Consider the following 116,362-nt stretch of genomic DNA (forward strand, 5'->3'; position numbering starts at 1 on the left):
CAGATGACATGATACTGTACATCAGTTCAGTTCAGTCGCTCAGTCATGTCCGACTCTCCGCGACCCCATGAATCACAGCACGCCAGGCCTCCCTGTCCATCACCAACCCCCGGAGTACACTCAAATTTATGTCCACAGAGTCGGTGATGCCATCCAGCCATCTCATTCTCCGTCGTCCCCTTCTCCTCCCGCCCCCAACCTTTCCCAGCATCACAGTCTTCTCCAGTGAGTCAACTCGTCGCATGAGGTGGCCAAAGTATTGCAGTTTCAGCTTTAGCATCAGTCCCTCCAATGAACATCCAGGGTTGATCTCCTTTAGAATGGACTGGTTGGATCTCCTTGCAGTATAAGGGACTCTCAAGAGTCTTCTCCAACACCACAGTTCAAAAGCATCGATTCTTCGGCGATCAGCCTTCTTCACAGTCCAACTCTCACATCCATACATGACCACGGGAAAAACCATTGCCTTGACTAGACGGACCTTGGTTGGCAAAGTAATGTCTCTGCTTTTTAATATACTATCAAGGTTGGTCATAACTTTCCTTCCAAGGAGCAAGCGTCTTTTAATTTCATGGCTGCAATCAGCATCTGCAGTGATTTTGGAGCCCAAAAATATAAAGTCTGACACTGTTTCCACTGTTTTTCCATCTATTTCCCATGAAGTGGTGGGACCAGATGCCATGATCTTTGTTTTCTGAATGTTGAGCTTCAAGCCAACCTTTTCACTCCCCTCTTTCACTTTCATCAAGAGGCCTTTGAGTTCCTCTTCACTTTCTGCCATAAGGGTAGTGTCATCTGCATATCTGAGGTTATTGATATTTCTCCCAGCAATCTTGATTCCAGCTTGTGCCTCTTCCAGCCCAGCGTTCCTCATGATGTACTCTGCATATAAGTTAAATAAGCAAGGTGACAATATACAACCTTGACGTACACCTTTTCCTATTTGGAACCAGTATGTTGTTCCATGTCCAGTTCTAACTGTTGCTTCCTGACCTGCACACAGGTTTCTCAAGAGGCAGGTCAGGTGGTCTGGGATTCCCATCTCTTTCAGAATGTTCCACAGATTATTGTGATCCACACAGTCAAAGGCTTTGGCATAGTCAATGAAGCAGAAATAGATGTTTTTCTGGAACTCTCTTGCTTTCTCCATGATCCAGCGGATGTTGGCAATTTGATCTCTGGTGCCTCTGCCTTTTCTAAAACCTGCTTGAACATCTGGGAGTTCACGGTTTACATACTGCTGAAGCCTGGCTTGGAGAATTTTGAGCATGACTTTACTAGCATGTGAGATGAGTGCAATTGTGCGGTAGTTTGAGCATTCTTTGGCATTGCCTTTCTTTGGGATTGGAATGAAGACTGACCTCTTCCAGTCCTGTGGCCACTGCTGAGTTTTCCAAATCTGCTGGCATATTGAGTGCAGCACTTTCACAGCATCATCTTTCAAGACTTGAAATAGCTCAACTGGAATTCCATCACCTCCACTAGCTTTGTTCTTAGTGATGCTTTCTAAGGCCCACTTGACTTCACATTCCAAGATGTCTGGCTCTAAGTCAGTGATCACATTATCGTGACTATCTTGGTCGTGAAGATCTTTTTTGTACAGTTCTTCTGTGTATTCCTGCCACCTCTTCTTAATATCTTCTGCTTCTGTTAGTTCCATACCATTTCTGTCCTTTATCGAGCCTATCTTTGCATGAAATGTTCCCTTGGAATCTTTAATTTTCTTGAAGAGGTCTCTTGTTTTTCCTATTCTGTTGTTTTCCTCTATTTCTTTGCATTGATCACTGAGGAAGGCTTTCTTATATCTCCTTGCTATTCTTTGGAACTCTGCATTCAGATGCTTATATCTTTCCTTTTCTCCTTTGCTTTTCACCTCTCTTCTTTTCACAGCTATTTGTAAGGCCTCCTCAGACAGCCATTTCGCTCTTTTGAATTTCTTTTCCATGGGGATGGTCTCGGTCCCTGCCTCCTGTACAATGTCACGAACCTCCATCCAGAGTTCATCAGGCACTCTATCAATCAGATCTAGTCCCTTAAATCTATTTCTCACTTCCACTGTATAATCATAAGGGATTTGATTGAGGTCATATCTGAATGGTCTAGTGGTTTTCCCTACTTTCTTCAATTTAAGTCTGAACTTCGCAATAAGGAGTTCATGATCTGAGCCACAGTCAGCTCCTGGTCTTGTTTTCGCTAACTGTATACAGCTTCTCCATCTTTACTGTACATAGAAAACCCTAAAGACACTATCAGAAAATAACTAGAGCTAATCAGTGAATTTAGCAATGTTGAAAGACACAAAATCAATACACAGAAATCACTTGCATTTCTATAAACTAACAATGAAAAATCAGAAAGAGCAATTAAGGAATGAATTACATTCACCGTTGCAACAAAAAGAATTAAATATCTAGGAATAATATCTAAGGAGATGAAAGAATTGTATACAGAAAATTATAAGACACTAATAAAAGAAATCAAAGATGACATAAACAGATAGAGGAATATTCCATGTTCCTGGGTAGGAAGAATCAATATTGTGAAAATGACTGTACTACCAAATGCAGTCTACTGATTCAATGTGATCCCTATCAAATTACCAATGGCATTTTTCACAGAAGTAGAATAAAAAAAATTCACAGTTCATATGGAAACACAAAAGATCCTGAATAGTCAAAGCAGTCGAGAAAGAAGAATGGAGGTGGAGGAATCAAGCTTCTTGACTTCAGGTTACATACAAAGCTATAGTCATCAAGACAGTATGATACTAGCACAAAAACAGATATATAGACCAATGGAACAAGACAGAGAGCCCAGAAATAAACCCATGGGTACCTTATTTTTGACAAAGGAGGCAAGAATATACAATGAAGCAAAGACAGCCTCTTCAATAAATGGTGCCAGGAAAATTGGACAGCTACATGTATAAGAATGAAATTAGAACACTTCCAAACACCATACACAAAGATAAAGTCAAAAATGGATTAAAGACCTAAATGCAATACCAGAAACTATAAAACTCTTAGAGGAAGACATAGGCAGAATACTCAATGACATGAATCAAAGCAAGATCCTCTATGACCCACCTCCTAAAGTAATGGAAAAAATAAAATAAACAAGTGGGACCTGATTAAACTTAAAAGTTTTGCACAGCAAAGGAAACTAAAGCAAGGTGAAAAGACACCCCTCAGAATGGGAGAAAATAATAGCAAATGAAACAACTGACAAAGGATTAATTTGCAAAATACAGAAGCAGTTCATACAACTCAATGACAGAAAAACAAACAACCCAAGGAAAAAGTGGGAAAAAGACCTAGAGATATTTCTCCAAAGAAGACATACAGATGACTAACAAACACATGAAAAGATGCTCAACATTGCTCATTATTAGAGAAATGGAAATCAAAACTACAATGAGATTATCACCTTACACCAGTCAGAATGGCCCTCATCAAAAAGTCTACAATCAATAAATTCTGGAAAGGGTGTGGAGAAAAGGGGACACTCTTGCACTGTTGGTGGAAATGTAAATTGATACAGCCACTATGGAAGATGGTATGGAGATTCCTTAAAAAACTAGGAATAAAATCACCATAAGACCCAGAAACTCCACCTCTAGTCATATGCTGTGAGAAAACCAAGTTTGAAAGAGTTACATGTATCCCATTGGTCAATGCAGTACTATTTACAATATCTAGAACACAGAAGCAACCTAGATGTTCACTGACAGATGAATGGATAAAGAAGTTGTGGTATATATACACAGTGGAATACTACTCAGCCATAAAAAGGAATACATTTGAGTCAGTTCTAATGAGGTGGATGAACCTGGAAATATTATACAGAGTGAAGTGAGTAAGAAAGAGAAAAATAAATAACATATTCTAACACACATATATAGAATCTAGAAAAAATGATACTGAATAATTTATTTACCGGGCAACAGAGGAGAAACAGACATAGAGAATAGACTTATGGACATGGGGAGAGGGGAGGAAAGGGTGAGATTTATGGAAAGAGTAACGTGGAAATTTGCATTACCATATGTAAAATAGATAGCCAATGGGAATTTGCTGTGTGGCTCGCAGAGAGTCAGACACGACTGAAGCAACTTAGCAACAGCAGGAAACAAAAACAGGGGCTCTGTATCAACCTAGAGGGGTGGGATGGGAAGGGAGATGGAAGAGGTTCTAAAGGGAGGGGATATAAGTATACCTATAGTTGATTAACGTTGAAGCTTGACAGAAAACAGCAAAATTCTGTAAAACAATTATCCTTCAATAAAAAATTAATTAGAAAAAGAAGAAGAAGAATCTTCCTGGCAGTGCAGGGAATGTATGTTTGATCCCTGGTCTGGGAACATCTCACATGCCTCAGGGCATCTAAGCACATGCACCACAACTTCTGAGACTGTAAGTCGAGAGCCTGAAAGCCACCTCAGTGAGAAGCCCATGCCCTGTAACTAAAAGCCGGCACAGCAACGAAGACTCAGAACAGACAAAATAATTAATTTTTAAAAAGAAACCACAAAGCAGTTGGCTAAAGATTGCTTGCTTTATATTTATGTCTTAAGTCAATTTAAAACAGACTAGATTCTTGCTTTCTTTCATAAGGAATATTACCCTATAAATAGAATTCCTTATATTTTGAAACTACAGATAGTTTTAGATTCAATTGGTAGAAATTGTGGGTCCTTTTTTTTTAAATATATTTGTGCAGAATTTATGGTTCTTACATATGGAGGGTAGATTTTCTCTGTGCTCATTCTGTTAAGCATCTATGATGTTGAGACCTGCATTCCTTAAGGGAACTTTTACTGAGGTTTTCTATAGGGTTCTGGAGAGAACTCTTGAGAGTCCCTTGGACTGCAAGGAGATCAAACCATTCAATCCTGAAGGCAATCAACCATGAATATTCTTTGGAAAGACTAAAGATGAAGCTGAAACTCCAATATTTGGCTACCAGATGTGAAGAGCCAACTCATTAGAAAAGACCCTGAATCTGGGAAAGGTTGAAGGCAGGAGGAGAAGGGGATGACAGAGGATGAGATGGTTGGAATGTATCACCTACTCAATGACATGAGTTTGAGAAAAACTCCGGGAGATGGTAAAGGACAGGGAAGCCTGGTGTGCTGCAGTCCGAGGGATTGCAGAGTTGGACAGGACTGAGCAATTGAACAACAAGAGGATTAGTATAGGCAAAAAACATCTGTTCTGTTATAATAGATGGAGTTATCTTTTTTTTAATGCTGTAAGATGTAAACTCCTGGGATTTCAAATGAAGAATGGTTTAAATGCTGATGTGAAAGCAAGTAAGGGTTGGATTTGGCTGCAGATTACTAAGGCATGCATTCATATTGTTGAAAAAGATTTTTCATTTTATCTAGAGCACTGGTAAGGAGCCTCAATCCTTACAAAAAATATTTTACATTTCATCTTGCTTGTCTGATTGCCAAAACCTTAAAATTCTTAATATTAAAAAAGTTTAAATATCAATTAAATTTTATTTAAATTGTGTTGAATTTATTAAATTATTTTTATTAACTTTTTAGTTAAATAAACTTTAAAAATTTGCTTTTAAAAGATTCCATGTGATATCTATTCTCTGGCAGTTTGCTGGATGATATGTTTCAATTAGAAATTAGATCTATGTGACTGGCACACATTGGGTTATTCATAGTATGTTATAGTAACAAAATAACAATTATGAAAATAGTTTATATTTCTTCTGGATCACTGAGTATGGGCCAGTGACATTTTGGATATTTCATATGTATTAACACATTTTTTCCCTCAAGGACAATATGAGGTTGGTGCTATTATTATAAATTAGGGTGGTTATATCTCTATGAACATTTTTGTCTGGTTTTCCATCACTGCCAATATCTTGCAACAACCTGCTAAATGGTGTCCCTTTCCACTCTTGCCCTTTTATAATCCAACCAGTGTCTACATCCTGTGATTTTTCTTTTAACATGATCATCTCTCCCTTTTCTTTACCCTTTTATTTTTCTCTCTAATGTCCTACTAGATGTGCCAAACTCCTTACAATTATGTTTGCAACTTAACTCTCCAGGGTTTTCTGCACTCAGCCTCTTCCTGTTTAGACTGAACTTGGACTTCTTGGGAACTGTCATTCCTATGCCTGCCTTTTGTATCTTCCTCTACCTTACCTTCGGAGAAGGCAAGGGCAAGCCACTCCAGTACTCTTGCCTAGAAAATCCCATGGATGGAGGAGCCTGGTAGGCTGCAGTCCGTGGGGTCGGTAAGGGTCGGACACACCTGAGCAACTTCACTTTCACTTTTCACTTTCACACATTGGAGAAGGAAATGGCAACCCACTCCAGTGCTCTTGCCTGGAGAATCCCAGGGATGGGGGAGCCTGGTGGGCTTCTGTCTATGGGGTCACACAGAGTCGGACACGACTGAAGTGACCTAGCAGCAGCAGCAGCAGCAGCTACCTTACCTTCAATTATTCCTAAGCATTCTTTAGATCTTACCTTAATTATCAGTGCCTCCAAGATACTTTCTATGATTCTTGCTGGATGTTTCTTTGGCATTTTGATCTTTCCTTATAGTAACACATTTTATTACCTGCTTTCTTTCTGTCTTTTTAGGTAGTGTCAGGTGGCAGAAACCATGTCCACACCATTCCTCTCCATGTTAGCACTTATTTCTGGACTATGCTGGGCCCTTTTAAATTATTCTTTAACGAATGTTTGAGTCTCTGTTATGTCTTGAATTATGAAAGCTTTAATTTAACTGACATATTCTCAAAGTCTCCCAGGTATCCCACTTTATTTTGCAATGATAATGAAATTCAGGTACTTGTGTTGGTATGGAAATATATCAGTTTCTAACTGGGAGGTCACTTTATCCAGCTTCCCATATATGATTTACTGTAATCAAAATCCTAGAATTTTATAAGATTATTCTTATTGAAAATGCAAAGTTAACAAAACACAACAAAGAGGAGTAGGTGACCTTAGGCAGGGGTTTGGCAGGTTTGCAGTGGAAGCCTCCAATAAATTCAAAATTTGGCAGCACTGGGCGAGGAAATTCAAAATCCCAGTAGGTTCGAATGAGCCACATATCAGCTTTTCCAATTGTCTCTAAAAATGTGGTGGGTCTTCCTTAAAGGAAAAGCAAAAACAAAATTAAGAACAAATACTAGATCAAATGAGAATATTGCCATATGATTATATTAGGTAATATGGGGAAAGAATTTGGAATGATGTAGACAAAGATGTTTGAAAATATATTTTCTTTGATAAAGGAAAAAATATATATTTTTGTGTGTATATATATAATATAATAAGATTGATATAATGAAGTATGATCGGAAAACTTGTATATGTACAATGTATAATATAATATATAATATGGAAACTGAGTTGCACAAGTAGAAACAATTTCTAAGTGCTACCTAGATACTTGCACTACAAATATATTTGCAATTCTTTAATTTACTTGTCTTCATTTATCAAGATATTTAATGAGGTTTCCAGTGAGACTTTTATGTTTAAAAATGAAGTTTCATGAGTTACAAATATAATTGCTTGGAGAAACCGTAAGTGCTTTAACTTGTGGTTTATGATTTCCTGGAGTGTCCTGTACCAGTAATGGGCCACAAGGTTCTACATCACCCTATGATTTATGTATTTCCATAATATTTATAGGATTGATAGGTCATTTTATATTTTCATTCCCTCATTTCCTTGTAAGAGACAAAATCCTGTGGGTTTATGTTTATGTGGTCACTTCCAAGGAACTTGGGAAATTAAGGCTTCATGTTACCAACCAAAAAGATGACTTACCTAGTACTTCACTGTAAAACTCATTCCATGTCTTCTCATCAAATGTCTGGAACCAGAAGTCAAAATAAAGTACGTATATCATATTTTTGACCCTTTCCATGAATGTCATGTGATCACTTAATGCTGAAAATATAGCAGGGACATAGGATGGTGGGAATGAAAGTTTTCCACTATACTTTTCAAACTTATAGCCAGGCGAGAAGCGGAGACTGTACACTAAAGGTATTTTAAGTATTTCAGTCAGCAGCTCACCACAGGGTACAATGGCATCTGCAAGAAGGACATCAAACCTTGATTCCTGTAGTTTTTTCATAAGTTTCTTGTTTGAAACAGCTTCTTTACAGACCTTCATGAGTGTTCCAGAAAGTTCCAAAAGTACACTTTTCAGTTCTATAAATGATGAAATATTTGTCCAAAATGTTTTTTTTGCCATATATGTCCGTTTCTTAATCAAATTCTTGACAGCATTCTCAAAATCATCTTTAGTTAAAGATACAGGGAAAATCTCAAACTTAAGAGCAGATGGTTTGTTGGCATCAGTAATAGTGGAAGCTGAAGATATTAGAACAGTCACCTCATGACCCCTCATGACTAGTTCATCCAGAACTACCTTCATATTCATCCAATGACTAAATTCCACTGGCCACACCAGCACCTTTCCACAACTTCCAGAGCTAAAGTAGCAAGTCAGCTGTAGCAGCAGCAGAAGTGACAGTGATTTCAAAGACATCTTGCGCAGATGCAGTACTTAAAAATACTCTATCATTTTGGTACTGTTCATGCTTATATCCAAGGAGAAATCAATCAGGAAGTTAAAATTTAACTCCTACACTTCAAATAACTAAATTTTATGAGTAGTCAGCAGCTGTGGAAGTCAATTAAAAGGGCAAAGTGTAAATTCAAGTGTAAATTAAACAATGACTTTTTGAACAACCAATGAGTCAAAGAAGAAATAAAAAGGAAAGTAAGTAATAAGAAATATCTTGAAACAAACAAAAATGGAAGCAAAAAATGCCAAAATGTATGAGATATAGTAAGCAGTAATATGACATGTTTATGGCAATAAGTGCTCATAAGATAAAAATATCAAATAGCCTAACCTGAAACATGAGGAGTTAGACTAAAGAGAATAAGTTAGTATAAGGAAAGAAATATTAAATATCTGAGTAAAATAAATGAAATAGAAATCAGAAAAGCAAATACAAAAGCAAGGAATCTATTGGTGACATTATTAAGAAATGAGAGTTGTAAATTTTTGTTATATATTGCATTCTCTTGGTGTGTGTATGTGTTAGTCACTGTCATGTCTGACTTTTTGTGACCCCAAGGACTGTACCTCTCCAGGCTCTTCTGTCCATGGGATTCTCCAGGCAAGAATACTGGAGTGGGTTGCAGTTCCCTTCTTCAGGGGATCTTTCCAATCAAAGGATCATGAGGGTCTCCCACACTGCAGACTTTACCATCTGAGCCACCAATTGTTCTTAAATTATTTTTTAATTTTAATTATGTTTTCATATGTCATTAATTTATTTTTGGAATATATTGCAAAATTTCCGTGAGTTTGTACATTTCTGAAATTAACTAAGATCATGGCATCTGGTACCATCACTTCATGGCAGATAGATGGGGAAACAGTGGAAACAGTGGCTGACTTTATTTTTCTGGGCTCCAAAATCACTGCAGTGGTGATTGCAGCCATGAAATTAAGAGATGCTTACTCCTTGAAAGGAAAGTTATGACCAACCTGCTGCTGCTAAGTCGTTTCAGTCGAGTCCGACTCTGTGCGACACCATAGACGGCAGCCCACCAGGCTCTGCCATCCCTGGGATTCTCCAGGCAAGAACGCTGGAGTGGGTTGCTATTTCCTTCTCCAGTGCATGAAAGTGACAAGTGAAGTTGCTCAGTTGTGTCCGACTCTTAGCGATCCCATGGGCTGCAGCCCACCAGGCTCCTCCATCCATGGGATTTACCACGCAAGAGTACTGGAGTGGGGTGCCATTGCCTACTCCAATGACCAACCTAGACAGCATATTAAAAAAACAGAGACATTGCTTTGCCAACAAAGGCCCGTCTAGTTAAGGCTATGGTTTTTCCAGTGGTTACGTATGGATGTGAGAGTTTTACTATAAAGAAAGCTGAGTGCCAAAGAATTGATGCTTTTGAACTGTGGAGTTGGAGAAGACTCTTGAGAGCCCTTTGGACTGCAAGGAAATCCAACCAGCCCATCCTAAAGGAGCTCAGTCCTGGGTGTTCATTGGAAGGACTGATGTTGAAGCTGAAACTCCAATACTTTGGCCACCTGTTGCAAATAGCTGACTCATTGGAAAAGACCCTAATGCTAGGAAATATTGAGGGCAGGAGGAGAAGGGGACAACAGAGGATGAGATGTTTGGATGGCATCATTGACTCGATGGACATGGGTTTGAGTGGACTCTGGGAGTCGGTGATGGGCAGGAGGCCTGGCGTGCTGTGGTTCATGGGGTCACAAAGAGTCGGACATGACTGATCGATTGAAGTGAACTGAACTGATTGATTTTTATTGTTATTCTGTTTTGGTCAGATACTATATATCATATGATTTGAGTTGTTTTAAATTTACTGAGACTTTTTCATTCCCTAGTGATATCTTACCTTAGAAAACATTGTGTGTACTTCAGTAGACTGGATATCTTATCCATTTTGAATAAGGTATTCTGTAGATATCTCTTTAATCTAGTTGGTTTATAGCATTATTGAGGTTTTCAATTTTCCTAGTTCATCTTCTTACTAGTTTTATATCCATTACCGAAAATAAGGCAATATAGCATCAAAATATTAATGTTGGGTTGTCTATTTCTCTTTTAAGTTCTTTTTTTTTGTAAAAGTATCAATTTGTTTATTTTTGGATATGCTGGATTCTCTAGCTGTGGTGAGCAGGGGCTACTCTCTAGTTGTGGTATGCAGGCTTCTATTTTGGTGGCTTTTCTTGTTGTAAAGCATGGACTCTAGAATGCTTGGGCTTCAGTTCAGTTGCTCAGTCATGTCCAACTGCATGGACTGTAGACCACCAGGCTCCTCTGTCCATGGAATTCTCCAGGCAAGAATACTGAAGTGGGTAGCCATTCCCTTCTCCAGGGGATCTTTTGGACCCAGGGATCAAACCCGAGTCTCCTGCACTGCAGGCAGATTCTCTACCATCTGAGCCACTAGAGAAGCCCAAAATTTATTTATTTACTTTCGGCTGCACTGGGTCTTTCTCTAGTTGCAGTGAGCAGAGTCTACTCTCTGGTTGTGGTGTGCAGGCTTTTCATTATGGTAATCTCTTGTTGCGGAGCATGACTTCTGGGGTGCTTGGGCTTCAGCAGTGCACCTTGCAGACTCTAGAGGACAGGGTCAGTAGTTGTGGAGCACGGGCTTAGTTGCTCCGTGGCATGTAGGATCTTCCCTGACCAGGGTTTGAACCAGTGTCCTCTGCACTAGCAGTCAGGTTGCTCACCACTGGGCACATGGGAAGTCTCTTCTCCTTCAATATCTTTTGCTTCGTGTGTTTTGATCTCTGATGTTAGGTGCTTATATCTTTATAATTGACATATACCATCTTGGATTGAGTCCCAGGGACAGGGAAACCTGGTGGGCTGCCATCTATGGGGTAGCACAGAGTTGGACACGACTGATGTGACTTAGCAGCAGCAGCAGCAGCAGCAACTTGGATTGGGGAGTGCAGTGAAGCAGCAACTATCAGCAGAAAGCTTCCCTACCCTGTTTGTTGGCAAGCCAGCACATGTGCACTCTTTAAGAACAGATTCTAAGTTTCTCTAGCCCTTCTATCTGTCTCAGCAGCAAAAAGGGCTTGTCTCTTCCACATAAGACCTCAGGACTGGGATGTACAGGCTATGGCTCCACTTAATCCCCAGGGTGAGGGTGTATCTCTGTAAATCTTCTCTTCCTTTCAGATACATTCCAGGGGCAGAAGTCCCAAACCTGTTTTTTATCCATCTTACCCAGTTACATGGAAATCTGTATTATATCATTAGTTGTTAAAGAGTTTTGCCAGTTTCCAATTAGTTTCCTGTGTGAAGTGTTGCACATGAAGATGTATTTTTGATATGTTTACGGGGGAAGGTGGTTCACTGTCCTCCTACTCCACCATCTTAATCCAATCCTGTATCATAAATTTAATTTCTACATCTTTAATAGGAATGTTGTTATTATTTTCATTTACATTTGAAACATATTATATTTAAAAATACATCAAGTACATGTGAAGACTAAAATTACTGTGGAAATTTTCTGATGCATTTACATGATAATAGTTAATGCAAATTGAATTTCACTCTATATAATAATTATTTTTACTGCTTAAAAATGTTAGCACATACAATCCTTCACCAGCCTCATGAGGTAGTTAATGCCAATTGTGTGCATAGCGCTGTTGTGTCAACTCTCTGAGACCCCATTGACTGTAGCTCACCAGGCTCCTCTGTTCATGGAATTTTCCAGGCAAGGAAATAGAGTGGGTTGCCATTCCTCCTCCAGGGGATCTTCCTGACTCAGGGATAGAACCCACATCTCCTGCACTGGCAGATGTATTCTTTACCACTGCACCTACTGGAAGGCTCAGTTAACACCACTACCTAGCCTGTATTTCACTGAATAGCTGAAATAATGTCATTGATTAACTTGCCCAACCCCACATAACTCTGTAGTACATTTGCAGGGACTTAAATTTTGGCTATCTGTGTTCCAAGTGCAACCTATAAATCATTATGTTATGGTGACTCCCCTTTCTGGGTGACAGTTATTTTCAAAATGTAACATTGACAGTTATATTTTAATTGTAATATTATGACAAAAGTGTAATTATTGTTCCTGTTGTGTGTTAGTGCATATAATTTGCCCTTAAATATACTGGCTTAGAACAACAATAGTCATTTTATCTCTCATAGTTGTGGGTGTTGGCTGGGCTTGGCTAGGAGATTCTTCTACATGGTTTCTCAGATGGTTACGGTCTTGTGATAACGGGCTGTAATTATTTGAAGAACTTACCAGGTGATTGACTTGGAAAGAGTCAAACTGGTGGAAGCCTGGGACTACTGGGACTTCTTAGGCATATCTATGTCTCTCTCCACCAAATGGTCATTTTAATGGAAACTTTGGGTATGGTGAGTAGGGAGATAGAGAGGTGAGAAAGAGAGATAAAGATAAAGAGACATAGACATAAAGACAGGGACAGAAAGAAAAATGGAGACAGAATGTGCTGTATTTCATAACTGATCCATGGAAGTTAAGCTGAAACATCCGTGAGACAGCAACCAGACTTACCTAAAGTTCAAGAGAGAGGAAATTACTAAGTAGGAGAACTGTCATAGTACTTGTAGTTATGTCTCAAAAACACCACAAATCTAAGTATAGATGTATGCCAGCAGAAGTCCCTAAGCTATTGAAAAATTCATTAAATATTAATGCTTAAAACATAGTAATGAAATTTTTGTGAATTAAGATTTTACAACTATTGACATTGTAAATACAATGTGGTAATATATTTATTTATGATACTTAAAACATAAAATAGGTGTCCTAAAAGGGCCCTAATTTGATATTGATATTATCCCAAATTTCCAGTCATTTCAAGTCTTGAATGAAACTAATACATTGATAGCATGATATTAAAAGCTTAGGACTTAATATTATGAATCAGTATGTTGATTTTACCAATTATTTTTAAAGTCATATAATTAATAAATGAAAACTTTATTGTGAATGTCAAATAATGAAATTTAGAGAAGAAAAATTTAAATTCCTATCATCGGAAATTTGGTATATTCTTTAAGATCATTTCCTCTGTGGTTATATAAATTTGCATATATTTTATTTCATTTCCAAAGGAGAGTGTCTTTCTTAGGCTGTGTAATTCCTAGAACTTGTTCTTTATCTAGTAATGTGACATGGAGAGCACTCAACAGTAATTCCTGTAATCTATCTGTTTACTCTAGTGACCATATCTATGCTGTAGGTTTGTTCACTGACAGCCATTTAAGTGCTGGTGGAAGTATTCAGAATATAATGATGACCATGCGCGAGTCTTTCTGCCTGACAGATGACTAGATATAGAGTTGTAAAACTATCCTATATTAATGCTTATTTATCGAGTCTAGGAAAATGGTACTGATGAACCTACCTGCAGGGAAGGAATAGAGGTGCAGACATAGAGAACAGACTTGTGGACACACAGATGGGGAAGAAGAAAGGGGACAAGTGCAGAGAGTAGCATCGACATATTACACTGTGCATGTGTGCTCACTCACTCAGTCATGCCCGTCTGTGTGACTCCATGGACTGTAGCCCACCAGGCTCCTCTCTCTGTCCATGGGATTTTCCAGGCAAGAATACTGGAATGGGTTGTCATTAGCTACTCCAGAGGTCTTTCCAACCCAGAGATCGAATCTGCATCTCCTGCCTTGGCAGGCAGATTCTTTACCACTGAGTCAACTGGGAAGCCCATTTATACACTACCATGTGTAAACTAGGAGAAGGCAATGGCAAGCCACTCCAGTGCTCTTGCCTAGAAAATCCCACGGATGGAGGAGCCTGGTAGGCTGCAGTCCGTGGGGTCGCTAAGGGTCGGACATGACTGAGCGACTTCACTTTCACTTTTCACTTTCACACATTGGAGAAGGAAATGGCAACCCACTCCAGTGTTCTTGCCTGGAGAATCCCAGGGACGGGGGAGCCTGGTGGGCTTCCATCTATGGGGTCACACAGAGTCAGACACAACTGAAATGACTTAGCAGCAGCAGCATGTGTAAACTAGATAGGAGCAGAAAACACAGGGAGCTAAATTTGCTGATCTTAGAGGGGTGGGATCTAGAGTGGTGGAGTGAGGGGATGGGAGGAAGGCTCACAAGGGAGGGGATGTATGTACACATACAGTTGATTCATGATATTGTAGAACAGAAACTAACAACATTGTAATGCAAATATATTCCAACAAAAAGCAGCAAAAAAAGAAAAACCTATGTCCATTTCCAGAGGAATAGTTCTACCAGAATATTTGTTCCACAATCACTTGTAGGAAAATAGCTAATTGACTATATTGCATTTCTAAAAGCTGAATGGCGTTTGTCATTTTTCATAGGTCATTGGCCATTTCACTTCTGTCAATTTCTTGTTCATATTCTTTATTTCCGTATTTTACTGTTTGATTTTTTGTTGGAGATTTGTAGTAGTTCTCACTGTACAATGACTACCGATCCTTTTTAGGTTGACTGTATTGCAGGATAGATTTGAGGAAGAATAGTTAAGCCTACTGGGCTTACTAGGTGGCACAGTGGTAAAGAATCTGTCCTCAACGTAGGTAACACTGGTTCAATCCCTGGATTGGGAAAATCCCCTGGAGTAAGAAATGGCAATCCATTCCAGTATTCTTGCCAGGATAATTCCATGGACCGAGGAATCTGATGGGCTATAGTCCATGGGGTCCCAAAAGATTTTGACAGAGTTAGCAACTAAACAATAAAATAGGAGGCAGGTATCAGCTACTATATTTCTAATTCCACAAATATTCCATTGGGAAATGAGTTAAACCGGATGAAGGCAAATGGCTTGCCATGATTGTAGATAAGAAGTGATGCTGAGGCTAGATGCACATTAATAACCAAGAAGTTTTAGAAGTCTTAAAAATGAAACAAAATTGTGAATTTTTAAACACAATTCCAATTATTGAACAGTTTCTGTAGCAAGATAAGGCTACAATATTCTGCACCAAAGTAAAGATAAAATAACTCTGAATATCTGCAAGGTAATATGGATATTATAAATAGAGTTCTTATTGTTCTTGTGTCTATCAGTTCAGTTCAGTCGCTCAGTCGTGTCCGACTCTTTGCGACCCCGTGATCTGCAGTACGCCAGGACTGCCTGTCCATCACCAACTCCCTGAGTCCACCCAAACTCATGTCCATTGAGTCGGTGATGCCATCCAACCATCTCATCTTCTGTCGTCCCCTTCTTCTGGAATTGTCCAGGCCAGAAAACTAAAGTGGGTAGCCTTTCACTATTCCAGTGGATCTTCCCAACCCAGAAATTGAACCCAGGTCTCCGACATTGCAGGCGGATTCTTTACCAGCTGAGCCACAATGGAAGCTACAATTACAGAAGTAGTAGTCTATTTTTAATTGGGTCCTCATTGAAAGTTTGACTTTTAAATTGAAATTTTCAATCAACAGTTATTTAAAAAGTGAAAATAGAAGGTCAGGTGGAAAAATTCAATCTTTTTTACCATAGAAATTGATAAGAGCCATTCTAAACACTTGTAAGTTGGAGAGTGGAAAGGTGAGTTCAGGATGATGTTCTTGTGGTAGCATAATAGAGCAGAGTAATAGTGTAATAAAAAATGAAATGACTCCTAACCAGTCCAGGTGCTTTGACTCTTTTCCATTCCACCATCAATTTTCTACCAGTGGACATAATTATTTTTTGGAGATACCTATTATGTTATTACATCTCTCTACTTAAAATTTCCATCTGGCTTCTTGTCACATTTAGAATAAAACCCCAATCTGCTCTTTGGTCCATAGTATCTTACATGCTCAGACCCCTGGTAATCTCTTCCTTGATCACTTTGTTCAGGCACTCTGTTGTAGGCACATTGGCCTTCTAGCTGTTTCTTGATGTTGCAAATGTTTTCTCACCTTAGTACCTTTGACCTTGCAGTCCCTTTTGTCCTTCTGGAATATTCTTTCCCACAACACCCTGGAACTTGTTTCAAGCTCTTGATTGAAGACTTTGTCTCAGTATTACGTTCAGAGTGCAGAGTGTCTTTTCTTGATCACATTAAGATAGTAGTCAACAGCAATTCTTTCATTGTTTTTGTTTGTTTCTTCATTTGTTTTACTATTTACTCTGTAGGCATTTTAAAATTTTTTATATTTTCTAAAATAAACCTTTATGTATGAAGCATGTTTTCGAAAGCTGCGCAAATCCCAAGTAAACAGCTCAAAATTCAAATAAGCTAGAAAGTTATCACCAAGTAAAACATAAATATAACTCCTACCCAGATCAGACTATAGAGTATTATAAACTCCCCAAAGGCATTCCTTCCTGGTGGAAGCTTCCCATCACTTCTCTCTTCCCCAGATTAAGTACTAGCCTGACCTCTAACACCATACAATGATTTAAATTGTGTACATGTAGGAATCACATGGTATGTAGTTATTTGTGTCTGACTTGTGTAGATGTTGGTTGATTCCACTGTTGTATAGTATTCCCTTGTTTGACAGTACCACAGATTATTCATTCTTTGATCATTGGGCATTTGGATTGCTAACAGCTTTTTGGTCATTACTAGTTATGTGGCTATAATTATTCTGATATATGTATTTTGGTTTATATATTTATACATGCTTATTAGTTATGTATCTAAGGGTAGAATTGCTGAGAGAAGGCTGCATGCATGCTTAAGTTTTTTTAATGTTACTAAACAGTTTTCTGAAGTGGTTTATTAATTTGTGTTCTCATCAGCAGTATGGAAAGGTTCCTATTTCTCCACATTCTTGTCAATGCTTGGTTGTGATAGTTCTCAAATTTTAATTTTTATGATGAAATAAAAATGAGGTTTAATTTATATTTTCTTGATTACTAATGAAGGGGATAAAACTGTATATATTTTGCCAGGAAGTATAATCTTTTGTATAGGTATTTAATATATCTATTGCTAGATTGAGGAAATTTTTATTTTTAGTTTGCTGAATATTTCTTTTGATATAATTGAATGGATGTTGACTTTTATCAATTATTTAATCATTGGACTGGTCATAATATTTTTCTCTTTTATGTTGTCAATGTATTGAATTATATGAGTCATTTTTGTACATATAAACAAACAAACTTTCAATCCTGGAATAAGTCCATTTTGATCAAGGTGTTCTGTACTTTTTATACAGCATTCAAGTTCTTTTGTATTTGATTTATGGAAGGAAATGTGTTAAAAACATTTTGTTTTCCTGTAATGTCCTTATCTGTTTTTGATATTAGGGATTATGGCCTCATAATATGACCTGGAAAGTGGTAATATGTTTGAATTATCTAGAAGAGTTTGTGGAAGATCTATAGTATTTCTTTCTTAATATTTGGAAATATTTACTGATGAAGGCATCTGAGCTGGGAGTTTCCTCTGGGAAATTTTAACAGTGTTAACAGATTCAATAAAGTATGGTAATATTTAATTATTAAAAATGCATTCTATTAATTTTCATAAAAATTGTGTTTCAGAGGACACTGGCAAGAGAAAAAAAACTTACTGATGGAGAGTATATTTGCAAACCATATATCTGAAAAGAGACTTGTGTATATGACACATAAGGGTTCTAATAGCTCAATAATAAAAAAGACAACCAAATTAAAAAGTGGATAAGGGATTGGAAGAGACATGTCTCTAAAATGATACAAATGGCCAATAAAAACATGAAAATATTCTCAACATTAATAGCCATAAGGAAAAAGTAAATCAAGACCAAAGTGTGATCATATTCATTACCATGCCTATAATAAAAATTATAATAGATAATAACATGTTGGCAATGATATAGAGGATTAGAACCCTCATACACTGTTGGTGAAAGTGTAGAACGATGTGACCACTTTGGAAAAGAGTTTGGTAGTTTCTCATAAATATAAAATTGTCCTATGACCCAATGTATGATGTCTAGATAGCTACCAAAAAGCAGTAAAAACCTGTGCTCACACAAACATGTATAAGAGCATTTATAGATTCTTTTCATTATAGAAAAAAGTGAAAAAAAAAAGAAATGTCCATAATAGATGAATGTATTAATAGAATGTGGTATGGTATGAATATACTATAAAATATAATTCAATAACAAAAAGTACTGGAACATGCTGCAATATAGATCTAACCAAAAACTTTTTGCTAAGAAAAAAAAATGTCAATTATAAATGATCACATATTGTATGATGCTATTTAAATAAAATGTTCAGAATAAGAAAACCTATCGAGACAGCAAGATTAGTAATTCTTAGTATTTTTAGTTTCAGAAATTTTAAGCATTGTATTGAAATAGTATCGTTCTCATTTTTCAGTCTTCTATGGATGGGCTTTGCGTGCTCAGTGGCTCAGTTGTGCCTTCACTCTTCATGACTGTAGCCTACCAGGCCTCTCCACCTGTGGGACTTTTCAGACTAGAATACTGGAGTGGATTGCCATTTCCTCCTCCAGGGGATCTTCCCAACCCAGGGATCAAATCCATGTCTCCTGTCTCTCCTGCACTGCAGGAAGATTCTTTACCACTGAGCCATCAGGGAACCCTTGTATGGATTCTGTCATACTTTAAAAAAATGCATGCTTGTTACAATAAGCTCTATAGAGTTCAGATTTCTTTTTATTTTTGCATGGAAAATTATTGCACTGATTAGTTGCTCTTTTGGAGAAGGAAATGGTACCCTACTCCAGTATTCTTGCCTGGGGAATCCCATGGACAGAGGAACCCGGTGGGCTATAGTCTATGAGGTCGCAAAGACTCGGATACAACTTAACATATGAACAGCAGCAGTTGTTCTAAAATTAGCCTCTTAATAAGGGAAATAAACTTATATTACTATTGAAAAAAGAACTTATCGATCTATAGATACTACCAAGTTAAAGAAATGCTATACTCACAAAGGGTCATAAATGACAGTCTTCAGTGCACTGAGCAAGTCTGTACTTGACCTTGTATTCAAGTCTAATAGCTGTTCCCTTGGCCTCCATGTGAGCAGTATTATTGGGCTGGTCAACAAACATAGGGAGTCCCACCATGGGAATCGCATGGTAAATGGCTTCAGAGATGCCATTGCCACCACCATGAGTGATAAAAGCTTTGGTTTTCGGCTGACCTAAGAAAGAGATCATTGAGAACAATAAATTCTGAGTCCCATGGTTAGAAATAGAAATTGACAGTATAAGTCAATAAAGAAGGCAATGCTTTCTGCTGAGGATTGCTATGCTCGTGGAATCATGCAAACATTTATGAGTTTCCAAAAGACGTCCATCTGAGGAAATTAGAGAAAGCTTATACATTACTTTGCCAACAAAGGTCCGTCTAGTCAAGGCTATGGTTTTTCCTGTGGTCATGTATGGATGTAAGAGTTGGACTGTGAAGAAAGCTGATCCCCGAAGAACTGATGCTTTTGAACTGTGGTGTTGGAGAAGACTCTTGAGAGTCCCTTGGACTGCAAGGAGATCCAACCAGTCCATTCTAAAGGAGATCAGTCCTGGGTGTTCATTGGAAGGACTGATGCTAAGGCTGAAACTGCAATACTTTGGCCACCTCATGCGACGAGTTGACTCACTGGAAAAGACTGATGCTGGGAAAGGTTGGGGGCAGGAGGAGAAGGGGACGACAGAGAATGAGATGGATGGATGGCATCACCGACTCTGTGGACATGAGTTTGAGTGAACTCCAGGAGTTGGTGATGGACAGGGAGGCCTGGCGTGCTATGATTCATGGGGTCGCGGCGAGTCAGACACGACTGAGTGACTGAATTGAACTGATACATTAGAGGGGATGTTAATGCAGAGTTGTTTTGTCCAGTGGACAAGTGTGGACTGATTCTTGATTCGAAGAACACCATGTTCAAAATCACGGAGGTAAAGAATCATTGTTTCTTATGAACAGAGGGAGTGATTCATTCTGATAATGCATGGAGAATTTCAGGGGGTGTTTGGCAATAGAGGAAAAACGATGGATGTGCTGATTACAAAGTCATCTTCTATCAGATACACTTTGTTTTTTAGGCAGTGTGAGTTACAGAAAGTTCACAGAAAAGTATGGATGTTTACCATAAAGAAAGCTGAGCACTGAAGAATTGATGCTTTTGAATTGTGGTGTTGGAGAAGACTCTTGAGAGTCCCTTGGACTGCAAGGAGATCCAACCTGTCCATCCTAAAGGAAATCAGTCCTGAATATACATTGCAAGGACTGATGTTGAAGTGGAAACTCCAATACTTTGGCTACCTGATGCGAAGAACTGACTCATTTGTAAAGACCCTGATGCTGGGAAATATTGAAGGCAGGAGGCGAAGGGGACGACAGAGGATGAGATGGTTGAATGGCATCACCGACTCAATGCACATGAGTCTGAGTAAACTCCGTGAGTTGGTGATGGACAGGGAGGTCTGACATGCTGCAGTCCATGGGGTCGCAGAGAGTCGGACACGACTGAGTGACTGAACCGAATTGAACTTCCCATATCATCTTAGATTAAAGCACTACAATAGTAGTAGAGCTGAGATAGAAGAGTGGGGAGACAAGAAGACCAGTCAAAAGGCTATCGAAAATTTATAGATGACAGATAATTATCATCAAGTGTTGATGTTTTACCTTTCTGTTCCACTTTTGTCTCTGAGATTTAATTAGAACTTAGTTTTTTTTTTTTTTTTTTGCCATCTTCTTACCAAGAAGATCATTCTGTGGGATCCACTTAAAAGTTTAGTGTTGTTTCCCAACGTATCTGGTTTCTTCCCACTGAAGCTCCACACAACCTATTAAGACTAAGAAAAGACTCAACTCCACAAATAAGATCACAGTCTCAGAGCATTTTAGAAGTTAAAATCTAGTAAGAAATCATCTTGCCTCACTTCTTTCAATGAACAGATGTGGGCATTTCTGTTCAGGAATGTTAAATAATGGTAAATAGTAGTTCAAAAAAATCAAAGTAGCAAAAATCGAGGACCCCATTGATCAACTTATCATTTTGTTTACTACAACATGCTATGACTAGTTTTAAAGACTTGAGGGAAATTAGCTTGTAAATAATGTAATTTAATAGTTAAAAGTATTCAAGAATCAACCAGAACTGTAGTGTATACAAAAAGCTGACTGAAATTTCTGAACTTCATTTCATGTTTCTTATTAACAAACCTGTGGTTTGACTAGAAAATACTTTGCTTGCTCAGCAGTTTCTGAGAGAAATCGGTGAAGATTTGCTTATGCTTACTTTCTCCATGAAGCATTTTGATGGAAATGTGTATCTTTCTATTTTATTTTGTGAGCAATATTATACTTTCTTCTATGTGGTATAATGAGATACAATTTCTTCAACTAGTAGAGAGAATATAAATTATTTTACACTGCATATTGGAAAATCACTTCCTATAATCTTTGAAGTGTAAAATTTCTAAGACATTATTTCATTTTTTTTTCCTCTAAAGGTATTAATAGTGGAAATATCCATGCACATATTTTTTACAAAGCTAGGAATTGCAGAATAATAAAAGCAATAAATTTTTTAAAAAGAGTGCCACATTAATTTTCATTGATCATTATAAACTGAAATAAGCAACTTAGAAGTTTGTGCTGTTAAGAGATATAATTGTTTTTTTCACGATCAGTTCAGTTCAGTTCAGTTCAGTCCTTCAGTCATGTCCGACTCTTCGTCACCCCATGATTCACAGCACGCCAGGCCTCCCTGTCCATCACCAACTCCCGGAGTTCACTCAAACTCATGTCCATCGAGTCGGTGATGCCATCCATCCATAGAAAATGCTAATTTAGAATGTATCAGTGATGCTATGTCTACCGCCAAAGAAATCACTGATGCTGAAATTCCCATTTCTCAATGGAATGAAATACCTCTAAATCCTCGATTAGTGAAGTAATGTTTTTTATGTTTAAGGCACATAGCTGTATATTACTTGTCAAGGCTGTCAACCTGAATCCAGGTTCTTAAAGATGAAAATAGTAAGGGTTGTTTGAGGTAGTTTAGGGCAAGTTGGACACGACTGAGCGACTTCACTTTCACTTTTCACTTTCACACATTGGAGAAGGAAATGGCAACCCACTCCAGTGTTCTTGCCTGGAGAATCCCAGGGATGGGGGAGCCTGGTGGGCTGCCGTCTCTGGGGTCACACAGAGTCGGACACGACTGAAGTGACTTAGCAGCAGCAGCAGCAGGGCAAGTAGTTCACAGCTAGTGAACGAGTACTGATGGATTTATATTGTCATAAAAATAACGATAGGACTTTAGCAAGAAGCGCTTCTCTAATTTTTTCTTCGCTTACACTGTCTCTTCCATGCTTTCCAGTTTTTGCCTCTTCTCTTCCTCCCCACCTCTGAGAAAGTAGTTGTTAATTCAGTCAGTCAGAATAGTATGTTGATTAGGTCAAGCTGCTAATGGGCAGGACTAATAGACCTTAAAGTTGGAGCCCATGCCCCTTCCTGTCATCTTTTTCTGCTTTAACAAGAAGAAAAGCCTGGATCCCAGGCTTCTCTCTTGATCTTTTCCTCAATGACTGGTTTTAAGACACATGCTGTTTTCATCTTGGGAAAAGAGGGAGCAGGAGTAGGAGGAAGGATTTGAATTATTATGCTCCAACTCAGTCTTTTTCAAAATTCTTTTGAATATCAAATATTGAGTACAGCTACCAATTGAACTGTAACAGGATACCTCTCAGCTGCTCAGAACTTCCCCAGTCCCCCCTATGAAGTTCTCTGGGAAAAATTCTGATTTAGGGTAAGATTCAGATGTTGTTGTGTTCTTGCTATTAACTTAATACCACTGCTGCTGCTGCTGCTAAGTCACTTCAGTCGTGTCTGACTCTGTGTGACCCCATAGACAGAAGCCCACCAGGCTCCCCCATCCCTGGGATTCTCCAGGCAAGAACACTGGAGTGGGTTGCCATTTCCTTCTCCAATGTGTGAAAGTGAAAAGTGAAAGTGAAGTCACTCAGTCGTGTCCGACCCTTAGCGACCCCTAGAACCTCACAAATAATCTCTAAGATAGAAATATCTCTTAGAACAAAGTAAAACTGGAATTGGAGCACTTAAGCACATATGTGCACCTTGTACCATTTTAAAATTCAACTTCAAAGGAAATACCAGATATACCAATTCATTTTGATCTAACCATGTTATGATATTCTCTGTTTCTCTCCCCTTTGCAAAAACCATTCTAATAGATCCACTCCAGACTTTAAAGAGATTCATTCAAATAGCTGTTCCATACAAAGGTAATTGGAATCTGGGCAAGGGTCGATACAATCATGTTAGCCCTTTCTTCTGGAAGGTTTTCAACCATTGACCGCAAACTAAGGACTACAAAGCCATCTTCTCCAGAGCTTTGGACAAACTCTTCAATTTCCTGAAAAAAAATAATTCGTTGTATTATGAAGGGGAATCAGCAGAGAGAGGGTTTTTGTTTCACTCATTCTTTCTTTAGTTTGTTTGAAGAACATAAATACATACATTTCTAAAGAGAGAGAATTGTTAGAATAGCATCATCTTCTAATACACTAAACTATTAAAACATTTTAGAAAGAGATGTGTGATATACAATTCATTTTCTTTAACCAATGTATTATCATTGACTACTAACAAGTACAGTGATTTATTTATCACTTACCAACAAGGGATGTCACTAAAGTGAAAGTCTCCAGGGAAGAATATTTCACATTTTGACAACACAGGTTTGATTTTCTTAAGTGAGTTTTGAAGATAATGTAATTTTTATTCCATGTCTCAAACAATATCAGGACCAGGAATTTTTTTCTCATTCTCTGTTAAATATTGCTAAGATCCAGAAACAATGGCTTAGTAATTTGTCCCAGGACGACAGGATTATACAAACACACAAGTAAAATAGTATGCTTATTAAACCATATGGCTTGCTCACCAGGACAAGACCTCACTGTGTCCAGAAATCCAAAGTTATGCCTGCAACTTTGCTAAATTCCAACCTCTTCCTTACATTACAAAGTCCTCCTTAATATCACCAACCAGAATTCAACATCTTAGATTACCTTTCTCTGATTTCCTTTTACTGAAAATTGCTGAAACTCTGCCACGGTGCTGTTCCTGTTTCTATAATAAGTTAAATAATCCTAGCATAGCAAGATCAAGGGTTTTTTTTTTTTTTTTCTTTCTAGGTTTGTTTTGGAGAAGTGGACAAAAGACAAGTATTTAAAAGGACCTGAACTCTTAACAAAATTCCTCAAATAAGATGAAAAACAATCTGTAGCTCAGCTTCATGAATTTGTATGTCATTCTTTGTCCAATGTATCTGTTATTGAATTGATCTACTTTTCTTCTTAGCAGTTTTCAGGACAGGTCTTCTGATATATAGGCTTTCCTGATTATAAGGCTACCTATGATAATATAAGGGTAATGGTGCTTCCCCAGTGGCTCAGATGGTAATGAATCCACCTTCAAATCAGGAGACCTGGGTTCAATTCCTGGGTAGGGAAGATCCCCTGGAAAAGGGAATGGCAACCCACTCCCATATTCTTACCTGAAGAATTCCATGGACAGAGGGGCCTGGTGGGCTCTAGTCCGTGGGATGGCAAAGAGTTGTACATAACTGAGTGACTAATACTTTCACTTTTCCCTTTTTCATGATAATATGAACAGATTAAAGGTTACATAAATTGCTTTGGTAAAAGAAGGAAAGCATTCTTGTTAAATCATCTCTATATAAGTAAATAAGAACTCTCAATTTATTAACAATGATTTATTATTTATTTTTTGATGTTTAAAATTCCCAATACACACAGTTCCTTAAATTTAAGCCTCAGCTAAGACTCTGATCTAATAAACTTCTCATGATATTATGGTAATTGTCTGAAAGAGACAAAGACTGCTGAAAGTATTTTTTTGTGTCTTGAAAGTTTATTTCTTTTTTCTTCCTATCTCATGCTATGATAATACTGGGCATTCTGCATTAATTTCATCTCTGTTAAGGAAATAGCTTTTCAAAACTTCCCATAGCTCATTTTTCCTCATTTTTATTCAAAACCTAATGAAATTGCAATATCATATATTATCATTATTTTTATATGGGATGTTTAAATGTTGAGTATCAATTTGATTTTATTTCTGATCTTGGCCAAGATATTTTAAGGATACTGATGCTATGATATACAGTGAATGTGACAGATTTTTCCTGTAAGCTATTTATTTTTGGTGGGTTTTACACCATGAGAGTGTGACTTACTGGGTAAAACAACTGATCAAGCCATCCAAGAACTAATTATGGTTTATGACATTAAGTTACGGAAAACTTTCATTTACAATTATAATTGTGGATCCTATTGTGCAGGTTTTGAACTGTGGTCTTGGAGAAGACTCTTGAGAATCCCTTGGATAGCAAGGAGATTAAGCCAGTCAGTCCTATAGGAAGTCAGCCCTGAATGTTCATTAGAAGGACTGATGCTGAAGCTAAAGGTCCACTACTTTGGCCACCTAATGCAAAGAACTGACTCATTAGAAAAGACCTGATGCTGGGAAAGATTGAAGAAAGGAGGAGAAGGGGATGACAGAGGATATGATGGTTGGATGGCATCACCATCTCAATGGACATAACTTTGAGCAAGCTCCGGGAGATGGTAAAGGACAGAGAAGGATGACATGTGGCAGTCCATGGGGTGGGAAAGAGTCAGATATGACTGAGCTACTGAAAAACTCCAGCAGATCTCCTGACTCAGGAATTGAGCCCACATCTCCTATAGCTCTGGCACTGGCACGTGGTTACTTTATCACTGGACCATAAAGAAGCCTGGACATCAAAGATTTGATGCTTTCTTGAAACTCAGCATTCATAAACTAAGATCATGCATCTGGTCCCATCACTTCATGGCAAATAGATAAGGAAACAATGGAAACAGTGAGAGAGTTTATTTCCTTGGGCTACAAAATCACTGCAGATGGAGACTTCAGCCACAATATTAAAAGATGCTTGCTCCTTAGAAGAAAAGTTATGACCAATCTAGATAGCATATTAAAAAGCAGAGACATTGATGACAAAGTTCTGTCTAGTAGAAGCTATGGTTTTTCCAGTAGTCATGTATGAATGTGAGAATTGGACTATAAAGAATGCAGAGCCCAGAAGAATTGATACTTTTGAATTGTGGTGTTGGAGAAGACTCTTGAAGGTCCCTTGGACTGCAAGGAGATCCAACCAGTCCATCCTAAAGGATTTCAGTCCTGAATATTCATTGGAAGGACTGATGTTGAAGCTGAAACTTCAATTCTTTGGCCACCTGGTATGAAGAACTGACTCTTTGGAAAAGACCCTGATACTGGGCCAGATTGAAGGCAATGGGGAAGCAGATGACAGAGGATGAGATGTTTGGATGGCATTACTGCCTCAATGGACATGAGTTTGAGCAAGCTCCGGGAGATGGTGAAGGGCAGGGAAGCCAGGCATGCTGCAGTTCATGGGGTCAAAAAGAGTCAGATGTGACTGAACAACTGAGCAACAACATTGTGTAGGTTAATACTAAACCAGTCATTTTCTCCTTGGTATTTACCTTACTATATTTGTTTCCAAGCCTGGTTGTGAGATTAGGCAGCTTGAAAAGTGAAAGTTGAAAGTTAGTCACATCTGACTCTTTTCAACCCCATGAACTGTAGCCTGCTTGGCTCCTCTGTCCATGAAGCTTTCCAGGCAAGAATACTGGAGTGGCTTGCCATTTCCTTCTCCAGGGTCGTCCCTACCCAGGAATAGAATCTGGGTCTCCTTTATTGCAGGCAGATTCTTTACCAACTGTGGTACTAAAGAAATCAGGCAGCTTACATGATTAAAATATAACTATACCTAATGAAATTAGGCATTGTGTCATGAGTGCTAAGTAACTTCACTAGATTCCAACTCTTTGCACACCTATGGACTATAGCCTGCCAGGTTTCTCTGTCCATGGGATTCCCCAGGCAAGAATACTGGAATTGTTTGCCATGCCCTCCTCCAGGGGATCTTCCCAATCCAGGGATCCAATATGCGACTCTTACATCTCCTGCATTGGCAGGGCAGTACTTTACCACTAGCACCAATTCCTGAGAGAGGCTTATTCTCATGAATTGGATTATCAGGATGCACTGATTTCTGGTCTGTTTTGTGTTGTGAAGTTCTTTCACCTCAGATAAGATCACAAAAAAAATACTGAAGTGCACTCACAAAGTTTTTGGAAAAAAAAATATGAGTTTGACAGTACATACACATGCATACACACACAGCACACACACACCCACACATACACCCTAGAAGGAATCCCTCCAGTCTAGATACTGGTGAGACTGCTTAAAACTTCAAATACTATTTTAATATTTTCTTCTTTTTTTGATTTCTGAGACAAATTCCTTTGGCCAAAAGTTCACTAAAAAAGAAAGTCATGGTATCCAATATTTATGAAGCACTGTTTTGGCAGTGTGTAAGGACTTCATGTACATGCGATCTAAGTCGTTTTAATTGTATCCACTCTTTGCGACCTTATGGACTGTAATTTGCCAGATTCCTCTGTTCATGGGATTCTCCAGGCAAAAATACTAGAGTGGGTTCCCATGCCCTTCTCCAGGGGATCTTCATGACCCAGGGATTAAACCTGAGGTTCTTTACCACTAGGTCCACCTGGGAAGCCCAAGGGCTTTATGTATCTGGTGGATTATTTTCATTCTCAGTAGTTATGGTCTATAAAATAGACCATACTTTTCTTCCTTTATTCTCATGCATCCATATTTTATAGGAAAGGTACTATGGCAGAATTTGCTTTTTGTATATTTCTTACCTATCATAGTACCACATATTAAAGCACCAGATTCTATCAGTTCAGTTCAGTTCAGTCTCTCAGTTCCATAGTCTTTGAATACTCTCATATATTTCCAATTTTAATATGGCATTATCAGAATTTTATTCTTTTATATATTTCATTGCAATTTACTTTAATAAAATATGAGAGATCACTCCCACATCACCTCAATCTAAACTATCTTTTGATTTGTACTTTATTATATATGATTGTTTAACATTCATATTTTTTATGGCTGACCAGTCTATAAGATCCCCAAGGACTACCATTGTGTCTCTCCCTTTCACCCCTCCTTCTTCAGTACAGAGTATAGAATCTGGCATCTAGCAGACAAAAGATACATATTTGTTGAAAAAATATTATTTCTCATGTGTTGGAAGACTTTTTCATAGTGGCTATATCCATATAATCTTGCACTTCTCTCATATTTTTTATGACTATTATATAATCCAGAATATTCAGTAATAATGAAACATGAAACACACAGTAAGTGAAGGAATGGTGTGAAGAAATTTTACATATTTCCCATGTCATTTCCATAAGACGGCATTTGGACAAGGAATGGAAATCTCCCTTCAAGATCAAAATTTTACCTTATGCAGTAGTTTGGTGGGTTTGCAGTGAAGTCTTCCAACAAAATCAAAATTTGGTAAGAATGGTTGGGCAAAATTCAAAATCCCAATAGCTTATTATCAACCAAAAATCCGTTTTTCTCATTGATTCACATATTGTAGTGGGTCTTCCTGTAATGGAAGATAAGAAAAAGAATATATGGAAATTTGTGAATATATATCCATTTTTCTTAGATGATACAGCAATAAAGCTTCTGTTCTGTGTAGGCCAAGATGAACAAATAATGCCAGTGTTTTACAATTTAAGCAAACATATATAGAGAAAAAAGAGACGGAAAAATATATGTAAGTGAGAAACTTACGTAGATCATAATAACCTCTTCCCTTGGCACCTTTGAACCTTTCTAGGTTCATGTACTATTAAAGATTAACTCTTGTATCACATGTTACAGGTTCACTAATAGAGATTAATTCTAAGTCAATTTTACTCTGTAATTATTTACGTATGTGACAAATATTGAATTCTAAATGATCATCTTCTTGTTTTCTACTGTATAGAATAAGATTTGTATCACTTTCATGATACTTGTGCATTTTTAATTACATTCTGACATTTTAAACATTTTTTAAAACTAACCGAGGATCCCATCTTCCAGGGAGTTCCCAGCATTGTGTGATTGCCATGCACCCACTCACAGGGCAAGCTCTTGGTCCTAATAGGTTAGAGGGAGGATTCTAAGATGGTGTTTTTCCGGGTTGGTGTCAGAATGGTGGAACGAGATCCCAAACATGGCTACCACCAGAGCCACATCCCCGGGTGTAGTCCCAGCTGCACAATGCCTCTCCAGGAGATGCTCCAAGATCAGCAAGTAGTTCTTACCCAGGTGTCTTTCAAACTACTGACTCTTCACTGGAACTCAGACTAAGTGAGATTTTGTGTACACCCTTTGAGAACAGAGTCTCTGTTTACAGAGTCTCCTGTTTTCTCTAATGTTGGCCTCCCTGGTTTTCAAAGCCAGACATTCTGGGGGTATATCTTACCAAAATAGGGAGCTTGATGTGGGGGCTGAAATCCCTGTCTCCTGGAGGAGGACCTCTGTGGTTGGGATAATCCTCCTGCTTGCAGGTGGCCAACCTCAGGTTATGGGTTCCAGTTAGACCGTATCTCTGCTCCTCCTACTTGTCTTGTTCTGGCTCCTCCTTTATATCTGTAGTTGTGGAAAATCTTTTCTGCTTGTCTTCAGGTTGTTCTCAAAGATAATTGCTTTGTGAGTAGTTGTATTTTGGTGTGTCCATGGGAGGAGATAAGCCCAGGGTCTTTCTACTTCACCAACTTGATCTCACTCACATAGATATTGCTTTCTAAAGATTATTAATAACTTTCCACATTAAATATGGACCAACAGCATGAAGAATTTGCACTTCTCACAATTGTTTCAATCTGGTCTTCAGGTCACCTAGCCAGCCACCAGAGGATACTGGTTACTCATGAGAACTTTTCAGCATATAGATAAAGGTAAGAAGAGACACTAAAGTGGTTTAAGAAGCCTCCCTAATGATGCAGTTCTCACCAGGAATCAATAGCCTTCCCCCCCATAGCTAAAGTCTCAACTTTTTTTCTGTATGTTTTGAAGAATAAAGCTTACTGTGGGACTAAATTTTTGAACCATCTGTGATCAAGAAAGTGTATGATGATTGAGATGCACTAAATGAAATGATGGCTTTCACCTTCATCTTTGTGTTATTTACTTTTTCTCTCCTAGGATATTTGAAACATTCTGACTGTATTGATTTCTACAATCTAATGGCAATGGAAGGCTGCTTGGTAACTGCCTAAAAAGGAAAAAAGGATAGACAGCTAAGGAACAATCTTATGATTCAGTCTGTCAAGTGTGTTCCTGTGTCTAAATTTGTGTCTTTGGTCTCCAGAAAAATTATAAATATTGGAAAAACTAAAAATGAATATTAAAAAACACATTAAATGAGTGATAAGGGAGATTCACCTGCTAAAGACTGATAAAAATCTTCCATTTTAGTATTCATAACTTGGTTAAAGGATCTCCTTTGTTAATTTCTATTCTTAGAATAAATCAGCAATGCTGTGATGGCTCCTTATTCAAGGAATGACATAAAAATTCTGGAAAGCCAGGCTAGAAAATCTGCCTTGGTTGCAAAAGTCTATTTGCACCAGTCACTTGCACATCTGTCCCCTTACTTACCTAAAATTTCTCTAAGCCTTTTTATGGCTTTGGATTATTTGCTTAGTATATGCTCAGAGACCCACACATACACTCCATTCATAGCCAAGCATTTGACTTTGATATTTTGCTATTTTTTGCCACATTTTCCTTCACATCACTGTTCATGTGCTTATTATGTTACCTCACTTACAAGCTGCTTTTCTATGACCTATGATTCCTGATTAACTTTTATCTTAGAAACTTTAGTCTTTGAATTATTTATTTTAGAAACTTTGGTCTTTGGATTATTTGCTTAGTCTTTTATTTTAGATAGGCCTAATCATCCTCCAGTTCATTCACCAACCAGCTTTCTACACTGATTGCTTGGCATTTGATGCCTTTTTTCACTTCAGATTAACTCATATGACCCTGCCATGAAAGAGTTCATTTTTTATGACCTGTGATTGTTGGTTAATTTTTAGCAGATTTGTTCCTAGACTTTGGTCTTGGTTCTATTCTTCAAGCCTCTACCTACTATAACCTCATACAATATATATGTAATCTTAATCTTGAATATTGGATTACAATATATATGTAATCTTAAATTAACCTTGTAAATGTTCTTAGCCATAGAGAGCAACAATGAATTTCTGCCAAGGATGGTTTCCAAAAATTTTACAATAATTTCCAAACAGAAAGATATATATATTTGAGTAAAAGGTAGTGAGGGAACATCTCTCTTGGCAAAGATAAGTTTGGTTATTTGAGTGATATGGAGAAGGTCTGTTATAAAGACCACCAAAATGAAGAGAAACTTACATTCTCAATACTGTAGCACACTTGATGCTTACCATATTTCTCCAAATCATAGATGGAATTTTGAAATTGGAGTCTCATGTTTTTTTTTTCATATAATGCAATATGCAAAGTGGTTACTCTGAGACCAGACTGCTATGTTTTAATCCCATCTCTGTCACTTCTTCCCCATGAAAACTTGAGTAGGTTACCTTACTTAAGTTCCTGTATGTATAAAATGAGAATAATACTGCCTATGAATAAGATCTCTATGTCACTATCCTATGAATTAATTAATATGATGGACTTAGATTTCCTGGAAGAGAGTAAATTCTAAACAAATATTTACTAATTTTCTTCTGCTCCCCAAATTAGTAAACAACAGAAAAGAAGAGGAAGTTCAATAAATATTTGTTGTTGAATGGATGTACTCACAGAATCAAGATAAGAAATCATCCAGATATGCATGGTATGTCTTGCTAAGGAATGGCCGATTCATGTCAATATATGGCAAAAACCACTACAATACTGTAAAGTAATTAGACTCCAATAAAAATAAATTAAAAAAAAAGAAATCATCCAGATATGAAAAATCTATTGGACTCTCATCTTTTGCTTACTTTTTCAAACTGAAGATATTAGAATCAGACAACTGCTGCTGCTGCTAAGTCGCTTCAGTCGTGCCCAACTCTGTGCGACCCCATCGACGGCAGCCCACCAGGCTCCCCCATCACTGGGATTCTCCAGGCAAGAATACTGGAGTGGGTTGCCATTTCCTTCTCCAAGAATCAGACAACAGACATTGACAATTCAAATATTATCCCCTGATGCTTTTTTATATTCTCATATTAATCTCTGATGTTTTAGGTTTACTTAGCCAGTTTAGTCACTCAATCCTAACCGACTCTTGCAATCCCATGGACTGTAGCATGCCAGGTCTTCCCTGTCCATCACCAACACCCAGAGCTTGCTCAAACTCATGTCCAAGATTTGGTGATGCTATCCAATCATCTCATCCTCAGTCATTCCCATCTCCTCCTGCTTTCAATCTTTTCTAGCATCAGGGTCTTTTCCAAAGAGTCAGTTCTTCATATTAGGTGGTCAAAGTATTTGAGTTTCAGTTCAGCATCAGTTCTTGCAGTGAATATTCAGGACTGATTTTCTTTAGGATTGAATAGTTTGATATCCTTGCTGTTCAAGGGACTCTCAAGAGTCTTCTCCAATGCCACAGTTCAAAAGCATCAATTCTTCTGTGCTCAACCTTCATTATGCTTCAACTCTCATATTCATACACATCTACTGGAAAAACCATAGCTTTGACTACACTGACCATTGTCAACAAAGTGATGTCTTTGCTTTTTAACATATCTAACTCCAGGAGTTGGTGATGGACAGGGAGGCCTGGTGTGCTGTGATTCATGGGGTTGCAAAGAGTTGGACATGACTGAGCGACTGAACTGAACTGAACTGAGGCTTATTTTGGAGAAGAAAATGGCAACCCACTCCAGTATTCTTGCCTGGAGAATCCCATGGACAGAGGAGCTTGGTGGGCTACAGTCCATGGGGTCGCAGAGTCGGACACGACTGAGCAGCCTCGCTTATTTTAATATGTTGTCTAGGTTTGTAATAGCTTGTCTTCCAAGGAGCATGTGTCTTTTAATTTCATGGAGCAGTCACCATTTGTAATGATTTTGGAGCCCAAGAAAATAAAGTCTGGAGAAGGGAATGACAAACCACTTCAGTATCCTTGCCTTGAGAACCTCAGTAACAATAGGAAAAGACAAAATGTTAGGACACTGAAAGATGAACTCCCTAGGTTGGTAGGTGCCCAATATGCTGATGGAGAAGAGCGGAATAGAGAAATAACTCCAGAAAGAACGAAGAGGCTGAGCCAAAGTGAAAACAATGTCCACTTGTGGATGTGACTGCTGATGGAAGTCAAGTCTGATGCTGTAAAGAACAATATTGCCTAGGAAACTGGGATGTTAGGTCCATGAACCAAGGTAATTTGCAAGTGACCAAATAGGAGATTTTGAAAAATTACTTAGTTGAGTAAATTCTCAAAGTTATGACAATACAAAAAGTTATGACCAATCTAGACCGCTTATTAAAAAGCAGAGACACTACTTTACTGACAAAGGTCCATCTAGTCAAAGCTATGGTTTTTCCAGGAGTCATGTATGGATTTGAGATTTGGACTCTAAAGAAAGCTGAGCACAGAGGAATTGATATTTTAACTTGTGGTGTTGGAGAAGACTCTTGAGAGGCTGTTGCACTGTAAGGAGATTCAACCAGTCCATCCTAAAGGAAATCAGTCCTGAATATTCATTGGAAGGACTAATGTTGAAGCAGAAACTCCAATACTTCAGCCACCTGATATGAAGAACTGACTCATTTGAAAAGATCCTGATGCTGGAAATGATTGAAGGCAGGAGGAGAAGGGGAAGTCAGAGGATGAGATGGTAGGATGGCATCTCCAACTCAATGGATATGAGTTTGCGTGAACTCTTGGAGTTGGCGATGGACAGGGAGGCCTGGTGTGCTGCAGTTCATGGGGTTACAAAGAGTCGGGCATGACTGAGCGACTGAACTGAACTGAACTGAAACAGGAGATAGCGAGAGTGAACATTGACATTTTAGGAATCAGTGTACTAAAATGGAGCAAAATGAGTGACTTTAATTCATATGACCATTATATCTACTGTGGACAAGATTCCCTTTTAAGACATGGAAAAGCCCTCATAGTCAAGAAAAGAGTCCAAAATTCAGTACTTGGATGCAATCTCAAAAATGACAGAAGGATCTCTGTTCGATTCCAAGGCAAACCATTCAATATCACAGTAATCCAAGTATATGCCCCAACCACTAATGCCAAAGAAGCTGAATTTGAACGGTTCTATGAAGACCTACAAGACCTTCTAGAACTAACATAAAAAAATATGTCTTTTTCATCATAGGGGGCTGGAATGCAAAATCAGGAAGTCAAGAGATACCTGGAGTAGCAGGCAAATATGGCTTTGGAGTACAAAAATGAAATGGGGCAAAGACTAACAGAATTTTGCCAAGAGAACACTCTGGTCATAACAAATGCCCTCTTCCAACAATACCAGAGAAGATTCTACACTGGACATCACCAGATGGTCAATACCAAAATCCGATTGATTATATTTTTTGCAGCCAAAGTTGGAGAAGCTCTATACCGACAGCAAAGAAAAGATTGGGAGCTGACTGTAGCTCAGATCATGAACTCTGTATTGCCAAATTCAAACTTGAATTGAAGAAAGTAGGGAAAACCACTAGACCATTCAGGTGTGACCTAAATCAAATCCCTTATGATTGTACAGTGGTAGTGACAAATAGATTCAAGGGATTAGATCTGATAAAGTGCATGAAGAACCATGGACAGAGGTTCATAACATTGTACAGGAGGCAGTGCTTAAAACCATTCTCCCAAAAAGAAATGCAAAATGGCAAAATGGTTGTCTGAGGAGGCCTTACAAATATCTGAGAAAAGAATAAAAGCTAAAGGCAAAGGAGAAAAGGCAAGATATATCCATTTGAATGCAGAGTTCCAAAGAAGAGCAAGGAGAGATAAGAAAACTTTCCTAAGTGATCAATCCCAAGAAATAGAGAAAGCATTAAAATGGGAATGACTAGAGGTTTACTTAGTAAATGACATTTAATCCATTGAGAGGGTAGGAGTAATACTAGATAACTCCCAGAGAAACTCATCTACAACTAAGCAATTTTTTTCTCAATAGAGACACTAGATGATGGAGATGTTCAGTTCAGTTCAGTTCAGTTGCTCAGTCATGTCCGACTCTTTGCGACCCCATGAATCACAGCACGCCAGGCCTCCCTGTCCATCATCAACTCCCGGAGTTCACTCAAACTCACGTCCATCGAGTCAGTGATGCCATCCAGCCATCACATTCTCTGTCGTCCCCTTCTCCTCCTTCCCCTAATCCCTCTCTGTCGTCCCCTTCTCCTCCTTCCCCCAATCCCTCCCAGCATCAGAGTCTTTTCCAGTGAGTCAACTCTTCATGTGAGGTGACCAAAGTATTGGAGTTTCAGCTTTAACATCAGTCCTTCCAATGAACACCCAGGTCTCATCACTTCATGGTAAATAGATGAAGAAATAGTGGAAATGGTGTCAGAGTTTATTTTGGGGGGCTCCAAAATCACTGCGGATGCTGATTGCAGCCATGAAATTAAAAGACACTTACTCCTTGGAAGGAAAGTTATGACCAACCTAGATAGCATATTAAAAAGCAAAGACATTACTTTGTCAAAAAAGGTCCGTCTAGTCAAGACTATGGTTTTTCCAGTGGTCATGTATGGATGTGAGAGTTGGACTGTGAAGAAAGCTGATGGCCTAGGAATTGATGCTTTTGAACTGTGGTGCTGGGGAAGACTCTTGAGAGTCCCTTGGACTGCAAGAAGATCCAACCAGTCCATTCTAAAGGAGATGGAGATGCTAGAGAGATTAAAATAATAGAAGAATTGAATCTAGATGGAGAAGTTAGGAACTTTGATTCTGAAAGCTAAAAGGAACCTCAGCTATGAGTTCATAGAAAATTTTAATTTTAAAGACAAGTAAATACAAAGTTTATACAAAATATCAGATTGCTTTGTACATAGAAGTTCCCATCAAATTAGAAGCAGGAAGGGGAAGATACATTTCACGGGATAGATTTGTTTTCATGATATCAATAATCAATTGACCTGAAATGAGAGGAGAATATTTCTTAAGAAGGATTTGGATATAGATTCTAAGCAAAACATTCGTTCTACCAGTGAAATAAGCTTTGATTTCCTGGACACCAAGGGCAGAGTTAAAGGAAAAATATAGAATTGAAAATCTAGGAAAGGAAAGGGAAATGGATAGTGCATGCCTATGATTGAGGCATTACTTTTAGTTATGACTATTTTGGTTATAAAGCCCCTTGTAAGTCCCTTTAGAATACAGAACAAGTCTCCCCGGGAGAGTAAAGAAGTAATGTTCACAAAGTGATGTTTGTGCAGAGAGTGAGTACTGACTATTGTTTGTCAAGTATAAAATGTATGCGGGGGGAATTTAGATTTAGAGAGCAATGTGAAAAAGCATGGAAGCCTGAAGGAACAGTTTCCTCCGAGTTTGAGGAGAAATTTACTGTGGTTATATAAATATTTGTTCTGTAAACTGTGAGGAGCCTTGGAAAGTTTCAAGTCCTGGAGAGATATTTCCTTATTTCATTTTTGAAAATTTTTTATGGCAGGCTGTGAGAATGTAGATATAAGTTGAAAGAACCCAACAAAAAGGGGGCTAATCTGGAGGATTAATCTGGGGCTAAATGGGGACTAATTTCCAGAGGAGAGGTAATTAGCACTTGAAAGAGCATGTAAGCGACAGTGCTAGTTACTCAGCCATGTCCAGCTTTCTGTGACCCCATGGACTGTGGCCCACCAGTCTCCTCTGTCCATGGAATTCTCCAGGAAAGAGTACTGGAGTGGCTTGCCATTCCCTCCTCCAGGGAATCTTCCTGACCTAGGAATCGAACCCTGCTTGGAGTCAATGTTTGAGTTGCAAATCAAATGGTTTCTTATTGAATTATTGTTTCTCGGATTGATTTCATTTTAGCTTTCAGTATTTGTGTCTATGAGCTATAACAAGATCATTCTACTTTCCATTTACAAAATGAGTATTGGGTCTTAAGATATTCTGTTTCTTATCACCATGTCTCTGTAGAACCTATTAATATAAAGAAATACTTTCCTTCCATGATGGAAAGTACAGAATCATAGAATTTAATTTTGTATTAGTTTATTAGTTCTTTTTTTAAATTACTGGTGTAACAACTTACTACACACTCAGAACTTTAAACTTTATAAATTTGCTTCTTAGATCAGAATCTGATAAACTCCAGGTACTGGCACAGCTAAGCATGTCTTTCTGGAGGCTTAGGGGAAGAATCTGTTTCTTTTACTTTCTCAGCTTCAGGAGGCTGCCCTCATACCCTGGTGCATTTCTCCCCTAGTTCCTGCATTCCAACCCTTTCCTCCATTCCACATTCAGCATCAGCAGATTGATTTCTTCTCATCTTGCTATGTTTCTGGTTCTCTGAAGCTAGGTAAAGTTCTCTACTTTTAAGAAAATTTGGATATGATTAGATGGGTTCAATCTGGATAATGCAAGCTATTCTCTTCATCTCAAAGTTCTTAATTATAATAACCTCTGCTGCTGCTGCTGCTGCTAAGTCACTTCAGTCGTGTCCGACTCTGTGTGACCCCATAGATGGAAGCCCACCAGGCTCCCCCGTCCCTGGGATTCTCCAGGCAAGAACACTGGAGTGGGTTGCCATTTCCTTCTCCAATGTGTGAAAGTGAAAAGTGAAAGTGAAAAGTGAAAGTGAAGTCGCTCAGTCGTGTCCGACCCTTAGTGACCCCACGGACTGCAGCCTACCAGGCTCCTCCATCCATGGGATTTTCTAGGCAATAGTACTGGAGTGGCTTGCCATTGCCTTCTCCGAATAACCTCTGCAAAGTTCACTAAAATTCACCATGTGTGTTGGCATTTCACAGTGTCTGGGGATTAGGGCTTAGATGTCTTTGTCAGTGATTATTCTGCTAACCACAGTCTACCCTCTAGGCCCCAGAGTTTCATGGTCATCACACACGCAAAATATATTCACCTCATCCTTAGGTTTCTAAAAGTCTCAACACATGAAAATGTGATCTCAAGATCCTAAATCTCATCCTTTATATCATCTCAGTCAGGTATGGGAGAAGCTCTGGATATGATCCATTATAGAGCATAATCCCTCTCCTTTGAGTCTAAGGAACAAGTTCTCTGCTCCTCAGATATAATGATGACAGATCTAGCATAACACTACAGACAATGTGTTTCAAAGGAGGAGGAAATGGTGATAAACTGTAACTTCCACCATTCCCTCTGGTTTGAATCATTCACACCTTCAACGTCTCCAAAGAGTCTTTTGTGTGATTGAATACCTTGATCTTTTGATGTTTATGCTGCTGCTGCTGCTAAGTCGCTTCAGTCATGTCCAACTCTGTGCTACCCCGTAGATGGCAGCCCACCAGGCTCCCCCATTCCTGGGATTCTCCAGGCAAGAACACTGGAGTGGGTTGTCATTTCCTTCTCCAGTGAATGAAAGTGAAAAGTGAAAGTGAAATTGCTCAGTCGTGTCCGACTCTGAGCGACCCCATGGACTGAAGCCTACCAGGTTCCTCCATCCATGGGATTTTCCAGGCAAGAGTATTGGAGTGGGTTGCCATTGCCTTCTCCAGATCTTTCTGAAGTATTAGCAAAAGATTTGATAACCACACACTTGGCTTTTTCTCCAGAGCATTTTTGTTTTGTTTTACAGTAAATCTCTTAATACTAGTTTCCTTTGCAATCTGGACAGATTGAATTTCACAAGTCATTAAGTCCAGATTACTTTTTGTTTAACAGTTCTTTCATCACTTTACTGTCTCTCCTGTCATATTTTACTATAAGCAGCAGAAGAAACCAGTCAGTATCTTGAAGCTTTTCTTGCAAATCTCAGCTAGATGTACAAGCATGTCACTTACAGATCCTTCATTTCATGTAGGCATAGGACACAATTTCTTTAAGCTTTCTGATACTATATAAAAGATTTACCTTTCCTCCAGTTCCAATCATATGGTTTTCATTTCCTTTTGAGCACTCACTGGCAGCAAATTTAATATCAATATTTATATTAACAGTTTACTTTTTTTGATTTAGGTATTCTCTAAGCCAATTTATTTATTCATTTATTTTTACTATGATCCTTGTTATTTTTTTGGAGTACATATTTAGTGATTTGCTTATGTTTCCTACCCATAAGATATTTCTCAGGCAATTTATGTTTTTCTATATTGTGTACTGAATAATACTATTGCCATTGACATGGGTGTAATAATAAAATTTATTCTTCTTAGAGAGGCAATATAACTAATTTTTTATTATATAGTAGTGGGAAAACATGTTTCCTAGAATATCGTAGACAGAAATCATTGACCTGCATCTAATATGTTTTGTCACTGAGGACCTAGTCAGTCGTTTTGATATAGAAATATCAGGGGAGTTTGTAATTCCCTTGGTTCTGTCTTATCACAATGAAAATTTGAAGCAATGGATGGATCAGCATTATGGCCCTCAGACGAACCAGCTGTAGCTCTGTGTACAGCTCAATTTTATTTAGAAAGTAAAGGAAAATACATCCTCGAAGCATGACATCATACCTACCCAAAAGACCAAAGGGAAGATATGCCCCTGCCCAATTTTGGCTCCTCTTTTTATACATTTTTTTCTCCTCCCCCTGGACCTGCCCTATGTAAATTGGGCTAGCCAGAAGTGCTGCTTGTTTTACCTGAGGTCCTCACTCCAGTCCTGGGAACTTTCTTTGTTCTATTTTCATGGGCTTTTCTCTTCCTTATCTTTTAGCCACCACCATTCTGGACTCCTTTTTCCTATTCTACCTAGCAGATATAAAAAAGTCCATAGAATGACAGAAATAATAATGTTATTATTCACATTGCCACAAGAATGATCACCCATATTATAGTCAGTTTATCATTATTAGAGAAAATGTGAAAATTATTGGGATGTTCTCTCTGGTGATATAATCATAATTTACACCTATAAAACATCATAAACATCTAAAACAATCTGTAAAACATCATAAATCTAACTAAAGCCTGATTATGCAACCAAGTCAATCGAGTAAAATCCCAGAGAATCTGAAATTACTGGAATGTTTATATATATATATATTAAGGACAAATTGTTATGAAGTACATACAAGGCCAGTTCTAAAATAACACTCTGTGTAGGTGGTTTGGAAAGAATTCAGAACAAGAAAGAACCTAGCCTGTAGTTAAAAAAAAAAAAAAAAGAAATTGAGAAAACTCAGACTGATCTCACAATTTTAAAGATTTTAAAGAAAGGGGCTTATTTGTTTCTTTCTAGGATAGACCTAACTCTGCCACTTCCCCCCAAGTTTATACATGCTCAATTCTAGCTGAGAAAGTTAAAATTGTTTATCTGATTATTCAGAAGCAATTAAATTGATTAAGTCACATTCTGACTGGGCAGGTGAGGTGGTCCAGTGGCTAAGACTCTTTACTCCCAAAGCAGGGGGCTTGGGCTTGATCCATGGTAAGGGAGTTAGATCTCACATGCTGAAGCAACTAAAGAGTTCACATGCTACAACTAAAGACCCTGCATGTCACAACCTAAAAAAAAAAAAAATCCTGCATGTTGCAACTGAGACTGCATGGTCAAATAAATAAGTTAGTAAATGAATGGGCAAGTGAAGAGACAGTAAATTCAGGAACCGATGGCTTACCATTTCCCTTTCCTCCTCCCACTTAAAACCAGAGAGGAACTATCCATCGTTAGACTGACTTTTGGTGTCTAATCTCTAATCCACAATTTAAGTGAACTCATAGTGGCCCATGCCATCTGTCTTAGGTGACACACCAAGTATGCTATTCCCCACTTTATATGGTGCTCAGTTGGAAAAAGGGAACATGAGCAGGGGCAAAGTTGAAAATCATTTTGAACCTGGAATTAGAGCTTGTCAACTCTGCCTTTTACCAAACCCTGCACTGCGTAACAAGTGCAGGACTTGTTGGAATGAGAGTAGGACTCCCTCTGGTGTTGCTTGCAGGCTTCACATTTTATTAGAAACCATTGAAATAAATGGGTTTCCCTGGTGGCACTAGTGGAAAAGAACCCACCTACCAATGCAGGTGACATAAGAGACATGGGTTCAGTCTCTGGGTCAGGAAGATCTCCTAGAGGGAGAAGGGAAGGGCAACCCACTCCAGTATTCTTGAGTGGAGAATCCCATGGACAGAGAAGCCCATCAGGCTACAGTCCACAGAGTAGCAAAAAGTAGCACATTGGGATGAAGTCTGGTTGATGGATGAGTCTAGGCATTCTTTTGTTCCTGGTCATAACACCAAAATCTCCTTCTTAATTTATATTCATATAATTTTCTGAACACAAAGCAAAATTTGCAAAGCTAAGACGATTTTATAAAAATATGGAACTGACTGTAAAGACTGAAAATGAAAGTCACTCAGTAGTGTCTGAGTCTTTGCAACCATATGGACTATACAGCCCATGGAATTCTCCAGGCCAGAATACTGGAGTGGGTATCCCTTCCCTTTTCCAGGAGACCTTCCCAACCCAGGGATCAAACCCAAGTCTCCCACATTCAGGCAGTTTCTTTACCAGCTGAGCTACCAGGGAAGCCCAAAAGATACTTGATTACACATGCATTTTGAAATTTGACCTCCTTTTACAATGTTGACTGGAAAAAATATGCACAACCTGAAAGCTGAGAGTTAGATTTTATTTGGCGGGAATATTAAGACTTGAGCCAAGTGGCAGCATCTTTGGCGACTGTGGAGAAAACTGACTCCAAGGAGGTAAGGGAGAAGCTAGGCTATATAACAAGTTTTGCAAAGAGGGACAGGTAATCTGAATATTAAAAGACTACTGTTAAAAGCTAAATTTCTCACACGAAAAGACTTAGTGATCATCTATGTAATGGAAGTTGTAAGCGTCTGGGCTTGCTGAAATCATTCATTCATATGCATCTAGCTATCAGAGACCTCACAGAGACTGAACCAGACCTGCCTTTGAGTGTTTGAGTGTCTCCTGTGGAGGCACGGGTCAGCAGTGGCCTGCCTTGGGGACAGGCACTCTGGCTGCAGCAGATCTGGGACACGCAGTGTGTGGCATAAGCACTCTTGGAGGAGGTCGCCATTAGCCCCACCACAGAACCACCGAGCAGATGACCCACAAACTGCAGGACAATTATACCAAAGAAATTCTCACACTGCTAAGAAAGTTCTAGGACCCCCAACAGATTTCCCAACCTGGGAATTTGGCAAAGGGACTGAGAACCCCCAGGGAATTTGACTTTGAAAGCCAGTGGGATATGACTAAGGAACTTCCACAGGACTGGGGAAACAGACTCTTGGAGGGCATAAAAAAACCTTGTGCACACCAGGACCCAGGAGAAAGGAGCAGTAACCCCACAAGAGACTGACCTAGACTTGCCTCTGAGTGTCCAGGAGTCTCTGGCGGAGGCATGGGTGGACAGTGGCCTGCCATGAGGTCAGGGGCATTGAAAACAGCGGTGAGGGCATAAGTCCTTTTGAAGGAGGTTGCCTAGAAAGGGGACAAGAACTAAACTGAAGTGTATTAATTGTGGTAAAGGCTCTCTAGGATAGTGGGGTGGCTTCCCTTGATACAAAAATCATAATTTTATTATCTGACAAATCCTTTAAGGGTGAAAGGTGCTTTCATTTCATGTTGCCATATGGATTACTGATATCATATACGATTTTATCTGAGAGTATTAAAGACTGGCTCTGTGGGGAAAGAACTGAGAATGAGATATTAGGATCTCAGTCTCCTTGGTTAAGTTTGGAGTCGGAAACTAGAACCTTGGCGGACTTGGAGTGGACTCAGAAGCAAAGAACTTGGGGAGGAAATAAAACTGAGAAGCAGAAGGTTGATAGTAATTCAATGTGCACTGCAGAACTTATGGTTCTCTATTTTACAAGTAGCAGAACTTTCTAAGTACCAATTATATTACCATTTAAAACACAGTAGATAATCTCATAAATATAAGGAGTATGATAAATCTGAAACACAGAAAATCATTATTTTTGGTAAAATAGATAAAACATGACAGAAAAAAACTGCTTTCCTCGTTTTAAAAAGCAAGCAAGTTTGAAATTAAAAACAGAAAATATGAGTCATTCTTAATAATGTATAGAACGTGACTTTGTGTTCACATATGTGTGTATATACACCTTATTGTTCAGTCACTCAGTCATATCCAACTCTATGCAACTTCATGGACTGCAGCACACCAGGCTTCCCTAACCTTCACCAAGTCCTGGAGCTTGCCCAAACTCATGTCTCTTGAGTCAGTGATGCCATCTAAACATCTCAGTCTCTGTTGACCCCTTCTCCTCTTGCCTTCAATCTTTCTCAGCATCAGGGTCTTTTCTAATGATTCCACTCTTTGCATCAGGTGGCCAAAGTATTAGAGCTTCACTTCAACATGAGTCCTTCCAACGAATGTTCATGATTGATTTTTTTTTAGGATTAACTAGTTTGAACTTCTTGCAGTCCAAACGGTTCTCAAGAGTCTTCTCCAACACCACAGTGCGAATGCATCAATCCTTTTGTGTTCAGGCTTCTTTATCATGCAACTCTCACATCCACACATGACTACTGGAAAAACCATAGCTTTCACTATAAGGATCTTTATTAGCAAAGTAATGTTTCTGCATTTTAACACACTGTCTGGGTTTTTTATAGCTTTATTTCCAAGGAGCAAGGGTCTTCTTATTTCATGGCTGCAGACACCATCTGCAGTGATTTTTCAGTCCAAGAAAATAAAGTCTGTCACTGTTTCCATTGTTTCCCCATCTATTTGCCATACACAACCTTTTCAGCAAGATAACGTCTCTGCTTTTTAATATGCTGTCTAGGTTGGTCATAGCTTTTCTTCCAAAGAGCAACCGTCTTTTAATTTCATGGGTGCAGTTATCATCTGCAGTGATTTTGGAGCCCTAAAAAATAAAGTCTGTCATGGTATCCCTTGTTTCCCTATATATTTACCATGAAGCAGTGGAACTGGATGCCATGATCTTCATTTTCTGAATGTTGAGTTTTAAGCCAGCTTTTTCACTCTCCTGTTTCACTTTCACCCAGAGGCTCTTTAGTTCCTCTTCACTTTCTGCCATAAGGGTGATATCATCTGCTTATCTGAGGTTATCGATTTATCCTGGAAATCTTGTTTCCAGCTTATGCTCCATCCAGCCAGGCGTTTCACATGATGTACTCTGAATATAAGCTAAATAAGCAAGGTAACAATATACAGCCTGTACGTACTCATTTCCTCATTTGGAACCAGTGTGTTTTCCCTGTCCGGTTGTAACTCTTGCTTCTTAATCTGCATACAGATTTCTCAGGAGGCAGGTAAGGTGCCTCAATTCATCTATTGAAGAATTTTACACTTTGTAGCATTCCACACAGTCAAAAGATTTAGCATAGTCATGAAGCTGAAGTAGATGTTTTTCTGGAATTCTCTTGCTTTTTTGATGATCCAAAGGTTGTTGGAAATTTGATCTCTGGTTCCTCTGCCTTTTCTAAATCCAGCTTGAACATCTAAAAGCTCTTGGTTCTCATAATATTGAAACCTTGCTTGGAGAATTAGGAGCACTGCTTTGATAGCAAACTACCACACAATTGCACTCATCTCACATGCTATGTCAAAGCCTTTGACTGTATGGTTCACAATAAACTGTGGAAAATTCTGAAAGAAATGGGAATACCAGACCACCTGACCTGCTTCTTGAGAAATCTGTATGCAGGTCAAGAAGTGACAGTTAGAACTGGACATGGAACAACAGACTGGTTTCAAATAGGAAAAGGAGTATGTCAAGGCTGTATATTATCACCCTGCTTATTTAACTTTTATGCAGAGTACGTCATGAGAAACGCTGGGCTGGAAGAAGCACAAGCTGGAATCAAGATTGCTGGGAGAAATATCAATAACCTCAGATATGCAGATGACACCACCCTTATGGCAGAAAGGGAAGAAGAACTAAAGAGCCTCTTGATGAAAGTGAAAGAGGAGAGTGAAAAAGTTGGCTAAAAACTCAACATTCAAAAAATGAACATTTTTTTGTCATGACTTAGAAGAAACTTGAGCAGGGTTTCATAAAATAGTCACATATTAAGTGTAAATATTTAAAAAATAAAATATATTAAAGCATGCTATTTTAATTGACAAGAAAAGTCAGAGACTATAAAACTTAAACTGGAAATATATGACATGTTACAAAGGTTTAGCTTGTGCATACCTAAAATTACTACCATGTTGTTAATATATTTAATATAATAATGTATAGATTTTTAAATAGGTGAAACTTGTGGTTAAGAAAAGTGTTTTTCTATACATGATTCATGGTGTCGCGGAGAGTCGGACACGACTGAGCGACTGAACTGAACTGAACTGATACATGATTCATTTATTTGCTATGGTAGTTCTTTTGAATAAACTCAGAAATTGTTCAAGGTATCCATATCGTGAGTTTACTTAAACTCCTTTATGCTACCTCATTTGGAGGCAACAAAAAAGTGAAGGTATAGCTTGACATTGGTAGAAAGGAACAAAAGATTAAATTATAATTTTAAAGAATATTTTAGGAAAGAGCATTATCTTATTGCCAGCATATAGCATTGTGGTAAATTATAGGTTTGATTACATTAATTTTATCATAAGCAAGACAGTATTATGTTTACACTTTTTAAACTTTATACCTTGAATCATTATAATTAATTATTCAAAACCTCATAAAATTGAGAAAATCTCTTTATAGTTAATTCCACATCTAAAAGGAGAAGGCAATGGCAAGCCACTCCAGTACTCTTGCCTGGAAAATCCCATGGATGGAGGAGCCTGGTAGGCTGCAGTCCATGGGGTCGCTGGGGGTCGGACACGACTGAGCGGCTTCACTTTCACTTTTCACTTTCACACACTGGAGAAGGAAATGGCAACCCACTCCAGTGTTCTTGCCTGGAGAATCTCAGGGACGGGGGAGCCTGGTGGGCTTCCGTCTATGGGGTCACACAGAGTCGGACATGACTGAAGTGACTTAGCAGCAGCAGCAGCAGCAGCCACATCTAAAAATAAATTTATCTTTACCTGTTCTTATTTGTGCCACTGTTGTTGTAAAAAGCAGATAACTGCCCAAGTGATTTATAATTATTCTAAGATACAGACACAAGCTAGGGTTATAAATATCAAAAGCTGTGGTAGATCATTCAATGAACTTGATTACTACTGTGTAATGCTATCACAGTAAGACTGAATAATTTTTTAATCTCAGGGTTAAAACATACTGGAGGATAGACCTCAAGAGCAACATACTGGAAGATAGATTTTTTAGAAAAGAAAGGAAAAGACATCTTTATTTTTATTAAAAATCAACTTGTATCCTCATGTTACTGCAGGTTTCTGGCTGACACTAGTTAATAAGACGTCTAGGTACTTGTGCTTAGTTTAGTGGTCACAGTACAGTTCATGAGAGGACCAGGAAAAGTGATGAGACAAAGGGAAAGGAAGACTTGTACAAAACTCCCAGGTTTCCACTTATTGGAGAAATTATCCACGTAGCAAATAGTATTTTTGAGAAATACATATTCCTCCAAAAGTATTTGCAATGTAGCTTTTTAGTAGTTTGCTTCTTCTTTTTCACATATGTACTTTGTAAGTAAAATTAATGTAGGAAAAAATTAAATAGATTTTTGAGTTAATTTAAAAGGGTAGGTATTAAATTCTAATCATTTACTTTTGCTCCATTGTACCATCAACCTTGCTAACATATGATAATAAACTAGTTCTCTAAAGCCAGGAAGGGTTATTAATATAATACAAATGAAGTATTATCACTATTAATACCCCAATGAAGGGGAATGTTGAAATAAAAGACGGAAAATAGTGATAACAAACAGGAAAAAGTCTGATGAGTCTTCTGAAAGATGGTGTAAAATGTGCTTTAGGGCTTCCCAGTTGGCGCTAGTGGTAAAGAACATGCCTGTGGATGCAGGAGACGTAAGAGATGCAGGTTCAATCCTTGGGTTGAGGAGGGAATGGCAGCCCACTCCAGTTTCTTGCCTGGAGAATCCCAGTGACAATGAAGCCAGACAGGCTATTGTCCAGGGTGTAGCAAAGAGTCAGACAGGACTGAAGTGACTTAGCAGGCAGCAGGCAGCAAAATGTGCTGTACAGCAGAGTAGAGACTGAGTCTCCTGATCTTCCTGACTGGAAGGGAAGTTCTGGCTAGAGTGTACTCTACACTACTCCTTGTCCAGTTTCTTTAGAGAATGAGTAATAATGAGTATATACTGAACCCAAAATCATGTTAAATTTTCAGAAAATATTCAATATGTTCAGTACTGAAAATAGAAGCTCCTAAGACCTTAAACAGCAGCTCAACTGGTTGAACTGAAATTGATAAATAAAACACTGAGACTTTAATGGCAGTAACTTCCATTTGTTTAATTGTTTATATTCTCTATTTCAAGAATAGACTATTTTAAAACTTATTTCTGAATCATGTGACATATTTTGAGAGTAAGTCTTTGATCTTTGGCTTGATAAACTAAGGAATGGACAATAATCCAGTGGAGTAGGAGAGGAATCTCTACTAATCAATGACTAGTTAATTCAGTGAACCATTCCAAGGATTCTAGGCCAACTGCTAAAAAAAAAAAAAAAAAAAAAAACTACTCTCTCTTTTTCTTCTTTGCAGTTTTACCAAGCTTCCAGCAAACAAACAGGCAACATTTAGTGACCAGGAATGTAACAGTTGCCACACAGGCTATCAGGAAACCAATCACATCCAAAGAGTGGTGCTGGTACCAGGTGAGGTCATGAAAGGCTGGTCGAAGGTGCTTGGCTCCTTTGTGGCGCATGACAAACTCAACCCAGAAGACTGCTCGGTCCAGAGGTTTCACAGGCTGATCATGGTGAATTCTTGATAACTTCATAGCATTCTCTTTATAGCTAAAATTGAATATATAAATAACAACTTGAAAAGTTTATTAAGAACACCATATACCTAAAACTATTGTATATTATTAAAAGTATATTGCGTAATTATAAGTTGTGTGATAAATGATATCACCGAGACTAGAGAAAGCACATGACAATTTGTTTCCTCTTGAGATATTTATAGATACGATGGCCTATCAGTTGGAATGTGTTGGATACTTTATAGTCTCAGTAATTATTGGAGGTAGAGAAAAAATAATTTCCAGTTGGAAATAGTATTCTGAAAGTACAGAAATAAGAATGGATTAATAGGTAGCTTGAGAATATAGAATTTTGATCTCACTTGCTGAGTGTGGCTCTGGGAACATGATAGTGTCAGGAAGCAGCATTGAGGGCAGATTTATGAAAAAGGAATCCTCTCACCCCTTCACTCTTCCCCAGGTTCGATCTGGAGTATCAGTGTTAATAAGACTTCAATAGTAACAGGAAATGGTTTTCGTCTGTGATTTTTACGGCCCTAACATTCCAGATGCAAACAAAAAGCTTCATGTGACCTTCTGGGCAAGAAGTAGGGCCTGAGACTGAATAGGTGCTGCAGGTTTTGCTTCAGGCTACTGAGGGCTGCACATGCAGTGGTGAGATGGAAGAATGGCAATTGTTAGAACACTAATCCTTCTAGCTTCTGTCAAGGAACAGACCAGGGTTTTGGTTTAAGGCTTTGAATGGCTGACTTAGAAGCAATATTTTCTTGGGTTTGTGAAGGAGGGGGATTATTCACCCACGCTGAAGTGCAATCATCATTGATAGAAAATACAGAGCATTGAAACACTTATGTTGTCATATGTGAAATGAATCACTAGTTCAGGGTCAATGCATGTTATAGGATGCTCGGGGCTGGCATGAGGGGATGACCCAGAGGGAGGATAAAAGGAGGAGGGAGGTGGGAGGGGGGTTCAGGAGGGGGAACTTATGTAAACCCAGGGCAAATTCATGTCAATGTATGGCAAAACCAACCAATATAATATTGTTAAATAAAAAAAAAAAATTGTATTGAAAAAAAAAAAAGAAAATACAGAGCATTACCTTGTAGAAAATGTTGGAACAGCATGTAAAAAATTCTGAGGAAGAGAACTATAAACCAGAAAAGCTTAAACAAAATGCTTTTCCCCTTTGGTTTTAAAAAACCAGGCAGGTCTTTCTAAATACACAAGAATATAAGGAATAAGTACCTCTGAATACATCTCAGGAAAACAAACAGTATCAACATAAGTTCCAAGACAGGCACAGTAACAAAATATTTATCAGATAAAAAGTTAATAAAATGAATTGAAAAACTATGATAAAACACAAATTGCATCATTAAATCAATATAAATCTGAAACTAATGCTAAATGATATTGGAAATTGTGGTCATGGACAAGATATGCACATTGTCAAATTTGATAATGTTACACTGATAATATAGAAAACAAATCTAAGATGTGATGTTTAAAGCACACACACAGATGGAACCTGGGGCCTGTTACACAGAGTGATGTAAGTCAGAAAGAGAAAAACAAATATCATGTATTAGTATTGAAACCTAGAAAAAATTGTACTGATAACCCCACTTGTACAATAGGAATAGAAATGCAGACATAGAGAACACACTTGTGGATACAGCCACGGTAGGAGGGGGTGGGATGAACTGAAAGAGTAGCACTAACGTATATACACACCATATGTAAATTAGATAAAGCCAGTTAGAAGTTGCTGTATAACACAGGGAGCTCAGCCTGGTGCTCTGGGTTTTCCTAGGTGGCTCAGTGTTTAAAAAAAAAAAAAAAAAATGCCTGCCAAAGCAGGAGACCGAGGTTTGATCCCTGGGTTGGAAGATCTTCTGGAGAAGGAAATGGCAACCCACTCCCATAATCTTCCCTGGAGATTTCCATGGACAGAGGAGCCTGACGGACTGCAGTCCATGGTGTCACAAAGACTTGGACATGACTGAGCGACATACACAGACACAGAGATGGGATGGGATGGGGGTCAGAGGGAGGCTCAAGAGGGATGGAATATATGTTTACTTAAGGATGATTTACATTGTTGTAGGGTACTAACCAATATGACATTATAAAGCAATTATTCTCCAATTAAAAATAAGTTAAACCAAAAAAAGAGATACTGTTAGGGAGTTAAGTGACTTTGTAGCGAAAAGTCATTCAATACTAAAAAAATTAAATATTTTAAAAATTATTTTAATCTTTAATATCAATGCTTATTTATAGATTTATGTAAAAATTTTAGTAAGAATTTATCTGATATTAAAGAAATATTTATCCAAGTCTGGAAATTCTTTTAATTTTAATATAGTTTCTTTTTTCAAAGAATATATTTGTTTTACTTATATGAAATAAAATTACATAATAAATGTAATCTTTCATTATTGAGAATTTATTTGCTTATGATAACAGCTAATCACCATGTTGTAAAAAGTTCCTCCAGAACTTATTTATTTTATTACTCAGACCTGTGCCTTATTATTCAAAGCTTGTCTCACCAGTCTCCCAAGTCCTAGGCCCTGAAAACACCACTCTGCTCTTTGTTTGAATTTCTAGATTACATGTATAAGTGATGTTGAATAATATTTGTCATTCACTGTCTGACTTACTTCACTTGGCACAATGTCATGTTTTCACAAATGACAGTATTTCCTTTGTCCTATTTGCTGAAAAATAACAGGTTTTAGTCATATCTTCGGTACTGTGAATCATGCTTCAATTAGCACTGGGCTGAAGATATCTCTTCCATATTCTGTTTTCATTTCCTTAGATATATATCCAGGAGTGAGATTACTCAGTCTCAGTGAGTGGAAGTCGCTGAAAGTCATTCAGTCATGTCCAGCTCTTTTCAGTTCATGGAATTCTCCAGGCCAGAAAAATGGAGTGGGTAGTCTTTCCCTTCTCCAGGGGATCTTCTCAATCCAGTGATTGGACCCAGCTCTGCCACATTGTAGGCTGTATTAAATTACATTCTCACCTGGAATGCACTGGAGTTCCTCTTTTCCTACATCCTCACCAATAGCTCTTCAAACTTGTATTTTAATGATGGCCATTCTAAAAGTTTCAAGCTGGTTTGAAACTCAATATTCAAAAACCTAAGATCATTTCATCCAGTTCCATCACTTCATGTCAAATAGAAGGGAAACAATTGGAAGCAGTGGTAGATTTAATTTTCTTGGGCTCCAAAATCACTTCAGACAGTGACTGCAGCCATGAAATTAAAAGAAGCTTGCTCCTTGGAAGGAAAACTATGATAAACCTAGACAGTGTATTAAAAAGCAGAGACATCACTGCCAACAAAGGTCCACATTGTCAAAGCTATGATTTTTCCAGTAGTCATGTATGAATGTTATTTTGTGAATGTGTGCTTAGTCAAGTCTGACTCTTTGAGACTCCATGGACTGCAGCCCTCCAAGCTGCTTTGTCCAAGGAATTTTCCAAGCAAGAACACTGGAGTGGATTGCCATTTTCTACTCTAAGGAATCTTCTCAACTCAGGGATTGACCCTGCATCTCCTGTGGCACCTGCATTGACTCATGGATTCTTTACCACTGGACTATAAAGAAAGCTGAGCACCAAAGATTTGATGCTTTTAATTGTGGTGCTGGAGAAGACTCTTGAGAGTTCCTTGGACCACAAGGTGATCAAACCAGTCAATCTTAAAGAAATAAACTCTGAATATTCAGTGGAAGGGCTGATGCTGAAGCTGAAGCTCCAATTCTGTGGCCACCTTATGAGAAGAGTCGACTCATTAGAAGAAACTCTGATACTGGCATGGATTGAAGGCAAAAGGAGAAGGGGGCGGCAGAGGATGAGATGGTTAGATAGCATCACCAACTCAATGGACATGAATTTGAGCAAACTTTGGGAGATAGTTGAGGACAGAGGAGCCTGGCATGCCGCAGTCCGTAAGGTTGCAGAGTTGGACATAACTTAGTGAATGAACAGCATCAACAATTATAACAGGTATGAGGTGGGATTTTGATTTGTATTTCCTGATGCTTAGTTACATGAAGCTCCCTTTCATGTACCTGTTGGCCATTTGTATGTCTTCTTTGGGAAAATACCTATTCAGTACCTCTGCTCATTAATTTTTTTTTTTTTTTTTTGCTATTGAGTAATGAGTTCCTTCAGAAAAGGCAACGGCAACCCACTCCAGTACTCTTGCCTGGAGAATCCCATGAGCAGAGGAGCCTGGTAGGCTGCAGTCCATGGGGTCGCTAAGAGTAGGACACGACTGAACGACTTCATTTTCACGTTTCACTTTCATGCATTGGAGAAGGAAATGGCAACCCACTCCAGTGTTCTTGCCCGGAGAATCCCAGGGACGGAGGAGCCTGGTGGGCTGCCATCTATGGGGTCACACAGAGTTGAACACGACTAACGCGACTTAGCAGCAGCAGCAGCAATGAGTTCCTTATATCATTTGTATATTAATCTCTTATCAGATGTATACTTTTCAAAATGTTCTCCAGTTTTGTAGATTCCCTTTCATTTTATAGATCATTTATTTTACTGTGCAGAAGTTTTTGAGCTTGATATAGCCCCACCTGTTGAGCTTTGCATTGGTTCCTTGTATTTTTGGTGTTATATCCCAAAATTTGTTTCTAAGATCCTTATCAAGTAACTTTTCCTCCTGTTTTAAGATAGCAGTTTTATGGTTTCAGGTCTTTTGCTTAAGTTTTCAGTCTATTTCTAGTCAATTTTTGTAGGTAATATGGGAGTCCAAATTTCATTCTCCTGCATATAATTATTTCGTTTCCCCAGTACTACTTATTGCATAGATAACACTTTTCCTATTGAGTATTCTTTACTTTTTTTTTTTTTTTTCAAATATTTTTCAGCTTTACATATGAGGGTTCGTTTCAGGGCTCTCAATCCTTTACATTGTTCTGTATGCCTATTTTTATTCCAATGACATTAAAAAAAATACTATAGCTTTGTAGCACAGTTTGAAATAAGAACTGGGATGCCTCCAACTTCATTATTTCTTGGGATTGCTTTAGCTGTTTGTGATCTCTTGTGGTTTCATACAAATTTAGAATTTGTTTTTCTATTTCTGTACACCAGGAGGCCTTAGAAATTGGTCACTCAACCCATTCTTCATTTTCTGCCAAGGAATTGTTTCTAGCTGAAAGATCGCTCTTGGTGATGAGTAATGCTGGCTTGGGGATGATGCTGGTAAAATAAAACTGTCATCATTCTGTTCTTGTGTGATTTATCTCAGTTTTTTTCTTCTACTGTGTTGCTAAAATTTCTTACATGGCCTTTAGGGCACTCCCAGAAATGATGTTGCTCATGAATAGTGTCTATTTGTTGTTCTTTGTCAGGGAATGAGGAAGCTGGGGTCTTCTCTAGCTCCCTTGGATCTCTCAATTTTCCTTCTTTCTCTTTCTCAGGTTTTATTTTAAAATATACCAATATAAGAAATTTTTAACTAATAAATATAGTCCTTTTTTTAATAAATTTTTTAATATTATTTTCTACTTATAAATTAGCACAAGGAAATAGGGAAGTTTCTAAACTGCCATCGATTATAGCTACATGAGGAGAGTTGAGTGAGCTTTTATTTTTATTTACCTTTGTTTTTGTCATATTGCCTAAACTCTTTATAGTGATAATATCTACAATTTTTAAGAAACAAAAGCACTATTATTAATAAAAATTTGTATCTTTTCAACAATAGCTCATTTTCTTTAAATAAATGTAGTATGTCTTCAAGATTGTAATCTATCGACCATTAGGTGACAAAGTTCTTTCACAAAATTTAGGAAACATAAAATAAAATAATCTAATTTGCTATTAGGTATGTGCTGGTGATTATGTAAAACTCAATTTAAAAATTTATGAAACTGACTATACTTCAAGAAACAAGATGTTTTTTCTTAGAAAAGAATATATTCTCTACTCACGAAGGGTTGTTAATAACTGCTTTCAAAGCATTAAGCAGATCTGCACTTGTCATTCTTTGCAAGTCTACTTCAACAGCTGCCCCTTTGGCTTTCATACGAGCAACATTATCATGCTGATCACCAAACATAGGAATTCCAACCATAGGGACTCCATGGTAAATAGCTTCATAGATCCCATTGGTTCCACAGTGAGTGATAAAAGCTCTGGTTTTGGGATGACCTAAAAATTAAAAAAATATATATATACATTATTCTAAGTTGTAAGAGTGTCAGAAACAGAAAATCATGATACCTTCATAAGTGATCAATTCTATTAAGTGACATCTTTTATATAATTCTGTGCCATGAGGCCTCATATAAATTCTTATAGGCTCCGAAAAAAGCAGCAATTAATTCTCCAGGCGGACATCACCAGGTGGTCAACACTGAAATCAAATTGATTATATTCTTTGAGCCAAAGATGGAGAAGCTCTATACAGTTAGCAAAAACAAGACCAGGAGCAGACTGTAGCTCAGATCATGAACTCCTCATTGCCAAATTCGTACTTATTGAAGAAAGTAGGGAAAACCACTAGACTATTCAGATATGACCTAAAACAAATCCCTTATGATTATACAGTAGAAGTGAGAAATAGATTTAAGGGACTAGATCTGATAGATCGAGTGCCTGACGCTATGGTTGGAGGTTCCTGACATTGTACAGGAAACAGGGATCAAGACCGTCCCCATGGAAAAGAAATGCAAAAAAAGCAAAATGGCTGTCTGGGGAGGCCTTACAAATAGCTGTGAAAAGAAGAGAAATGAAAAGCAAAGGAGAAAAGGAAAGATATAAGCATCTGAATGCAGAGTTCCAAAGAATAGCAAGGAGAGATAAGAAAGCCTTCCTCAAGAACAATGCAAAGAAATAGAGGAAAAAAAAACAGAATAGGAAAGACTAGAGATCTCTTCCAGAAAATTAGAGATACCAAGGGAACATTTCATGCAAAGATGGGCCTGATAAAGGACAGAAATGGTATAGACCTAACAGAGGCAGAAGATATTAAGAAGAGGTGGCAATAATACACAGAAAAACTGTACAGAAAAATCTTCAAGACCAAGATAATCACGATGGTGTGATCACTCACCTAGAGCTAGACATCTTGGAATGTGAAGTCAAGTGGGCCTTAGAAAGCATCACTATGAACAAAACTAGTGCAGGTGATGGAATTCCAGTTGAGTTATTTCGAATCCTGAGAGATGATGCTGTGAAAGTGCTGCACTCAATAGGCCAGCAAATTTGGAAAACTCAGCAGTGGCCACAGGACTAGAAAAGGTCAGTCTTCATCCCAATCCCAAAGAAAGGCAATGCCAAAGAATGTTCAAACTACCGCACAATTGCACTCATCTCACATGCTAGTAAAGTCATGCTCAAAATTCTCCAAGCCAGGCTTCAACAATACGTGAACCATGAACTTCCAGATTTTCAAGCTGGTTTTAGAAAAAGCAGAGGAATCAGAGATGAAACTGTCAACATCTGCTGGATCATGGAAAAAACAAGAGAGTTCCAGAAAAACATCTATTTCTGCTTCATTGACTATGCCAAAGCCTTTGACTGTGTGGATCACAATAAACTGTGGAAAATTCTGAAAGAGATGGGAATACCAGACCACCTGACCTGCCTGTTGAGAAACCTGTATGCAGGTCAGGAAGCAATAGTCAGAACTGGACATGGAGCAACAGACTGGTTCCAAATAGTAAAAGGAGTACGTCAAGGCTGTATATTGTCACCCTGTTTATTTAACTTATATGCAGAGTACATCATGAGGAATACTGGGCTGGAAGAAGCACAAGCTGGAATCAAGATTGCTGGGAGAAATATAAATAACCTCATTAGGCAGATGGCACCACCCTTATGGCAGAAAGTGAAGAGGAACTAAAAAACCTTTTGATGAAAGTGAAAGAGGAGAGTGAAAAAGCTCAACATTCAGAAAACTAAGAACATGGCATCTGATCCCATCACTTCATGGGAAATAGATGGGGAAACAGTGGAAACAGTGTCAGACTTTATTTTTTGGGGCTCCAAAATCACTTCAGATGGTGATTGCAGACATGAAATTAAAAGACGCTTACTCCTTGGAAGGAAAGTTATGACCAAACTAGATAGCATATTAAAAAGCAGAGACATTACCAACAAAAGTCCATCTAGTCAAGGCTATGGTTTTTCCAGTGGTCATGGATTGGTGTGAGAGTTGGACTGTGAAGAAAGCTGAGCGCCAAATAATTGATGCTTTTGTGGTGTTTGAGAAGACTCTTGAGAGTCCCTTGGACTGCAAGGAGATCCAACCAGTCCATTCTAAAGGAGATCAGTCCTTGGCGTTCACTGGAAGACTGATGCTAAAGCTGAAACTGCAATACTTTGGCCACCTCATGCAAAGAGTTGACTCATTGGAAAAGACTCTGATGCTGGGAGGGATTGGGAGTAGGAGGAGAAGGGGACGACAGAGAATGAGATGGCTGGATGACATCACCGACTCAATGGACATGAGTTTGAGTGAACTCCAGAAGTTGGTGATGGACAGGGAGGCCTGGCATGCTGTGATTCATGGGGTCGCAAAGAGTTGGACATGACTGAGTGACTGAACTGAACTGAACTGAACTGAAGTATAATTAGTGATTCCAGCAAGTAAGTCATTCTACAGATAATTGAGAAGTTTCCTGTGGAATAAGCAATGAAGAGTACTTGTGATTTGACAAGTTATTGGAGGGAGAACACATCAACAAAAAAGAATGGAGGGACAAATATTTTTGTTAGTAGTAAAATACTTCTGTTGATGGGTTAGGGGTGGTGAGATGTGCAGGGTTTCAATACCAGAATGTTAAAATCAGTTCAGTTCAGTTCAGTTCAGTTGCTCATTTGTGTCTGACTCTTTGAGACTCCATGGACTGCAGCTCGCCAGGCCTCCCTGCCCATTGCCAACTCCCAGAGCTTACTGAAACTCACGTCCATTGATTTGGTGATGCCTTCCAAACATCATCCTCTGTCGTCCTCTTCTCCTCCTGCCTTCAGTCTTTCACAGAATCAGGGTCTTTTCAAATGAGTCTGTTCTTCACATCAGGTGGCCAAAGTATTGGAGTTTCAGCTTTAACATTAGTCTTTCCAATAAATATTCAGGACTGAAATCCTTTAGGATGGACTGGTTGGATCTCCTTGCAGTCCAAGGGACTCACAAGAGTCTTTCCAACACCACAGTTCAAAAGCATCAATTCTTCAGTTCTCAGCATTCTTTATAGTCAAGCTCTCACATCTAACCATGACTACTGGAAAAACCATAGCCTTGATTACATGGACCTTTGTTGACAAAGTAATGTCTCTGCTTTTTAATATGCTGTCTAGTTTGGTCATAACTTTTCTTTCAAGGAGTAAGCATCTTTTAAATTCTTGGCTGCAATCACTATTTGCAGTGATTTTGGAGCCCAGAAAAATAGTCTGACACTCTTTCCACTGTTTCCCCATCTGTTTCCCATGAAGTGATGGGACCAGATGCCATGATCTTAGTTTTCTGAATGTTGAGTTGTAGGTCAAATTTTTCACTCTCCTCTTTCACTTTCATCAAAAGGCTCTTTAATTGCTCTTCACTCTCTGCCATAATGGTGGTGTTATCTGCATATCTGTGATTATTAACATTCCTCCAGGCAATCTTGATTCCAGCTTGTGCTTCATCCATTCCAGCATTTCTCATGATGTACTCTGCATATAAGTTAAATAAGCAGGGTGACAACATACAGCCTTGACGTACTCCTTTCCATATTTGGAACCAGTCTGTTGTTCCATGTCCAGTTCTAACTGTTGCTTCCTGACCTGCATACAGATTTCTCAAGAGGCAGGTCAGGTGGTCTGGTATTCCCATCTTTTTCAGAATTTTCCACAGTTTATTGTGATCCACACAGTCAAAGGTTTTGGCACAGTCAATAAAGCAGAAATAGATATTTTTCTGGAACTCTCTTGTTTTTTCGATGATCCAACAGATGGCAATTCTATCTTGGTTGCTCTGCCTTTTCTTTAACAAGTTTGAATATCTGGAAGTTCACGATTCACGTATTGTTGAAGTCTGGCTTGTAGAATGCTTGGAGAATTTTGAGCATTACTTTACTAGCATGTGAGATGAGTGCAATTGTGTGATAGTTTGAACATTCTTTGGCATTGCCTTTTTTTAGGATTGAAGTGAAAACTGATCTTTTCCAGTCCTGTGGCCACTGCTGCATTTTCCAAATTTGCTGGCATATTGAGTGCATCATACAAAAAGGATACAGAAATTACATGTGTACTCTGCTTAAGCATTTGACTGTATAGTAATAGAGAGCCATTTGTATTATAGATGGTGAAATGGTTTGCCAGATTTTTTTCCATATGGTTGTAGTAGGCAAAAGAGAAGTGGGAAAAAATGGATGAAGAGAATCAGGAGGTTTCTGAATTATTCTATAAAAAAGTTAATGGGAACCTGATGTAAAGATACTTTATTTGACTTTGATTCTGAGGAGAGACTATATCATAAATGAGAGAATTATAAATTCAATATTTTTATTACAGTTTGACAAAGATCCTTGACCAAATTCTAGTCAGACTTTCCTGAACTCTTCTCCACTAGACTTTAATTTTGGTGTTACTTTATCTCTGCATTGCCCAATTTTAGCAAGCACTCTACTAAGTCAGTTTAACAGATCAGTCTTGATGTCTGATCATCTTTTATAGCAGTCATCTCTTCTTTCGCTATCACCCATTAGTATGTGATGATCTTAGCATGCCTTCAGTAAGAATCTTATTAGGTTAGTTTTGCTAGACTGTTCCTTTGCACTTGACATTTCCTCTTTCTAATTTTCCATACAATGGACTTCTACTCACTATGCTCTTTTGTGATAAATTCTCTTATTTTCCTTTCTGCATGCAGCGTTGAATCCAGGCTCGCTGTCATATTATAAAAGTCCATTGCACTAATAACTATACTTATCATGATGGCTTTGAATAAAGTTTGCCTTAGTCTTTAAAAAGTGTCAGGAATAATCTTTTCTTTTACAAACTCCAGAAGAAATGTGAAGAAAACATTTTTTTGTTATTTTAAATACAAATTTGTTGGATTTATCTGTTATTGAGCAATCATTCACATTATCCCTCATTCAGCTCTGTTTATTTTTCTTTCTTTGGTCTTACCAAGAAGATCATTCTGTGGAATCCATTTATATAGTCGGGTATTGGCTCCTAATGTTTCTGGTTTCTTTCCTGTGTATCTCCACAGAACCTATTAAGATAAATGTCTTTATTAGAAGATTTTTAGAATCATATCCTGTCAAAAGAAAGCAGTTAACCTGGGATTAATCTGGTCTGATGACTCCAGGTAATACACAAGCAAACTGAGGCCCTAAGTGATTAGGTAATGACTGTTTTTAAGCCATTGACACTACAACCATATTTTCTAAGGCTTGCAACAATCCTAGTCAATAGGTTGTCATCCTTGGATTAAATCTAACATGTAGATGAAGAAAAATGACAATCTGTATCTGAAACAACAACATACTGGTATTACTAGGCTACTCTGGTAAAGGGGATTTTTGAAAATTTTCAGAGGCAAAGGGGAGGGATGTTATTTACCTCTTTTGATCTTTTTAAAATATAGTTACCAGTAACAGAGACTCATATAGTAAAATATTGGTAATGATATTTTTCATTTTTAACTATTCTAACTATTGAGTCTGGTGGCATTAAAAGCATCCACAATAATGTGTAAACATCAACTCTATCTGCACACTGAATATTTTCATCATTCCTCATGTCAGTTCTGTATCACTAAATAACTCCCTATTCCTCTCATTCCCTAGCCCCTGGTAACTTCTGTTCTACTTTCTGTCTCTATAAGTTTGATTACTTTAAGTAACAAGTAAAAGAGGAACCATGCAATATTTGTCTTCCTCTGACTTATTATTTTATTTCAGGGTTCATGCATGTTGCAACATATCAAAATTTCCTTTCTTTTTTAAGGTTGAATCATGTTTCATTATGTATACATATATATATATATATATATGGGTTCTTAGTCACTCAGTCATGTCCACCTCTTTGAGACCCCATGGACTGTAGCCCACTAGACTGCTCTGTCCATGGGGATTCTCCAGGCAATAATACTGGAGTGGGTTGCTATGCCCTCCTCCAAGGGATCAACCCAACTTAGGGATTGAACCCAGGTCTCCTGCATTGCATGTGGATTCTTTACCGTCTGAGCCACCAGGGAAGCTCATATATATATATATATATATATATATAGCAAAGCAGAAATAGAGACACAGGCATAGACACAAATGTATGGATACCAAGGGGGAAGTCAGGAGGGATATTGAGAGATAAGGATTGACATATATACACTAGTGATACTATGTATAAAAGAGATAACTAATGAGACCCTATTATAAAGCATAGGGAACTCTACTCAGTACTCTGTGGTGACCTAAATGTGAATGAAACCCACAAAAGATGGGATATATGTATACATATAGCTGATTCACTTTGCTGTACAGTAGAAACTAATATAGCATTGTAAAGCAACTATACTTCCATAAAAATTTTCTTTATCCATTCATTTTGCTATCATGAATATTGTTGTTATGATTCAGTTCAGTTCAGTTAAGTCACTCAGTCTTGTACGATTCTGTGTGATCGCATGGACTGTCGCATGGACTGTGGCAGGCCAGGCCTCCCTGTCCATCGCCAACTCCCAGAGTCTACTCAAACTCATGTCCATTGAGTCAGTGATGCCATCCAATTGTCTCATCCACTGTCATTGTCTTCTCCTCCTGCCCTCAATCTTTCCCAGCATCAGGGTCTTTTCAAATGAGTCAGCTCTTCACATCAGGTGGACAAAGGATTGGAGTTTCAGCTTCAGCATCAGCCCTTCCACTGAATATTCAGGATTGATTTCCTTTAGAATGGACTGGTTGGATCTCCTTGCAGTCTGAGGAACTCACAAGAGTCTTCTCCAACACCACAGATCAAAAGCATCAATTCTTCAGCACTCAGCTTTCTTTATAGTCAAGCTCTCACATCTATACAAGACTACTGGAAAAACCATAGCTTTGACTAGATGGACCTTTGTTGGCAATGTAACGTCTCTGCTTTTTAATATTCGGCTAGGTTGGTCATAGCTTTTCTTTCAAGGGGCAGGCATCTCTTAATTTAAAGGCTGAAATCACCATCTTCAGTGATTTTGGAGCCCCCCAAAATAAAGTCTGACTGTTTCCCCATCTATTTATTTCCCATGAAGTGATGGGACCAAATGCCATGATCTTAGCTTTCTGAATGTTGAGTTTTAGGTCAACTTTTTCATCCTCCTCTTTCACTTTCATCAAGAGGCTCTTTAGTTCATCTTCACTTTCTGCCATAAGGATGGTGTCATCTGCCTAATGAGGTTATTGCTATTTCTCCCAGCAATCTTGATTCCAGCTTGTGCTTCATCCAGTCCAGCGTTTCTCATGATGTACTCTGTATATAAGTTAAATAAGCATGGTGTCAATATACAGCCTTGACGTATTCCTTTCCTTTTTTGGAAGCAGTCTGTTGCTCCATGTCCAGTTCTAACTGTTGCTTCCTGACCTGCATACATATTTCTCAAGAGGTGGTTTGGTATTCCCATCTCTTTAAGAATTTTCCAGAGTTGGCAGTGATCCACACAATCAAGAGAGTTCCTGAAAAAAACATCTATTTCTGCTTTATTGACTATGCCAAAGCCTTTGACTGTGTGGATCACAATGAACTGTGGTGTTGGAGAAGACTATTGAGAGTCCCTTGGACTGAAAGGAGATCCAATAGTTCATCCTAAAGGAGATCAGTCCTCGGTGTTCATTGGAAGGACTAATGTTGAAGCTGAAACTCCAGTACTTTGGCCACCTAATGAGAAGAGCTGACTCACTGGAAAAGACCTTCATGCTGGGAAAGATTGAGGGCAGGAGGAGAAGGGGAGGACAGAAGATGAGATGGTTGGATGGCATTACTGACTCAATGGACATGGGTTTTGGTGGACTCTGGGAGTTGGTGATGGACAGGGAGGTCTGGCGTGCTGAGGTTCATGGTGTTGCAAAGAGTTGGACACGACTGAGCGACTGAACTGAACTGAACTGAACACAATCAAAGGCTTTGGCATAGTCAATAAAGCAGAAATAGATGTTTTTCTGGATCTGTCTTGCTTTCTCAATGATCCAAAGGATGTTGGCAATTTGATCTCTGGTTCCTCTGCCTTTCCTAAAACCAGCTTGAACATCTGAAAGTTCACAGTTCATGTACTGTTGAAGCCTGTTTTGGAGAATTTTGAGCATTACTTTGCTAGTGTGTGAGATGAGTACAATTCTGCAGTAGTTTGAACATTCTTTGGCATAGCCTTTCTTTGGGATTGGAATGAAAACTGACTTTTCCAGTCCTATGGCCACTGCTGAGTTTCCCAAATTTGCTGGTGTATTGAGTGCAGCACTTTCACAGCATCATCTTTCAGAATTTGAAATAGCTCAACTGGAATTCCATCACCTCCACTAGTTTGTTCGTAATGATGTTTCCTAAGGCCCACTTGACTTCACATTCCAGAATGTCTGACTCTAGGTTGGTGATCACACCTCATGATTATCTGGGTCATCTTTTTCATATGGGTCTTCTGTGTATTCTTGCCACCTCTTCTTAATATCTTCTGCTTCTGTTAGGTCCATACCATTTCTGTCTTTTATTGTGCCCATCTTTGCATGAAATGTTTCCTTGTTATCTCTAATTTTCTTGAAGAGATCTCTAGACTTTCCCATTCTATTGTTTTCCTCTATTTCTTTGCATTGATTACTGAGGAAGGCTTTCTTATCTCCCCTTGCTCTTCTTTGGAACTTTGCATTCAAATGGGTATGATTATTGATGTACAAATATCTGGTTTAATCTCTGATTTCAATTCCTTTCAATATATGGACCAAGATTAGAATTTCTAGGTTATATGATCCTATGTTTAACTTTGCAAGAAACCACAGGAATGTTTTCTACAGCAGATGCATCATTTTTCACTCCTAGTAGCAGTACACCAACTTCCATTTCTCTACTGACAGTTGTTGGTAGAGAACCAACACTTGTTATTTTCTTCTCACCAACACATGTTACCAACTTACCAACTTGTTACCACTTCTCACCAACACTTGTTATTTTCCTTCTTTTTTTTTCTTTTCTGATAATAGCTATCTTAATGAGTGAAGTGCTATTTCTATATGCCTTTGATTTGCATTTCCATAATGATGAATGAGCTTTTTTTTCATATACTTTTGACTATTTGTATCTTCTTTGTAAAAGTCTGTTCAAGTACTTTTTCATTTTTCAGTTAGATTTTTATTGCTGTTGTCATTGTTATTGAGTTGTAGCAGGTTTTTTTAATGTATTGTGCACATTCATTCCTTATCAGATACAGAATTTGAAAAGATATTCTCACAATCTGCATATTTTATCTCACTTTCTTAATAGTTTCTTTTGATGCACAAAGTTCTTAATTCAAAGAAGTCTAATTTATATATTTTTTCTTTCTACTTTTGCACTTGGTGTCTTACCTATCAAAGCAGAATCTACTGTGGTGAAATTTTCCCTTAGGATTTTCTTGTAAAAGTGCTGTCATTTTACTTCAAAAGTCTCTGAAAGATTTTTGAGTTGATTTTTTCTATGTGTCATAAGGTGACCTTTCAGTTTGCTTCCTTTGCATGTGGATTCAAGGTCTTCTCTGCCAGTCTTCTGGTTATCCTCATTAATAGTTAATGACAGCAATAAATTATTGCTCTTTAGTATGCCAGAGGGAAGAAGTGAGCTCAGGGTCTTCCTACTCTGCCATCTTGGCTGCACTTCTATCATAGTTTCTTATAATCTTTTTCATATCTATAAAACAATTAGTAATCTCTCTATGTTCATTTCTGACTTTAATTATTTTCATTTATTCTTTTTTTCCCTTTTTCCAGTTTAGCTAATATTTTGATAATTTTGCTGATCATTTCAATGAGCCTAGCTTTCAGTTTTATTGATTTTCTATTTCTTTTAACTTTTTTAAAATCTCTGTGCTAATCTTCATTATTTCCTTCTACCAACTTTGGGTATAGTTTGACTTCTTTTTATCGTTCTTTAAGGTATAATATTAGGTTATTGATTTTAGGTCTTTCTTCATTCTAAAGGTAAGCACATTTACCTATAAATTTCCCTCTGATCCCTGCTTCCTCTGCATCTCTTGTTTCAATCTCTTCTGTTTCTTTAATTTAAAAACTATTTTTAATTGTTCTTGGGATTTATTCTTTGACTTGTTCTTAACTTCAAAACATACAAAAACTGCTCCTTAATATCTCCACCCAAGCCTTTCTGTAATTGATGTCATAAATTACATATTTAATCAGTGTTCCTAATTATATAAATTAATAATCATTTTAATGTATTTTTAAAAGTATTGAGAACATTCAAAAAAATTGGACTTACAACCAGAAGTCCAGGTAAAACAATGACTTTTGCTTTGTCCTGTTTGCCTTTTTCTTTTAATATTTTTTTTGACTACCATCTGGCAGGTGGGAGGGCTTTGCTTGTGGCTCAGCTGGTAAAGAATCCGCCTGCAGTGCAGGAGACCTGAGTTTGATTTCTGGGTTGGGAAGATCCCCTGGAGAAGTGCTACCCACTCTAGTATCGTGGCCTGAAGAGTTCCATGGACTGTATAGTCTATGTGGTCGCAAAGAGTAGGACAAAACTGAGTGACTTTCACTCACAACCAAAATTAGAATGATACCAGTTTTTAAAATTACCTTTGTTTTTACCTTTACTGAAGCTTTTTATTTCTTCATGTGGTTTGTGTTACTTTCCAGCAGCTTTTCCTTTCAGCCAAAAAGAGTCCCGTTTGCATATTTTTATTGGTAAAGTCTAGTGGTAATGGTGTACCCCAGGTTTTGTTTTTCTGGTAATGTCTTAATTCCTACCTCACTTTTGAAGGAAATTTTGCCTGATAAAATTCTCGGTTAACGCTTTTTGCTTTTCCTTTCAGCAGTTGGAATTTATCAATCTACTGTCTTCTGAATTCCAGGGTTTCTGATGAGAAATTTGCTGATCATCTTAGTGAAAATATCTTTTATATGATGAATTACTTCTGTCTGGGCTTCCCTGTTGGCTCAGATGGTAAAGAATCTGCCTGCAATGTGGGAGACCTGGATTCAATCCCTGGGTTGGGAAGATCCCCTGGAGGAAGGCATGGCAACTCACTCCAGTATTCTTGCATGGAGAATCCACATAAACAGAGGAACCTAGCGGGCTACAGTTCATGGTGTCACAAAGAGTTGGACACGACTGAGCGACTAAGCACAGCACTTCCATCTAGCTTCTTTCAGGATTTCCTCATTGTCTTTGACTTTTGATAGCTTGGTTTTAACATGCCTTTGCATAGATATCTTTGATTTTATTCTACTTGAAGTTCTCTAAGCTTCTTGAATTTTTAAATTCACGATGTCTTTCATTAAAATGTTTCATGCCATTATTTCTTTAATATCCTTTCTACCCATTTCTCTTTTTCTAGAAGTCCCACAATTTTTATGTTCATTCATAAGGTGGTATCCCACTATTGTTTTAGGGTTCATTTTTCTTCATTTGTTTTTCTTCAAGTAAGTCTTTTGAGTCTGAATGCTGTCATTTGTTCGGTTTTTTTTTTTAATAAATTTGTTCTGATTTTTCGTAAATCACAATAGTCCCCTCCTATGTACAAACTCAACATCTAAAATAACCATTGATGCTCTAAGTACTAACAAGTTTAAGCCTCTACTTTCAGAAAGCATTCACCATTTGAAAGATGGTATCTAATAAGTGGACCTGAATAACTGAATCTTCCTAACTGAATCTTCTTAAATGTGTCAAAAGTATCAAAACATCCCATTCATTGCATTAAAATCTAGATTTATGTTTATTCTAATTATACTTTATCATAAAGGTTAAAACATATAAGCTTCTGATAATGGGATTTGAAATAATTGTGGCCAATAGTGGGACTACAACTCAGTGACCAAGGGCACTAATCAGCAATAAAGAACCCCAATATGTGAAGAATAAGGTCTTTATTGCCCATCACGGTGCCACTAAATTATACAAGGTACACAGGCACGCTGACTGCCAGCATGTTGGATATGAAGGTTTTGAAGCTGGTGCTGTGCTAAAGGGCTGAAATGATCAAATTAACTGCAGTTTATCAGTCTGGCTTTACCCTGCAAGTTGCAAGTACTCAGAGTTCCAATATGGTTACTTCAGACAGCTTCTTTTTTAAATAAAAATTTTATTGGAGTATAGTTGATTTAAAATATTGTGTTAGTTTAACATGTACAGCAAAGTGATTCAGTTATACATGTACATATATTCACCTTTATTAGATTTTTTCCTATATAATTCACTATAGAGTATTGAGTAGAATTCCCTGTGCTCTACAGTAATTCTTTTTATCTATTTTATATAAAGTATTGTGTACATGTCAATTCCAATCTCTCAATTTATCCCCCCTATCCCTCTGGTAATCATAAGTTTGCTTTCTGTATCTATAACTCTATTTCTATTTTGCAAATAAGTATATTTTTACCCCTTCTTTAGATTCCACATATAAGTGATATCAAATGCTCTTGGTCTTTCTCTGTCTGACTAATTTCATTCAGTATAACAATCTCTAGGTACATTCACATTCGTGCAAATGGCATTATTTTGTTCCTTTCTATGACTGAGTATTCCATTGCATATATGTACCACATCTTCTTCACCCATTCCTTTGTCAATGGACATTTAGGATGATTTCATGTCTTGACTATTGTAAATTGTGCTGCTATTGAACATTGTGGTGCATGTGTCTTCCTGAATTATGGTTTTCTCTAGATATAAGCCCAAGAATGAGATTATTGGATCATTTGGTAGCCCTGTTCTTAGTTTTTTAAGGGATCTCCATACTGCTTTCCATAGTGGCTGTACCAGTTTACGTTATCACCAATATTGTAGGAGGGTTCCCCTTTCTCCTCACCCTTTCCAGCATTTACTGTGTGAAGAATTTTTGATGATAGTCATTCTCTTCAGTGTGTGATGATACCCCATTACAGTTTTGATTTGTATTTCTCTAATAATTAGTGATGTCCTAATTTCCATGTGTTTGTTGGCCATCTTATGTCTCCTTGAGAGAAATATATAGTTAGATCTTTCACCATTAAAAATTTTTAAATACATATTGAGCTGCATGAGCTGGTTGTATATTTTAGAGATTAATTTCTTCATTGGTAATTTTTTTTTTCCAATTCTGATGTCTGTCTCCATTTTGTTTATGGTTTCCACAATAAACTGTGGAACATTCTGAAAGAGATGGGAATCCCAGACCACCTGACCTGCCTCTTGAGAAACCTGTATGCAGGTCAGGAAGCAACAGTTAGAACTGGACATGGAACAACAGACTGGTTCCAAATAGGAAAAGGTGTACGTCAAGGTTGTATATTGTCACCCTGCTTATTTAACTTATATGCAGAGTACATCATGAGGAACGCTGGGCTGGAAGAAGCACAAGCTGGAATCAAGATTGCTGGGAGAAATAACAATAACCTCAGATGTGCAGATAACACCACCCTTATGGCAGAAAGTGAAGAGGAACTCAAAAGCCTCTTGATGAAAGTGAAAGAGGAGAGTGAAAAGGTTGGCTTGAAGCTCAACATTCAGAAAACAAAGATCATGGCATCTGGTCCCATCACTTCATGGGAAATAGATGGGGAAACAGTGGAAACAGTGTCAGACTTTATATTTTTAGGCTCCAAAATCACTGTGGATGCTGATTTCAGCCATGAAAGTAAAAGACGCTTACTCCTTGGAAGGAAAGTTATGACCAGCCTAGATAGCATATTAAAAAGCAGAGACATTACTTTGCCAACCAAGGTCCGTCTAGTCAAGGCTATGGTTTTTCCCGTGGTCATGTATGGATGTGAGAGTTGGACTGTGAAGAAAGCTGATCACCGAAGAATTGATGCTTTTGAACTGTGGTGCTGGAGAAGACTCTTGAGAGTCCTTTGGACTGCAAGGAGATCCAACCAGTCCATTCTAAAGGAGATCAATCCTGGGTGTTCATTGGAGGGACTGATGCTAAAGCTGAAACTGCAATACTTTGGCCACCTCATGCAATGAGCTGACTCACTGGAAAAGAGTCTGATGCTGGGAGTGATTGGGGGTGAGAGGAGACGGGACGACAGAGAATGAGATGGCTGGATGGCATCACCGACTCAATGGACATGAGTTTGAGTGAACTCCGGGAGTTAGTGATGGACAGGGAGGCCTGGAGTGCTGTGATTCATGAGGTCACAAAGAGTCGGACATGACTGAGCGACTGAACTGAACTGAACTTGCTTGCAAAAGCTTTTAAGCTTAATTAGGTCCCATTTGTTTGTTTTTGTTTTTATTTCTATTACTCTAAGTGGTGGATCAAAAAGATATCATTGAGATTTATGTCAGGAGTGTTCTGCCTATTTTTTTCTCTAAGAGTATTTGGTGTTACATTTAGGTCTTTAATCCATTTTGAGTTCAAATTTGTGTATAGTGTTAGGGAGTATTCTAATTTTATTCCTTTAAATGTAGCTATCCAGTTTTCCCAGCACTACTTACTGAGGAGACTGTCTTTTTCCCACTGCATACTCTTGCTTCCTTTGTCACAGATTAATTGGCCATAGGTGTGCGTGAGTTTATTTCTGGAGTTTCTTTCCTGTTTCATTGATCTGTGTTTCTGTTTTTTTGTGCCAGTACCATATTGTCTTTATTACTGTAGCTTTGTAGTACAGTCTGAAATTGGGGAGCCTGATTCCTCCTACTCCATTTTTCTTTCTGAAAATCACTTTGGCTATTTGAGGGTTTTTGTGTCTCCATACAAATTGTACATTTTTTTTTGTTGTTGTTGTTCTAATTCTGCAAAAAATGCCATTGGTAATTTGATAGAGATTGTATTAAATTCGTAGATTGTTTTGGGTAGTATAGCCATTTTCACAATATTGATTCTTCTAGACCAGGAATATAGTATATCTCTCCATCTGTTTGTGTTATCTTTGATTTCTTTCATCAATATTCTTAGTTTTCTGAGTATAGGTCTTTTGCCTCCTTTGTTAGGTTTACTCATAGGTATATTTTCTTTTTGATGTGATAGTAAATGAAATTGTTTACTTAATTTCTCTTTCTGGTCTTTGTTGTTAAGTGCATAGGAATGCAAGAGATTTCTGTGTATTGATTTTGTATCCTGCAACTTTACCAACTTCATTCTTGAGCTCTAGCAGTTTTCTGGTAGCATATTTAGGATTTTCAACGTATAGTATCATGTCTTCTGCAAACAGTGAGAGCTTTATTTCTTCTTTTTTAATTTGAATTCTTTTTAATTTTTATTTTTTCTATTCTAATTGCCGTGTTTAGTACTTTCTAAACGAACTTCTCTGGATAGTAGGAAAAGTTGAGGTGACAACTAGAAATAAGAAAACCTGAAATGGTAAAGCTACTTAGTAAAAAAAACACACAGTAAAGACAGGATAACATCCACACACAAATATGATACTGACACCAGCAACTGTGACAAGTGGAGAATGCAGATGTAGGATATTGGAAATGCATTTTGAAATGATATTTGAAAGTAAAAGATCAACAACTTAAAACAACCTTGTTTTTATGTGAAAGTGAAAGTCACTCAGTCATGTCTGACTCTTTTCTACCCCAAGGGTATAGTCCATGGAATTCTCTAGGCCAGAATACTGGAGTGGGTAACCTTTCCCTTCTCCAGGGAATCTTCCCAACCCTGGGATTGAACCCAGGTCTCCAATTTTGCAGGTGAATTCTTTACTATCTGAGGCACAAGGGAAGCCAAGAATGCTGGAGTGAGCAGCCTATCCCTTATCCAGAGGATCTTCCAGATCCAGGAATAGAACTGGGGTCTCCTGCATTGCAGGCAGACTCTTTACCAACTGAGCTATCAGGAAATACCCTTGCATATATATAGACTGCTATATCAAAATCTTCTGGGAAATGCAAAGCAGAATCTACAATAGATTCATACATAAAAGAGAAAAAGCAATCAAAACACAAAGCAAAATATGGTCATCCAGCCACAAGAGAAGATGGAAAAAAGGAAGGGAAGAAAAAATCTGTGGAAATAAACCTCAAACAATTAAGAAAATGACAACAGGAACATGCATATCAATAATTACCTTAAATGAAAATGGATAAATGCTCTAACCAAAAGACATAGACTGATAATTGATAAAGAAAACCAGACTCATATCTATGCTGTCCACAAGATGCCTACTTTAGGACTTAGGGACACATATGGTTTAAAAGTGAGGAGATGGAAAAAGATATTCCATGCAAATGGAAACTAAAAGAAAATTGAGGTAGTAATACTTATATCACACAAAATAGACTTTAAGATAAGGACTGCTACAAGAGAAAAGGAAGAACGTTACATAATGATCAAGGGATCAATCTAAGAAGAATATGTAACAGTTTTTAAAGTATATGCACCCAAGATAGGAGAGCCTCACTACATAAGGCAAATGCTAACAGCCATGAAAAAGGAAACCAACAATAACACAATAATAGTGGGGGCACTTATACCAATGGGCAGATCTTCCAGTCAGAAAATAAGAAAACACAAGTCTTAAATGACACATTAGATCAAATAGATTTAATTAATATTTATAAGACATTCCATCTGAAAGCAGAAGAATACAGTTTCTTCTTAAGTGCACACAGGGCATTCTCCAGGATAAAGCACATGTTGGATCACAAAGCAAATTTTGGTAAATTTAAGAAAATTGAAATTGCATCAAACATCTTTTTCTGATCATAACACTACAAGATTAGAAACCAGGGGGAAAACAGGGGCAAAAAAACTAAAATAACACAAACACATGGAGGCTAAACAATGTTACTAAATGACCAGTGGATCAGTGAAGAAATAAAATAAGAAATTAAAAAATAAATCTAAAGACAAATGACAACAAAAATGCAATTTCCAAAACATAGGGGACACAGCAAAAGCAGTTCTAAGAAGGGAAGTTTTTAATAATACAATCTTAAGTAATATGAAAAAACTAAAATAAATAACCTATCCTTACACCTGAGGCAGCTAGAGAAAGAATACATAAAACCAAAGTTAGTAGAATGAAAGAAGTCATAATGATCAAAGCAGTAATAAATGAAATAGAGACAAAACAGTAGCAAAGATCAATGAAACTAAAATCTTGTTCTTTGAGAAATAAGCAAAGTTAACAAAATTTTAGCCAAATTCATCAAACAACAAAGGGAAAGGGCTCAGATCAATAAAATGAGAAATAAAAAAGAAGTTACAATGCACAATACAGAAATACAAAGGATCATAAGGAACTACTAGAAGCAACTGTATGCCATTAAAAGATAGCCTGAAAGAAATGGACAAATTTTTAGAAAAGTATAGTCTCCCAAAACTGAACCGGGAAGAAACAGAAAATATAAACAAACCAATCACAAGTACTAAGATTGAAACTGTGATTTAAAATGTTCCAACAAACAAATGACCAGAACTCAAAAGCTTTACAGGCAAATTCTGCCAAAATTTAGAGAAGAATTGACACCTATTTTTCTGAAACTCTTCCAAAAAATTGCAGAGGAAGGAACATTCTGAAGCTCTTTATAAGAGGCCACCATCACCCTGATATCAAAAACAGAGATATCACAAAAAAGAATAATACAGCCCAATATCACTGATGAACATAGATGCAAAAATCTTCAACAAAATACTAGCAAACTGAATCCAACAAGGCATAAAAAGGATCATACACCATAATCAAGTGGGGTTTATTCCAGAGAGATGCAAGAATTGTCCAATATACACAAATCAATTGATGTGATACACCACATTAACAGTTGGTAAAGAATCTTTCAGTCAGTAAAGAATCTGCCTGCAATGCAGGAGAACCAGGTTCAATTCCTGGGTCAGGAAGATCCCCTGGAGAAGAAAATGGCAACCCACTCCAGTATTCTTGCCTGGAGAATCCCATGGACAGAAAAGCCTGGAAAGTTACAGTCATGGGGTCACAGGAGTTGGACACGACTTAATGACTAAACCACCACCACCACCACATTAACAAAATGAAGAGTAAAACCATATGATCATCTTAACTGATGCAGAAAAATCTTTTGACAAAATTCAACACCCATTTATGATAAAAATTGTAAAATGTGGGAATAGAGGAATGCTACCTCAGCATAATATAGACCGTATTTGACAAACCCAGGGCTTCCCTGATAGCTCAGTTGGCAAAGAATCCACCTGTGATGGGAGACCCCCCCCTCCCAGTTCCATTCCTGAGTTGGGAAGATCCGCTGGAGAAGGGATAGACTACCAACTCCAGTATTCTTGGGCTTCCCTTGTGGCTCAGCTCGTAAAGAATCCACCTGCAATGCAGGAGACCTGGGTTAGATCCCTGGGTTGGGAAGATCCCCTGGAGAAGGGAAAGGCTACTCACTCCAGTGTTCTTGCCTAGAGAATTCCATGGACTATACCCATGGGGTCGCAAGGATTCAGACACGACTGAGTGACTTTCAATTTCATGACAAACCCATAGCAAACATACTTTCAATAATTAAAACTGAAAGCACTTCTTCTAAGACCAGGAACAAGACAAGGATGTTCCTCTGGCTATTTTTATTCAACATAGTTTTGGAAAGACAGTTTTTGTTGATGTTTTTGTTGATGCTACTCTTAAACATTGTATTTTAATGCAGTTGAAAGTTCAATATTTTTATGATGATGCCTTTTAGGTTAAGTGTTTAAATGGGTATTACTTCTACAAAGCAATTTTTGAAAGTAATTTGTATATAAATATAAGAATTGTCATAATTGTTTGAAACTTAAACGTGTTGTAAAAGTCTATTTTAACTAAAACTAGGAAAAAATTTAAAAAGTATATAGCTGGAATATTATAAAGTATACTTATAAATCCTTTACTATATTATTAAAGTTTTAATTATTTAAGAATCATTATTGATTAGTGGCCATATACGATAAACCCATACCAAAAATTATTCTCAATGGTGAAAACCTGAAAGCATTCCCTCTAAGATCAGGAACAAGACAATAGTGTCCACTCTCATCACTATTAGTCAACATAGTTTTGGAAATTCTAGCTACAACAATCAGAGAAGAAAAAGAAGCAAAATGAATCCAGTTTGGAAAAGAAGAAATAAAGCTCTCACTGTTTGCAGATGATATGATAGTACACATAGAAAACCCTAAAGATACTATCTGAAAATTACTAAAACTAATCAACTAATTTAACAAAGTCTCAGGATACAAAAGTCAATACACAGAAAACATTCACATCTCTATATACTAACAATGAAAAATCTGAAAAAGAAATTAAGGAATCAATCCCATCACCACTGCAGCAAAAAGAATTAAATATCTAGGAATAGACCTACATAGTCTTGGAGACAAAAGAACTACACACAGAAAATTATAAGACACTGATGAAAGAAATCGAAGATGATATAAACAGATAGAGAGATAACCCATACTCCTAGATAGGAAGAATCAATATTGTGAAAATGACAATACAACCAAATGCAATCTACATATTCAATGCAATCCTTATCAAATTACCAGTGGCATTTTTAACGGAACTAGAATAAAAAAATTCATATGGAAACACAAAAGACCCCAAATACCCAAAGCAGTCTTGAGAAAGAAGAATGGAGCTGGAGGAATCAAGCTTCCTGATTTCAGATTATACTACAAAGTTACAGTCATCAAGACAGTATGGTACTGGCACAAAAACAGAAATATGGACCAATGGAACAAGATAGAAAGCCCAGAAATAAACCCAGGCACCTATGGGTACCTTATTTTTGACAAAGGAGGCAAGAATATACAATGGGGCAAAGACAGTCTTTTCAATTAATGTTGCTGGGAAAACTGGGCAGCTACATGTAAAAGAATGAATTTAGAACAATTCCTAACACCATACACAAAGATAAACTCAAAATATAAGACCAAAAACTAGAAAACTCTAAGAGGAAAACATAGGCAGAGTGCTCAATGACATAAATCAAAGCAAGATCCTCTATGATCCATCCCCTAGATAATGGAAATAAAAGCAAAAGTAGACAAATGAGACATGGTTACACTTAAAAGCTTTTGCACAGCAAAGAAGCTATAAACAAGGTGAAAAGACAGCCCTCAGAATGGGAGAAAATAATAGCAAATGATACAACTGACAGAGGATTAGTTTCCAGAATATACAAGCAGCTCATACAACTCAATACCAAAAAATAAACAACTCAATAAAAAAATGGGAAAAAGACCTAAACTCACATTTCTCCAAAGAAGACATGTAGATGGCTAACAAACACATGAAAAGATGCTCAACATCACTCGTTATTAGAGAAATGCAAATCTACAATGAGATATCACCTCACATCAGTCAGAATGGCCATCATCAAAATGTGTACAAACAATAAATGCTGGAGAGAGTGTGGAGGAAAGGGAAACCTTTTACACTGTTGGTGGGAATGCAAACTTATAAAGCCACTATGGAAGACAGTATGGAGATTCTTTTAAAAACTAGGAATAAAACCACCATATGACCCAGCAATCTCACTCCTAGACATATACCCTGAGGAAATCAAAACTGAAAAAGACACATGTATCCAAATATTAATTGCAGCACTATTTACAATAGCTAGAACATGGAAGCAACCTAGACGTCCATTGACAGATGAATGGATAAATAAATAGTGCTACATATACACAATGGAATATTACTCAGCCATAAAAAGGAACTCATTTGAGTCAGTTCTAATGAGGTGGATGAAACTAGAGCCTATTATACAGAGTGAAGTAAGTCAGAGAGAGAAAGATAAGTATTGTACACTAATGTGTACATATATGAAATCTAGGAAGATGGTATCAAATAATTTATTTGCAGGGCAGCAATGGAGAAACAGACATAGAGAACAGACTTATGGACATGGGGAGAGGAGACAAGAGGGTGAGATGTATGGAGAGAGTAACATGGAAACTTACATTACCATATGTAAAATAGATGAAGTGAAGAAGTGAAGTGAAAGTTGTTCAGTTGTGTCTGACTTGTTGTGATCCCATGGGTACAGTTCATGGAATTCTCCAGGCCAGAATACTGCAGTGGGTAGCCGTTCCCTTCTCCAGGGAATCTTCCCAGCCCAGATATCATACCCAGTTCTCCTGCATTGCAGGGGGATTCTTTACCAGCTGAGCCAAAAGGGAAGCCCAAGAATACTGGAGTGGGTAGCCTATCCCTTCCCCAGAGGATATTCCCGACTCAGGAATTCAACCAGCATCTCCTGCCTTGCAGGCAGATTCTTTACCGGGTAAGCTATCAGGGAAGGCTGTAAAATAGATAGCCAGTGGGAATTTGCTGTATGTCTCAGTGAACTCAAGCAGGGGCTCTGTATCAACCAGAGAAGTAGGATGGGGAGGGAGATGGAAGGTTCAAAAGGGAAGAAACATATGTATACCTATGGTTGATTCATGTTTGACAGAATACAGCAAACTTCTGTAAAGCAATTATTCTTTAATTTAAAAATAAATAAATTAAAAAAAAAGAATCATTTAGGATTGCTATTTAGGATCATTTTTAGGATTCATTTTCTATGATTATTAGAAGAATCTTTATTTAGGATTATTTTTAGAATCTAAGCTCTTAGTTTCAGGTTCAACAAGGACTCACATTCAAAAAATTTAATCCTAAAAAAGTATAGTCCCAAGACATTCTGTGAATCAAGCCTATTATTTTCATTATCTTTTCCTTTATTGTTATTTGTAACTTGTTTATGTGCTTCAGATGTAAAGAAAATATAAGAACAGCCAAAATATTAGATTACATGGATGCCTTAAAACCTATGCACAAAACTGACTGATCATTTAACAAGAGCAAATGATTAAGTTTTAGCTTGTTATTTAAGGAAAATACCGCAATAGATTTTCCTGTGAATAATGCCAGTTTTAAAGCAAGATAGCAATCAAATATCCCCTTTAAACGTTTATACTTTTTCTGTAGAGTTCACTTAAATTGACATTACCAATATCAATAGCCTTTCCTATGTCTTAACAGTATAATTTTATAGAGGTTTTAAAATAACTGTCACTGAAAAAAATATTATCTGACCTTCTGTGGAATCTGGGCAAGGGCTGATGCAATCATATTAGACTTTTCTTCTGAGAGGTTTTTGATCATTGACCCCAGAGTAAACACCACGACTCCATCTTTTCCAGAGCTTTGAACAAACTCTTCAAATTCCTATGAAGAAAACAGTCTTTGTAATATAAAAGCTTACAGCTACAATAGATGTCACACTTTTTTCTCAATGTGTCTGAATAATTAGAACAATTCTGTACTTCCACATGTTAACGATTTCACTGTATAATAGATGACCTGAAATCATTTGTTATTAAACAAATTAAAAATTATTGTTACTAAAGGCTCATTTAGTAAAGCATATTTCAGGTATGTGTGTCTCTGTGCATGCATGTTTATGTTTACAAATTATTGACTGCCTGTTATCTTCTGCCATTTGCTGAACTCTTTACATGTATCATTTGGCTTACATATATGGTAATTTTATGAGATATGTATACATTTACATATCTCAGTAAGGTTAAGTACTTTGTCCGAGCCTACACAGCAGTAGGTGGCAGAGCAAACTTCTACCTTAAATAGTTCTGGTGCTTCACTTTACATTTAGACGCTAATAAGATTATTTTTCATTTTTCTGCTGAATCATGGTCAGCACAATGACACGATTTTGGTATATTTACTTTTCCCTGTTTTCTAACTTTCAATTTTCTTTTATTTTGGTTATATTTGTTTTTTACATAAGCTTCTACAAACGCAATCAGGAATGAGGTAGCCAAGTAACTCCTGACCAGACAAGTAACGCAGAAATACCTATAAAACATACTCTGAGGATTATAGGAATATAGTAGAAATATAAAATTATGAGTTAAAAATAAAAACAGCATATTCAATCATACTGAAATAAAATGAAATCTTTTCATACTGTATTTAAATACTAGCAAAACTAAGTTAATTAAATAAGACAAGAAGAAATACGTGAGACTTAAAATGGAAAGCCAGGTAAGAGATTTATTTTCAGGGATTTCTCACATGGTTACGGAGGCTGGCAAGTTTAATGTGCAGAACAGCCCTTTAGGCTGGAGACTGAGAGAAGAGCCGCTGCTGTAATTTAAGTCTGAAGGCTACCTACTGGCAGAATTCAGTCTTTTGTTCTATTCACATCTTCAACTAATAGGATGAGGCTTATCCACATAAGGAAGAGTAATTTGTTTATTCAAGGTTCACATATTTAAAAGTTAATGTCATCTGAAAATAGCCTCTCAGTAACTTCCAAAAAAGTGTTTGTCTAAATAGCTGAGTACCTAGCCAGGGAAGTTAATACATAAAATTACCCATTACACTATATTTACAAATGATTTGACTTAAAATATAATGTTATCTTTATTTTCAATTATAGCATGGTATTCTTGAGATACTAAAGAATATTTTAAAATTTATATAAAATAAATTTTTATGAATAGTGAATGGACTTTGAACAAGAAAATATTGAGGACTACTTCAATCAGATAATAATACATAATCCAAAATAAAGGTATTCACCTTCTGACTGTAAATGACCATTAAATTCTATTCCGTCTTCTCAGTTTGCATATCAAATCTTAATAATAATTAACTAGAAATCATTTAAGAGATAAACACTCCTGTAGGAAAATAATAAGCACATTTAATTACCTTAGGTAGGGGCTTTGCAGGCTTGCAGTGCAGTCCTCCAACAAATTCGGTATTAGGTAAATAAGGCTGAGGAAATTCAAAATCCCAGTAACTTCGAAACAACCACATGTCAGCTTTCCCCATAGTCTCACATAGTGTGGTAGGTTTTCCTGAATAAAAATGAAGGATAATAGAGGGAAAACAATCTGATATGGTAAATGGAAGATATTTCTCTACCTAAGTTTCTAAGTAAATTCCTGAAGACCAATACTGAGCCTTTGCAACTCAGCTTATATATCAATTGGCCTTTTACCCCGAAGAGGACACAATAGTGAGAATATGAATTAGTAAACACAGATAGAAGTATGGAGCAAAACAAACAGCCTGTTGCTTTCTCTCTGTCAATGGAGTCTTTCATCTTGAGCTAAGCCTGAACCCACTCATGTGCTTCTAGTAAGTACAAGAAAGTTAGGCAATGATCCTCAGCCTTCTGTGGTAGTCACAACTTCTGAAATTCCAATTTATCTCATCCTCATTGCCCCAAAAGTCTCTGACTATGTTGAAAATCAACTTGTGCTTTATCCTTCTTTTTTCTACTATTTTCAAGTGTGTTGTTACAACAAATTACATCCTGAATATTTTTAGTACAATTCTTAAAGTGATTGTTTCCTTTGCTATAGTAAAGTTCTTATTTTACAAGATTTCATCCTCTTTGGTAAAGATATTGCATTGCACAATAATCTGGTGGTGAAATATTTGCCATTTTGACATATTTACTTAACAAACAGTACAAAAGGGTTCCTTTGAACTGAATTGGGAACCAAGTGATTATTTACAGAATAAGAACTCAAATTAGTGATCCTGAATTGAATCATCTTCCTTAGTTTCAACCAGAGTTTCATCTCTGAATTCTATATATCTACTGTGGTATACTGAACCTTACCCAGAGTTTTGGTGTCCCTTTGAAATATGGGCTCTGTGTCACCAATAGAAGGAAACCATAGCTATCTGGTTTCTCACTACATGGCTTTTTTAATATTCTCCTTGATGTTCTAAGTGTGCTAAGGTTTTTACTAGAAAAATATAAGGGATTTTGAACTCCTAGGAAGATCTATGTGCATAAGAGATCAAAGCAAAACTCAGTAAATGAGGGGCTTGACTCTGGTGATTACAATATCCAGTTTCATACTCAACTCATATCTTTATGAAAATGTGTGCACACTTTAGGTTGTTGTTTGTTTTTTAATTTTCTCTAACTTTTGAGTTAAAATACATTGAAATTAATTGTTAACTGGCATATTTCTGTCTGGTAGAAATATCATTTCCAAAATTATGATTTTATTGCCCTATAGGATTTTTTTCGACCATTTTTGTGTCTAACCTAGTACTCTTATTCTAAAGTTACTTTATCCCCCAAGAGGTTTATAAATAGTTTTCAATTTTTTGAAATTAATGCTGTCTTTCTGGTTTATTCATCAATTATTTGAACTTATCTATGACATGTTGTAATGAAAAATTTTATAAATTATGAGTTATACTTTTAAAATTTGAAAAACATACTTGGAATGCATTTTATAATGATGATTTTAAATTCTGAATAGCCAAATTGCATTTATATCTTATAGCATTTTAACATATATAAGTAAAAGAAATGCATTTCTTCTATTTACCAAGTATTTAATTATTCTTCTCAGATTATTGATATATTCCACCAAAGAATATTCTAAGTTGCTAAGAACTATGGATGAATCAGGGACAGAGTAATACCCTATCACTAGAAAAGATGTCCCTAAACTGAGTGTTAGCCTGCTGGGACCAGAAGTAAAACAGTTCAATCCAGTTGTAGATCAATCAAGGATTAATCTATGACTGAGAAAATGTCACCTTGATGAGATTTTAGATTATCTTTGCTCAGTGTTGTCTCTTGTAGCTTGAACTCTGAACATGAATTTGTGATGGTTTCTGCCCATATTTTATAGGGCAAAGTCTAGAGATATAAACACCTGTTTCTGTCACAAAATGCTGAGAAGTTTCAGTACAACATGTTGACACCAATTAGGTAATATGCTTTTTTGAACATATTACATATTGCCGGGTGGCATAGTTCATTAGAAGCAGTCATGTTGCTTCTGAGTTGTTGAATAATTTCTTAGAAGAAATATTTAAACAGATACTCAAAAAAAAAAAAAAAAGGGAAAAAGGAAGTGGCTATATAAAATAAGAGATCACAACTATAACTTTTTTTAAGTTTTGGGGAATAAACACAACTTTTAGTAACGATAGGATATTAGAGATACATCTGTTAAAATTAGTAACAAGGAAAATAATTTTAAAAAATCATATGAAAATGAAAAATTTCCAAATAGAAAAATCAATTTTGAGATAGAAAAACAAAGTTGGAGGCATCACACACTCTGATTTTAAGGGTTATTATAAAGATATAGTAATCAAAATAATATAAATAAAAACAGTCACTTAGTCCATTGGAGCGGAAGTAAAAGCCCCAAAATAAACTCATGCATATATATTCAACTAATATTTCACAAGAGAGCCAAAAATATTCAGTGAAGGAAGATAGTCTTTTAAATAATTCTTGCTGAAAAAAAAAATGGATATTCATATACAAAGGAATAAAACTAGACCCAGATCTTACTCCAATACAAAATTATATTAAAATGGATTAAAGACTTAAATATAAGACCTAAAACCATAAAATTCCTCAATGAAAACAAATGGGAAATAACTCTTGACACTCAACATAACAGTGAATTTAAAATGTAACACCTAAAGTATAAGTAACAAAATTAAATTAAAAATTAAAAATGAAGAAGTGGAACTGCTTCCAATTAGAAGGTTCCGCATACTGCACAGAAAAAGAAATGATCAACAAAATAAGAAGGCAGCCTATGAAAATAGAGAAAATATTTGCAAACCATATGCCTGTGTAGGTACTGCCACCTAAAATATAGAAGGAATTCACACAATTCAATAGAACAAAAATAATTAAATTTAAAAAAGTTAGCTGAGAAACTGAATAAACATTTTTAGTCAACAAGAATCTACAATGGTGTTCAACATTACTAGTGACCAAGAACATTCAAAGAAAAACTAAAAAGAATTAATATCTCATACCTGTTATGAGGGCTATCATCAAAATGATAAACTTGTGAGGAGGTAGTGAAAAGAGACAAACAAGTTTACACTGTTAGTGCAAATGTAAATCGGTACAGCCAATAAGGAAAATGTTATGGAGTTTCCTCAAAATTTTAAAATAACTTGATTTTATTTGATTTTACCATATGATCCAGAAATTCCACTTATGGGTATGAAATTAGAAAAAAAAAAGAACAGGTCATTGCACTCTTAAGCTCATTGCTGCAGTATTTACAATAGCCAAAATCATGGAAACAATCTAAGTGTTTATAAATACATGAATGGATAAAGTAAATATCATTACAGATAGAGTGGAACATTATTCAGTTCAGTTCAGTTCAGTCACTCAGTCGTGTCTGACTCTTTTTGACCACATGAACCACAGCACGCCAGGCCTCCCTGTCCATCACCAACTCCCGGAATTCACTCAAACCCATGTCCATCGAGTCGGTGATGCCATCCAGCCATCTCATTCTCTGTCGTCCCTGTCTCCTCCTACCCCCAATCCCTCCCAGCATCAGACTCTTTTCCAGTGAGTCAACTCATCGCATGAGGTGGTCAAAGTATTGGAGTTTCAGCTTTAGCATAAGTCCTTCCAATGAACACCCAGGATTGATCTCCTTTAGAATGGACTGGTTGGATCTTCTTGCAGTCCAGGGACTCTCAAGAGTCTTCTCTAGCACCACAGTTCAAAAGCATCAATTCTTCGGCGATCAGCTTTCTTCACAGTCCAACTCTCACATCCATACATGACCATGGGAAAAATCATAGCCTTGACTAGACGGACCTTGGTTGGCAAAGTAATGTCTCTGCTTTTTAATATGCTATCTAGGCTGGTCATAACTTTCCTTCCAAGGAGTAAGCGTCTTTTAATTTCATGGCTGCAATCAGAATCTGCAGTGATTTTGGAGCCTAAAAATATAAAGTCTGACACTGTTTCCACTGTTTCCCCATCTATTTCCCATGAAGTGATGGGACCAGATGCCATGATCTTTGTTTTCTGAATGTTGAGCTTCAAGCCAACCTTTTCACTCTCCTCTTTCACTTTCATCAAGAGGCCTTTGAGTTCCTTTTCACTTTCTGCCATAAGGGTGGTGTCATCTGCATATCTGAGGTGATTGATATTTCTCCTGGCAATCTTGATTCCAGCTTGTGCTTCTTCCAGCCCAGCGTTCCTCATGATGTACTCTGCATATAAGTTAAATAAGCAGGGTGACAATATACAACCTTGACGTACACCTTTTCCTATTTGGAACCAGTCTGTTGTTCCATGTCCAGTTCTAACTGTTGCTTCCTGACCTGAATACAGGTTTCTCAAGAGGCAGGTCAGGTGGTCTGGTATTCCCCATCTCTTTCAGAATTTTCCACAAGTCATGAAAAACAAGGAAAACTTGCCATTTTCCTCAACATGGATGGACCTTGAGGATATTAAGTGAAGTAAGACAGGGAAATATATCACTTATATGTGGAATCTAATGAAATTAAAAGACGCTTACTCCTTGGAAGGAAAGTTATGACCAACCTAGATAGTACATTAAAAAGCAGAGACATTACTTTGCCAACAAAGGTCTGTCTAATCAAGGCTATGGTTTTTCCAGTGGTCATGTATGGATGTGAGAGTTGGACTGTGAAGAAAGCTGAGCGCCGAAGAATTGATGCTTTTGAACTGTGGTGCTGGAGAAGACTCTTGAGAATCCCTTGGACTGCAAGGAGATCCAACCAGTTTATTCTAAAGGAGATCAATCCTGGGTGTTCATTGGAAGGACTGATGCTAAAGCTGAAACTCCAATACCTTGACCACCTCATGCGACGAGTTGACCCACTGGAAAAGACTCTGATGCTGGGAGAGATTGGGGGCAGGAGGAGAAGGGGACCACAGAGAATAAGATGGCTAGATGGCATCACCGACTCGATGGACGTGAGTTTGAGTGAACTCCGGGAGTTGGTGATGGACAGGGAGGCCTGGCGTGCTGTCATTCATGGGGTCGCAAGAGTCGGACACGACTGAGTGACTGAACTGAACTGAGCTGAAACAAACTATTCGTTCTGTCGCTCAGTCGTGTCCGACTCTTTGCGACCCCGTGGACTGTAGCCTATCAGGCTTCTCCGTCCATGGGATTCTCCAGGCAAGAATACTGGAGTGGGTTACCGTTTCCTTCTCCAGGGGATCCTCCCGACCCAAGGATCGAATCCGGGTCTCCCGCATTGGAGGCAGACGCTTTAACCTCTGAGCCACCAGGGAAACAAACTATAGACACTGAAAAAAGGTGGTTGCCAGATGCTAGGGTTGTAGCATGGTCACAACAGGTTGTTGAAGGTGGTCAAATGGTACAAAGTTCCAGTTCTAAAGTAAGTCATCCAGTAATTTACAGCATGGTGACTATAGTTACTAATACTGTATTGTGCTAAGAAAGTAGATCTTATGAGTTCTCAGATAAAAACTCATTTGTAACTATGTGTAGTGATGGATATTATCTATTGTTATTGTTTCACAATATGTAGAAATATCATTATGCTGTATACATGTGATGAAAAAAATTATTTTAAGGCAGGGTAAGAAATATTTTGCATAAAAATTTCTCTGCCACTTGAGTCAGTGCCCAGCACTCCTCGTTTTAGTGTGCAATGTGCTTCTGCATTATGTATTATCTAGATCCCCATAGAAGACACAGGAAAGTTTACTCTACAAAAAATAGCAATTTCCTCCTGACCCCAGCAAGGTAACTCCTTAGGAGGTAACATTCCTTTCTTAATCCCTTAAGGGGTCACAATGACCCACTACTCACTTTTTAGGACTACATAAACTGGCAATATATTGCTTAATGGATGACTCTTTCATGTATAACCCTTTCCCTCAAAAATTTATATAACAATGCTTTGACTTCTAATGTGTAGAACATTCCTCAGATCTTCCTAACAGACTTTCTCAAGGATTACAATCCTCAGATTGGCTCAAATAAAATTTTCCATTTCCTTCTTAAGTTGACTCTTAATTAATTTTTTGTCACCAGCTGAAACTAATACAATGTTACATGTTCAGTTCAGTTCAGTTCAGTTCAGTCGCTCAGTCGTGTCCGACTCTCCGCGACCCCATGAATCACAGCACACCAGGCCTCCCTGTCCATCACCAACTCCCGGAGTACACTCAAACTCATGTCCACAGAGTCAGTGATGCCATCCAGCCATCTCATTCTCCGTCGTCCCCTTCTCCTCCCCCCCCCCCAACCTTTCCCAGCATCAGAGTTTTTTCCAGTGAGTCAACTCGTCGCATGAGGTGGCCAAAGTACTGCAGTTTCAGCTTTAGCATCAGTCCCTCCAATGAACATCCAGGATTGATCTCCCCCAGAATGGACTGGTTGGATCTCCTTGCAGTCCATGGGACTCTCAAGAGTCTTCTCCAACACCACAGTTCAAAAGCACCGATTCTTCGGCGATCAGCTTTCTTCACAGTCCAACTCTCACATCCATACATGACCACGGGAAAAACCATTGCCTTGACTAGACGGACCTTGGTTGGCAAAGTAATGTCTCTGCTTTTTAATATGCTATCTAGGCTGGTCATAACTTTCCTTCCAAGGAGCAAGCCTCTTTTAATTTCATTGCTGCAATCAGCATCTGCAGTGATTTTGGAGCCCAAAAAATTAAAGTCTGACACTGTTTCCACTGTTTTTCCATCTATTTCCCATGAAGTGATGGGACCAGATGCCATGATCTTTGTTTTCTGAATGTTGAGCTTCAAGCCAACCTTTTCACTCTCCTCTTTCACTTTCATCAAGAGGCTTTTGAGTTCCTCTTCACTTTCTGCCATAAGGGTAGTGTCATCTGCATATCTGAGGTTATTGATATTTCTCCCAGCAATCTTGATTCCAGCTTCTGCTTCTTCCAGCCCAGCGTTCCTCATGATGTACTCTGCATATAAGTTAAATAAGCAAGGTGACAATATACAACCTTGACGTACACCTTTTCCTATTTGGAACCAGTCTGTTGTTCCATGTCCAGTTCTAACAGTTGCTTCCTGACCTGCATACAGGTTTCTCAAGAGGCAGGTCAGGTGGTCTGGGATTCCCATCTCTTTCAGAATGTTCCACAGTTTATTGTGATCCACACAGTCAAAGGCTTTGGCATAGTCAATGAAGCAGAAATAGATGTTTTTCTGAAACTCTCTTGCTTTCTCCATGATCCAGTGGATGTTGGCAATTTGATCTCTGGTGCCTCTGCCTTTTCTAAAACCTGCTTGAACATCTGGCAGTTCACAGTTTACATACTGCTGAAGCCTGGCTTGGAGAATTTTGAGCATGACTTTAGTAGCGTGTGAGATGAGTGCAATTGTGCGGTAGTTTGAGCATTCTTTGGCATTGCCTTTCTTTGGGATTGGAATGAAGACTGACCTCTTCCAGTCCTGTGGCCACTGCTGAGTTTTCCAAATCTGCTGGCATATTGAGTGCAGCACTTTCACAGCATCATCTTTCAAGACTTGAAATAGCTCAACTGGAATTCCATCACCTCCACTAGCTTTGTTAGTAGTGATGCTTTCTAAGGCCCACTTGACTTCACATTCCAAGATGTCTGGCTCTAGGTCAGTGATCACATTATCGTGACTAACACCTAAAAAAAACTAATTAAATGATGTAAAAACCGTACTGCTTTTTCAAAATAATTTACCTCTTATGCAAAATTTATTTAACATTAATCGCATAAAAATAATAAAAAATAAATTATTCAAAAGGAATGAAAGAAGGGGTAAATAGACTTTTGTGAGCTCTTCCACGAAAGTTTCTTTAGTTACTGAAAGCTGGAGGATCTCCACATTATCGGGAACATTGTTATGATCAAATCAGAGTAGAGAAAAACTTTGTGCTCAGGGTCAAAAGTCACTAGTTCACCTCTAATGCAATTTTAAATAGAAGAACAGAAACAAAACACAGAGGTGATTTACAAAATCTGGAAACATGGTCCTTTAGAAAAAAAATCTTTTTTTTTTTTTTTTTTACACTTTAGAAGACAAGAGCAGATGAAACCAAACCACATTATTTATTTTCTAGTTTCATGCTCAACACATTGCAAACCTGGCCACCAATTAACCATTCCTTCACAGGACATAAATATAAAACCTTAGGAAGAGCAATTTAATCAGAAAGAAAACAGGCTGCAAAAGATGAGAAGCAAAATTCAGAGAAGTAGTCCAAGTTTATGGAAATTAATCACATTGTCAGATTTGGGTTTCCCAGACATTCCAAGAAATCATACATAAATATAGAGAATATTCCTTCTCGGATATATTAATGGGGTTCCCCCGGTGGCTCAGATGCTAAAGAATCAGCCTACAATGCAGGAAACCTGGGTTCAATATCTGGGCTGGGAAGATCCCCTGGAGGAGGGAATGTTATCTGTATTCAATCATATAACACAAAACCAAAAAAAGGGTGTTATTATTTCTTAAATTCAAAACAGTGTAGCCACAGGTGCTTGGATCTTCTTCATCTAAAATACTTTTTGTAAGTTTTCATATGGTCAGATAAATACTTACATTTTTATAGGCTATAAGAATACTTATTATATACGTATTTCTCTTACCTAAAACCTTGCTGTAATACTCATCCCATTCTGGAAATACATAATATGAATATATCATGTCACTCACTGTATACAGTAACCAGTTCTCCAGCCTCTGTATAAAAGTCATCCTGTCTGTCAGTCTTGATGTGACACCAGGAACATATGAAGAAGGCATAGGAAGCCCAGCACACAGTCTTTCAATGACATTCCCATAGAAAAATCGAAAAGAGTATATAAATGGAATATTCAGGAGTTCAGACACGAGTTCCCCACAAAAACTTAAAGGGTCAGCAATGCAGACATCGAACTTGGCTGCCTGTAGCCTGCTGAGTAACTCCTTGTTTTTGATAGCGCTGTCACACACTCTTTTGATAGTTAATAAAAATTTTCTGCTTATGTTCGCCAGTTTTATTTGCATTTCCCACCATGAGAGTTTTGACAGTTCAAATGTAACTTCATAGAGCATGGTATTGAGCTCTTCCATGAAAGTTTCTTTAGTTACTGAAAGCTGGAGGATCTCCACAGTATAGGGAACCTTAGTATTATCAATCAGAAGACTTTGTGAAGGTACCAGGACAGTTATCTCATGCCCACGAAGGTGAAGCTCTTCTAGAATAACTTGTAAATTAATCCAGTGACTAAAATCCACAGGCCATACAAGAACTTTGCCCGTCTTCCCAGAGTCAAGGAGACATAGATGCAGCATGAAAAGGATGCAGAAGATTTTCACAGTCTTCATAGTAAACTCTTGCTCAAATTAAATCTGGGCTTAAACCAAATGCATGAAACACAATCCAATGTTCTCTCCTTAACAGTCCCAATCAATTTATAGTGGTTGGGCTGAACTTTGAAGTGTGTACTTTGTATTATGGATTAAAAAGAAAAGCAACTTCTTTGATGAAAAAAAAATTCAGTACACTGAGTTAGGAAATATATACTCAGGCTTAAATACAAATCCATAATAATTTATAAGTAATGCTAGAAAATACAGCATTATGTGATTGCATATTCTATTAAGGCTAAAGTTTTTGAATTATTTGTTTGTTTTATTTGAATGCTCATTTGAACAGGAAGATCTCTGTAGTGTTTCTTTTACTGATAACTCTGATAGATATTGTAAGTATGAAAGAGATCATCACTTAATGCCAGAAATATGCATACTTTAAGAGATGTTAAGGTAGGGAGATTTATTTTTAACTTTAATTATATATTGGATTGTAGTTGATTAGCAATGTGCTAGTTTCAGGTGTACAGCAAGTGATTCAGTTGTATATATATGTGAATATATACATATATATACATATTTTTATTATTTTTAAAATTCCTTTTGCATTGACATTGCTACAGAATATTGAACAGAATTTCCTGTGCCATACAGTAAGTCCTTGTTGGTTCATCTATTTTAAATATAGTAGCCTGTATCTGCTAATCCCAGTTCCCAATTTATTGCTCCCCCCACCTTACCTCTTTTCTAACCATAAGTTTGTTTTATTGTGTATTAGTCTATTTTTGCTTTGTAAATAAGTTCTTTTTTTTTTTAGATTACATATATAAGCAATGTGATAGTTGTATTTCTCTGTATTCCTTATTCACTTAGTATGATAACCTCCAGGTTTATCTGTGCTGCTGCAATATTTTGGAGATCAATCCCTTCTCAGTTTCTTCATTTGCAAATATTTCCTCTCACTCTGAGGGTTGCCTTCCCATTTTGCTTATATTCTGCTTTGCTGTGCAACAACTTTTGAGTTTAATTTGATCCCATTTGTTAGTTTTGTTTCTTTTCCATTACTCTAGGAAATAGATCAAAAAAAGATATCATTGTAATTTATTCAGAGAATATTTTAGTATTCAGTCTTACATTGGTCTTTAATCCATTTTGAGTTTATTTTTTTTTTGTATGATGTCAAATAATGTTCTACTTTCATTCCTTTACATGTATTTATCCAGTTTTCCCAGTGCCACTTATTGACTAGCCAGTCTGTTCTCCATTGTAGTCTTGCTTCTTTGTCACAGATTAATTAACAATAGGTCTGTTGGTTTATTTCTGGATTTTATATCCTGTTCATTGATCTATGCCTCAGTACAATACTGTCTTGATTCTGTAGCTTTGTAGTAAAGCCTGAAGTCCGGGAGTCGTCTTATTCCTCCACCTCTGTTTTTCTTTCTCAAATTGCTTTGACCATTCAGGGACTTTTCTGTATATATAATTTTTTTTAAATTGTTCTAATTTATGAAAAACATACTTGGTAATTTGGTAGGGATTTCATTGAATCTGTAGACTGCCTTGAGTACTTTAGTAATTTTGATAATATTGATTCTTTCCATTCTTTCCATCTGATTGTGTCATCTTTGATTTATTTCAGCAGGGTCTTATCCTATTCAGAGCACAGGTCTTTTGCTTCCTTGGTAGGATTATTCCTAGATATATTTTTTTTGATGAAATGATAATGGGATTTTTTCTTTAATTTCTTTCTGATCATTCATTGCTGGTGTATAGAAATGCAACAAATTTCTGTGTGTTAATTCTGTATCTTGTTTATTTAACAAATTCATTCCTAAGATCTAGTAGCTTTACACAGCATCTTTAGGATTTTCTATACATAGTATCATGGTTTCCATAAACAGTAATAGTTTTATTTCTTCTCCAAAATTTTTATTGGTGTATAGTTGTTTTATATTTTTGTGTTAGTCTCTGTTGTACAATAAAGTTATCCAGCTGTATGTATACATATGTACCCTCCCTCTTGGACCTCTTTGTGAACCCCCATCCCACCATCTAAGTCACCGCAGAGCACCAAGCTGACCTCCCTACACTATACAACAGGTTCCCACTATTTATCTATTTTACACGTTAGGGTACATAAGTCAAACCTAATCTCCCAATTCATCCCCCCTCCCAAGTCCACATGTCTGTTCTCTATGTCTACATCTCTCTATGTCTACCCCTGGCCTGCAAATAGATTAATCTGTACCTTTTTTTTTTCAGATTTCACATGTATGCATTAATATATGATATTTATTTTTTCTCTGTATTACTTCACTCCGAATGACATACTCCAGGTCAATCCACCTCTCTACAAATGATCCAGTTACATGTCTTTTTGTGGTTGAGTTTGAGTTGGACTGTGAAGAAAGCTGATCGCCAAAGAATTGATGCTTTTGAACTGTGGTGCTGGAGAAGACTCTTGAGTCCCTTGGACTGCAAGGAGATCCAACCAGTCCATTCTAAAGGAGATCAATCCTGGGTGTTCATTTGAAGGACTGATGCCAAAGCTGAAACTGCAATACTTTGGCCACCTCATGCGACGAGTTGACTCACTGGAAAAGACTCTGATGCTGGGAGGGATTGGGGGCAGGAGGAGAAGGGGACGGCAGAGAATGAGATGGCTGGATGGCATCACCGACTCGATGGACATGAGTTTGAGTGAACTCCGGGAGTTGGTGATGGACAGGGAGGCCTGGCGTGCTATGATTCATGGGGTCACAAAGAGTCAGACACAAAGAGCTACTGAACTGAACTGAATTGAACTGAATATTCCATTATATATATGTACCACACCTTCTTTATCCATTCATCTGCTGATGGGCGTTTAGGTTGCTTCTATATTCTAGCTATTGTATTAATAAATAGTGCTGCAGTGACATTTGAGGTGCATATATCTTTTCCACATATAGTTTTCTTAGAATACATGACCAATGCAGAATTGCTGATCTTATGGGAGTTCTATTTTTAGTATTTTAAGGAACATGTATATTTCTTTCCATAGTGTCCATATCAGTTTTCATTCCAACCAACAATGCAAGAGGGCTCCCTTTTCCTCATCCTCTCTCCAGCATTTATTGCTTGTAGATTTTTTGATGATAGCCATTCTGAATGGTGTGAGGTGATGCTGTTTTTCAGTTGAGCAGTCACGTTTGACTCCTTGAAACCCCATGAACTGCAGCATGCCAGGCCTCACTGTCCTTCCCTATCTCCTGGACTTTGCTCAAACACATGTCCACTGAGTCACTGATGTCAATCAGCCATCTCATCCTCTGTCACCCACTACTCCTCCTGCCCTCAATCTTTTCCAAAGAGTGAGTGGTCAAGTATTGGAGTTGCAGCTTCAGCATCGATCATCCCAATGAATACTCAGGGTTGGTTTCCTTTAGGTTTGACAGGTTTTATCTCTTTGCTGTCCAAGAGACTCTCAAGAGTCTTCTCCAGCACTAGAGTTAGAACGCTTTCATTCTTTGGTTCTCAGCCTTCTTCATGTTCCAAATCTCACATTCATACATGACTACTGGGACAACCATAGCTTTGACTATATGGACAAAGTGATGTCTCCACTTTTTAATACACTGTCTAGGTTTGTCATAGCTTGACACTCAAGGAGCAAGCGTCATTTAATTTCAGGACTGAAGCCTCCCTCTTCAGTGATTTGGGAGCCCAAGAAAATAAAATCTGTCATGGTTTCCACTTTTCTCCCATCTGTTTGTAATGAAGTTATGGGACCATATGTCATGGTCCTAGTTTCTTGAACGTTGAGTTTTAAGCCAGCATTTTGACTCTCTTCTTCCACCTTCATCAAGAGGTTCTTTATTTCCTCTCCACTTTCTGTCATTATGAGTTAGAACTTAAACAGAACTTATATTTTATTAAGCATAGTGAGGAAATGAAAGCATTTATAGCTTGTAAATCAAGATTTCTCAACCATTATAGAGAGTTTGTACAAATAAACTTTCTTTATAAAATATTATACACATGGAATGAATATTTTCTCTATGGGTGGGAAGAGATCCTGGTGAATCTGCATCAATATAGAGGGCACTTACACAGCTGGTGTGGCGTCCCTCTGTGAAGAATCATGGTTTACATCTGACAATTGCATTAAGTGCGAAAGGTAGATACCTGAATTTCATGGTGTCATTTTGACACTGATATATATGAGAGAAATACATCTAAATGTATGAAGGACTATTTTGGGGGGAAATAAGTGGCGGGAACTGAGAATGATAGATAGGATCTCAGTCTATCTGGCAAAGTTCAGAGCAAGAATCTAGAACCATGGTAGAGCTGGAATGAGATTCAGAAGCAAAGAACCTGGGGAGAAAATAAAATTAAAAAACAGAAGAAGGTAGGTAGCAATTCATGTACCCTGCAGAACTTATGTTTTCTGCTCTACAGGCAGCAGACCCTTCTAAATCCCAACCCTATTACCATTTAGAATATCACGGTTGATACTTCCATTAATTTAGGCAATATGGTTGGTTCTTTACCACCAACACCACCTGGGAAGCTCCATAATGATATATCAAAAAGTAAATATTTGTGTTTAAGAAAAGCTTTGCCTACAAGATAGAATATATGCATTTAGTTGCCAGAGTAATTCTTTTGAATAAACTCAGAAAATTCAGAAATAAGGTATCTAAATCCTGAGTTACTTAAATTTTTTTTTATGTTAATACCATTATATATTAATGAAAAGTGAAGAGATATCTTGAGTTTGGCATAAAATGACCAAAGATTAAACTATGATTTAAAGACTATTATAAAGATGAAATATAAGGTGGCGGAGGAGTAGGTAAGTGAGGAGTACATCTCTCTCCATGGTACATCAGGAATACACCTTCAGACACGGAAGTGCAAGCAGAACACCAGCTGAGAGTGGACAGGAGTACCTGACCAGAGGGAAACAATATATAAAACCACGCAAAATTTGGTAGGATGAAGGAACTAGGGGGGATAACAGGAGTGTTAGTAGGACTGGCTTGCCCTCAGTGGGTGGGGGAACTGAAGCAGGGGCCTGATCCCCATATCAGGGCAATTGTCTGAGTCAGAGGAAACATATTTAAGGCTGAGAGTGAAACAGCTGAACTGTGGCAGCCTTAATGGAATGAGAATCAGACAGCCCTTGCCACAGCCACACATACCCCAGACAAGGATGCAGATCCCCTAGAAGGCACAGTGACTGGGAACTGAAGTTTAGGGATTGTGGAGCAATCCCAGGTCAAGGACTGCTGTTTAGTGTGGAGAGATAGAATGAGGGGATGTGAGGGAGGAGATTGTGGTGGGAAATACCTGTGGAGGAAAGCCAGGTAGCCATGGAAGCAAGGCGATACTACTGAGTCACGCATAGTGGGTAGAGACATCACCAGAGCCTCTCTCTCCCCACGTGCCAGTATCGGCAGCTGAACAATAGAGAGGCTGGCCCATCAAATGCCTGATGCACTGAACTACAGAGTAGGACCCCACCCAAGTTGCTCCTTTGAGTGATGCACCGAACTATAGAGTAGGACCCCACCTAGGGTGCCACTTTAAGTGCCTGATGCACAGATCTACTGAGAAGGACCCTAGCCAGGAGGGCCCCTCTATGTGCCTGACTTGTTGGACAAATGAGAAGGACCCTAGGCAAGGGAGCCCTCTAAGTGCCTAAATGGGCAGAGCTACAAAGAAAGACTGGCCAAAAAGGCCTTCTGATCACCAGCGCAAGAGGCTCAAAAAAAGACCCTGATGGGGCCATAATTCCAGGGGTGGAGGCAGTCCATGTCCCTGTACACTTGGTGCTGCCTGGGTCCCTGAAAGCCAAGCAGCTGTTCCACCTTCATGCTCAACCTTCAATGGGGCAGAGCTGCCACAGGCAAAAAAAGTCTCGCATTTATGCACACAGTGTTGCTTCAGTTGTGTCCAACTCTTTGTGACTCTGTGGACTGTGGCCTGCCACACTTCTCTGTCAGTGGGTGGTTCTCCAGGCAAGAATCCTAGAGTATATTGGCCAATAGTGGTTTCCATTCCCTTCTAGAGCATTATATATTCTGCTTCTTTAGCCACCAATTCCCCTGAGTACCTGGTACACAGAAGAACTGTACAAAAAAGATCTTGACGACCAAGATAGTCACGATAACATGATCACTGACCTAGAGCCAGACATCTTGGAATGTGAAGTCAAGTGGGCCTTAGAAAGCATCACTACGAACAAACCTAGTAGAGGTGATGGAATTCCAGTTGAGCTATTTCAAATCTTGAAAGATGATGCTGTGAAAGTGCTGCACTCAATATGCCAGAAAATTTGGAGAACTCAGCAGTGGCCACAGGACTGGAAAAGGTCAGTCTTCATTCCAATCCCAAAGAAAGGCAATGCCAAAGAATGCTCAAACTACCGCACAATTGCACTCATCTCACACGCTAGTAAAGTCATGCTCAAAATTCTCCAAGCCAGGCTTCAGCAATATGTGAACCGTGAACTGCCAGGTGTTCAAGCAGGTTTTAGAAAAGGCAGAGGCACCAGAGATCAAATTGCCAACATCCGCTGGATCATGGAGAAAACAAGAGAGTTCCAGAAAAACATCTAATTCTGCTTCATGGACTATGCCAAAGCCTTCGACTGTGTGGATCACAATAAACTGTGGAACATTCTGAAAGAGATGGGAATCCCAGACCACCTGACCTGCCTCTTGAGAAACCTGTATGCAAGTCAGGAAGCAACAGTCAGAACTGTACATGGAACAACAGACTGGTTCCAAATAGGAAAAGGAGTACGTCAAGGTTGTATATTGTCACCTTGCTTATTTAACTTATATGCAGAGTACATCATGAGGAACGCTGGGCTGGAAGAAGCACAAGCTGGAATCAAGATTGCCGGGAGAAATATCAATAACCTCAGATATGCAGATGACACTACCCTTATGGCAGAAAGTGAAGAGGAACTCAAAAGCCTCTTGATGAAAGTGAAAGAGGAGAGTGAAAAGGTTGGCTTGAAGCTCAACATTCAGAAAACAAAGATCATGGCATCTGGTCCCATCACTTCATGGGAAATAGATGGAAAAACAGTGGAAACAGTGTCAGACTTTAATTATTTGGACTCCAAAATCAATGCGGATGCTGATTGCAGCCATGAAATGAAAAGACGCTTGCTCCTTGGAAGGAAAGTTATGACCAACCTTGATAGTATATTAAAAAGCAGAGGCATTACTTTGCCAACCAAGGTCCGTCTAGTCTATGGTTTTTCCCGTGGTCATGTATGGATGTGAGAGTTGGACTGTGAAGAAAACTGATCGCTGAAGAATTGATACTTTTGAACTGTGGTGCTGGAGAAGACTCTTGAGAGTCCCTTGGACTTCAAGGAGATCCAACCAGTCCATTCTAAAGGAGATCAATCCTGGGTGTTCATTGGAAGGACTGATGCTGAAGCCGAAACTGCAATACTTTGGCCACCTCATGCGAAGAGTTGACTCACTGGAAAAGACTCTGATGCTGGGAAAGGTTGGGGGCAGGAGGAGAAGGGGACGACAGAGAATTAGATGGCTGGATGGCATCACCGACTCGATGGACATGAGTTTGAGTGAACTCCGGGAGTTGGTGATAGACAGGGAGGCCTGGCGTGCTGTGATTCATGGGGTCACGGACAGTTGGACATGACTGAGCGACTGAACCTGGTGCAGCCAGAACCCCAGGGACCCAAACAGCTGAATCACCTCCACACCTGGTCCTCACAGGGGCAGATTTCCCCTCCTGGGAATCCTCAGGAGCAAACTCCAGTAGACGATCCACATGCAGAGGTGGAAGTAAAACCACAATCGAAACCTGGGGGCAGTGTGGCTAAGGAAGAAAACCCAAAACCTTCCCACCAGCTGTACAAACTGCAGATTAAATCCACATGATCAACTAGGCACACTCTGTGTCTATGGAATATATTCAAGAACATTGAAAGCTCCATAAAAGAAAACAAACTAGTTCTGATAACTGTGGACATTGGTGGCAAGAACACACAGGACTAGTACCAGATTAGAATCTGAACTGCCCCCACAGCAGGTTTAGAGACCAGCACAATGTTGGAGGGCATTCTAGGGATGTGAGTTAGACTGTGACTCCCAGCAAGAGAAAGGACTCTGACAGTTATTGGCACTATGAAATGTAATTAAGCTTTTGAGCTTTCTAATTTTTTCCCTCAGTCACATTTTTTTTATTGCTGGTATAAAACTCTGCCTCTACATTGGGCTTTTGCAATTCTGTGGAGCTTTCCTTTTTTTTTGTTTTCTTTCTTCTTCCTTTTTTTTTTTTTCTTTTCTCTTGTTTAATTTTAATATTTAAACATTTTATTATATTTTTACATTTGTTCCTTTGTTTTTCTACTGTTATTTTCCCCTTGCAGTTAATCTTTAATGTACAGAAATCTTCTTTATCTACCTCTATTTAACTTTGCATGCCTATTCTTTTTTCTCTTCTTTCTTTCCTTTCCTCTCAACATATTTGTTAGTTTTGTTTTCATTGCTTTATTCCCCACATGGCACCTTGCTTTAGCTTTGTTTTCCAGTTTGTGCTTTAGTTAGTTTTGCTCTTAACTTGTAGATGTAATTTTTGGTATCTTTTGTTCACTGTGACAATCTACTGTACTTTATTTTTGTTGGAGAATTTTGATTTTGCTAATGGGTGTATGTGTGTATATTCCATTTTTTTAAATATTATTTGCCAGATTTTGTAACTGTCATCTGTCTGGGATTTTGGAGTGGGACCACTGATTTCGAGACTCTAGACACCAGAGAACTAAGCCTCAGTTCAGTTCAGTTCAGTCTCTCAGTCGTCTCCGACTCTTTGCAACCCCATGAATCACAGCACGCCAGGCCTCCCTGTCCATCACCAACTCCTGGAGCTCACTCAAACTCATGTCCAATGAGTTGGTGATGCCATCCAGCTGTCTCATTCTCTGTCGTTCCTTTCTCCTCCTGCCCCCAATCCCTCCCAGCATCAGAGTCTTTTCCAGTGAGTCAACTCGTTGCAAGGTGGCCAAAGTATTGGAGTTTCAGCTTCAGCTTCAGTCCTTCCAATGAACACCCAGGATTGACCTCCTTTAGAATAGACTGGTTGGATCTCCTTGCAGTCCAAGGGACTCTCAAGAGTCTTCTCCAGCACCACAGTTCAAAAGCATCAATTTTTCGGCGATCAGCTTTCTTCACAGTCCAACTCTCACATCCATACATGACCACTGGAAAAACCATACACTTGACTAGATGGACATTGGTTGGCAAAGTAATGTCTCTGCTTTTTAATATGCTATCTAGGTTGGTCATAACTTTCCTTTCAAGGAGTAGGCGTCTTTTAATTTCATGGCTGCAATCAGCATCCACAGTGATTTTTCCCTAAGGAGTATCAAATAGTGAGAACTCACACAAAGGAAACCACCTGAATGCATGACCCAGCATCACATAGCCACCAGTAGCACCCTGTGCATCTAAACAACAAGCAAAACAAAAATACAAACCCAATTATCAGCAGACAGGATTATCACCTCCCTGAGCCTTTCCCTTCAGAGGAAAAGAAAACAAACCAAAAAACAACTCAACACAAATCTCACGCTATAAGAAGCTTACACAAACCACTGGACCAACCTTAGGAAGGAAGAAACCAAAAGGAAGAAAGAAATCAATCTTGAAGCTGGTGGAAAGGAGACCTCAAACACAATAAGCTAAAAAAAGAAAAAGAAAAGGCAGAGAAATACTACACAAATGAAGAGGAAAACTAAAAAACCAGAAGTCCAAATAAATGATGATGAATTAGGCAAACTACCTGAAAAATAATTCAGAATAATCATAGTAAAGATGATCAAAAGCACTGAAAACAAAATGGAGAAAGTGTTCAGTTCATTTCAGTTCACTTCAGTCGCTCAGTCGTGTCCGACTCTCTGTGACCCCATGAATCACAGCACGCCAGGGCTCCCTGTCCATCACCAACTCCCGGAGTTCACTCAAACTCATGTCCACAGAGTCGGTGATGCCATCCAGCCATCTCATTCTCTGTCATCCCCTTCTCCTCCTGCCCCCAACCTTTCCCAGCATCAGAGTCTTTTCCAGTGAGTCAACTCGTCGCATGAGGTGGCCAAAGTATTGGAGTTTCAGCTTTAGCATCAGTCCTTCCAATGAACACCCAGGATTGATCTCCCTTAGAATGGACTGGTTGGATCTCCTTGTGGTACAAGGGACTTTCAAGAGTCTTCTCCAACACCACAGTTCAAAAGCATCAATTCTTTGGCGATCAGCTTTCTTCACTGTCCAACTCTCATATCCATACATGACCACGGAAAAAACCATAGCCTTGACTAGACGGACCTTTGTTGACAAAGTAAGAATCAATTAAAAAAGAACTAGAAGAATTAAAGAATAAACATACGGAGAAAAACAGCACAATTAATGAAATTAAAAATACTCTAGAAGGAATCAACAGAATATCTGAAACAGAAGGATGAATCAGTGAGCTGGATGGTAAAATGGTGGAAATAACTTCTGAAGAGCAGAATAAAGTAAAAAGAATGAAAAGAAGTGAGGATAATCTCAGAGACCTCAGGGACAATATCAAACGCACAAACATTCGAAGTATCAGGGTCCCAGAAGAAGAAGACAGAAAGAAAGGCCAGGAGAAAATACTTGAGGAGATAATAGTTGAAAACATCCCTAAAATAGGGAAGGAAGTAGCCACCCAAGTCCAAGAAACCCAGAGAGTCCCAAACAGGATAAACCCAAAGCAAAACACTTCAAGACACATATTAATCAAATTAACAAAGATCAAACACAAAGAAAAAATATTAAAAGCAGCAAGGGAAAAACAACAAATAACTCACAAAGGGATCCCCATAAGGATAAGAGCTGATAATACTTAAAGTGATGAAAGAGAAATACCTACAATTCAGATTACTGTACCCAGCAAGGCTCTCATTCAAATATGAAGGAGAAATCAAAAGCTTTCCAGACAAGCAAAAGCTCAGAGAATTCAACACCACCAAACCAGCTCTTCAACAAATGCTAAAAGATGTTCTCTAGACAGGAAACAGAAAAGTTTTATAAACTCAAACCCAAAACAACAAAGTAAATGGCAATAGAATAATACTTATCAATAATTAGCTTAAATGTAAATGAGATGAATGCCCCAACCAAAAGGCAAAGATTGGATGAATGGATACAAAAACAAGACCCTTATATATGCTGAATACAAGAAACCCACCTCAAAACAAGGGACACATACAGACTAAAAGCAAGGGGCTGGGAAAAGATATTTCATGCAAATGGAGACCGAAAGAAAGCAGGAGTAGCAATACTCATATCAGATAAAATAGACTTTGAAATAAAGGCCATGAAAAGAGACAAAGAAGGACCCTACTTAATGATCAAAGGATCAATCCAAGAAGAAGATATAACAATTATAAATATATATCACCCCACATAGGAGCATCGCATATGTAAGGCAAGTGCTAGCAAGTATGAAAAGGGAAATTAACAGTAACACAAAATAGTGGGAGAATTTAATACCCCACTCAAACCTATGGCTAAATCAACAAGACAGAAAACTAGTAAGGAAACACAAACTTTAAATGATACAATGGAACAGTTAGATCTAATTGATATCTATAGGACATTTCACCCCAAAACAATGAACTTCACCTTTTCCTCAAGTGCACACGGAACCTTCTCTAGGATGGATCACATCCTGAGCCATAAATCTAGCCTTGGTAAATTAAAAAAAAATTAAATCATCTCAAGTATCTTTTCTGAGCACAATACGGTAAGATTAAATGTCAACTAGAGAAAACAAACCTATTAAAAATACAAACATATGAAGACTAAATGACACATTTCTGAATAACCAACAAATCACAGGAGAAATAAAAAAAGAAATCAAAATATGCATAGAAATGAATGAAAATGAAAACACAACAAGCCAAAACATATGGGATTCAGTAAAAGCAGTGCTATGGGGGCGGTTCATAGCAGTACAAGCCTACCTCAAGAAACAGGAGAGAAATCAAATAAATAACCTAACTCTACACTTGAAGCAACTGGAAAAAGAAGAAATGAAGCATCCCAGGGTTAGTAGCAGGAAAGAAATCATAAAAATTGGGGCAGAAATAAATGAAAAAGAAAGAAAGGAGACCATAGCAAAAATCAACAAAGCTAAAAGATGCTTTCTTGAGAAGATAAACAAAATAGACAAACCATTAACCAGATTCATCAAGAAAAAAGGGAGCAGAATCAAATCAACAAAATTAGAAATGAAAATGGAGAAATCACAACAGAAAACATAGAAATACAAAGGATCATAAGATTCTACTATCAGCAACTATATGCCAATAAAATGGACAACTTGGAAGAAATGGACAAATTCTTAGAAAAGTATAACTTTCCAAAATTGAACCAGGAAGAAATAGAAAATCTAAACAGACCCATCACAAGCACAGTGGCAACAGGACTGCAAAAGGTCAGGTTTCATTCCAATCCCAAAGAAAAGCAATGCCAAAGAATGTTCAAACTACTGCAAAATTGCACTCATCTCACACAATAGCAAAGTAATGCTGAATATTCTCAAAACCAGGCTGCAAAACTGCGTGAACTGAGAAGTGTCAGATGTTCAAGCTGGAATTAGAAAAGGCTGAGGAACCAGAGATCAAATTGCCATGATCTGTTGAGTCATAGAAAAAGAAAGAGAGTTTCAGAAAAACATCTACTTCTTTATTGATTGCGCCAAAGCCTTTGACTGTGTGAATTACAAAATAATGGGAAAATTCTTCAAGAGATGGGAATATCAGACCACCTTTCCTGCCTCCTGAGAAATCTGTATGCACGTCAAGAAGCAACAGTTAGAACTGGACATGGAAAAACAGACTGGTTCCATATAGGGAAAGGAGTACGTCAAGGCTGTGTATTGTCACCCTGCTTATTTAACTTATATGCAGAGTACACCATACAAAATGCCAGGATGGATGAAGTACAAGCTGGAATCAAGATGGCTGGGAGATATATCAATAACCTCAGATATGCAGATGACACCACGGTCCTGGCAGAAAGCCAAGAGTAACTGAGGAGCCTCTTGATGAAAGTAGATGAGAAGTGTGAAAAAGTTGTCTTAAAACTCAACATTCAAAAAACTAGGATCATAGCATCTGGTCCCTTTACTTAATGGCAAATTGATGGTTAAACAAAGGAAACACTGAGAGACTATTTTCTTGGGCTCCAAAATCATTGCAGATGGTGACTGAAGCCATGAAATTAAAAGATGCTAGCTCCTCGGAAGAAAAGATATTAACAAACTAGACAGCATATTAAAATCAAGAGACATTATTTTTCTGATAAAGGGCCATGTAATCAAATCTATGGTTTTTCCAGTTCAGTTCAGTTCAGTTCAGTCGCTCAGTCGTGTCCGACTCTCCGCGACCCCATGAATCACAGCACGCCAGGCCTCCCTGTCCATCACCAACTCCCGGAGTTCACTCAAACTCATGTCCACAGAATCGGTGATGCCATCCAGCCATCTCATTCTCCGTCGTCCCCTTCTCCTCCCGCCCCCAATGGTTTTTCCAGTAGTCACGTATAAATGTGAGATTTGGACCATAAAGAAAACTGAACGCTGAAAAATGGATGCTTTTGAACTGCGCTGTTGGAAAAAACTCTTGAGAGTACCTTGGATTGCAAGGAGATCAAACCTGTAACTCCTAAATGAAATCAATCCTGAATATTCATTGGAAGGAGTGATGCTGAAGCTGAAGCTGCAATACGTTGGCCACCTTATGCCAAGAACTGACTCACTGGAAATGAACCTGATTCTGGGGAAGACTGAAGGCAGGAGAAGAAGGGGATGAGAGAGGATGAGATGGTTGGATGACATCACCGACTTAATGGACATGAGTTTGAGTAGGTTAAGGGAGTTGGTGATGTACAGGGAAGCCTGAAAAGTTCCTATCCGTGGGGTTTCCAAGAATCGGACATGACTGAGCTACTGAACTGAACTGAAAGTATAAGGAACAAAATGAAAAATGAACTAGTTCAACTACTTCCAAATAACAGCCACTGCGCACTTCACAGTAAGAGAAATGGTCAACAAAACAAGAAGGCAGCCTATGAAAATAGAAAAAATATTTGCAAACCATATGTCTGTGTAGGTGTGGATATTGTTGTGTTCAGTCGTTCATTCATGTCCTACATTTTTGGCGCCACAGACTGCAGCAATCCAGGCTTTCCTATCTTTCACCATCTCCTGGAGCCTGCTCAAACTCATGTCCACTGAGACGGTGGTTCCATCCAAACAGGTGATCCTCTGTCATCCCTATTTCCTCCTGCCTTAAATCCTGACCAGAATCAGGATCTTTTATGGTAATTTGGCTCTTCACAGAAACTGGCCAAAATTTTGGAGCTTCAGCTTCAGCATCAGCCCTTCCAATGAATACTCAGGATTGATTTCCTTTAGGATTGACTGGTTTGATCTCCTTGCAGTCTAGGGGACTCTCAAGAGGCTTCTCCAACACCATAGTTCAAAAGCATCAATTCTTCTGTGCTCAGTCTTCTTTATGGTTCAACTCAGTTCAGTTCAGTTCAGTCGCTCAGTTGTGTCCGACTCTTTGAGACCCCATGAATCATAGCACGCCAGGGCTCCCTGTCCATCACCGACTCCCGGAGTTCACTCAAACTCATGTCCACAGAGTCGGCGATGCCATCCAGCCATCTCATTCTCTGCCGTCCCCTTCTCCTCCCATCCCAAACTTTCCCAGCATCAGAGTCTTTTCCAGTGAGTCAACTCGTCGCATGAGGTGGCCAAAGTATTGCAGTTTCAGCTTTAGCATCAGTCCTTCCAATGAACACCTAGGACTGATCTCCTTTAGAATGGACTGGTTGGATCTCCTTGCAGTCCAAGGGACTCTCAAGTGTTTTCTCCAACACCACAGTTCAAAAGCATCAATTCTTCAGCGCTCAGCTTTCTTCACAGTCCAACTCTCACATCCATACATGACCATGGGAAAAACCATAGCCTTGACCAGACGGACCTTTGTTGGCAAAGTAATGCCTCTGCTTTTTAATATACTATCAAGGTTGGTCATAACTTTCCTTCCAAGGAGTAAGCGTCTTTTAATTTCATGGCTGCAACCAGCATCCGCAGTGATTTTGGAGCCCCCCAAAATAAAGTCTGACACTGTTTCCACTGTTTTTCCATTTCCCATGAAGTGATGGGACCAGATGCCATGATTTTTGTTTTCTGAATGTTGAGCTTCAAGCCAACCTTTTCACTCTCCTCTTTCACTTTCATCAAGAGGCTTTTGAGTTCCTCTTCACTTTCTGCCATAAGGGTAGTGTCATCTGCATATCTGAGGTTATTGATATTTCTCCTGGCAATCTTGATTCCAGCTTGTGCTTCTTCCAGCCCAGCGTTCCTCATGATGTACTCTGCATAGAAGTTAAATAATCAAGGTGACAATATACAGCCTTGACGCACTGCTTTTCCTATTTGGAACCAGTATGTTGTTCCATGTATAGTTCTGACTGTTGCTTCCTGACCTATTGCATCAATAAAAAACTACTGGTTCAAACCATAGCTTTGAGTATATGGACCTTTGTTGCCTAAGTGACATCTCTGCTTTTTAATATGTTGTCTAGGTTTTTCATAGCTTTTCTTCCAAGGTGTAAGGGTCTTTTACTTTCATGGCTGCAGTCATCATTTGCAGTGATTTTGGAGCCCAAGAAAATAAAGTCTCTCACTGTTTCCATTGCTTCCCCATCTTTTCCCATGAAGTGATGGGACTGGATGCCATGATATTCATTTTTTGAACGTTGGGTTAAACCAATTTTTTCACTCTCCTCTTTCACCTTCATGAAGTGTCTCTGTTGTTCCTCTTCACTTTCTGCCATAATGGTGGTGTCATCTGCATATCTGAGGTTATTGGTATTTCTCTTGGCAATCTAGATTCCAGCTTGTGCTTCATCCATCCTGGCATTTTATATGATGTACTCTGCATTTAAGTTAAATAAGCAGGGAGAGGATGTACCTGATATATGTCAGCCTTGACATACTTCTTTCCCAATTTGGAACCAGTTCGTTGTTCCATGTCCAGATCTTACTGTTGTTTTTGACCTCTATACAAGCTTTGCAGGAGTCAGGTAAGGTGGTCTGGTATTCCCATTTCTTGAAGAACTTTTCCATTATTCTGTAATCTATACAGTCAAAGGCTTTGGTGCAGTCAATAAAGCAGAAGTAGATGTTTTTCTGGAACTCTCTTTCTTTTTCTACGATCCAACAGATGATGGCAATTTGATCTCTGGTTCCTTGGCCTTTTCTAAATCCAGCTTGAACATCTGGTACTTCTCAGTTCACGCAGTGTTGCAGCCTGGCTCTGAGAATATTCAGCATTACTCTGCTAGTGTGCAAGATGAATGCAATTTTGCTGTAGTTTGAACATTATTTGGCATTACCTTTCTTCGGGATTGGAACGAAAATTGATCTTTCTGAGTCCTGTTGCCACTGCTGAGTTTTCCAAATTTGCTGGCATATTGAGTGCAGCACTTTCATAGCATCATCTTTTAGGACTTGAAATAGCTCAGCTGGAATTCTATCACCTCCACTAGCTTTGTTCATAGCGATGCTTCCTAAGGCCCACTTAACTTCAGACTCCAGGATATCTGGCTCTATGTGAGTGATCACACCATCATGGTTATCTGGGTCATGAGGATCTTTTTAGTATAGTTCTTCCATGTATTCTTGCCACTTCTTCTTAATAGCTTCTGTTACATCCATACCATATCCTGTCCTTTATTGTGTCCATTTTTGCATGAAAAGTTTCCTTAATATCTCTAATTTTCTTGAAGAGATTTCTAGTCTTTCCCATTCTATTGTTTTCCTCTATTTCTTTGCATTGATCACTTAAGAAGGCTTTCTTATCTCTCCTTGCTATTTTTTGGAACTCTGCATTCAGATGGCTATAACTTCCCTTTTCTTTTTTGCCTTTAGCTTCTCTTCTTTTCTCAGCTAATTGTGAGGACTCCTCAGACATTTTGCCTTTTGCATTTCTTTTTCCTGGGGATAGTCTTGATCACTGCCTCCTGTACAATGTCATGAACCTCTGTCCATAGTTCTTCAGACACTCATCAGATCTCATTCCTTAAATCTATTTGTCATTTCCACTGTATAATCGTATGGGATTTGATTTAGGTCATACCTGAATGGTCTAGTGGTTTTCCCTACTTTCTTCAATTAAAGTCTGAATTGGGCAATAAGGAGTTCATGGTCTGTTCCACAGTCAGCTCCCAATATTATTTTTGCTGACTGTATCGTTCTTCTCCATATTTGACAACAAAGAATATAATCAATCTAATTTCAGTGTTGAACATCTGGTTATGTCCATGTGTAGAGTCTTCTCTTGTGCTGATGAGGAGGGTGTTTGCTATGACCAGTTTCTTCTCTTGACAAGACTCTGTTAGCCTTTGCCTTGCTTCATTTTGTACTCCATGGCTAAGTTTGTTTGTTACTCCAGGTATCTCTTAACTTCCTGCTTTTGCCTTCCAGTCCCCAATGATGAAAAGAACATCAATAAACAAGACAGAAGAGTAAAATGTTGTGTGCTCATTTTTTCCCATGTGAACTCCAAAGTTGCAACCGGCTGTTGAAAAACCATGGACAGGAGAATGTTGGATTCCACCAAAAAAAAAAAGATATCCCAATTCCAAGGGCAAAGGAGAAGCCCAAGTAAGATGGTAGGAGGGGCAAAATTGCATTTAGAATCAAGCCCCATACTTGCCAGAGATGCTTGGAGGACTCAAGCAAAATCTTGTGCACTCCAAGACCCAGACGTTCCACAGAGACTGAGACAAACTTGCCTTTGATTGTTGAATGTCTTGTACAGAGGTATGGGTCAGCAGTGGCCTGCTGAGGGTCCAGGGACTCTGACTGCAGCAAACCTGGATTACCCAGTGTGTGGCAGGAGCCTCATGGAAGAGGTCGCCATTAACCCCACCATAGAGCCACTGAGCAGATGACCCACAAGCTGCAGAACAATTATAAAAAAGAAATTCTCACACTGTTAAGAAAGTTCTAGGGCCCAGAACAGATTTTCAAACCTGGGAATCCACCAAATCCAACTGCGAACCCCCAGGGAATTTGACTTTGGAGGCCAGTAGGACTTGTGTTTGAGTGTTCAGGAGTCTCTGGCGGAGGCATGGGTTGAAAATTTTGCCTCAGGCCAAACAACAGGGAAGGAACCCAGGCACACCTATTAGCAGAAAATTAGATTAAAGATTCACTGAGCATGGCCCCGCCCATCAGAACAAAACCCAGTTTCCCCCCCAGACAATCTCTCCCATCAGGAAACTTCCACAAGCCTCTTATCTGTTTCATCAGAGGGCAGACAGAATGAAAATTACAATCACAGAAAACTAACCAAACTGATCACATGGACTCTAACTCAGTGAAACTGAGTCATGCCATGTAGTGCCTCCCAAGACTGACGGGTCACGGCAGAAAGTTCTGACAAAACCTGATACATTGAAGAAGAGAATGGCAAATCACCTCAGTATTTTTGCCTTGAGAACCCCATGAACAGTATTTAAAGGCAAAAAGATATGACACTGAAAGATGAACTCCCTAGTCGGTAGATGCCCAATATGCTACTGGAGAAGAGTGAAGAAATAACTTCAGATATAATGAAGAGATGGAGCGAAATAAAAAAATAATACCCAGGTGTAGATGTGACTGGTGATGGAAGTAAAGTCCTATGCTGTAAGAAGAATATTGCATAAGAAGCTGGAATGTTCGGCCCACAAATCAACATAAATTTGAAGTGATCATAAAGGCGATAGCAAGAGTGAACATAGACATTTTGGGAATCAGTGAACTAAAATGAACTGGAATGGGTGAATTTATTTCAGATGACCATTATATCCACTACCATTGGGAAGAATCACTTAGAAGAAACGGGAGTGTCCCTCATAGTCAAGAAAAGAGTGTGAAATGCAGTACTTGGGTCCAGTCTCAAAAATGACAGACGTAGAAATTAAAAGTTCTCAAATAAATACTATTTGTATTTATGCGTAGTGACAGATATTATCTAGTGATTATTTCACAATAGGTACAAATATCTAATCATTTGGTTGCATACCTGTGTTGAAACCAAATTAAGTCTAGGCAAGCAAAATTTTGCATAAAAATGTCTCTACCAGTTGAGCCACTGCCTGGCACTCCCTGTTTTAGTGTGCAATGTGCTTCTGCATTATACATTAACTAGATCCCCTCAGAAGACACAGGAAAGTTTACTCTACAAAAAGAGTAATTTCCTCCTGGCACCAGCAAGGTAACTCATTATAAGTAACATTCTTTCCTTAATCTTTTCAGGGTCACAATGACCCACTATTCATTTTTTAGGACAACATAAACTGGCAATATAATGTTCAGATGTACAACACTTTCATGTATAACTGCTTCCCTCAAAAATTTATATGACAGTTCTTTAACTTCTAATGGGCAGAACATTCCTCAGAGCTTCCTGACAGATTTTCTCCAGGGTTATAATCTTCAGATTGGCTCAAATGAAATATTCCATACTTTTCTAAGTTGACTATTGACTAATTTTTTTGTCACCATCTGAAACTAATACAATGCTGCATGTTAGTAATACCTTAAAAAATCTAACTAAATAATACATGAAAGGTACTGCTTTCTCAAAGGTAATTTGCCTCTTAGGCAAAATTTCCTTACCATAATCACATAAGCACAATAAAAATAAATTATTCAAAAGCAAAATAGAAGGGGTACATGGGCTTGCTAAAATAGAGAAAAAAATTGTGCTCAGGGTCAAAAGTCACTGCTGCTACTGCTGCTAAGTCACTTCAGTCATGTCTGACTCTGTGCGACCCCATAGACGGCAGCCCACCAGGCTCCCCCGTCCATGGGATTCTCCAGGCAAGAACACTGGAGTGGGTTGCCATTTCCTTCTCCAAAGCATGAAAGGGAAAAGTGAAAGTGAAGTCGCTCAGTCATGTCCGACTCTTAGCAACCCCACGGACTGCAGCCTACCAGGCTCCTCCATCCATGGGATTTTCCAGGCAAGAGTACTGGAGTGGGGTGCCATTGCCTTCTCCGGCAAAAGTCACTAGTTGACTTCTAATGACCTCTAAACTTAAATAGAACAACAAGAACAAAACACTGAAGTGAGTTAAAAATCTAGAAACATGGTCCAAATGGAAAAAAATGCTCTTTTGTTTTTACACTTTTGAAGACAAGACCAAATGAAACCAGACTACATTATTTATTTTCTAGTTTCATGCTCACCACATTCAAACCTGGTCATCTATTAACTATTCCTTCATAGAACACAAATATAAAGACTTAAGAAGAGCAGGTTAATCAGAAAGAAATCAGGCTGTGAAAGAGGAGAAGCAGAACACAGAGAAGTAGTCCAAGGTTATGGAAATTAAGCCCACTGTCAGATTTGGGTTTTACAGACACTCCAAAACCTTAAGCTTAAATATAGAGAATATTCCTCCCTGGATATATACCAGGGTTACCCTGGCAGCTCAGATGGTAAAGAATCAGCCTGCAATGCAGGAGGACCTGGGTTCAATCTCTGGGTAGGGAAGATACCCAAGAAGACGGAATGCTATCATTGTTCAATCATATAACACAAAACCAAAAAAAAATAAAAGAGAGAGAGAGAGTGTTATTAATTTTTACATTCAAAACAGTATCAGTTCAGTTCAGTTCAGTCGCTTAGTAGTGTCAAACTCTTTGCGACCACATGAACCACAGCACGCCAGGCCTCCCTGTCCATCACCAACTCCCAGAGTTCACTCAAACTCATGTCCATCCAGTTGGTGATGCCATCCAGCCAACTCATTCTCTGCCGTCCCCGTCTCCTCCTACCCCCCAATCCCTCCTAGCATCAGACTCTTCCAGTGAGTCAACTCGTCGCATGAGGTGTAGCCACCCTAAAATACCATTTGTAAGTTTTCATACAGTCAGATAAATGTTTACATTATTTACAGAATATAAGAATATTTATTATATACATATTATTCTTACCCAAAACCTTGCTGTAATATTCATCCCATTCTGGAAATACATAATATGAATATATCATGTCACTCACTGTATATAGTAACCAGTTCTCCAGCCTCTGTATAAAAGTCATACTGTCTGTAAGTCTTGATGTGATACCAGGAACATATGAAGACGGCATAGGAAGCCCAGCACACAGTCTTTCAATGACATTCCCATAGAAAAATCGAAAAGTGAGTATAAATGGAATATTCAGGAGTTCAGCCACCAATTCCCCACAAAAACTTAAAGGGTCGGCAATACAGACATCAAACTTGGCTGCCTGTAGCCTGCTGAGTAACTCCTTGTTTGTGACAGCACTGTCACACACTCTTTTGTTTGTTAATAAAAATTGTCTGACTAAGTTTGCCAGTTTTATTTGCATTTCCCACCATGAGAGTTTTGGCAGTTCAAAAGTTTCTTCATAGAGAATGGTATTGAGCTCTTCCATGAAAGTTTCTTTAGTTACTGAAAGCTGGAGGATCTCCACATTATAGGGAATCTTGGTATGATCAATCAGAAGATTTTGTGAAGGTACCAGGACAGTTATCTCATGCCCACGAAGGTGAAGCTCTTTTAGAATAACTTGTAAATTAATCCAGTGACTAAAATCCACAGGCCATACAAGAACTTTGCCCATCTTCCCAGAGTCAAGGAGACATAGATGCAGCATGAAAAGCATGCAGAAGCTTTTCACGGTCTTCATGGTTAATTCCTGCTTGAATGAAATCTTAAACCAAATGCATGAAACTCACAATCCAAAGATCTCTCCCTAACAATCCCAATCAGTTTATAGACGGTTGGGCTGAACTTTGAAGTGTGTACTTTGTATTATGGATTAAAATGAAAAGCAACGCCTTTGAAGTGAAAAAAAAAACACAAAAAAACCTTGAAAAAACACAATACACTGAGTTAGGAAATATATACTCAGGCTTAAACACAAATCCATAATACTTTCTAAGTAATATTTGAAAACCCGACATTAGGTGATTGCATATTCTATTAAGGCTAGATTTTTTGGATTGTTTTTCCTGGTTTTATTTTTGTGCTCATTTGAACAGGAAGATCTCTGTAGTGTTTCTTTTACTGATAACTCTTCTAGATATTTTAGGTACAGAAGAGATCATCACTTAATGCCAGAAATACACACACTTTAAGAGATGTTAAGGCAAGGAGATTTATTTTAAATTTTATTTTGGATTATAGTTGATTAACAATGTGTTAGTTTCAGGTGTACAGCAAAGTGATTCAGTTATACATATACATATATCTGCTCTTTTCAAAATTCTTTTCACATTTACATTGCTGCAGAATATTGAGCAGAATTTCCTGTGCTTTATAGTAAGTATAGTAAGTCCTTGTTGGCTCAACTATTTTAAATATAGTAGTCTGTATCTGCTAATCCAAACTCCCAATTTATTGCTCCCCCTACCATGTCCATTTTGTAATCATAAGTTTGTTTTTAGTGTGTGTCTGATTTTGTTTTGTAAATAATTTCTTTTTTCTTGTTTTTAGATTGCACATGTAAGCAATGTGATAGTTATCTTCCTCTGTATTCCTTATTCATTTAGTATGATAACTTTCAGGTCTATCTGTGCTGATGCACTATTTTGGAAGTTAATCCCTTGTCAATTTCTTCATCTGTAAATATTTTTTCCCACTCTGAGGGTTTCCTTCCTAATTTGCTTATGTTCTGCTTTGCTGTGCAATGGCTTTTGAGTTTAATTTGATCCCGTTTGTTAATTTTGTTTTCATTTCCAATACTCTTGGAAATGAATCAAAAAGGATTTCATTGTGATTTATTCAAAGAATGTTTTGGTGTTTGGTCTTACATTTAGGTCTTTAATCCATTTTGAGTTAATTTTTGTGTATGATGTTAAATAATGTTCTACTTTCATTCCTTTACATATATCTTTCCAATTTTCCCACCACCACCTATTGAAGATCCTGTTTATTCTCTACAGTTAGAGATTAATTGACAATAGGTCTGTGGGTTTATTTCTGGACTTTCTATACTGTTCCAGTGATCTATATCTGTTTTGTGCCAGTACCATCTGTCTTGATGACTATAGCTTTGTAGTGTAGTCTGGGAAAGCTTATTTCTCCACCTCTGTTTTTCTTTCTCAAAACTGCTTTCACCACTCAGGGTCTTTTGTGTCTCCATAATGTTTTTTAATTGTGTTAGTTTATAAAAAATACCATTGGTAATTTGGTAGGGATTGCATTGAATCTGTAAATTGCCTTGAGTACTGTAGACATTTTGATAATATTGATTCTTCCAATTCAAGACTATGGTAAATCTTTCCATCTGATTGTGTCAACTTTGATTTATTTCATCAGGGTCTTATCCTATTCAGAGCACACGTGTTTTGCTTCTTGGAAGGATTATTCCTAGATATTTTATTCTTTTTGATGAAATGGTAATTGGGATTTTTCCTTTAATTTCTTTCTTAACATTCATTGCTGGTGTATAGAAATGCAACAAATTTCTATATTAATTTTGTATCCTGTTTACTTACCAAATTCATTCAGAGATCTAGTAGTTTTTTTCATCATCTTTAGGATTTTCTGTCTGTAGTATCATGTTTTCCATAAACGGTGATAGTTTTTTTTTTTTTTCCAGATCTTTTATTGGTGTATAATCGCTTTACATTGTTGTGTTAGATTCTGTTGTACAACAAAGTGATCAGCTGTATGTATACATATGTACTCTCCCTCTTGGACCTCTTTGTGAACCCCCATCCCACCATCTAAGTCACCAAAGAGCTCCCTACACTATATAGCAGGTTCCTACCATTTATTTGTTTTGCACATGGCAACTTCACTTTCACTTTTCACTTTCACACATTGGAGAAGGAAATGGCAACCCACTCCAGTGTTCTTGCCTGGAGAATCCCAGGGAAGGGGGAGCCTGGTGGGCTTCTGTCTTTGGGGTCGCACAGAGTCAGACACGACTGAAGTGACTCAGCAGCAGCAGCAGCAGGGTATATACGTCGAACCCAATCTCCCAATTCATCCCCCCTCCCAAGTCCACATGTCTGTACTCTATGTCTGCATCTCTAACCTTGCCCTGCAAATAGATTAATCTGTACCAATTTTTTTTTTTTTAGAATCCACATGTATACATTAATATATGTTATTCATTTTTTCTCTTTATGACTTACTTAACTCTGTATGGACATGCTCCAGGTCCATCCACATCTCCACAAATGATCCAATTTCATGTCTTTTTATGGTTGAGTAATATTCCATTGTATTTATGTACCACACCTTCTTTATCCATTCATCTGATGATGGACATTTATGTCACTTTTATGTTCTGGCTATTGTATTAATAAATAGTACTAAAATGACGTTTGAGGTGCATATATCTTTTTGACATATGGTTTTCTTAAAGTACATGACCAGTTTGAAACTTCTAGTTTCAGTTTGATCTTCTGGTAATTCTATTTTTAGTATTTTAAGGAACATCTTTACTGTTTTCTATGGTGGCTATACCAATTTTCATTCCAACCAACAGTGCAAGAGGGCTCCCTTTTCTTCATTCACTCTCCAAAATTTATTGCTTGTAGATTTTTTGATGATTCTGAGTGGTGTGAGGTGATGTTGTTCTCAACAGTTGAGCAGTTGTGTCTGACTCCTTGCAACCCCATGAATCGCAGCAGGCCAGGCATCACTGTCCTTCACTATCTCCTGGACTTTGCCCAAACTCATGTCCACTGATTCAATGATGCCAATCAGCCATCTCATCTTCTGTCCCTCCATACTCCTCTTGCCTTCAAACTTTCCAAAGAGTCAGCTCTTCACATCAGGTGGCCGAAGTATTTGAGATTCAGCTTCTGCCTCAGTCCTTCCAATGAATATTCAGGGTTGATTTCCTTTAGGATTGATTGGTTTGATCTCTTTGCTGTCCAATGGATTCTCAAGAATTTTCACCAGCACTACAGTTAGAAAGCATTCATTCTTCAGCATTCAGCCTTCTTTATGTTCCAAATACAACATTCATACATGACTACTGGAAAAACCATAACCTTGACTATAGAGACCTTTGTCAGCAAAGTGATGTCTCCACTTTTTAATGCTCTGTTTAGGTTTGTCATGGGCTTCCTTCATAGTGCATAGAATCTCCCTGATATGCAGGAAACCTAAGTTCAATCCCTGGATCAGGAAGACACCCTGGAGAAGGAACTGGCAACCCACTCCTGTATACTCACCTGGAGAATCCCATGGATAGAGGAGGCTGGCATGGGGTCGCAAGAGACAGACACGACTTGGCACCTAAACCACAACTACCACCAGATTTGTCATAGCTTTCCTCTAAAGGAACAATCATCATTTAACTTTGTGGCTGCAGTCATGGTCTGCACTGATTTTCCAGCCCAAGAAAATAAAATCTGTCACTGTTTCCACTTTTTCTCCATCTATTTGCCATGAAGTGTTGGGACTGGATGCCATGATCCTAGATTTTTCAAATGGTAAGTTTTAAGCTTCCTCTTTCACTCTTCCACCTTCATCAAGAGGCTCTTTACATCCTCTTCACTATCTGTCATTATGAGTTCAGATTTAAACAGATTTTATATTTTGTTAAGAGTACTGAGGAAATGGAAGTATTTATAGCTCCTAAAACAAAATTTCTCAACCACTATAGACAGCTTGTAGAAATAACCTTTCTTTATGAAATATTATACACATGGAATTAATCTTTTCACTATGGATGGGAAGACTTGTTGATTCCTGCTGAGATTTGCATCATTACAGAGGGCTCTTACACAGCTGGGGTGGCTTTCTTCATGAAGAATAATGGTTTACATCTGAATATTGCATTAACTGTGAAAGATAGATGTCTGAATTTCATGGTGTCATATGGATTCTTGATATCATATATGAGGGAATTACATCTAAATATATTTATGTAAGGACTATTGTTAAGTCCTATTTACTTTACTATATATGTAAAGATGTAAGGACTATTTTTTTTGGAGAGAAAATGAGTGGCAGTAACTGACAATGAGAATTAGAATCTCAGCCTATTTGGCAAAGTTTAGAGCAAGAATCTAGAACCACGGTAGAGCTGGAATGAGATTCAGAGACAAAGAACCTGGGGAAAAAATAAAATTGAAAAGCAGAAAATGGTAGGTAGCAATTCATGTACACTGCACAACTTATGTTTTCTGCTCCATAGGCAGCAGATCGTTCTAAATCCTAACTCTATTACCATTTAGAATATTACCATTGATACTCCCATTAATTTAGGCAATATGTCAGATTTCAGTAAGCAGGTGACTTATTATCTTTGGTAAAATATAAAGAACAATAGAAACAAACACTTCCCTTATCATAAAGGCAAGTAAATTGAATAATCAAATCATAACACTGAATGAATAGCATTTTGTTTATAACGTATAGAACCTGACTGTGTTCATATATATATGAATGTACACACATGAACAAAAAACTTGCATCTACCTATTAGTATTTTAGATTATCAGGATCCAGAAAAACTTGAGCAGGATTTCATAATATAATCACATATGAATTGTTAAGTAGTTTAAAGGATATTTTTAAGCATGTTATTTTAACTATGAAAGCCAGAGGTCATCAAATTCCAAAAGTAATGTTTATTAGCACTTAAACTGGAAAATTGTAACATGTAACAATGGTTTAGCCTTTGCATACCTAAAATTATTATCAGATTTTTAATATAATAATCTTAATCATGTATAGATGTGCTAAGGCTGTTCAGTCATATCTGAGTCTTTGCGCCCTTATGGACTGTAGCCAGCCAGGTTCCTCAGTCCATGAGATTCTCCAGGAAAGAATACTGGAATGGATTACCATGCCCTCCTCTAGGGAATCTTCCTGACCCAAGGATCACATCCATGTCTTTTATGTCTCCTGCATTGGCAGGCAGATTCTTAACCACAGACACCACCTGTGAAGCCCCATAATGATATACAGATGATACAAATAGGTAAATATTATGGTTTAAGAAAAGCTATGGTCTCTACAAGATAGAATATGTGTATTTAGTTGTCAGAGTAATCTTTTTGAATAAACTCAGAAAATTCAGACATAAGGAATCTAAATCCTGAGTTACTTAGGCTCCTTTATGTTAACATAATTGCATATTGATAAAAAGTGAAGATATATCTTGAGTTTGGCATAAAATGACCAAAAATTAAACTATGATTTAAAGACTATTATAGGAAAAGACATTATAATATTGCTAATATATGATTTAGGTTTATGGTATATTATTGATTTAATTACATTCATTATATCTTTAAACTAGTAATATAAGTGCTTGCATTTTTAAGTTCTATTCCTTAAAATAATTATTTAATTATTCAAAACCTCATAAAATTGAGAAAATATATTTTTAGCTCCTATATTCCTTTACAGTTAATTCCCCAACTAATAATAAATTATGATTACCTTGTTCTCATGCCTGTAAAAGACAGATAATTGCCCAAATCATTTATATTTGTTCTGATAGTGTTATATTTGTTCTGTTTTTATATTTGGTAGACCTACATTTATATTTAGTTATTTTAGGTCTATTTAACTTGATTTATAGGCCTGGAAAAAGTCAGTCTTCATTCCAATCCCAAAGAGAGGCAATGCCAAAGAATGTTCAAACTACCACACAATTGCACTCATTACACACGCTAGTAAAGTTATGCTCAAAATTCTCCAAGCCAGCCTTCAACAATATGTGAACCGTGAACTCCCAGATGTTCAAGCAGGTTTTAGAACAGGCAGAGGCACCAGAGATCAAATTGCCAACATCCGCTGGATCATGGAGAAAGCAAGAGAGTTCCAGAAAAACATCTAATTCTGCTTCATGGACTATGCCAAAGCCTTTGACTGTGTCGATCACAATAAACTGTGGAACATTCTGAAAGAGATGGGAATACCAGACCACCTGACCTGCCTCTTGAGAAACCTGTATGCAGGTCAGGAAGCAACAGTCAGAACTGGACATGGAACAACAGATTGGTTCCAAATAGGAAAAGGAGTACATCAAGGTTGTATACTGTCACCCTGCTTATTTAACTTATATGCAGAGTACATCATGAGGAACGCTGGGCTGGAAGAAGCACAAGCTGGAATCAAGATTACTGGGAAAAATATCAATAAACTTAGATACGCAGATGACACCACCCTTATGGCAGAAAGTGAAGAGTAACTCAAAAGCCTCTTGATGAAAGTGAAAGAGGAGAGTGAAAAGGTTGGCTTGAAGCTCAACATTCAGAAAACAAAGATCATGGCATCTGGTCCCATCACTTCATGGGAAATAGATGGAAAAACAGTGGAAACAGTGTCAGACTTTATATTTTTAGGCTCCAAAATCACTGTGGATGCTGATTGCAGCCATGAAATTAGCAGACGCTGACTCCTTGGAAGGAAAGTTATGACCAACCTAGATAGCATATTAAAAAGCAGAGACATTACTTTGCCAACCAAGGTCCGTCTAGTCAAGGCAATGGTTTTTCCCGTGGTCATGTATGGATGTGAGAGTTGGACTGTGAAGAAAGCTGATCGCCAAAGAATTGA

At 38.0% G+C, this 116,362-nt stretch overlaps 2 protein-coding genes and 1 pseudogene across 5 annotated transcripts in view; all 3 read right to left on the reverse strand.

Annotated features, from left to right (window-relative positions):
* The window catches only part of LOC129561583 (UDP-glucuronosyltransferase 2B4-like), a 21,350-nt gene extending 12,801 nt beyond the window's left edge, over nucleotides 1-8,549 (reverse strand). Inside the window, exons 1-2 of one of the 4 annotated variants that reach the window (XM_055434272.2) lie at nucleotides 7,817-8,549; nucleotides 6,984-7,132 (exon numbers count right to left, since the gene is read on the reverse strand). In XM_055434272.2, the coding sequence (XP_055290247.2) occupies nucleotides 6,984-7,132; nucleotides 7,817-8,546 (879 nt within the window). In that variant the 5' untranslated portion in view covers nucleotides 8,547-8,549. Of the gene's footprint in view, nucleotides 1-6,983; nucleotides 7,133-7,812 lie in introns of all 4 variants that reach the window. The other 3 variants (XM_088836082.1, XM_088836081.1, XM_088836080.1) reach the window with 3 other exon arrangements.
* Nucleotides 8,550-19,462: 10,913 nt separating this feature from the next.
* On the reverse strand, nucleotides 19,463-29,078 carry LOC129561648 (UDP-glucuronosyltransferase 2B4-like; annotated as a pseudogene).
* A 19,089-nt stretch (nucleotides 29,079-48,167) lies between these two features.
* On the reverse strand, nucleotides 48,168-87,733 carry LOC129561589 (UDP-glucuronosyltransferase 2C1-like). The gene is made up of 6 exons (XM_055434282.2): nucleotides 87,013-87,733; nucleotides 78,307-78,455; nucleotides 76,666-76,797; nucleotides 59,648-59,735; nucleotides 54,463-54,682; nucleotides 48,168-48,521 (listed from the first exon to the last, which is right to left on the reverse strand). Exons 1-6 carry the CDS (start codon nucleotides 87,731-87,733, stop codon nucleotides 48,242-48,244), a joined length of 1,590 nt encoding a protein of 529 aa, XP_055290257.1. The 3' UTR covers nucleotides 48,168-48,241.
* Between the last annotated feature and the right edge of the window lie 28,629 nt (nucleotides 87,734-116,362).

Source organism: Moschus berezovskii, chromosome 5 (genome assembly GCF_049115385.1).
Source record: "Moschus berezovskii isolate FMDL1 chromosome 5, NW_MosBer_1.0, whole genome shotgun sequence".
Taxonomy (NCBI): Eukaryota; Metazoa; Chordata; class Mammalia; order Artiodactyla; family Moschidae; genus Moschus; species Moschus berezovskii.

Coding starts and splice junctions, on each gene's coding strand:
- LOC129561589 (XM_055434282.2), bottom strand. CDS start 87,733: ATGAAGACTGTGAAAATCTTCTGCATCCTTTTCATGCTGCATCTATGT. Junction 78,456..87,012: donor GTATTACAGCAAGGTTTTAG/GTAAGAGAAATA, acceptor ATTTTTATTCAG/GAAAACCTACCACACTATGT. Junction 54,683..59,647: donor TCCACAGAATGATCTTCTTG/GTAAGACCAAAG, acceptor TTTAATTTTTAG/GTCATCCCAAAACCAGAGCT.